The sequence below is a fragment of the Bubalus kerabau genome, chromosome 5 (assembly GCF_029407905.1).
Source record: "Bubalus kerabau isolate K-KA32 ecotype Philippines breed swamp buffalo chromosome 5, PCC_UOA_SB_1v2, whole genome shotgun sequence".
NCBI classification, from domain to species: Eukaryota; Metazoa; Chordata; class Mammalia; order Artiodactyla; family Bovidae; genus Bubalus; species Bubalus kerabau.
In genome coordinates this window covers 8,126,917-8,268,450 of record NC_073628.1, presented here as the reverse complement: position 1 = coordinate 8,268,450, position 141,534 = coordinate 8,126,917, and the positions used below count along the sequence as shown (strand labels likewise).

Genomic DNA, 141,534 nt, shown 5'->3' with positions numbered 1-141,534 from the left:
ATTAGCCCTGTAACTATTAAGGAAATGGAAACCTTCTCCCAGAGAAAATTCCAGGCCTAGATGGTTCTGCTGGTTAACTTTGCCAAACATTTAAACAGGAAATAATATCAATTCTATACAGAAGCTTCCATAAAACTGAAAATTATAAAACTTCCCAACTCATGTGAGTCCAGCATTGCCCTGATATCAAAGTCAGAAAAAGACATGATAAGAATATAAAAACATAAGTCAATATCTCTTATAAACATAGACACAAAAATTCATAATAAATATTTTGAAAATTGAATCCAACAATATATGTTCAAAGTCAAGATTAACAAGCTACAGAAGAAAAACCATATGATCATCTCAATAGAGGGCTTCCCCAGTAGCTCAACTGGTAAAGAATCCGCCTGCAACTCGGGAGACCTGGGTTTGATCCCTGGGTTGAGCCGTCAGGGAAGCCCTAAGTATGATGCTACGTCTAGGTTTTAGCAGGTTGAGGAAGTTCCCTTGTATTCCTAGTTTGCTGAATGTTATTTATCAGGAATGAATGTTAAGTTTTGTCTAATGGATATTCTATTATCTATTGAGACAAAAGTGAGAGTCACTCAGGTGTGTCCGACTCTTTGCATCCCCATGGACTGTAGCAGATGGCTTGCCTGCAATGTAGGAGACCCACCCAGGTTCCATCCCTGGGTCGGGAAGATCCCCTGGAGAAGGGCATGGCAACCTATTCCAGCATTCTTGCCTGGAGAATTCAACGGACAGAGGAGGCTGGCAGGCTACAGTCCGTGGGATTGCAAAGAGTCGGACACGACTGAAAGACTAACACATCATACTTAATGGTAAAAGACTGAGAACTTTCCAGTTACTCTGGGTAGGAAGGGGCCATGCAAGGTTTGAGTGGAGGGCTGATGGGATCTGACCTGATTTGGAAAGATGCTCTGGCTGGGAGCGTGGAATGGATGACAGGCGGGGGACTGGGGCAGGGAGACCCATTCAGGGCTGCGATGTCCGATGTCAGGCAGGAGGTGACTGGCTTGGCCGGGTGCCAGGGGTACCCAGTACCCTGCAGGGAGAAGTTGGCAGGGGGTTGATTTGTGAGAAGAATCCTTTGGATTTGCTGAAAGGTTAGGGTGGAATTTGAAAGAGGAATTGCCCAGGAGACTTTGGGTCTGAATGACCCTCTGGTGACATCTTACTGAGACAGGTGATGTCTCTTCCCCAAGAGGAGGGCGAACTCACAAACCTGAGGAGACCCCCAAGGGGGTGGAGGCAGTAGCCACCAGGCCCAACCACTGGAGCTTGTGAGCCCAGGGGTGTCAATCAGTCAGAGGCCAGCATTTTTATGTAAAATCTCCAAAATGTTCAATGCCAGCTTCATTGTTTAAAACACAGCATTCGGGCTAAAGGTGTCTGGAGGGGCCAAGCCACTCTTCTGCCAGCCTCACCAGCCTTGACGCTCAGCTCCGTCACAGCCTGGACACGAGGCTCGTCCCTCCTAGGCCAGGCCATCCTGACCACTGGCTGGGGGGTCCCTCCCACTCCTCCTTATTGCCCCCACGCCCTCTTGATTTCCTTCATCACCCTTTGATCTGTTTCCACGAAATTGGTGGTGGGCAGGCCTGTTGAGGAGCACTCAGCAGGCTGGAGTGCGTAAATGACAGAAGGAGCAAACGAATGAATGAATGGGAGAGATGAGAGTGAGGGGGCCTAAGACAGCGCCCCCCGTCCAGTGGTATTTCCATTCCATTTGTCTCCACCCGCCAAAAGCTCGACCCTTCCTGGGTCTGTGGTGATAAGCTTGAGCACCCCCGCAGGTTACAGGGGGGCCTCCCACCCAGCCACGAACACTCCCTTTCCCACCCCCTCCTCCATGCACAGATGTCAGACCTCACTACCTGCCCTTGCTACCCGCCCTCCCCGCCTGACATTTCTAAGGAAAATGGATAAGGAAAAGCAGACTCTCTGGGCAGGAGCAGCAAGAACTGACATCTTGGGGCGATGGCAGCCCCCATGTGAAGGAGACAGGTCTGCAGCAAGAATGAAGCTGAGAGGGACAGAGGAGGGGCACCGCCCCCACGGTCCCAATGCACCCCCCCGATCTCATGCAAGCTGGGGACAGTGTCCATCTCAACCCAAGGCCTGGTGATGCTGCGCTGGTGTCCTGGGCCTGGCACAGAGGGTGGGAGCAGGGCACGCACAGGAGCCACATGCAAGCCTTCAGGCTCGGTGCATGGCAGGGGGCCTGGTGAGGCTTTGTGTCCGCCTGGGTCCCCGAGGAGGTGCTAGCGGAGCACAGTTAGACTGGGCATGCACAGTCCTCACCGCTGAGAACTGACTTCTCAGGGGCACCACTGTCTTGGCTTAGCAAACTCCCTTGGCGAAGTCACCTGGGCCAAAATGAGACCTGAACACACCACCAGTCTTTGCAAGAGTAACAGCGGCAAAGGAGAGGCCAGAATGATCCTGGGACAGGAGAAAGTCGAGGAGGGAGGGTAGGGCGGAGGCTGCCCGGTGAACCAGAGGCCAGAGGCGTCCAGCAAGCAAGACTGTTCCATCCGGGCAGGATATTCTCACGGCTGCCTTTTCTCCTTAAGCCTCTAGGACTTGGGCAAATGATGTGTGTGTGTGTGTGTGTGTGTGTGTTCGGGTGCACACACGTGTGTGTGTTTGTGTAAATAAAGGCTAGGGGCTGACGTTCAGTTTCCAGGTGCAGATCCAGCCAGGACAGAACCACACGAAATCTCAAGCCTGCAGCTGAGACTCCAGCAGGATGGGAAGTAACCAGGAGCCCGGAAGCCACCCCCTCTTACCCTCCCCGCAAAAACACTCCTATGCTTTGCTCAAATCACATGGATGGGGAAACAGCCCAGAGGGCCAGTCCCCCTGATATCTGTGTTACAGGTGTTCTTCCTTGAAAACTAAGAGTGCTTTGTTAAAACCTCCAAGCACCATCAATCATCTGTGAAAAGATGAATCACACTTTGACTCGGATTTGCACCAGCCTCACTCCGGGGTGTACAGTGGGTGCTTGTCCTTCAGACAACATCTATCCTTGCCTGACCTGACCCTGGACTTCCTCAAGTCAGTCTGGGGGCTCCTCTGTGTCTCCCACAATCGTTATGGTAAAAAAAAAATGATGATGATGGTATTAATAAAATTATTTAGTCCTCACAAGGGGCTTCCCAGGTGGTGCAGTGGTAAAGAATCCGCCTACCAATACAGGAGACACAGGTTCAATAACTGGGTCAAGAAGATCCCCTGGAGAAGGAAATGGCAACCCACTCCAGTATTCTTACTTGGGCAATCCCGTGGACAGAAGAGCCTGGCAGGCTACAGCCCACGGGGTTGCAAACAGTCAGACACAATTGAGCACACACACACAGTCCTCACAGGAGCTTTATGAGATTAGAACTATTATTGTCCCCATTTTGCAGAGGAGGAAACTGAGGCTTAATGTCCTTCCTAAGGCTACATGGATTGGGCAGCACAGGGATTCAAATCCAGACAGCGTCTCCTGAGTCTGTGTGAGTAACCATCGAGCCACAGGGCCTCCCATTTGGGAAGAGTTTGTGGGTTTGTTAAACTGTGGCTGGCACTGGGTACTACGAACCCAGGCCATGCGTGTCTCAACCACAGAAGCGGAAAGGAAAGCTTCTGATCACACGGGCTGTTCGCACACCGCCGGCCAAATCCTGCTGCTGCGTTTTCCGGTGAAATGAGAGGGATTCTGCCAAAATCCACGTCACGCTTTCCCTTTACACTCCCCCCCAGCTTTTCCATGCATCCACCTAAAATTACTCCTCTTAACAATAGCCTGAAACTCACAAAAAGAGAGCAGCGCTCTGCCAGAGAACCCGGCAGCTAAACCAGCATGCGACTTAGCAAAGATGCTGAAATCCTAAAGGCTGAGAATCAGGGGGGCCAGCCACAGGGTCCAGACCCCCAGAACAGGGGCCCCGTGGCATGGGTTCCAGGGAAAGGGTGCAGAGGCTGGGGGAGGGAGCAGCATTTGCATCCGGCCTTATTAAAATGTGCCAGGTGGTCGCTGCCAGCTGTGGGCGAGACCCTCTGCAGAGCAGGGCAAAGTTCAGCCTGTTTGAGCAGCTCGCGTTCTGATGAGCCTTATTCTGATGGCTGGTTAACATCTCTCCGTTGAATTTTAACATGAAATATCTTTTTGACGCAGCAAGGAGAGTGCAGTCCCTTTGGTGCAGGCAGGCCAGGCTTGCAGGAGCCGCCCGGCACATGAAAGGGAAGGAACCGGAGCCGTGGCTGCCCAGCGCTCTCCTTGACCTACTTAGAGCGGATTTGTTCAATGGGCCAGAGGAACCTGGGTGTGGGGGCCCCTGGGAGGCCGAAACAAACGGGGCTGTGGCCAGGGCTTTGGCAGCCTGCACGAGGGGGCCAATAAAGCCATGATACGCTCACCCCCAAACCTTGGCCACCTGCCCGAGATGCCGCTGAGCCCGCCACTCGCGACCGCCCCCCTCGCCACTGCTCAGCCTCTGTGTGGGCGGTGGGTACACACAGGTGGCCTGGTCTTGCCTGCTCCCAGGGCTCAGCAGCCTTGAAGCCAGAGGAAAATGTAACCAATGCCTGTGACTGCTCTGGAGGGATGCCAGGGGCAGTAAGCAGGGATTCTGTGGATGAGGGCCCACTGGGTACCAGGCAGGTGCCCACGCGGTGCCTCAGAGGAGGGAACAGGTGACTCCAGAAGTTAGCCTGTCAGGTAGGCTGCTTTTCCGTCTGGTGAAACCTTTTATGGAGCCTTTTGGCTACACACAGGGAAAGCTAGAATCTGGTCCAGAAGGAGAGAGGGTGAGCTGGCAGCATCAGGAAGTAAATGGATCTCTTTCCTGGGCGCTGAAGGGCTGTGAGAACGACTGACTTGGGGCTCCTTCTACAGAGGTTCTGAGCTAGGGGGAGGGGTCCTTGGGCTCAAGGATAAAAGGATATGAGGGAAGGAGCTTCTGACCTGATGGAGCAGGAGCCCAGGGAGAGAAGTAAGGGTGTTGAGGCAGGGACGATCCCTGGAGTCCTCCTTTGCAATCCGAAAGCCTTCAGCCTATTCCAGGAGTTAATAAACGTAAACACTGGAGCTGGGCCAACATGGACTGGAGTCCTGATTCTGCCACAGAGTAGCTGCATGACCTGGACTCACCTCCCTGAGCTTCAGTTCCCACATCTGCAAAAATAGGTATAAGAAGCATGTATCTAATTAGAAGGGTTGTCAAAAGGATTAAAGGAATTATTACAGGAAGAGGACTCAAGATTTGGTCAACATACATAAAGACTTAATAGAGGACTTCCCTGGTGGCCTAGTGATAAGGAATATGCCCGCCAATGCAGAAGTAAAGGGTTTGATCCCTGGTCTCGGAAGACCCCACATGCCTCAGAGCAGCTTGTGCACCACAGCTATTGAGACTATGCTTTTTTAGAGCTTGGGAACTGCAGCTACAGAGCTCCTGAACCACAACTACTGAAACCCTAGTGCCCTAGAGCCCATGCTCCGCAACAAGAGAAGCCCAACACTCAAAAGCTCTCTCACCAAACTATGGAGTAGCCGCTGCTCACCGCAACTACAGAACAGTCTGCTCGAGGACCCAGCACAGGCAAAGTAAATAAATACAATTATTTTTTTTAAAAAAGACTCAGAATATCACTTATATGTGGAATCTTAAAAAAGACAAACTTGGAGAGCAGAATAGAATGGTGGTTACCAGGGGCTGGGGGCATAGGAGAAAGGGGAGATGTTGGTTAAATGTGTACAGACTTCCAGTTATAAGATTAACAAGTTTGCAGGTCTAAGGTACAGCATGGTGATATAGCTAAAAATACTGTATCGTATATGCGAATATTGCTAAAAGAGTAGGTCTTAAACTTTCTCAACACAAAAAAGAAATGGTAATTATGTTATGGGATGGAGGTGGTAGCTAATATACTGTGGTCATCACTTTGCAATTTACAGATGTATCAAATCAAACTGTACACCTTAAACTTATACAACATAATTTGTCAGATACATTTCCATGAAGCTGGTGGGAGGGGAAGCATCGATGACCATTAGGTATCATCTTCATCACCATCATCCTGCTCACCATAACCAACACCATCACCAGCCTCACCACCATCACCCTCATCATCTTCATTAAGCCTTGAGGCATCCCTCAGCTGTTCTAGGGGAATTCTGAGTTGAGCCTGTGGCCACATTTGGGGCACATTTGGTAGCAATGAAGAGTGGGGACCAGTGCGTTTTTCCAGAAAGGTGGTAGCTGAGACTTTCAGAACTGCCTGGAAGAGCAATTTGGAAAAAGTAACACCTAGGAGACCAGCTCTTCAGAAGTTCTGGAGGAGTTGGAACTCAGGCATCACGTGTGTTGGGAACAAGTAAGGAATTATCTTTACTTGGACTCTCTGGGTGACTGGGGAAGGTGAGAACCATGACTTCTTGTCCTAAAAAAAAAACCTCGCAAAGCAGGGATTATGATGCTGTATTTACAGACGAAGGAGAAAAGCCCTGAGATCTCCAATTCAGACTGAGACCATGAAGACTGCCTGGCACCCCCATGTCCTGCCTGGGCCCTGGTCTGCATGCTGGATGCAGCTCTGGGCACCGTGGGGGACATGATGACACAGGCTCAGCCCTTGGGACGCCTGCAGCCATCACCCAACTGAGGGAAGAGCTCGAGGCTCCTCCCACGGGCGGGGCTGTGGTGGAGATGGGCAGGGACAGGAGGCAGACGCCTAGTGGGAGGGGTGGGTTTGGACTGGTGGGATGGTGGCGACAGTCCTCAGAAGAAATGGCCCAAAAGGAAAGATGGGCCACATGAAGTGTTAGGTAGTTAGAATAGGAAACAGGAGTCCAGAATGGCGGTGGCTAAAAGACAAGGAAGGGAAAAGCCCGGGAAAATAGAACAAAGGAAGGTCCAAGGACCGGAGGGAAGACCTCAGGTGGGACAAACAGCACTCCTGGCTGGCCCAATTTACACAGGGCAGGCCCAGGGGGAGGAAAAAACATAAAAAGAAGAGCCAAAGGGTCAGGGCTCTGTCTCCTCTTTGCGTCTTTGGGTTGGCATGCCCTCATACCAGGATGTATTTTCCTGCTATTTTCTAAATAAAATTGAGCTATAACACGGAGCTGTAACACTGATCTGTCTAAGAGCTATAACACGGTCTGTTCGAGACCCGAAAGCTATAACACGGTCTGTCTGAGAGCTGTGACATGCCGAGGGCTTTAACGTCCGTCACTTCAAATTTTTGTTGAGATGAGACAGAACCAAGGAGATTACACTGCCCTGACAGAAGGAAGTAGCAAAGGGAAGGCCCTGGAGACGGGCTGGGACAGGAGGGCCCTGGCTGACTTGGCCTTGTTCCTGAAGCTCTCGGAAGTCATCAGTGGCTTTGAGTAAGGGCGATGAGCCAGAGGCTGGCAGATACCTTCAGAGGGACAAACCCAGACTGCTCTCCCGGTCATCTCGTCTCAAAGCAGATGAGGGAGGAGGGGAGCACAGCAGAGCTCAGATGTTACCTCATACTATGTCCCGAGTTCGGGGGACCCCAGAGGCATGAGCAACCAGGTTGGCTGTGGCTGCCGCCTCCTCCAGCCGCCTGCCTGGACGCAGCCAGCCCTGTGGGCCACCGGAGACTTTGCTGAGTCACTAACAGTAAGCATGCCTACCGGCCTTTCTCCCGCCTGGCCTGGGACCAGAGGCAGCTGCAGTCGCCACAGGACATGGAGGGGCTGGGAAGAATCACAAAAGCCCTGCTGTGCCATCCGGCCAGAAAGGTCCACAGTGCCTCCCCAGGTCCACAAAACAGAACGTGTCGATGAACAGCTTGTCTGTGCCCATTTTTGGAAAGTACGCAATCTCACTGGTCCTTTCCCCTGATATTCACCAGGACTTGGCTCTGGAGAGAAGACCCCAAGCCTTTTGGCCCAATTGCCCGACCTCTCTTCTTCTTGACCTTCTCTCCAGCCACTGCTCAGCCCCATGGTCATGATCTAGACTCCCTTTCATGGGAGCCTCATCTTCCTGGCCTCTAAAAACTGGAGACCAAGGGCTCAGCCTCAGACCTCTTCTCCCCGCTGTGAAAGGTCACTCCCTAGGCGAGCTCAGTGTGTCCTGGACTTGCAATGCCTTTCAGCCCTACTGATCCTCAAAGACCAACTCACTCCACTCGCCTCCACCAACAGACAACTCAGTCTCACCACACCCAAAGCCAAAGGATTGACTGCCCCTCACACTTGTTGAAGCTCTAAGATTTTGGCCACCTGACGCAAAGAGCCGACTCACTGGGAAAGACCCTGATGCTGGGAAAGACTGAAGGCAAAAGGAGAAGTGGGTGGAAGAGGATGAGATGGTTAGATAGCATCACCAACTCACTGGACATGAGGTTCAGCAAACTCCAGGAGATGGTGGAGGACAGAGGATTTTGGTGTGCTGCAGTCCATGGGATCGCAAAGAGTCAGACATGACTTAGCAACTCAACAACAACTCGCTCACCTCAGTGTTCTCCATCTCGGTAGATTGCCCCTCATTCACCCACCAGACCAGTGTCATCCTTGCCTCCCCTCTCAGCAACCACACCCAACCCCAACCAAACCTATATATTCCAAGTCTTCCCTGACTGCCGTGTCTAAAGGAGCCCCCTCAGTCTCACCCCTTATGCCACCTTGTTTCTCACCATGGCATGATCACTGCTTATCGCTGGATTACACTCATCTATTTCTTGGTTTGCTTCCCCTCCCCCACCATCATGGCTTCCATAGACCACAAGGGCAGGGACTTAGACTGTTTGTTCCCTGCTTTGTCTCCACTGCCAAAAGTAGTGATTGGTGCATAATTTGCACTTGGTAAAATCTGCCTGGTGAATGAATGAATCTCCACAATAGTAAGACTAAGGCACACATGCTCCAGGAGAGCAAAGAAATGATGCCACCCATGAAACAAGAAGTGGAAGTTAGGAAACAAGAACAGGCTATTGTAGGAAGGACCAACTAGTAATTTTGAAATGAGAAGTATAAATCCTGAAATTTAAATTCCTATGATTTGGAAAATCGGAGTCTCTGCTGAAGGGCGGAAGAGCAGAATGCATTCAATAAAAGAGAAAGTTAGTGAGATGGATGCTGGAGGGGAATACCTCCCATCAGGAGGAGGCCAATTCTGATGAATTCTGGAGTGTGTTTGTCACGTGCACTCTAAGTATTTTCTGATTCATTCATTCAGTCAATCCATACTTAACGAATACCTCCCAAGTGCCAGGCCCTGCTCTGGGTGATGTGAATAAGCAGTGACTGAAATTGACCAGGTCCCCACTGAACTTACATCCTAGTGGTGGGAAGACAGATAACAAGGAAATCTATGAGTGGAAGACGAAAAGTGTTGGATGATAGGGAGTGCAACGGAGAGAAGAGGAAGCAGGGACTTATCTCTTTTCAGGAAAAGGACTGGGGAGTGTAAAGGTGAAGGCAGTTAACATTTAAATAGAGGGCCCAGGAAGGGCCTCAGTGAGAATAAGACTTTATTCATTTTTGGTTGTGCTGGGTCTTCACTGCTGCGCACAGGCTTTCTCTAGTTGTGTTGTGCGGAGGCTGCTCTTCATTGCAGTGCATACGCTTCTCATTGCAGGGGCTCCAGGAGCTGCACCATGTGAGCTCAGTAGCTGCAGTGTGAGGGCCCTAGAGCGCTTGGGCTTAGTAATTGTAGTGTAAGGGCTTAGTTGCTCTGCGGCATGTGGAATCTTCCCGGACCACGGATCGAACTCAGGTCCCCTGCACTGGCAAATGGACTGTCATCCACTGTACCACCAGGGAAGTCAAAAGAGAATGAGACTTCCTCACGAAGACTTGAATTAAGTGAGCCATGTGGGTCTCTGGGAGAAGAGGGCTCCTAGCAGAAGGAAGAGCAAATGCAAAGGCCCTGAGACAGAGCCGTGGAGCAACAAGGAGGCCAATGGGGCTGGTGTGGAAGCAGCAGGGACGGGAGAGGAGCCTGCAGAGGCGGCAGAGGCTGAAAGGGACTTTGGCTTTCACTCTGTGAGTGCTGAGGAAGCACAGAAGTGACACAGTCTAATGGAAATCGACAAAATTAAAAATTGACATCTTAAGGCAAGACAGGAAAAATATCAACATAAAACTTCTTCTCTGCCCTTTGGCTTCCTCCCTCCCCTCTGGTGTGCATCGTTCATCCACGTTATGCCTTAACCAGACCTCCCCAACAGCAGACGTAACTGCTCAACCATGAAGATCCATTTTTATCCTCTGGCACCAGTCATGTAACTCTGTAGAAGACATTCTTTTCTCAACTCTGTAAGAAGTCACCATCACCCACCACTCACCTTGTATGGCCCAGGACAAACTGGTCAGATGTCCTGGGGAGGTACACGGGGCTGCACCTAGGGAAAGTTCTTGGCTTAAATACTTACTTACAACCTTATTAAGGTTACTGACTGTATTACTCATATTCTGCCTATATCATAAGATTACTTGCTTTACCAAATGTATAACTGAGCCTCTGATAAAATTAGTACTGATGGGCTTCCCATGTGGCACTAATGGTAAAGAATTCATCTGCCAGTGCAGCAGATGTGGGTTCGATTCCTGGCTTGGGAAGATCCCGTGGAGAAGGAAATGGCAACCAACTCCAGTATTCTTGTCTGGGTGCAGGGGTTAATGGTCAGCCGCCTGTTGCTCTGGCTAAGCCGTGAGAAAATCATCATGGGAAGCAATAAAAGCAAACTATAGCAATACAGCATAACCCAAATAAAAGTACATCGGGTTGATTAGTTGGGGTGGTCATACCCTAAGTTAAGGAAAAACGTAGTGTGGACCTTGGAATGCCAGGTCAGCGCAAGTTCAGAACGCTGCTTGTGCACACATTAAGATGTTTTCCCGAGGCATGTGCAGGTCTATGACCTCCAGCCAGGTGATAGCCCTTGTACAAGAAAATAACAAAGATAGTTTAAAGTAATCAATAAAACAGGAGATGTGACCGGGACACAGGAGGCTGACTTCATCATGGCACAGCAGATACTTTCTGCTTGCCAAGAAACTAAATAAAAGTGATGTGGCTCCAAGGAACAGGGCTCTTGATCCAAGAGGTCTCGAATCCCCCAGTCCCATCTTTAAAACTTTCATTCTGTCTCCAGTTTCTTTTTCCCAAACTGTGTGTCGACCACTTTCCATTCCTACCTGCTGTGCCGGCTGCAGCAAGTGGTGCCCAACGTGGGGCTCAGAAGTGAGGGATCACCGAGAGCAAAGCTGCAGCCGAAATAACAGCACAGGGTCCTGGGGAAGAGTGGGGTGAGGCCTCTGAAAGCCCCTTGTGGAAAGTAATTCTCTCAGGCATTGAAACCGGGCTTCAACATGGGAAGTTCAGAAAGCTCCGAACAATACCGGCTGTATAGATGGCTCTTAAGGCAGCTTTTGAAAGCAGGGGGAACAAAAACAAATGAGGGCCAGCTATTGGAGCTTTTACAAACCACTGAGAAATGTTGTTCATGGTTCCCTCCTCTAGGTACTTTAGATTCAGGAACATGGAAGAAGATAGGTAGTGAATTAGAGAAACCTCTTCACAAGGGAGTGCCCTTGCCTATATCTCTCTGGTCAATTTGGACACTGATAAAGTCCATTTAGGAACCTCTTCAGACCCTGGAAAGCTCAGAAGGGAGTGAAGATGAATGTGAAATGAAACCCCATCAGAGGGAGGATCCTCTGAGGTCGAGCCCAAGGGGGCAGAACAAAAAACGCATGAGGCTCTTAAAGCTGCAGTTCCTTCAGCACCTTTTTTTCAGGAAAATGAATTTCCTTTACCTCCTCTTCCTCCCCCTTCTGCCTTTTTTTTTAATTAATTTACTTATTTTAATTGGAGGCTAATTACAATATTGTGGTGGTTTTTGCCATACATTGACATAAATCAGCTATGGGTGTACATGTGTCCCCCATCCTGAACCCTCCTCCCACATCCCTCCCCATCCCATTCCTCAGGGTCATCCCAGTGCACCGGCCCTGAGCACCCTGTCTCATGCATCGAACCCGGACTGGTGATCTGTTTCACATATAATATACATGTTTCAATGCTATTCTCTCAAATCATCCCACCCTCGCCTTCTCCCACAGAGTCCAAAAGTCTGTTCTTTACATCTGTGTCTCTTTTGCTGTCTCGCATATAGGGTCATCATTCCCCTCCTGTCTTAACTGCAGGAGAGGCTCAAGCTTTTCCTTCCTTACAACAGACAGCAGTTTTGTTGCCCCTCCAGAAAGGCATTTGTCAGACTCGACAGAAGGGTGATTTGGAGGCTATGACCATGGCATTTCCAGTGACAATACATCAACGGATAGCTCCTGCAACAGATTCTAATAATCCTAATGGGCTGTGTTGAGGCTGTACACAAACAGATTCCCTTCAAAATACTAAAAGAACTTAAGCAAGCTGTTCAGAATTACTGAGTAAGCTTCCCTAGTGTCTCAGACAGCAAAGATTCTGCCTGTAATGCAGGAAACCCAGGTTCAATCCCTGGGCTGGGAAGATCCCTTGGAGAAGGAAATGGCAATTCACTCCAGTATTCTTGCCTGGAAAATCCCACGGACAGAGGAGCCTGGCGAGCTGCAGTCCATGGGGTTGCAAAGAGTCGGACACGACTGAGCGACTCACATTTTCTCCTTTTACCTTGGGAATAGTTCAGGGACTAGCTGAGGGTTCCCACTGGACTATGGTGGCTCATGACCAATCCAGGCAGATTCCCATCTCTTTAGATCAATTGATAGGCAGTGGAAACTGGGGGAGAACTCAAGATCAAGTGCTTATGAAAGACCAGGCTATAGAACAGGTGAGGCGATACTGCATAAGAGCCTGGGAGAAAATAGAGGTTAAAGGACAGGCTTTCTTTACTTTAGAAGAAGACCTCACCTCCCCAGAGAGACAATCCCTGCTTGGACAACATCTTATCAGTCAGGCTACCCCTGTCATCAGAACCAATTTGAACATTCCCTGGTTTAATTTTTAGCTATAAAACTATGACTACAAAAAACAGAGATGACATTTTTAACACTGAATGGCCATGATAGTCTTTAGGCTCCAGAGAAAACTGGTTAAAATAAAATCTTTTTTGAAGTTGCAAAACCAGTTCTTCTTGCGTGTACAATTAAGATAAAATTTGGCTTGTTACAATACTTTTTTGGAGCTCCAATTCTGCCTGAAAAACAAAAACAGGCCTGGGAAAGAAACCTAAAGTTAACTCTTATCATGTCCTTGGGATACACAGCCCACTCTATCTGGGACTCCAGCCCTGAACAAATTGGTAGAACTCAAACTAAGAAAAAAAAAAAGAAGGGGCAAAGAGACATTTTAAATTTCAAGCGGAAAACTATGAGATCTTTGTTTGTCTGTCTAAATTTATCTGTATCTCAGTGTGTGTCTTTGTTTTTGGATAATATGAGGTTAATTTATAAATGAGCTTTATTTAAATTCAGGTTCATGTGAACTGAAAAATATTCAATATTAAATATCTAACATTAATGTTTGTTTGCTAATCTAATTAAGACATGTCTTAAGTCATCAACATTGTGTAATACTTTTATTGTGCCTAGGTTTAAGGTAAACTAAATTTGCCAACAAAGAAAGTAACTCTTTATATTTATAAATATATATAAATGAGATGAAAACTTTTAGATAAACTCTATTAAAAATAATTATATTTTAGAAATGTCTACTTAAAATAATCTCTGAGAATTAGGGTAACTTAAATTTCTAGAGTTGTACTAAACTAAATGGTAAAAGTTTACTAGCGTGTGAGATGAGTGCAATTGTGCAGTAGTTTGAGCATTGTTTGGCATTGACTTTCTTTGGGATTGGAATGAAAACTGACCTTTTCCAGTCCTCTGGCCACTGCTGAGTTTTCCAAATTTGCTGGCATATTGAGTGCAGCACTTTCACAGCATCATCTTTCAGGATTTGAAATAGCTCAACTGGAATTCCATCACCTCCACTAGCTTTGTTCGTAGTGATGATTTCTAAGGCCCACTTGACTTCACATTCCAGGATATCTGGCTCTAGGTGAGTGATCACACCATCATGATTATCTGGGTCATGAAGATCTTTTTTGTACAGTTCTTCTGTGTATTCTTGCCACCTCTTCTTAATATCTTCTGCTTCTGTTAGGTCCATACCATTTCTGTCCTTTATCGAGCCCATCTTTGCATGAAATGTTCCCTTGGTATCTCTAATTTTCTTGAAGACATCTCTAGTCTTTCCCATTCTGTTATTTTCCTCTATTTCTTTGCACTGATCGCTGAGGAAGGCTTTCTTATCTCTTCTTGCTATTCTTTGAAACTCTGCATTCAGATGCTTATATCTTTCCTTTGCTCCTTTGCTTTTCGCTTCTCTTCTTTTCACAGCTATTTGTAAGGCCTCCCCAGACAGCCATTTTGCTTTTTTGCATTTCTTTTCCATGGGAATGGTCTTGATTCCTGTCTCCTATACAATGTCACGAACCTCATTCCATAGTTCATCAGGCACTCTATCTATCAGATCTAGGCCTTTAAATCTATTTCTCACTTCCACTGTATAATCATAAGGGATTTGATTTAGGTCATACCTGAATGGTCTAGTGGTTTTCCCTACTTTCTTCAATTTAAGTCTGAATTTGGCAATAAGGAGTTCATGATCTGAGCCACAGTCAGCTCCTGATCTTGTTTTTTTTTCACTGTATAGAGCTTCTCCATCTTTGGCTGCAAAGAATATAATCAATCTGATTTCGGTGTTGACCATCTGGTGATGTCCATGTGTAAAGTCTTCTTTTCTGTTGTTGGAAGAGGGTGTTTGCTATGACCAGTGCATTTTCTTGGCAAAACTCTATTAGTCTTTGCCCTGCTTCATTCCGTATTCCAAGGCCAAATTTGCCTGTTACTCCAGGTGTTTCTTGACTTCCTACTTTTGCATTCCAGTCCCCTATAATGAAATTATATTGAAATTATAATGAAATTCCAGATGTTCAAGCTGGTTTTAGAAAAGGCAGAGGAACCAGAGACCAAATTGCCAACATCCGCTGGATCATTGAAAAAGCAAGAGAGTTCCAGAAAAACATCTATTTCTGCTTTATTGACTATGCCAAAGCCTTTGACTGTGTGGATCACCATGAACTGTGGAAAATTCTTCAAGAGATGGGAATACCAGACCACCTGACCGGCCTCTTGAGAAATTTGTATGCAGGTCAGGAAGCAACAGTTAGTTAGAACTGGACATGGAACAACAGACTGGTTCCAAATAGGAAAAGGAGTACGTCAAGGCTGTATATTGTCACCCTGCTTATTTAACTTCTATGCAGACTACATCATGAGAAACGCTGGGCTGGAAGAAGCACAAGCTGGAATCAAGATTGCCAGGAGAAATATCAATAACCTCAGATATGCAGATGACACCACCCTTATGGCAGAAAGTGAAGAGGAACTAAAAAGCCTCTTGATGAAGGTGAAAGAGGAGAATGAAAAAGTTGGCTTAAAACTCAACATTCAGAAAATGAAAATCATGGCATCTGGTCCCATCACTTCATGGGAAATAGATGGGGAAACAGTGGAAACAGTGTCAGACTTTATTTTGGGGGGCTCCAAAATCACTGCAAATGGTGACTGCAGCCATGAAATTAAAAGACGCTTACTCCTTGGAAGGAAAGTTATGACCAACCTAGATAGCATATTGAAAAGCAGAGACATTACTTTGCCAACAAAGATCTGTCTAGTCAAGGCTATGGTTTTTCCTGTGGTCATGTACGGATGTGAGAGTTGGACTGTGAAGAAAGCTGAGCGCCGAAGAATTGATGCTTTTGAACAGTGGTGTTGGAGAAGACTCTTGAGAGTCCCTTGGACTGCAAGGAGATCCAACCAGTCCATTCTGAAGGAGATCAGCCCTGGGATTTCTTTGGAAGGAATGATGCTAAAGCTGAAATTCCAGTACTTTAGCCACCTCATGCAAAGAGTTGACTCATTGGAAAAGACTCTGATGCTGGGAGGGATTGGGGGCAGGAGGAGAAGGGGACGACAGAGGATGAGATGGCTGGATGGCATCACTGACTCGATGGACATGAGTCTGGGTGAACTCCGGGAGTTGGTGATGGACAGGGAGGCCTGGCGTGCTGGGATTCATGGGGTTGCAAAGAGTCGGACATGACTGAGCGACTGAACTGAAATGAACTGAAATGGTAAAAGTTTATTAAATAGCTAGGTCATTTCCAAATAAAATAAGATTTGGAAACATTAATTACTAAACACTAACTTACTCTTACAGAGAAACTAAAGAGATTTTAGACTATTAATAAATATGTTTGGTGTCATCCTGAGATATTCTCTATTAAAAAAGAAAAAAAAGCAAATGTTTTTAAAAAATTAAAACTGGTATTTATGTTCACCAACCTAGAAAATGCTAATATACAAGACAGTTCATGGTTGTTTAAGGAAAATAAGATTTATGTTTTTAATAATAATAAAAATATATGAAAAATAAAATTACAGTCTATTTAAAAAAAAGAAAGTAAATCTATACTTATAGGTGGCTATTCTCTAAATAGATAAATGAAGTGATGACTACAGAAAATGTAAGAAAGGGCTTATGACGAGTGAAAAAAGAGTTTTGTGCATGGTACAAGTTTCTTAAGACATTAAACTGCCTTTGAAGTCTTAATTTTACTTTGACTAAGCAAATAATTATTGTTTCACAATGAATATAAGCTAGTATCAATCTGAAATTTGGTTTTCTCTTCCTATTAAAAAAAAAGTTTTCTTGGAATACAGCTTTTGATAACAGACTATGTAAATTTCTTTGTCTTTAATGATTCATACTTGCTTTTAAAATCTTTTGTTAGTTTGATAAAATAAATGAGTGTTATTTCACAACGATCTGTGGAAACTATGGCACACACAGACAAAGCTCATTCTGCTTCTATGAAATTAACCCTCATCAGGAAATTTAAAACGGATAGACAATGGCTATAAACCGAACAGTCAAGGCTATGGGAAGTCCAAGACGGCCGCTTGACTTTTCCTGGCTCCCTGACAAACCTCACTTTTATTTGCCAGGATAAAGCCTTTCCTAGCTGCAGGGTTAATATCTCACAATGGAAAAAATGGTTAAAATGCACTTTCTTCAATATCCAGTGATCAGGGCACCCACTTTGCTGGACTGGTCATACAGACACTGGCAAAAGCTTCATGAGCTTCTGGGAAACCGTCACATTCATTGATGTCCTTTGTCATCAGACAAGGATCACAAAACAAAGGAATTGGTTACATGAGATTGAACAGACTGCTAAATATGATTACAGTTTTCATGACTTTTTGTCTGATGTATCACTGGCTTCTAATCTTTGTTTTCAGATATAAAAAGATCTTCTCCTCAAGTCACTGATGGCTTAAAACAATTTAGTGATTTATGCCTGTGGGTAAAATTAACACATTTTTCTTTCCTCTCTGCCTCATCTCCCCTAAAATTGGAGACATTTGAGTTCTAAACAGCCTCACCAAGGTAAAAAAGAACTGTCTCCAGACATATACAAAAATCTCAGAGTATACTGGTAGCTCTAAAAAAAAAAATCCACCTAAGTGATGTCAGGCCTATGATATCTAATATGTTTCACTAAATATTAAGTTCTAGTTTTGTTAATTAAGGTCTGTATTTACTAAGACTCACTTAGATAGTTCCCTGTGGTTGTGTTACATTGCTAAAAGGACATTCATTAAGTTAAATTAAAAAGGTCCTTCATTAAAAAAGACACTCTAAGATTGTTTCTAAAGCTTATATCAGTAACCAGTCAAAATAAAGATTAGATGCTCCAGGATCTACAGCCAGGAGATTAACAGCAAGCTATAGTCATTTAACAAACTAAGTCAGTGACTCAAAGATGTCACTGGGCTATACCTAATGAAAGTTCTTGACTTAAGTTCTTACTTACGATTTTACTATTACTGTTAACTATACTGTTTTCTGTATTGCCTATTTCAAAATTGTTGTCCCTCACATTGTCAAGGGTGTGCCTGAGCCACTGATATAATGATGGTAATATAGTTCCACATGAAAGCCGTAGTTATAATGGATGTAACTATATATCTTCCTTTGGTAAACTCTCTTATGTACATTCAGAAAACAAAGATCATGGCATCTGGTCCCATTACTTCATGGGAAATAGATGGGGAAACAGTGGAAACAGTGTCAGACTTTATTTTTTTGGGCTCCAAAATCACTGCAGATGGTGACTGCAGCCATGAAATTAAAAGACGCTTACTCCTTGGAAGGAAAGTTATGACCAACCTAGACAGCCTATTGAAAAGCAGAGACATTACTTTGCCAACAAAGGTCCGGCTAGTCAAGGCTATGGTTTTTCCTGTGGTCATGTATGGATGTGAGAGTTGGACTGTGAAGAAGGCTGAGCACCGAAGAATTGATGCTTTTGAACTGTGGTGTTGGAGAAAACTCTTGAGAGTCCCTTGGACTGCAAGGAGATCCAACCAGTCCATTCTGAAGGAGATCAGCCCTGGGATTTCTTTGGAAGGAATGATGCTAAAGCTGAAACTCCAGTACTTTGGCCACCTCATGTGAAGAATTGACTCATTGGAAAAGACTCTGATGCTGGGAGGGATTGGGGGCAGGAGGAGAAGGGGACGACAGAGGATGAGATGGCTGGATGGCATCACTGACTCGATGGACATGAGTCTGGGTGAACTCCGGGAGTTGGTGATGGACAGGGAGGCCTGGCGTGCTGCGACTCATGGGGTCGCAAAGAGTCGGACACGACTGAGCGACTGAACTGAACTGAACTTATGTACATGTGACTATTGATACATTCTCTCAATATATATAGACCACAACTCAATCCGGTGAGAATACAAAACACATACAAAGACATTTAGATGCTTGTTTTTTGCTGTTATAAAACTACCAAAAACCATAAAAACTGATAACAGCCCTGCTTATACCAGTAGAGCATTCCAACAATTTCTTAAAATTTGGTCTATGAAACATTTTACTGACATTCCCTATAATCCACAAGGACAGGCCATGGTGGAGGGGGCTGATCAATCACTTAAACATATTATACAAAAACATAAAGGGGGAGATGCCATAGGACAAAAAACAGTATTTAATAAAGCTTTATTTACTCTCAATTTTTAAAAATATTGCAGCACAAACTATGGAAACTGCAGCTGAGCGACACTTTCAGGCTACATCCACAAATACACCTAAGGCTGTGATCCAGTGGCAAGATCCACCAACAAACGATTGGTCACCAGGGAAGTTAATTACATGGGGAAGAGGGTCTGCTTGTATCTCCCCAGAAGAAGGTCTAGAACCTGTGTGGATTCCAGCTCGTAGAGTAAACCGAGCAGAAAAAACCAGTGATTCCAGGCAACCTGATCATGGTTGTTTGCCTTGATAACCATCAGAGTGAGTATACCCCTGGCTTCAGCAGAAGCAAAGAATTATACCTATTGGGCCTATGTACCTAATCCCCCATTGCTGCTGCTACTGCTGCTAAGTCGCTTCAGTCGTGTCCGACTCTGTGTGACCCCATAGACGGCAGCCCACCAGGCTCCTCTGTCCCTGGGATTCTCCAGGCAAGAATACTGGAATGGGTTGCCATTTCCTTCTCCAATGCATGAAAGTGAAAAGTGAAAGTGAAGTCGCTCAGTCATGCCTGACTCTTAGCGACCCCATGGACTGGAGCCTACCAGGCTCCTCTGTCCATGGCTAAGGCCCGTTAATTAGGGTGAAGGATCTATCCCTGTTTATGTTAATGACTCCTCCTGGATCCCTGGTCCAGAAGACCAAGCGTTTGCCCATTCATAAAAAAGAAGAGGGGACCTCCTTTAATAGTACTTTGGGTTTTGACACTTGGCCTGTTTGCCTAAGTGCTGATCAGGGCTGTCTTAACCTATCAATGCAGGCTTGGCTTTCTGTAAATTCTTTGAACAGAAATCACACTAAGGCTCAACTGCATTTACTTTCTGGATTGAGCTCTGGATATCAAGAGACTGATCAAATTACTCTAACCAAGCCAGATAGACCCTTGTATGAGAGCAGACACATAAGGGCCAGCCGATAAGACCAAATACACTGGGATAATTGTCGCGGGATTGAAGGGGTGATCTTACTTAATGGTTCCTACGGAATTGTCTGGAACTGGCCCCTTAAGGGGTATGCAGTCTCTAATTGATCACACCATAACTCGTCCAGCAATCCTTATAAGAATTTGCATTGGCATATGTATGTATACAATTACACTAATATTACTACACATTCCGAATATCCCATTATCTGGCATGACAGTGGCATGTCTCCACCACAACCACAGCTCAAATTAGGTAGGGCTCAAACAGAAATATGGAAGTTGGCCAAAGCCTGAAAAAATATCAAATTTGGGATGGAAATTATTCTTACTCCATGAATTATACTTTGTCATTCAATACATCAACAAATTGGACACTACACTCAAGGTTGCGTTAGGGAGCCGTACGTGCTTATGATTGGCACTAAAACCATTAATCAGACAGAAAGGAACCTGACCTGCCAGGATTGCAAACTGTATACCTGCTTGAACAGTTCATTATTTAACTCAAACCATTCCTATGTGATTTTGCATAAATGTTCAGGAGTTTGGCTGCCAATATCTCAAAATAGGCCTTGGGAACTCTCCCCTGATATGCATACTTTGCTCACAGTACTAAATACTATTCAGAAAAGATCCAAATGTTGTATTGGGCTCCTTCAGTTCAATTCAGGCATTCAGTTGTGTCCAACTCTTTGTGACCCCATGGACTGCAGCACACCAGGCCTCCTTGTCCATCACCAACTCCCGGAGCTTGCTCAAACTCATCTCCATTGAGTTGGCGGTGCCATCCAACCATCTCATCCTCTGTCGTCCCCGTCTCCTCCCGCCTTCAGTCTTTCCCAGCATCAGAGTCTTTTCAATGAGTCAGTTTTTTGCATGAGGTGGCCAAAGTATTGGAGTTTCAGCTTCAGCATCAGTCCTTCCAATGAATATTCAGGACTGATTTTCTTTAGGATGGACTGATTGGATCTCCTTGCTGTCCAAGGGACTCTCAAAAGTCTTCTCCAACACCACAGTTCAAAAGCATCAATTCTTCGGCACTCAGCTTTCTTTATAGTCCAACTCTCACATCCATACATGACTACTAGAAAAACCATAGCTTTGATTAGACTGACCTTTGTTGGCAAAGTAATGTCTCTGCTTTTTAATATGCTGTCTAGGTTGGTCATACTTTTTTCCCAAGGAGCAAGTATCTTTTAATTTCATGGCTGCAGTCACCATATGCACTGATTTGGAGCCCCCCCAAAATAAAGTTTTTCAGTTTCCATTGTTTCCCCATCTATTTGCCACGAAGTGATGGGACCAGATGCCATGATCTTAGTTTTCTGAATGTTGAGTTTTAAGCCAACTTTTTCACTCTCCTCTTTCACTTTCATCAAGAGGCTCTTTAGTTCTTTTTCACTTTCTGCCGTAAGGGTGGTATCATCTGCATATCTAAGGTTATTGATACTTCTCCCAGCAATCTTGATTCCAGCTTGTGTTCATCCAGCCCAGCATCTCTCATGATGTACTCTGCATATAAGTTGAATAAGCAGGGTGACAATATACAGCCTTTTTTTTTTTTTTTTTTTGTGCATGTATTTTTTATTTATTTATTTATTTTTTTACGTGTGAAATTTATTTATTTTTTTAATTTTATTTTATTTTTAAACTTTACATAATTGTATTGATGTACTCCTTTCCCAATATGGAACCAATCTGTTGTTCCATGTCCAGTTCTAACTGTTGCTTCTTGATCTGCATACAGATTTCTCAGGAGGCAGGTCAGGTGGTCTGATATTCCTTTCTGGTATTTCTTTAAGAATTTTCCACAGTTTGTTGAAAATCACACATGGACATCACCAGATGTTCAATACCGAAATCCGACTGATTATATTCTTTGCAGCCAAAGATGGAGAAGCTCTATACAGTCAGCAAAAACAAGACCAGGAGCTGACTGTGGCTCAGACCATGAACTCCTTATTGCCAAATTCAGACTTAAATAGAAGAAAGTGGGGAAAACCACTAGACCATTCAGGTATGACCTACATCAAATCCCTTACAATTATACAGTGGAAATAACGGATTCAAGGGATTAGATCTGATAGACAGAGTGCCTGAAGAACAATGGACGGGGGTTCATGACATTGTACAGGAGGCAGTGATTCAGACCATCCCCAAGAAAAAGAAATGCAAAAAGGCAAAATGGTTATCTGAGGAGGCCTTACAAACAGCTGTGAATAGAAGAGAAGCTAAAGGCAAAGGAGAAAAGGAAAGATATACCCATTTGAATGCAGAATTCCAAAGAATAGCAAGGAGAGATAAGAAAGCCTTCCTCAGTGATCAATGCCAAGAAATAGAGGAAAACAATAGAATGGGAAAGACTAGAGATCTCTTCAAGAAAATTAGAGATACCAAGGGAATGTTTCATGCAAAGATGGGCTCGATAAAGGACAGAAATGGTATGGACCTAAAAGAAGCAGAAGATATTAAGAAGAGGTGGCAAGAATACAGAGAAGAATTATACAAAAAAGATCTTAATGACCCAGATAACCAAGGTGGTGTAATCACTCACCTAAAACCAGACATCCTGGAATGGGAAGTCAAGTAGGCCTTAGGAAGCATCACTATGAACAAGGCTAGTGGAGGTGATGGAATTCCAGTTGAGCTGTTTCAAATCCTAAAAGATGATGCTGTGAAAGTGCTGCCCTCAATATGCCAGCAAATTTGGAAAACTCAGCAGTGGCCACAGGACTGGAAAAGGTCAGTTTTCATTCCAATCCCAAAGAAAGGCAATGCCAAAGAATGCTCAAACTACCGCACAATTGCACTCATCTCACACGCTAGTAAAGTAATGCTCAAAATTCTCCAAGCCAGGCTTCAACAGTACACGAACTGTGAACTTCCAGATGTTCAATTGGATTGAGAAAAGGCAGAGGAACCAGAGATAAAATTGCCAATATCTGTTGGATCATCAAAAAGTGAGAGAGTTCCAGAAAAACATCTACTTCTGCTTTATTGACTCTGCCAAGGCCTTTGACTGTGTGGATCACAACGAACTGTAGAAAATTGGGCTCCTTATTGCCACCACAATGGACGTTATTGCCATCAGCACCACAGCACCAGTGGCAGAAATAGCTCTCTATCAGATGGTACAAACCACCACTTTTGTGCAGGAATGGCGTAAAAATGCCAGTTCCGTTTGGGGAGCCAAATCTCACGTAGATAAGGAGATTAACAACAGGTTAGTGGATTTAGGAAATGCAGTTCTACTCTTAGAAGAAGTACAAAATCTTAAATTACAAATACATTAAAATGTGACTGGAACATTACTACTTTCTGTGTAACCCCCCAGGAATATAACCAATCTGAACACTCCTGGCATTGCATCCTCTCAAGTGGATCAAAGGTATCAGAGGTGGTTTCATTGGAACACTAGCTATGTTTTGCTCTTTCACTATAATCTTGTCTTTAGTCCTCAGATGCATGCAAAAAACCCTCCAAGAACTATTGAAGAAAGATGTTGCAAGATCAACATATCTTCTGCTACAAAAAGGGAGATATGCAGGGGTTAATAGTCAGCCGCCTGTTGCTCTGGCTAAGCCACGAGAAAATCACCATGGGAAAAGAATAAAAGCAAAATATAGCAGTACAGCATACCCAAATAAAAGTATATCAGGTTGATCATTTGGAGTTGTCATGCCCTGCTAAGGAAAAATGTAGTGTGGACCTTGGAACGCCGGGTCAGCACAAGTTCAAAACGCTGCTTGTGCACACATTGAGATGTTTTCCCAAGGCATGTGCGGGTCTATGACCTCCAGCCAGGTGATAGCCCTTGTACAAGAAAATAACAAAGATAGTTTAAAGTAATCAATAAAACGGGAGACATGACTGGGGACACAGGAGGCTGACTTCATTGTAGCACAGCAGATACTTTCTGCTTGCCAAGAAACTAAATAAAAGTGATGTGGCTCCGAGGAACAGGGCTCTTGATCCAAGAGGTCTTGAGTCCCCGAGTCCCATCTTTAAAACTTTCTTTCTGTCTCTAGTTTCTTTTTCCCAAACCGTGTGTCGACCACTTTCGATGCCTACTTGCTGTGCCGGCCACAGCACCTGGGAAATCCCATGGACAGAGGAGCCTAGTGGGCTACAGTCCAAGGGGTCACCAAGAGTCAGACACGACGGAACGCACACAGCACACAGAGCAGAGGCCTTGAAACGATATATAAAATATCCAGCTCTATAAGATCAGTGGTAGTGCGACTAAACACGGGAAGAAGCAACAAGGCAGAACCATTTCCTGAACCATAGAAACTAGTAAGACAGAGGCTTTTGGCTACTGTTAACAGGGCCTAGGGCTTCCCATTTGGCTCGGTGGTAAACAATCCACCTGCCAATGCAGGAGATACAGGAGACGGGGCTTCAGTCCTTGGGTCAGGAAGATCCCCTGGAGAAGAGAGTGGCAACCCACTCTAGTGTTCTTGCCTGGAGAATCCCATGGACAGAGGAGCCTGGCAGGTCCACGGGGTTGTAAAGAGTTGGCCACGACTGGGCATGCATGCACCAGAAGGGCCTAATCCAGGAACAGCACACTGAGAGGCCGATCAGCAAAATCCTTGCCTGACCCTGAAATGAGCATTCCTAGCGTGGTTGGACAAACTGGACACAGAACCCCTCCTAAACCTTGGTTGAAATTAAGATCGAAAGGGAAGGGATTGTAAAATAAAGAATGTTGCCTGCCGTCCATTTCTACAAGAATCAAGTCATTAGCCACTATTGTCTCGGACCTACAATAGTCCTAAAAAAAATTGAGGCCAAAGATCAACATGAGGTACTTTATGCCCTGGAAACCTTGCAGAAAAGGCATTCTGATAATTAGCTACTTTCAGGAGGAATTTTTTATGAACTCGAATTCATGCACCTTCTCACATTTAGAAAAGCACTAAAAGGGATTCTCTGCTGGCCCAGTGGCTAAGACGCAGCACTCCCAACGCAAGGGGCCCGGGTTCCACCCCTGATCAAGGAACTAGGGCCCACAGCCGCAGTGAAGGCTGAAGATCCTGTGGGCCGCAACTAAGACCCATTGCAGAAAAATAAATATTTTTTAAAAGAGCTAAGTTGGGACTGTCCAGTCGTTAGGACTTTGGTTTCCAATGCATGTATATGGATGTACATAATCTTATCCATTATGTACAAAATGGATAAGACTCACAGATTTCGAAAACAGACTTAGGGTGACCTAAGAAGAAATGCGGGAGGGGCTGGGGATAAATTAGAAGCTTGGGGTTAACATACACACTAGTACATATAAAATAGAGAGCCAAGAAGGACCTGTTACACAGCACAGGGTACTCAACTCAATATTCTGTAAGGGAAAATAATCTGTATAAAAGTAAGTATATATATATATATATGAAGCTGAATCACCATGCTGCACACCCGAAACTAACACAACGTCGTAAATCAGCTATACTCCAATAGATTTTTTAAAATTATGAATAAGATGAAAATTGGAAAATAAAAAAAACTTCGTAACACTTCTGCTTGGATTTTACAAAAGATGTTAAGCTTAGTTTCCATTCCAAACTTCTGAAGCAGAACGTGCTGTGCTGTGCTCAGTTGCTCAGTCGTGTCCAACTCTGTGACCCCATGGACTGTAGCCCACCAGGCTCCTCTGTCCATGGAATTTTCCAGGCAAGAATACTGGAGTGGGGTGCCATTGCCATTTCCTGCTCCAGGGGATCTTCCCAACTCAGGGATCAAACTCACATTGACTAAAATAGTGTGTGGAAGTATTCACACCAAAGTGTTACCAGTGGTGATCATGGTTGGTGACTTTAGGAGTGATCTTCGTTTTCTTATTACCTTTCAATATTTTCTGAATTTTTTGGAAGGTGCATACATTAATTTTATTATGGGGGGTGGGGGAAGAAGTTATTTTTAAAACCAGCTGAAGCATGTCTTCATGGAACCTTTGTTTGCTGTCCAAACCTGGGTTCCAAGAATGCTCTAAAGAAGGGTTTCTGCCCAACATGAACCAGATGGAAATGAGGCCAGCTGGACAATAACAGAAAGTGCAGGACGGTGTGAAGATGGGGCTCCACTGCCCACTCTGAGCTCCAGGGGGAGGCAGGAGTAGGCCAGGAGAGCTCCCTGGAGGAGGAGGGTCTTATGGTACGTGCAGGATGTGGCCCAGGGTGAGCCAGGAGACCGCATTTCAGGCTAGGGGCACTGTCTGAGCAACGGCAGGAGCCCATTGGGCCAATACAGGGTGTTCGTGGGAGTGGGTGGGTTGGGGCACAGAGGCCAGGGAGGTGAACAGGTTGTACCTGCGAGCTACATGAATGAGCAGAGGGAAGAGTGGGCAAGACAGAAAGAAGTAGTGGGCGGGGGAGGGGGCGGCCTCACACCCAAAACACATGAGAACAAGCTGGGTCACCATTGCTGCTCCACTGCCCACCATCTACCTGCCAGATGTCACACACGCACTTGAATACGCTCGTACATAGATGTGCACACACATCCATGCACTCGTGTACACACATAGGCACATGCATCTGTGTACTCGTGTATACATGCAAGCATGCTAAGTCACTTCAGTCATGTCCGAGTCTTTGTGACATTATGGGCCACAGCCCACCAGGCTCCTCGGTCCCTGGGATTCTCCAGGCAAGGATACTGGAGAGGGTTGCTGTGCCCTCCTCCAGGGGATCTTCCCAACCCAGGGATCGAACCCGAATCTCTTATATCTCCTGCATTGGCAGGCAGGCTCTTTATCACTAACACCACCTGGGAATGTGGCCTCTGGCTTTAACCTGGACAATCAACCCCCTTGCAACCAAGGAGGTCTCTCCTGGCTCGGGTCCAGTCTTTCTTGAGACCCCACCCAGCGTGCACTGCTCCCCACCCCACCTCGGCCGTGGGAGGTTGGCCAGCTCCTGCTGCACTGCTGAGAGGGGGGCCCCTGGCTTTTAAGCAGGATTCAACAGGAGGGTTTTGTAGTGTGGGGATGGGCTGAAGGGACAGGAACAGGGGCAGGGAGACCAGGGAGGGGACAGCTGTAGAGACAGAGGTGGGGGAGGAGGAGTTAGCAGGGCTCGGCCACTGGAGGGGTTGGCAGGTGGGGTGCGGGAGATGTGAAACAAGATTAGGGATCTAGGAGTGGATTTGGGGAGGGGACAGAGATCTTGGGGTGATGCTGAACTTGAGGAACCCACGGGGTGCCTGGAGACACTGAAAGACTCAAGAGAGCAAAGCGGTGTGGGGGGAGGGCATTAATGACAGCAGACACGCGGAAGGGAGGGGCCGTGGGTGGGGGGCTGGGCCACGCTGGCTGGGACGCATGGGGTTTGGATGCCTGCTGGTGACTCGGGCTACACACACACACACACACACACACACACACACACAGAGTCCTCACAGAGCACGGATGTTGCTCCAGCCTCACGCCAGCTCCCAGGTTGAGAGGACCCCGGGCAGCACCTCTCCTGGGTCAGCCCTCAGTGCCCCTGGCACAGGCAGGCACGAGGCGGCAGGGCTGCAGAGGGGCAGAGCCGAGGCCGCCTAGCCCACGCAGGGTGGGAGCTGCGGGACCTCTGAATCTGTCCCTCCCTCAGAGCTGGGTTAAACTTTACCTGAGGAAGTGACGATGAAGCCCTCTTCGTCACCTGGTCACAGTGACCCCAGGCTGAGTGACTTCAGCCTCCTCTTTCCCCACTTCCCCAACTCAGCTTCTCCCAGAGGCCCAGGGTCAGCTGTGTCTCCGGGGAGGTGCTGGTGGCTTAAAGGTCACGCTCATAGACTCAGGTCCCAGCCAGAGCCGCCCTGAGCGATGGCGCCCAGAGACCCCCGGGCTGAATCTGCATGGTGGGCACCGCTGCCATGCCCTGGGCAGCCTCTGTGAGGTGGGCACCTCCACTGGAGCCTCCAGTGGAGGCTTTTTCTGCCATCCAGTGGAGGCCATCCGTGCCATGGCTTTTTCTGAACTCCTTGACCAAGTTCAAGGAGTTCAAGGCAGCCAGGGCCGGTTCCAGGTTCTCCAGATGGTGGCCCTGGTGGTCCCCATCACGTGGCTCGCCCCTCAGAATGTACCAGAGAACTTCTCGGCCGCCGTGCCCGGCCACTGCTGCTGGGTGCCCCGCCCGGACAATAGCACGGCCCAGGCCAGTGTCCCCGGGGCCCCGGACACCAGGCCCTCCTGGCTGTCTCCATCCCACCGGGCCCCAACCGTGGGCCCCACCAATGTCGCCGCTTCTGCCACCCACGGTGGCAGCTCTTGGACCCCAACGCCACGGCCACCAACTGGAGCGAGGCCGACACGGAGCCGTGTGTGGACGGCTGGGTCTGCAACCACAGCGTCTTCACCTCCATCATCGTGACCAAGGCAGGGGCCTCCCCTCAGACCCTCCCCAAGTCCTGACACCTTAGAGGCCAAAGTCACAGATCACAGTCGGCTGGATTCAAAATGGCCCAGTCCTGAGGGACGGCAGGGGGAGTCCCACCACCGTTGGCCTCCACATTCACAGGCAGCTTCCAGTTCCTCCTTGGCCGCATCGTCCTACCAGGGTTGATGGCAGGAATGAGCTTGCAGGAGCCTCAGGGGCACTCCGCAAAGAGTCACTGGGTTCCCAGAGGCAGCCTCCAGCGGATGTGGGAGACAGGAGAGGCGGCCCCGCCAGCAAGCAGGAAGGGGACTCTATGAAACAGAGGGAAGCGGCCTCTGAAAGCCGGGAGAAGGCAGCAGCACGGGTGGCTGCTGTAGAAGGGCCCGGCGACGAGGCGAAGGAGCCCAGAGAGGGCCTGACCCCGAACCTGGGGCAACAGGGAGCTAAGGAGGGGCTTAGGCAAGGGGTGATGACCCCCAAGGTCACCGGGCCGGACACCCAGCCCTAGCTCCCTGGGCCTTCCCATCTAGCACCCCCGCTGGCCCCTTTCCAGCCTCCTGAGCTCAGATGCCCGGCCCCCTCCTCTCCCACCAGTGGGACCTGGTGTGTGACGCTCAGGCCCTGAAGCCCATGGTGCAGTCCATCTACCTGGCCGGGAACCCGGTGGGAGCGGCTGTGTGCAGCCAAGTCTCTGACAGGTGAGGTGCCCAGACCCCTCGCTGCCGCTGCGCCCGGAGACTCTGGGCCCTGACTGGCCCTGAGCTGGAGGGTCTGGGGAGAAAACTCCATTTGATGCGGGTCCTTCTCCTGAGACCCTCCAGCTGTGCCGCTGAGCAAGCTCAGTCCTTCTCTGGGCCTCGGCCTCACCGACTCCCCTCTGGGGCCATGAAAGGTCATTATTCTCATCAAACATTCACTGTTAAAGCCTGCTCAGCCACAGGTTGCTGCTTGGCTGGCCAGCTGCTTCTTGGCTGCCGCTGCTGATGGGGAGCTCACCTCCTGCCCAGTGCCTCAGGGGGCTCTTCCTGTGCTCACAAGCCCTCCCTCCGTGGATGTAGAATGTGGGTCTGGACCCGTGAGTCGCTCAGTGGGCAAACAGAGGGCAGGCTCCAGCGGTCCAGACCCCCATGGCCAGCGCCGTGGCACCCCGTGGACCTGGCCGCCCTCCCCGTGTGCATGCCGCAGGTTTGGGCGCCGGCGGGTGCTGACCTGGATCCACCTTCAGGTGGCCGTGGCAGCCACAGCGGCTGCCTTCGCCCCCACCTTCTCCATGTACTGCCTCTTCCGCTTCCTGGCGGCCTTCACCGTGGTGGGTACCACGCTGAACACCTTTATTCTCCATAGGTCCCCGACCCTGGCCAGGCAAGGGAGGCTAGTGCAGGCTCCCAGGCCAACCCACTTGGTCTTGCAGTGGCAGAGTGGACGTCAGCACAAGCCCGTGTCTTGGTGGTGACTCTGAACTCCCTGGGCTACACCTTCGGCCGGGTCCTCCTGGCTGCGGTGGCCTATGGCGTACTGCAGCAGCTGGCTGTCTCCGTTCCCTGCTTCCTCTGCTTTGTGTACTCCTGGTGGGTGCCGCCCCCCTCCCTCCCTGCAGGAGACCCGCCCTCCACCCTGGGCGCAGAGGCCTGGGATGCAGAAAGCCAGAGGGGAACCACAGGAGCCTGGCATGGCCCCAGCTCCCCACACCACCCCCCCACCCCGACCCAGGGCCTCTCCTTCCCCTGCTCCTCCCAGGGGTCTCCTCCCCCTTCCTTCCCATCACCTCTCAGCCCGTCCCCTCTCCTGTCCTTGCCTGCCTTGGCATGTGTGCCTCCGGGCACGTGTTCTGAGCCCCTCCTTTGTGCCAGGCCTGGCAGCACTAGGCCAGGTCTGGGCGGATGGGATGCAAAGCTACAACACACACACACACACACACACACACACCCCACACACACACCACACACCACACACACACACACACCACACACACACACATACACCCCCCCCACACACACACACCCCACACACACACCACACACCACACACACACACACACACACCCCACACACACACCACACACCACACACACACACACCCACACACACACACCACACACACACACACGCATGCACATACGCATGCACACACACACACACGCACACACCCCACACACACACACACCCCACACACACACCACACCCTACACACATACACACACACACACACCACACACACACACACACCACACACACCCCACACACACACACACCCCACACACACACACACACACCACACACACACATACACACACACACACCACACACATACACACACACACATACACACACACCACACACATACACACACGCCACACACACACACGCCACACACACACCACACCACACACACACCACACACCACACACACACGCACACACACACGCACACACACACACACACCACACACCACACACACACCACACACACACACCACACACACACACCACACACACCACACAAACACACCACACACACACACCACACACACCACACAAACACACCACACACACACACCACACACACACACACACCACACACACACACACCCACACACCACACACACACACACACACCCCACTCCGAGAACACAGTCACTCCTCAGAGCAGGAGGCAATCACATCTCATGCAGCAGCTCTGAGCAGAGGTACCTCTACCCGGCCGGCGGCCTTCGGGGTTGGCAGACTGGCCCCCATATCACGAGAGTGAAGGGCAGAGGTCAGTGAGGCAGACTCCAGGGCCCGGCGCTGATGTTGGCCCGCTTGCCCTGGCAGACAGGCCCACTCAGGGGCTATGGGCACACGTGCGTTTGTGACTCCGCTACTTCATCACTCCAACAAATGGCCACTGAGCACCAGCACAGCCGGGGCCCTGGCTGTGCCCAGGGAGACAGCGATGAGCAGGAGAGAAATCCCATACATCAGAGTATCACAGACCACTCAGTTTAGGGGGCCCATCTGAGGAGGGGACCCCACGGCCACTCAGCTCCCACCAGCTTCTCTGCTTCTCTTCCAACCCAATTTCTTGTCGTGAGACGCGTCTGCACGTGCCAACCCACGCCAATGACCCCACCGCCCTCACCTAGCCACCTGTCGTCGGGCCCTGCAGCCCATGAAAGGGCACCGCTGTCCTCTCCCGGGACCTCCCCTGTGCCCATGGCTCTCCTCCAAATGCTGCAGGCCCCCACCCCCGCCCCGGCCTGCCTCTCTGCGGCCTCAGCCACTTGGGTGATGTCCCCATCACTACTGTCTCAGCATCACAAACGTGGCATCTCCTCAGACCCGCTCCTCCCCGGGGCCTCCCCAACGTTGACAGCAGCCCCCACCCACAGGTACTGGAGTCAGAGTCGCCCTGACACCTCCCTCTCCTTCACGGCTCCCGCACACCTAGTCCAGCAGGTCACAGGGTCTTGTCAACTCTACCTCCGATGTGCACTTGAATCCCCCTCTCTGGCTCTGCAAACCCCCAAGGACCTCAGGGCCCCACCTGCTGTGGGGGGAGCGTGTCTGGCTGGGGCACCTGTGTCCAGCGGCAGGAGCCCGTGCAGGGTGGTGGGCACAGAAAGGGGTCCGAAGCCTGGATGGTGCAGGGGGTCTGGGCTTGATGTTGAGGGGCTGGGAGACAAACTAGTGTTAGGGGTTGGGTCCTGCCACGGGGAGGGGGCGCTGGGAGGCGTGGGGCTGACTGGCACCCAGGAGGTGGTGACTGTTGCCTGGCATGGGCGAATGGGCCAAAAGTGAGGCAAGGGCCGTGGGCTGGTCGCCGGCAGGGGGCGCTAGAGGCGACGGGCGCTGGTGACTAATGGTGCAGGTGGAGGGGGTCTGAGCCCCACCATGAGTGTGAGGATGTTTGCAGGAAGGGGCTTCAGGGGAGGGGCCAGCTCAGGCAGAAAGGAGTGGCCATGGGGTGAAAGGCGGGCATGAGGGCCCTGTGACATTCGGGAGGGCTGGACAGTGGGGGACCCTGGTGGGCCTGCAGGATGGTGGTCCTGGAGCCATCAGGGGCGTGTTCACTGCACGCAGGCCCTCCCAGCCTTGGCTCCCAGGTGAGGCCGGGGGAAGGGCCTCGGGGTCAGGAGGGAGGCAGGAAGGAAGGACAGGGACCCCCAACCCCAGCCCAAGAAAGGGAGGAGACAGAAAGGACCTGGCTCCCACAGCCAGCGCCCTTTGCTGCTTGCCAACCCCCCTGCCCCCCAACTTCAGCCACCCTGAGCCTGGGGCAGCCAGTGAGGCCGCTCCTTTGGCAGAAGGGGCAGACAGGCTCGTGCAGGCCAGGCCCTGGGGGGGCACAGGCAGAGACCCCCTGCTCTCCTCCCTCTGCCCAACCCCAGGTGGCTGGCAGAGTCAGCACGATGGCTCCTTATTACGGGCAGGCTGGAGCAGGGCCTGAGGGAGCTACAGAAGGTGGCCACCATCAGCGGGAAGAGGGCAGTGGGGGACGCGCTGACCGTCGAGGTGAGGCGAGGCTGGGCCTTCCCCCAGGGCTCGACCCTCAGACCCTCTCCTGTCCCTGAACAGGGTCCCTGGCAGACGGACGGAGGGCCCCAGGCCCCCAGGATGGGGGTCGTAGGGAGGAGGGCCAGGCCAGTGACCGCATGCTGACAACCCTCCCCACCTCCATCCAGGTCTTGCACTCAGCCAAGCAGGAAGAGCTGAGTGTGAGCCAGACTCCTGGCAGCTTGGTCGCTCTGCTCCACACTCCTGGACTGGGCCTCCGGACCTGTGTCTTCATCCTGTGCGGGTAGATGCCCCTCTAGCGTGCGCTTAATGACCCCCACCCCACCCGGCCCCAACCTCCGCCTCTGGCCGATCCTCGGGCCACCAGCAGCCAGGGAGCCTGGAGTCAGGGCTCTGCTGGCATCCACTGGCTCTGCTGACTCTTCTACTGGCCCCACTGGCTGAGAGGGCCTCTAAGACCAGGCCTGCAGCACCGACTCCCTCCATCAGGCTCCCACAGGAAACTCCCCGGGGCCAGGAGGACTCAGGCCAGGACAGGTCAACAGGAGAGATTAGTAAGGAGGATACATAGCAAAGTTGCTGGGAGAACCGCAGAGCCCAACAGACAGAGGAGGCAGTTGGAGAACTCAGCGGCAGAAAGGCACATCTACCCTGGGGCTTCCCAGGTGGCGCCAGTGGTAAAGAACCCACCTGCCAATGCAGGAGACGTAAGAGACCCAGGTTCTATCCCTGGGTCGGGAAGATTCCCCAGAGGAGGGCATGGCAACCCACTCCAGTATTCTTGCCTAGCGAATCTCATGGACAGAGGATCCTGGTGGGCTAAGTCCATAGGATCACAAGAGTCAGACGCGACTGACGAAGCTTAGCATGCACGCACGCACCCTAGTTTGGAAGAACCAGAGAGGAGGGAGAGGGGTTATCAGAGACCAGGAGGCAGAACCACAGAGAAAGGGGCTGGTCAGTGGAAGCTGGAGCCATGGAGGGGATGCAGCCACTGGCAACAAGGTGCCCAGAGAGGGAGAGGGAGCAACACTTCAGCTTTGCCCTAGTCCTGCCTCCAGTCTCTCCCCAGTGCCTCCCATTGGCCAAAGCTCAGGAGACATGACACTGGCAAGGGAACCTGAGAAATGTAGTCCATAGCGACCACCCCACCAATGGGTACAGAGCCAGCAGGGGAGGCTGGAAGCAGGTCGGAGAGCAAACCAGCTGCCCCATCCCCAGCCTGAATTCACCTGCGCACCCTCACCCTCAAGTTTGCCCTTGGTTTCACCTTCTACGGCCTGATCCTGGACCTGCAGGCCCTAGGCAGCAACGTCTTCCTGCTCCAAGCCCTTATTGTGGTCGCAGACATCCCACCTAAGGTCAGCACCCTGCTGCTGCTGGGCCACCTGGGCCTCCGGCCCACACAGGCTGTGATCCTGGTGCTGGCGGGGCTCTGCATCCTGGCCAACACACTGGTGCCCCACCGTGAGCAGGCGGGCCTGGATGCACGTGGCTGCAGCCAGAGGTTCCCTACCTGGGAGAGCTTAGGCCACAAAAAGAGACCTCTTTTTCCCCCATCAAGAGGGCACTGGACTAGAGTAGGGCCCACTTAGGAAGGAGGCTGCTGGGCCGTCTGGACGAGATGGTGGCGGTCCACACTGGACAGCATCATGAAAAATTGTGGAGACAGAATAATAACTGTGATAGATTGCTGGGATTGCGGGGGGGTGGGGGGGGGTTGTTGGGAAGGGCAGAGAAATGGAGGGGGTGGAGGAGGACTCCCAGGGTCTGGATCTGGGAGCCTGGATGGGAGCAGACCGGGCGGCGGGTGGTGGGGCAGGGAATGTAGTCACTCAGGACACAGTGCATGTGTGGGGTCTGGGGACACCCAGGTGGAGGTGACAAGCAGACATTTGGAAGATCATGGGGAAAGCCCGGGACCCCCGCCAACAAGCCTGCCAACCCCATTTCTATCCACAGAGATGGGGGCCCTATGCTCAGCCCTTGCCGTGTTGGGGCTCGGGGGAATGGGGGTTGCCTTCACCTGCTTTGCCATCTACACCACCGAGCTCTTCCCCACTGTGCTCAGGTGAGGCCCACAGAAGCGGGACTTCCGGGCTGGGAGGGTGCTGTGGGCGTGGCCTCCCCTGGGGGCCTGTGCCAGATGGCCACCCAAGCAGGAGCCATCCTGGGGCCTCTGGTCCGGCTGCTGCGCGTCTATGGCGACTCCCTGCCCCTGCTGGTGTGCAGGGTGGTACCTGTGCTGAGCGGCCTGGCTGCGCTGCTGGTGCTGCCCGAGACCCAGAACCTGCCGCTGCCCGACACCATCCAAGACCTGCAAAGGCAGTGAGTGGACGCAGCCCCGACCATTCCCTCCACCCTCCCTGGAGCCCCAGAACAGGGCAGGCCTGGCCACCCACCCCCATCGCCAGACAAAGGGAGAAACAGAGGCCCAGAGAGGGACAGGATAGGCCTGGAGTCACACAGCACCTCTTTGGGAGACTAGAGACCCAGGGCTCAGTCTCCCAGCTGACAGTGTGGACTTGGTCCCCTGCCCTTCATTCTGCCATTTGAGACGTGAGTGGCCCACCTACCCCCAGCTCCACCTTGAGAGAGGTCAAGGGGGCAGCATTTTGTGAGGTGGAGAGCTGAGGGTGTGGAAGTGGTACTGGACATTCTCATGGGCCCCAGACTCTACTCCTAAAGCCCCTAGATGCCTATCAGGGGCGTCACTCCCCATCCATCCCCCATCACGTGCCCAAGAGCAGGGCAGCCGTATCTCCTGAGTCCTCAGGACAGACACAGGTCAGGAGTAGTAACTTGCACCCACGAGACACAACCCCTCCGTGTCTTTCCTGAACAGAGTGGTACAGAAGGCAACACGCTTCCAGGGACACCCTGTCCTGAATTCCACAGGGTTTTAAGCCTCCTGGGAAGCCTGCGATGGGATGACTTCTCGGCAGAAGGAGAGCAATGGCCTTCCTTTCCGGAGGGCCTGGGGGCTGCCCCTCCAGCTGAGCCTGGTCTCTCACTGTCTAAGGAGCCGCCTCCAACACAGAAAGGGCAAAGGATGGCGTGACTGGCAGGAGTCTGCCCGGTACACCGTCACCTGCCCCTCCCTCAAGGCCGCAGAGAGGAGCAGAGCCCACAGTCAACCACGTGCTTCCTCACCGCTCACTGCCCCTGAGCTTGGAGGCTGACCGCCAGCCCCTCACAACCTCGCCAGCTTTTTACTGCACCCCAGGGGCTCTACAAGAGCAACAGTGAAGTCTCATATCCTCAGCTTCATCAGAAAGATGGCTCCAGTCCCTCCCACGCCCTCCCCACTCCAGCCACCCGGCCATGTCTTCAGTCTGGATAGCCTCTGCCACCTTCTCTCCCTGACAACAACCCCCGCCTCCTCCCAGACCCAGGGCCCAACACAGGGCTTTAGTGAAATTCTCACATGGCTGTGACCACACGCCTGTCCCCCAGCCTACCAGCCTGTGAGTTCCCAGAGTGTGGGGTGTCCCCATGTCCCCAGCTCCCCTAGAGCAGAGGGGCAGTGGTGCGAGGGAGATGAGAGAGCGAATAAAGAAACGAACAACTGCCCCTCTCTGGCTCTGTGATGTGCCCCCAGGGTCTGCCTGGAAGGGGAAGTGGGGACTCCTTGCTGGGGCCACCCTTTCCCGGGCAGCTTTCCTGCCCTGAGTGCCAGCCAGGGGCTGCATTTTCCAGCCTCTGTTGTGGGCCAGGCACCGACCAGGCTGGATGCCTCAAGGCATCATCTCGTTGCATCTTTTCCTGAAGCCTTTGAGGTAGATGTGGCCCCATTTACGTGCGGGAAAACCAAGGCTCACAGAAACTGACTGCCATGACACCGAGCTAAACGGGGGCAGCATCAGCAGTCGAGCCCAGGTCCGAAGGTCTCCGGAGCCAGCTCTGGCCACTACCAGCCTGAGCTCAGGCCTCACAATCCTGGCGCTCGGTGAAGCTTCTGGAGGTCACAGACACCATCTGAGAACCATCCAGAACCCCTGCACTGGCACCACTTACAGGGAAACCAGGCACAAGGGCTCAGATGGAAAGGGATGACCCCTGAGCTCTCATGGCCCAGCTCACACACACGTGGGTGCCCAGCGGGCCTCCAGCAGCCGCGCCATCTGCTGAGCCTCCCCCGACCTGAGCTCAGGTGCTCTCTGGTCTGCCTGTGTCTTTGCTTCCAGGTGCCTCAGCAGAGCGCCACACATGTCTACACACACACATCAGTGGTGTGTACACATGCACACGTGGGCACACACGTGAGAAGGCTATCGGGAGATCAGGAAGCAGCTCCCTGGCCCCAGGAGATGGGCTCACTCCCTGGCTTGGTCTTCTCTGCCTGGGCCTCTGGGAGGTCATGACCTTTAGCTATCTGCCTCCAGTGAAGACCCCAGGACAAAGGGGATGGGGCAGGGATCGCATTGGTAAAGATACCCAAAAATGAGGCTGTGCCCCCTGCCCTGGACTTTCTGTCTTGTCCACCTGCTGCCCAACTGAGCCCCCGCTGCCTTACTTCCCCTTGCTTAGCATTCCTTAGGGCCCCAGGGTGGCCAGAGGCTTCCAGAAGGCAGACCCCAGGGCTGGTGGAAGATGACTCCTCCTCTCCCCAAGGGTGTCTTCCAGCTCACCAAGTGCTCAGAGCCGTCTGTCTGCCCATATTCAGAATGGCCTTGCTCCTGGTCCTTCCAGGTGGTCTCAGCCTGCCAGGACCCAGGGGGGCCCACCTAGTGCCCACATGGCACTCCTCACTTAACTCGTGTGTACGTGCTCAGCCACTTCAGTTGTGCCCAACTCTTTGCAATCCCATGACCTGTAGTCCACCAGGTTCCTCTGTCCATGGGATTCTCCAGGCAAGAGTACTGGAGTGGGTTGCCATTTCCTCCTCCAAGGGAGCTTCCTGACCCGGGGATCAAACCCACATCTCTTACATCTTCTGCATTGGCAGGCAGGGTCTTTACCACTAGCGCCACTTGGGAAGCCTCACTTAGCAAGACCCGGATGCTGGGAGGCCCAGGGCCCTGGCCCTCTGGGGCAGCGAGGGAGAAAGTGTCATCACCATGGCGGAGTGAGTGCCCTGCCAAGGGCAAAGGGGCCTCCCTCAGCAGCAACCACAGGCCTGCAATCAGCTGGGCTCTGCCACCAGAGCGGCAGGCCTTCATCTGGGATGCACCCTCCCTCTTGATATCCATCACAGGGAGCTCCTGGCGCAGCAGCTGCTAGGCACCCTGCAGGGCACCCCTGCCAGGCACCCCTTCAGTCTCCTTCCCCCACTCCCCCCATCATAGCAGTAGAAGCCTCAGGCAGCGGGGACAGGAAAATGCCTCAAGACCCACTTTGGCGATTCTCCTGCCTCCAGCCAGGCCTGCAGCTCACCCGGGAGGGTGTGTGAGGAGGGGCAGCGCCGGCCACACAGGCTCCACATCCACTGCCAGGAGGAAGGCCTCGTGCCCAAAAAGCCCCCGTGCTGGCTGAGCTTGCGTTCCTGCACCTGGGGGCCTGCCTGGCCAGCTCAGGTCTTCACAGTCAAAGGCGTCAGCCAGGCTTCACTGCAAGCTTCTTCCCCAACCCCGTCCTTCATTCTTCCCTCCCACCCCCTAGAATCTCCTGACACATCCCTGCAAGTACCAGTGTCCAGGAGCAGGGTACCCAGAATTTCACCCATCCCCATGCTGTTCAGACTCTCCTGGGGGTCACTGCCAGCCCAGCCAGACACCAGGAGCCCAGGTCAGGCCCAGGCGGTAAGTTCAACATCAGATGCACAGGATGAAGGGGTTAAGACCAAGGGGACTGTCTCTTACAGACAAGCACACTGAGTGAGTGGCAGAGGCCAGGAGTCTTTCCTCACTACTGAGTCTTTGGGCGGCAAGGCTCTTAGCTGCCTCACACAGAGAGCAAAACACAATCGCACAGCCACACGGCAATGAGTCAGAAGGGAGTCCATCTTCCAAGTCCTGCACTGTCCTTCTTTCTGACCCCCTACTCCGATAGACTGTTCGAGGCCACTCTAGAAATTTCTGGAGTAAGGATGTTCCCTTCTTGACACCAAGGAACACCTGCCTCCTGTGTTTGTTTTCTTTGGCTAGTGGTGATGGGGGCAGGAGAACCCGAGATAAGTCTCTACTCCTTGGACAGGGAGAGCAGCAGCAGAAGACCCTGGGGCGAGGCCATCACCAGCACAGGGACAAGACATCCTGACAAGGCTGCCCCGCGTCTGGCCTCGTGCAGGCTCCCTCAGAGGGTGACAGCTGACCTCGGCGAGGCTGCCCTCCAAGACTGTGAGCAGCAGGAGACAAGCGAGGCCCAACCCTCCCTCCTGGTGACTGGTTCAGGAAAGAGAGGAGAGGTCAAGTCCATGGAAATCCACCCCCTGGGGCGGCTGGGGGAGGACTCGCTCTCCCACCCGTTAGGACTCGGGGTGGACGGAGGACTCTTAAGGGCCACTGGGACACACCCCATGAGGGGAAGGGTCCCATCACAAAAGCTTCATCGCAGAATGGAGGGATGCAGGGGGAGATGAGGTGGATCCGGATGGGGTTCCGGTGGGCATTGAGCCCAAGGACGCTGGGAGGTGTCCAGGCCTAAACAAGGATCAGTCTTATGAAACTGTTGCAAGAATGCGCTGGCCGGGGGTGGAAGTTCAGGAAGCACAATTGGGCGATGGAGGAGGGCGATGAAGGGTGACGATGAGCCAAGAGCTCGAGAAGGCAGAGCCTGGAGCAGCAGGGTGGGGGGCAAGACCCACCAAGCAGAAGGCAGAGGAGACCTGAGTGATGGAGTGTGGCTGAGTCCTGTCTCCAAAAGCCTGGTGCTCCAGCGCAGCCCCCTGGGAGATGCAGACTCACCCACACTCCTGAGGATGCGGGAGTACAACCGAGGATGCACGGGCCCTCATGTACAACCTCCACCTCGAGAGTCTCAGCTCCTTTCGACCAAGTGGATGAACAAATACAGACCCATCTGCGCATGTCTGCCCATTTCATGTCCCCATGAAGAAGAAAACAGCTGGTCTGAGGTGTATAGACCCTTCTCCCACCTGCAGCCCCAGGGGCTACCCACTGTCAGCCAGTGGGGGGCAAGGTCCAAACTCTAGAGTTGTAAAAGGGGCCGAGACTCCGGAGTTAGGCAGAACTGGGGGAAAATTTGGACTCAGATACTGACCCACCTTGAGACCTTGGACTAGCAGCTGAAGCTCTTCCCACCCACGAATAACATTACCTCCCCCAAGGGCTGTCAAGGCTGTCCTCCCCACTCCCCATGCACACGCAGCCACCACCAGAATGCAGGCCCTTTCTAGCCACTAGAGGGCAAAAGGATGCTCCCACCTCGGGATTTGTCCACCCCCAGAGTCCGCCTGCCAATGTAGGAGACACAAGAGACTCGGGTTGGATCCCCGGCTAGGGAAGATCCCCTGGAGTAGGAAATGGCAACCCACTCCAGTATTCTTGTCTGGAGAATCCGATGGACAGAGGAGCCTGGTGGGCTACAGTCCATGGGGTCACAGAGTCAGACACGACTAAGCACACACAGGCACTGAGAGAAGCTAAGGTCCGTGGCCAGTGGGGCCAGAGACCAGTCATCGCTTTCAGGGCTGGGGGCCGTCCCCTGCCTCTGTCCTCAACCTGTTGGGATGTGAGGGTGAGACAAAGACAAGCCGCCTCAAGGAGCTCAAAGTCATGCTCAACTCAAACCTTTGGGCGCTACTTACCAGCTCTCATGGGCTCCAGTCTGGGCCCAGATCCCGGCCCAGAGCTGAGACCAGTGTCCCAACAGCACCCGACCCGAACAAACTGCACAGGACCGTTGGATTTGGAAAGTTTTTGTTTTCTTTTCCCACACATTTCCGGGGTTGGGGTGTTTTCCAAGACTCAGACACATTTGTTAACAAAGAGAGAAAAAAAACTGGGGGAGCAGGGAGCCTGTGGGCAGAGAAGTGACCCCAGCAGTCCGCGGGCTATGCCTGGCTCCCCCTTCCTTGCTGCCCGCGCCCAACGGGTGCCACAGGCTGCTGCTCGCGATATCTAGATTATTTGTCTTCAATATATATCTGCATTTGCCTTTCCCCTCCCACCCGCCCCCCACCCTGCTCCTCCAGCAGCTTCCCCATCAATGCACGTCGCCCGGCGGCACACAACAGAGCAAGCCTTCCCAGGCCCGAGCCCCTTCCCGGGGCGGGGCACCAGGCAGGCCCCTCCTCCTGGTGGGCGGAGCCAGGGGAAATCTAGAGGCCGCCCAGGCCCCGCCCCTGCCCTGCCCCTCTCTGGGCCGCTCCGCCCACCCTCCCGCCCTTCTCCCACCGACTCTGGAAACCCAAAGGGAGGAAAGGAAGGGAGAAACCTGACACACACAAAAGAGAAGTGGGGAAGGAGGGTGGGGACTGAGAGACACAGCAAGCCTGGGGTGGGGGCTGAAGGGCTCGGGGAGAGAAGGAAGGCAGGAGGAACAGAGGGAGCAAGAAGAAAAATGGAGGGAAATGAACAGGACGAGTAGCGGACACTGTACAAAACCCCCAGCCTTCCTTCCCGCCCAACCCCACCAAAATAAAACTACCCCCCTTAAAAAAATAAATCAACCCAGGGCTGTGAGCACGTGCCCTGCCCGGCGGGCGCAGAGCTGAGAGGGACAGACAGCCCCAGGACGGACGATAACTCCGCGCCGGACAGCCGGCAGGAGGAAGGGGACGAGCACGGGGTTTTCCTTTCCTTTTTCTTTCTTTTTTTTTTTGCGTTTCCTCTTCGTGAGAGAAGTCTGAGGCAGCCAGGGAGTGGGTCCCCAGGGCCCCGGCAGGGAGAGGGCCGCACCCTCCTCCCGGGCTCTCCCGGGAGGGGCAGCTGGCAGTGGGGCGCGGTGCCGGGGGCTCAGACGTAATACTCCTTGTCTTTGTTCTTCTTGGCCTTGCTGGGCGTCTTGGGGGCGGCCGGGGCCTTCTCTTTCACCACCGCCCCGTTGCTCTGGGCCGAGTTACTGATGTAGTTCCGGCTCTGGTCCACCTGGTAGGAGCCCTCGTCGCGGTTGCGGTACTTGTACATGGCATAGAGGAGGATGAGGATGCAGAGCGCCGCGGCCGCCACGATGCCCACCACCATGCCCGTGGTGCTGCTGGACTCCCGGATCACCTCCACCGCGCCCGGTGGGCCCCGCTCCCCAGGCCCGGTGGGGTTGGCTGTGGGCAGATGGGGAAAGCCGGGAGCGGAGGTCACGCCGGGGCGCAGGGGAGGGGGCCTCCGCGGCTCGAAGGACGTGGGGGCCCCGGGCCCCAGGGGTGGGTTTTCCAGCAGGGGCTGCAGCGGGTCTCGGTGGTTCATTTTGCCCGCTGGCAGGTTGGGGGCCGGGGCGGAGGGGGCGAGCAGCACCCCAGGGGCGCCCGTCGCCCCATCTGTCCTGAGGTTGGGCCGGGGAGCGGGCTTGCGCGGGGACAGGAGGGTAGTGCGGTCCGTGACCAGGGGAAAGGTGGTGTAAAAGTCCTCGTCGTCCGTCGGGGGGAGGCTGGAGTCAAAGACCTCCCCGGAGGCAAAGCCCGAGGCCTCGATAGGCTCCTCGCAGTCGCTGTCGTCCTGCTCGGCCTGGCAGGGGCCCCCGGCGGGCGGGCGGCGGGCCGCGGGCGGGGGCAGGGTGTCTTGGGTGGCACCCACGCCGGTGAGGAAGGGGTAGAAGGTGGGGGGTGGGGGCACGAAGGGGGATCGAGTGGCCACGGGAGGGGGGTCTAAGGAGTCCTCCGTGATTATGGGCAATATTAACTCTCCTCCTAGAACAAGAGAGAGAAGAGAAAAGACAGGGCGTCAGCGAGGGCCGGGGCGCAGGCGGCCGGCACAGAGAGAGAAATAACAGCCTCACACACCCAAATCGGTTCCAATTGGCTTTGGCGGAGACTAGAGCGGGCTGGGCCCGACCGCCAGCCGGCCGGAGCCCTGCGCTTTAAGCGGGCAGCGGCTCGGATGCTCTGGGCACCCCACGCACGGGCTCTGTGGCTCTCTGGGTTTTGGTTTTTTTGTTTGTCTTAAGAAACCAAAAGGAACAGAAAGGAAAGGAAATAGAAAAAAAATGGAAAAAAAAACAAAACAAAAAAACTCTACTGGTTTAAGGTTTTAAAAACAGATACAAGAGCAGCATTTAAACAAACCTAACAACAATATCTTTTAGGGTTTTTTCTAGATTTTTCTCTTTTTTTGCTTTTTTTTTTTTTTTTTTGCTTTTGTTTTTAAAAAAGAAGATAGCATACCACGGAATTCAGGCAACTTACATCAACAAATAGGCCGTGTGATTTTAGCATGAAGAAAAAAATTACAAACAGAGCTGTGTAAGCGGGTTCTCCCGGAAAAAATAAGAAAAAACAACTTTTCCGTACAACGTTTCCTGTCTATCTGTTTGGTATCTCCCTCCCTCGCTCTTCTCTCCCTGAACAACTTGCTTCCTCCAGAGTACTCTCCTCCCTCACTTGTGCCCTCTCCCCCTCATTAAACACAAAACTGAAATGTGCACAGTGAAGGCTGGCATTGAGGAATGTTACCGTCTCTGTATCGGCGGCGTAGGGGGGGAGGGAGGGAGCAGAGGGAAGGGGGCTTGGGAGGAGGTACATGACAGGCAGCAGTGTAGGAATTGCCTCAGAGGTTAGAGGACTTGGGAGGGGATGGTCGTGGGAAGGGGCTTTGAGGGCTAATTGCAAGTTGGCCATGGGGAGAGGAGAAATTGAACGTGGGAAGGGATGAGGAGTGGCAGGGAGTCACAGACACACTGGAGGAGGTCCTATCCACAGGACTTTGGGAGTGGTAGTGAGAAGCCATGTGGAGTTAGGGAAGTGAGGAGAGACGGGAGTGAGTGAAGGAACTGGGCAGGAACACATGATTCTCGAGCTAACCTAAATCCCCAACTTTCTCTTTCTTCACCCTCCACCTCTGACCCCCACTGACTTCCCCCCTCCCCCTCCCCAGAACCCCCATGGGCCGCCAGGACCTGGCCAGGGCTTGACTGCCTCTGGCCTTCTTATTATTGTTAAAACAATAATAAAACAACGGAAAGAAGAAGAAAGCAAAAAAAGAAAAGAAAATACATACACAGCCATCTGGGAAGGAGGTACTTGCTAATATAGGGCCCAGGAGAACTACGGGGGAGGGCCTCGGGGTTGGGAGCCTAGGTCTGATAGCTGGGGTCCCCTGGGTAGAAACTGCAATTCCCATCAGCCCCAAAGAGTGAAAACTACAAATCTCATTAGCCCTTACAGGGGTGTGGACCACAATTCCCATCAGCCCCTGGGTCAATAACTACAACACCCATCAGCCCCCTGGACAACCCCTCTCAAACCAAACACTGCAACCCACTGGTCTGGGGCCCAAGGGAGCTGAGCCCTGTCTAGGGGGCTGGTGGAAGCACTCCCTCCTCTTGGAGAGGCAACTCTGGGTCTGGTGGTGGTGGTAGGTTTCTCTTCTAGTACTCCTTCCAGCTCAGCTCAAGCCATGCCCCCTATCTGAGTGCTTATCTCTGATCTCTCTGCAGCATTTGATCTATACAGATCACACCACAAGCCTCCCACCCCGACTAAGGGAAGCTTCTCAGGACTCCATTGGCAGATCCCTCTGTCCCATGCAGCCAGGCCAGCCATGTGCCACCACCACGTCTTGGCACCTCTTCTCCTCCTCCCCCTACCCAAAGTGCTCTGGTCTCTACCCTGCTGTTCAAACACCTCTGTTGATCCTCTGGATCACAAGCTCCAGCAATCTGGCAGAGCCATCCTTGGTCAAAGTAGCCAGCTCAGCCAAGATCTTGCTATTGAACTCACAGCCTCGCCAAGCTCCTCAGGCTGCTCTCCCCACCAGGATCTAACCTCCCCCTGGGCAGGAGCTCACCTGCACCCCAGATTGTAAAGCCTCTGAGCACCTGGCCTTCCACAGGCTCAGCCACCCTGGAAAACTGAGCCAAGAACAGAGAAGCATGTTCTGTGGTCCTGGGACTGTCCAATACCAGCTTGTCATGGAAGAGAATGCTGAGGCCTGGAGTGGGCAGGACTTCCAGGCGTCAGTGTCAGGCTACTTGAATGGTCTATCCCATCTCTTCTGTGGCTCTTGGAGGCCAGGGAAGGGTCATGTCTCACAAGGAGCCCCAGAAGGCCTGACTCGTCCTCCCCATGCCTGCAGGAATCTGCTAGGCTGCTTACCTCTTAGCTTCGATTTTAACCTGGGAGGCCAAGACCTGTTCTATCATGAATTCCTATGTGACTGTGGGTTTCTTTCATTTTCTGGGCTTTATAACATTAGGGTACTGGGCTCCAGGCCCAGAGTCAGGCCAAGGCCTGGCTCCCAGCCTAGGGATGAACATAGTTGGTCCCCCATCCCTACCTGAACCCTACACCCACCAAGGATAGCCCAGCAACCTGGTCCCTGGGTCAGGGGCAAACTCAGCTGTTAGGTCTGAGGAGGAGGCTGGTAGCCCATCAAATGGTGACATCTGGGCCCAATTATGACAAGGCTCCCTTCCCTGCATGAACCCTGAACACATCTGGGGTACTCACTGAGGGCCCACACCACTTGCCCTCATCCTGACCTTTTGCCTTCTGTTCAGAGCACCTTCCCTGATATCTCACTCATACTTGAATCCAACCAAGCACCTCCTCTTCCAGGCAGACCTCCAGATGCTCCTTTCTGCCCTGGATGCCTCTGACACCATGTCCCTATTCTGTCCTGGAGGCACAGGTTTGGACTCCCTGCCAGGAAGGCCCAAGGCCCATCTGTCTCTCCCGAGTATCCAGCACTGGACCTGGCAGAGAGCAGGGGCTCACTGTGTTTCGACCAGGGAAGGGAGGAAATTTCATCAGACGTTTCCTCTGAGCCAGGCCAAGCTAGGTATCTGAGCCAAAGGGCTGGGAGCCCCTCTCATGGGCCCGAGCAGCTGGCTTCTGAATATCTTTCCTCCCCAGCGCCCCCAGGCAGCAGGCACTTCTGAGAGTTCAGCCTGGCAGGAGCTGCTCCATGGGCCCAGCTCTCACCCACAGTCTCCTCTACCTTCTCTCTGAGACTGGGCCACCAGTTGTTCCTGAAGACTTTAAGATCAAGGCTCGTCCTAGACAGGCTTCTCCTTGACAAGCTACCTATAGCTGGGGCTCCAGCAGAATGCCAGGCCCATGACATGGGATCAGGAGACCCATGCTGGGGACACATCACAGCCCAGAGGGGGCTGATCAGGCCAATCAGGGCACAGATCTAGCTGTCTACCCTCTTGCTCACCCCCACCCCACTAGATGAGGGTATTCAGGGGCCTCAGGCCTTGGATCACAGACAAGTCCTGCCCATCCTGAGTCCCCCACCCCACAACCATTTGCTGTAATTCACTGGTTCTTTAAGTCCTCGGGGCACACAGGCTCCCAGGATCCTCCTGTGAAGCACCCCACTTCCCTGATCCCTGCCTCCAACCCCTCCCAGGCCTGGTCACATTGACCTCTTGCCCCTGCCCTTCAACCCCAGCCACTTCTTGCCTCCATCTCCGGGGTGTGGTCCTGCATCCTCAGCTCCTCTGGGGCTTTCCCCTGGGTCCAAGGCCTTGAGAGCATCTCCTGAGGGTGCCCTGCCCTCACCCACAGCCCCCGCACTGCCACACCTGCCCCTTGATGCCCCCTTCTCATGGCCCTCAACACAAGCCTCCATCCCCCACACCATGTCCCCCCTGGGTCCCACAACCCTTACCCTCTCCATAAGACAACACAATATTGCAACCCCACACTGCCTTCCTTCTCCAGCACCCACTTAAGCCAGCCTGGGTTCTGTGGTGGTCAAGTCACAGTCAAAATATGGTACCGCATTTTTCTGAGGTCATTCATCAGTCCAGAAAGGGTCAGGCAAGCTTGCCCCAGTGAGGAGTTAGTGGGACCTGGAGGAGGGGAGAAACCTTCAGAGACTCCTCACTGCAGAAGTCCAGCTGGGGGCTCCCCAGGTCACCCTTCCCACTGGGCATCTGGGGTGCAGACTCAGGAAGACTCATGGTGCCTGGAGTCCTGGGTCCAGTTCTACTCCAAGGGTGCACACTGGGATGGGGTGCCCCTGGGGGTCTGATAAGGGCCCTAGACAGCCTTTCTCCCCTCCTCCATTTCAGGCAAATGCAGCATTGGGGGAATATTCACAGGAGCATTTATCATAGATACCACTCACCCTCTGCTCCTCAACTGAATTTCAGTGCATGGCAGTTCCCTTACTAAAAGGAATTCCATTCTGGCCAAGGAGATCACAAGCCACTCCCAAGCACCCTCCCCACCCAGCAAACCCTGGCTCTGGGGGCTGCTGGCCTGGCAAGCCGGACCCTTTCTGCTTTTAGGGCACAGAAGGCCCTTGACTGGAAATCTAGCCAGGAACTCCATTCCCACCCAAGCAAGATCTGCCCACCCCCAAAGAAGCATCTAGAACTGAGGCTGAGAGAGACGAAACAATCGGTTGCCTGAGGCTTCATCCGCCAATCCTGGGTGCCCTGTCTAGGCTGTGATTTTAAGAAGGCCACTAGTCCAGCATTTAATGGGGATTAGAAAAACAGCAGCCCTTCAGTGTGGCCACAGCCCTGCAGGCGCATGGTTTGGCAGATTGTATCTTAGTGCAAAATTGGAAAAAGGCATCCTGTCTTGCTGGTGGACACAGCCCCGCTCCAGGGTTCAGGACACACAGCTTGGCAAGCAGAGCACTGGCAAGATTTCAGCCCTTACTCACCTGTTCCAGCAGAGAACGATCTGTGCAACTGTGTGCAGTGGCCTGAAGGGTGCCACCCCTCCCCATCTGAAATCCCCACACAGCAAGGGCAAACAAGGGCCAAGGTGGAGTTAAGGTCTGAGACGGCGAGGTGCATTCTGTGTGCACACACGTGCTCCCACCCCTCTGAGGGGTCTGTTTCTGTGCACCTGGGCACGTGTCTCTAAGCATGTGTGTGCATGTGTGTGCAGACATGAACCTTGATGGGTCTGGGCACATGAGCCCACATGGCAGCGAGTCTTAGCGGACGTTCGAGCATGTGAGTGAGTCTGTGCCCTGTACGTGGTTTGTACGCGGTTTGTACGTGGTGGTCTGAGCTCATGTGTGCCCGTGTGAATGCATGAATCTGTTCCTGAGGAGATGCGAGCCTACCACCAAGGGTCTGAGCACATGCGGTGTGCCTCTGTGACCACCTCCTTTCCTCAGGCACTGAGACTAATTGCCCAGCAGCCCTTGCAAGTAGGTGTGGCCATAGGAGGAAACAGGGGGCACTGCTAGTGCTGGCCCATAAACACTCCAGGATGCTAGTCTCTGCACTCTTTCTCCTTCCAGTGACCTTGCCAACCTCGTGTTGAAATGGAGGAGCCACAGGTTGGAGGACCCTGGGTTCCCTGAGCACTCCTGCTAGTCACCCAGGTAGGGCTTCCCCTGAGTGAGAAACTTCCCTTGAAGGACCCACTCAGATTCAGGGGTTATATGTTACAGAAACACACATTACCTTCACTAGTACAGACACAGCCCCAAGTGGGTGTCACATTAACAAAAACCTGTGGCCCTCAGGTAACAATCCAAGGAGATGGATTTAGAGGCTGGAAAGATGCAGGACCACATAACGCAGCCGCAGGACAGCTGGCATCTTGGATTAGGACACGCCTGTGCCTGCTGAGCCTGAGGCACTAAGGGAAAGTGCTCAGAAAGTCAGGATGGCAGGGCCGGCTTTCACCTCCTGCATTCAGTAACGTGTTACAAAAAAGAGACATCGTTAGACAAGAACTGGTGGGTTCGCAACAGAGATGAAGGGACCAGAGAAAGCCCAGAATATGAGGCCTGCAAATGTCAGAAGAGCCGCTGCCCCACAACCCCAAATCTTAAGAGAGAAGACTGGAGACGGCTTTCAGGGACAGTGGCCCAGTGACACTTCCGCCTGAATAACAGGGTTCAGCCTGGCTTCTAGGATCAGACTAAGGATGCGGTTCCCCACCAATTGTTCCCAACACCCTCAAGATAGTCACCGCTAAATTAAGAGAGAAGACAGAGAAACAAGGAAATAAACAGGCTTGAGAATGATGCCTAGGAGAGAAGTCTGAGTGTGGGTCTGTTGACTGTTTGAGCCTCAAAACCACCTTTGGGCCCCCAAATATACACAGGAAGTGGACTGTCAAGGCTGTGGGGCCTCCAAGGAGGATGCTTTCGCAACACCCACCCAGAGATGGCCATGAAAGATAAAGGACTGGGAGGGACCTGCCAGAGGGCAGCACCAGGGCTCCAGACAAAGGAGAGGAAAGTTTCTCCAGACAGCAGAGCATGGTATCAGGGGGAAACATCCCCACCCCTGAGGGCACAGCCTTGAGCTGCCTGCTGGCTGGATCTCCCAATACTAGGAACTACAAGCTGCTGTGTGCCCTCCATCCTTCCCTTTGGATGCAGGGTTTTATGGTGGTGGTTGTCTCTGGTGTTATGGGTGTGTGGGCAATGAGATCAATTATCCTTTTAGTTAATGGGTATCCAGACCACATATGGGTACCCAGGAGCTAAGTCTGAACCCTACAGAGAGGGTCCATCTTGCAGACATACTCCCCTCTGAGAAGACTGTTCTAATCAAGTTGCGGGGAGGGGGGCTTTGGGTGTCCTCCTTGGGGGTGAGTGAGTGTGTTCAGTGGGCGGGAGAGAGTGGAATGCATCATTTGTGACCCAAAGCCCAGACTGTGGCAGATAAATGGCTAGCTGGTCACCAAATCTGTTTTTGCTTCCTCCTGTGAGCACAGCAGGGCCATGCCTCCCAGCCTTCCTGGAAGCTAGGCTGTGCCACGGGGACGGTGCTCTGGAGGGCAGCATCAGCAGGACCCACGTGCCCCTCTCCCTCCCAGGCCTGGCCCATAAACCCTCCCCTTGTGCCCCTCCCCATTCATCCCCTTCCACCACAACTAGGGAAGTCACGGTGCAACTTCAAGGTGGACCGAGACTGACTCTGAATCAGCGCTTGGAAAAGAGCTGCTCACCCATCAGGAACAGTGTTTACGTGAAGGAGAAGTCAATTTCTGTGTGTTAAACCATGGTGTTGAGAGCTTGTTTGTTGTAACAACTAGTGTTAAGACAGGCTAGAATCTGAACACATCTGTGCCTCTGATTCTGAGCTAGATGTGTGGGTCTGAGCAAATGGGTCAATGCCTGTGGAAGTGAGCATGTGTACGCCTCTGAGGCCCCATGTGCGTGTGCACGGGAACAGAGCCTTGGAAGGGATGCACATATGTGGGCTACGTGCATGAGGCGGCTTCTCTGGGTCTGAACATGGGGGTTTATGTGAAGCCGAGTACACATGTATGTGCGGGTCCCTGTGGTCTGTGTGCTCACATGGTGAGCAGGAAGCCAGGCATTGTACTGCGTCTGAAGATGTGTGACTGGCCAGAGGGTCCACGGATATGTAGGTGTCCTTCTGTGTATAGCTGCGTGTGTATCTCTGAGTGTATGAGTAAGTGTATGAGCAGCTATGAGCGCCCACGTGGGTCAGTGTTGACCTGACTCTGTGTGTGCACGTGTGTGTACACCACTGTGGGATTGAGTACGCGTACGCATGCCTTGAGGGCTCTGAGCATATGTGTGTGTCCGAGCTCAAGGGCCCGCAGGTGAGAATGAGCTGAGATGGGCCTTGAGGAGCTCCTCTCCCGCGTGGTGGGGGAGGGGTGCAGGTCTGTGGGGCTGAAGAAACGTGTGTCTGTGCGTGGACCCCTGGGTCTGTGCACACACAGCCCGCCTGAGGATGTGCACACACACACGTTCAGGGGTCTCAAATGAGCACACACACGGTACACAAGGACATGCCTTTGAGGATGTGTGCATCTTAGTGATCGTGAACAGATGTGCAAGTGACAGGCCTGAGCCTGAGTGTTTGCATGTGTGGAGCTGTGACACTCGTGCACCTCTGTGAGCCTGGGGCACACGGACATCCCTGAATTCACACGCCTGTGTGTACACACGTGCACCTGCACCTCAGAAGGTTTGCTTACGTGGTGTGTGTGCCTACTCAGAACACGCACACACACATCTGTGAACATCTGCAAGTCAGAGCTCACACAGAGGATTCTGTGACCTGAGCACATGAGTGAACATGTCTGTGACACAGGTGGATTTGTATACGTGTGTGTGCCTCTAAGAGCTGAGTGTGGATGTGGAATTCTGAGAGTCTCAGATTTGTATATGCATGGGCCTTAAGGGTCTGAGCACATGGGCATATGTTTCATGAATATCTAAAATATGCAAGCTTCTGAGCACGTGCATGTGATTCTGAACATCTGGTCTACCCCTCAATAGATATGCACATGCACGCCTCAGTGGGGCTGTGAGCACATGGATGTGCAGCTCTGAGCACCCACGGCTGCCTTTGTGGGTTAAAGACATGCTGCATGGCACCCTCGTGCAGTTGGGCTCATGTGTGAGTGTGAAAGCTGTGGGTCTGAGCAGGCAGACACCTGTGAACCCGCATCTAGGTGTGGAGCCCTAAGCACACACATGCAGGACTGGGGCTCTGAACACATGTGTGTGCTTCTGTGAAACTGTGTACATCTGTGGGGGGTTGTCTGTGTGTGCCAGACTTCTGGGGCTCTGAATACAAGCATGTCTCTTTAGATCTAAGCACATGCACGCCTCTTTTAGCCTGGGCACAAATGGCATGTGCCCTTTAGGCTTGAACATATGTGGACCTGTGGAAGTGGACATGAATGAGCTTGCCAGTAGGTCTATAAATGTGTGTGCCAGGATGTGGGCGTGCCTCTGGTCAGACACGTGTGTGCATGTAGCTGGGTCCCTCTGTGGGTCTGAGCCTGTGCATGCACTTCTGTGTGTCTCAGGGGCGAGATCCCTACAGGCCAGGCCCATAACACAGGGTGTGGGTCAGGCCGGCTAAGACAGCGGGGCGTGTTGGGTCACAGTGCCTGCTATGCAGGACATGATTTCCTAAAGGCACTCCCCCTAGAAAGAATCTGAACACTGCATCCATCAACACAACGCCCTTCTTTGGCTGGGCGGCACCCTCACTAAAGCGACTGTCAGATGATGGGTTCTCCAAGCTGGGATGCCTGGGGAGGGAAAATGGGGTCTGGGCTCTGTGGAGGGGCCCAAGTCAATAGAAGGTGAGGAACATATCAGAGATGACCTGAGGCTTCACACCTGGAGCCCAGGGAGGAGGATCCGGCAGGTGAGAGAGGTGCAAAGAGCCTGGGGCCAGCCCCTGAGTAGCTGCTGTCTCTAGCCAGGCTGCTTCCATCTCTGACACTGACCTTGGAGACCAAGGAGGCCTGGTGTCTGCTGAAGAAAAAGCCTCCGCACTGGGGGCACAAGAGGGGTTCTGGCCTGAGCCCCTCCCCCTTCCAGGTGGGAGGTGTCATGGTATAGGGACCCTAGAGTCATCTTGGCCCTTGTCTGGCCTCCCATCGAGATAAAAATCCAATTTAAACATTTCAGAGCAGCGTGAATGTGGAGGTGCAAACACATGCGATGCACATCTCAAGATGGGTTCCGTGGGTTTTCTCTGGATGCTCAGCATGCCCTCTGCCCACCGCCCTCTTATTTTTAAAGGCTGGCCCACCAGCCTCTCCCCATCCCCCAGCCTCCATTCCTCCTCCGCCCTCCATAGTCCCCTCACAGACTTGACCCTTTGATGGAGGGAAGGCAACTGACCTGCCCACTCAGCTCTGCCTCAATCCCTGGTCCCAACACAGCCTAAAAGTGCCCGGCCACCTGCACACACACTCAGTGTCACAGCCAGGCCCCTGACGAGATCCTGGGTGGGGTTGGGAGGCCCGAGCCTCAGTGGACAGTGCATGGCCCCGGGATGGCCTGGTCTGTTGCTGCAGGATGGCCATCTGCAGGGCCCAGGGAAAGCAGAGACTTCTCCACTCACCCCGGCAGTTCACATCCCCAAGTGTGCAAACATGTGCGGTGGGGCCAAGCAGTGCCTTTTTCTCGTGACCACACAGCCTTTTCCCCAGAGTCCCATCCCGGGGCTCCCATGGGACCCTGTAGCACAGCCCCTCCTGCAGGCCTGAGCAGGAAGTTCTGTGTCCACCTACTGGAAACCCCTTCAGTGACTAGTCTGGGGAAAAGCGGGGTGCAAGGAGGGTGCTATGTCAAAGGTGCCAGAGTCCCACAGCTTCCCAAAGCAACAGTGGGTGTGAGGGTGCATCCTTGAGCCAAGATCACCAGGGAGACGGGGGAGCCCCTCAAAGCAGAGCTTCCCATAGTGGAGGGCATCTGTCCAGAAAGCACTGTTCTGACTATGGGTGTGAAGGCCTTTCCAGCCCAGTAACCAGAGGCTTCCCAAAGTCCCTCAGGGCCCAAGATACCAGAACAACCCCCTCACTCTAGCCTACTGAGGGATACAGGGCGGTCAGGCATCAGCCTCTGGGCCTGGTGGGCTGCGCCCCAGAAATCCCTCACGCTTGGTCTCTGCCCCAAGGCTCCAGGGTCTTCTGGCTCTGCCCCCACTCTTTCCACTGAATGGCCACATTCAGTCTTCTTCCATGCCTGCTAAAGCCCACCCTCAGCTTGAGTGGCTCTCCTGTGGCTGGCAGACCCCCCAGGCTCTCCCCCAGGCCAGATTCACAGGCTCTGCCCAGGTCACACTGCCCACCTCAGCTGATCCCTTCACCCCCTCCCCCGACCCCAACCCTGCAGGCACCTGCCCCAACCTCCAGCTTCCAGTACCAACAGCCCAGCCATCAAGCATTGCAAAGTAATGGGGAGAAGTCTCTGCAAAACCCAAGCAAGAGATGAAGCCCCCGGGGGCTCATCCAGGCCACCACCAAGGCCCATGTGCTCCCAGGGGAAACGTGGCCACATTCAGTCTCCTTCCAATCCCGCTGCCGGCCTCAGCTCCTCCCAGCTGCCACCCACCTGCACACGTGCACCCACTGTGCTGCTCCACACCCCACACTTCTCAGCTGGCACCCAAGCCCACCCCTGCTTTGCCAATCTGGTCTCTCTCTGTGGGGCTGCACCCTTCTCTCCAGCTAGAAGCATAAAGCAGAGGCCTGGAATGCCTCCTCCAGGAGGCCTTCCCTCCCAGCTCTGCTCTCCTCCCAGAGCAGCTCCCCAGGCCCAATCTCCCTGGGGACCTAACGCCTGGCTAGGGCACCTCCCACCTAACTGCCCCAGCTTGGCCAGGGAGCCCCGGGATTGTCTGGCCACCTCCCTGAGACTGGGAGTGAGGAGGGTGCAGGAGCCAGCAGAGACCTCCTCTTTTAGTGACCAAGAGAGCCCTAGACCTCAAGGACTGATGGGAATTGCAGTTCTGAACTCAAGAGCTGATGGGAATTGTAGTTCCTAGGCCTGCATTCCCCATCCCCATACTCCATCCCCCAACACACCACAAGGACTCATGGGACCTGAAGTTACTCTTCTTTCTAGGGCAAATTCTCCCTCTTTCCCTCCTGGCATCCCTTGGCCTTCAATCTTAGGACCCCAAGCTAAGGACCTCACTACACTACCTCTGAGGGCTGGGGCACCAAAAGGCCAAAAACTGCCTCACCAGGGAGTACCCATGGGGCCTGGTGGCAATGGCAGGGAGAGGAAGCTATCAGGAAAAGTTAAGGCCTGGCAGACGCCTCTGGGGGGCTTGGGCTAGGGGCAGGACAGTCGCCCCCCTCCCCTCAGCGTTGCAGTGGGCCCGGGGCAGGGGAGGGGGGAAAGGCACTCACCAGTACTGGGTTCACACTCCTCCAGGTCCTCGTCATCACTCGGGCACTCGGCTGAGGCCACCAGGAGGTCATCTGTGTTCTGGGGGGCGAGAGGAGGGTGGGGGGAAAGAGGAGGATTCCAGGGAGGGTCAGCAGGCCCCACGGCCACCTCCTGAGTTGTGGGACAGGATGGGGGGTGGGCCCTGGGCAGAGACACCTGGTCCACACCCTAGCTCTCTCATAGTTTGCTGGGTGACCCAGGGGCCTCCACCTCCCCATGCAAAGCGAGACTGAACAGCCCTGTCCTGCAGCAGCTCCCGCGCTCCTGGGGATCAATGAAACAGCACATATTGTGCCTTTTATTTCTGGGAAGCTGGGGGACTCAAGCCGGACCTGTGACTGCCAGACCAGAGCAAGGGGGTCCAGGGGCAGCAGGGAGGTGAGGCACGGGGGCCTCTGGAGGCTGGCATGGGCAGAGCAGGACCTGGGGGGTTTCTCAGTTCCAGCCTCACCACCCCACCATTCTCATCTCTCTTTCAACCCTCTTCCTGGAGCCCGGGAACCAGGCTGCACACAATAATTAGGGCTGTGGTTGCCATGACAACAGGAGTCGACTTTGTCAGCATTTTCTCTCCTGATTGCAAAGAAAGAGAATCCCCAAGATGAGTGAGTGTAAGGGGAGGGGGGATACACAGGGGGTGACAGGGAAGAAACCCAAGGAGGGAAACCCAGACTCCAAGCAGGAAGGAAATTAAAGACTTCGGGTGGAGGGAGAAGGCCAGGCCGAAGGCCAAGGATGGGAGGAGTCCGGGCTGGGTAACAGGTGAACTGGTCACATCCTGCTTCTTCCCCACCCCCTGATCTCAGGACTCTGCAGCCCTCACCAAAGGGCAAGGTGGGGACTGGAAGACTACTTCTGCTTCTCCGCCGGCCTGCAGGCTCCACCACACAGCTGTGACCCCTAGAGCCCCACCCCTCTCTCCTGCCTAGAGGGTCTGCCCATCACCTCACACTGAGACTGGATGCCCTTCTTGCCATCAGGCACTGAGCATGGCCAGTGCCCAAACTTGGCTAGAGCCACGCCTTTTTCCCAGGGCTCCCAGCTCCCTGGGGTAAGGCCCGGCATTCAGGTCCCCTCAATTTTCTTGGCTCTAAAGGCAGAAGGGAAAGGGGTTCAGGCTTGACTCTCTTCCCTGGACAAGGCTGTCAGCCAGATCCAGGCCCCTCCCACACAGACTGACAGGGATGAGGGTATGGGAGCTCAGAGAGCCCAGCCCTCATTTACAGAAACGGAAGGCAGGCTGGTGGTGGAGGTAGGATCTGTCCCCGTGACTGACCCAGCCCCTCCCTCACCCAGGACGACAGAGGTCCCGCCAGGCCCAGAGGCCCGCAGCCATGGGCGATGGGGAACAGGAGTGGCTTGGGCAGGGAACAAGGTCCCTAAGCAAGATCCAGTGTGCCAGGTGCAAGCCCCCACCCTCAGGCCACAGCAGCAGCTAGAAAACTCAGCTGCACCTGGGCTGCCTTGGTGAGTCACATATGCTCAATCAGCTTTGGCCACCAGGAAAGTCAGGCCTCTCCTGTCCCAGCAGAGCCTCATTCTCAGATACAGCTCCCTCGGGTGCTCCCCTGGGTGCAAGAGGAGATAAACTCAAACCTGACCTGGGGAGAGTATAGCAGGTGGGGCAGGCCGGGGGCAGGGAGGTAAAGCACCAGGGGACTGTCTGCACCTGCCTGGCTCTGACCCACAGGCACGGAGGACACTGAGGCCTGCCTCACAGTGGCGTCTACTCAAGGTCACACAGAGAGGGCTTGTGACAGGAGCGGGCCGGCAGTCCCACCACAAGGACGCTGGCTATCAGGAGAGGCTGCCCCGGCCTCCACCAGCTTCTGGAGAAGAGCTGCCGCCGCCAGGTGAGCCGCTGACACCTCCGGCGCTGTCGCCCCTGTGCCCTGCCCAGAGCGGTGCCATCCTGGCTCCCTCTGTCTTCCCCTCGATGCCCACACAACACCGAGTATGGCCTTCAGTACTAGGCAGGTAGCAGGGGTCATTCCATCCCGCAGGCCAATGTGGTCTCTCTGGGGCTTCACCCATCTCTCCAAGTAGAAGCATCAAGCAGAGGCCTGGAATGCCTCCTCCAGGAAGCCTTCCTTCCCAGCTCTGCTCTCCCCCTATAGCAGCGCCACTCTCATAGGTTGGGGGTGGTCTTCCCTGGTCTAGCTAGGGTACCCAACTTCCCCTCAACTCTGGGAATGGTCCCCCTAGAAAGAGTGGTCACCTCTACATCTACGACATCCCTGGTTCCCAGGGTGACAAGCACTTCAAGAAAGGAGACCTTGCCGGGTCCATCTAAACCACCGTCCCCTCAGAGCTTCCTGGGCGCTGGGGTTGCTAGGCAGACATCAGCCATACCCCCACCTGAACCCCCATCCCTCATCCACCCACTGAAGGGGCCCTCACCTGGGTGGTGCTGTCCCTCAGCGTGGGGGAGCGGCCCCGGCGTGTGGTGGTGGTGGCCATGGTGGTGGTGGTCTCCATGATGGTGGTGGCCATGTCGGCCAGCAGGGTGGTAGCCGTGGTCTCCGCGCTGAGCAGCACGGACGGCCCCTCCCCCACCAGGCGCAGGTGGCCCTCGGTCCGCACGTTGGGGTCGCTCTCGGCGGCCAGCGCCAGCACCTTGAGCCCATTGTAGTAGAGGCCGGACACCTGGCCCTGGAAGGGGCGGCCCTGATCCCGGCCCCCGATCTTGATGGCAGCCTGGCTGTTGAAGATGGTCAGCTGGCGGCCTGGGGGGTGGGGAGGGGCAGGGGTGACAGACAGAGAGGGGACAGGCAGTAGGGGGAGACCAGAAAGGGAGGAGGGGTGTCCAAGGTGGGGAAAGGGGTGGAGGTGGAAACCAGCAAGTAGGGTTGGGTGGGGACGGAGAAATGAGGAAGGGGCAGACACCAAAGGGAAAGTCCTTGTCAGCCACTAGCCCAGTCCAGGCAGCAGGGACCCTGGAGGGGAAGGAGCCCCAGGGCACACACGGGCCAGGAAAGGGGGCCCAGCTCCCCACTCTCCCCGCCATGCTCATGCCTCTGGCCTTCCCATCCCCCTCCTCTCTTGCTCTGGGGGCATCGCCCCCTTCTTCCCCTTCAGTTGGATCCCCATCTTCCCTCTCTGCCCCCCCCCCAACTTCCCACACCCCATGTCCAGCCCCAAGCCACGGAGCCCTCGGAAGCAGCAGACAGAGGAGACAAAAAGGCAGAAACAAAGGAGGCAACTGCCAGGCCACGTGGTCAGTGCGTGTCACGGCAGGGATGGAGGTGAGGCCTGGGTGGACAGTGCGTGGGAGGAGGGCCAGCATGCGTGAGCCTAGGAGCAGCCACGTGGACCACACTCCGTCCTCCCAGCCACCACCAGGCCCTCGGACCTCTGGCCAGGCCCCCCTCTCCCCTCCTCCCCTGAGGCTCAGCCACAGCCTGGGGGTCGCGCCCTGGAGAGCGGAGTCCTTCCTCCCCACCAGGGTGTGCAAGCACAGAGATGGAAAATGTTAAAGGGACCTTGCTTCGCTCACTGACAGCCAAAAAACCACTCCAGCTCCAACCTCGCTCCTCACTCAGCAGTACACCTCAGAATTCCCACCTGGGTGGGCTTTGGTTGTTCTGTTTGGTTTTAGTGGATCTGGGGGTCAGTTTAACCCTCTGAGTTTGTTGCTTTGGTTTGGTTTTTAGAAAAGATATTTATTATGTTTAAGTTTAGATTTAACTTTGGTTTTGATGTTGCTTATTTTGTGGGGGGAGGCGGGCAGAGGCAGTACTAGGTTGCCCCCTGCTCCCCTGGACCTTCAGCTGCTGGCGCTGGGGGTTTAAGGCCTGGCTTAGCCCTCTTTAGCCTCTGGTTAGTGCCTCGTTAAAGATCTGGTTTATAGTTAGGTGCCTATAAGCCCTGCCCTGAAACCTGGGCTGAGGATAGTCCAACTTGTGAAACCCACACTCTTGGAAACACGGGTTCCCCGGAACACCCAGACCTCTGGGGCCCCCAGCCATCTGTCTGGCCTCTGGCCAATGATCGGCCACGGGTGTGTCTGCTCAGGCCCTCTGCTCAGCCTCTCCTCCTCCTCCAGCACTCCCTCTGCCCTGCACCTCCCTCAGCCCTGGAGCAGGGCCATCATCTTCCAGAGGGGGCAGCCGGAGCCCACAGAAGCTGAGAACTAGTGAGTGGCAGCTAGACATGGGCCCTGGAGAGGCCTTGAGGATCAGTGTCCAGTTTACACCTGCACGTGAGAATTAGGAGAAAAACAAAGGGGAGAAGGTTCACAGTGGTCAAATGAGTTTGGAAAACAAACATTTCATAATTAAACAAGAGGTTTCTCTCTCGCAGGACTTCTCAGAGCCTTTATTAAAATGCATGTTCATACGCCTCTCCAAGAGGAAGAAACGGGATTCCGATTTCTCAAGCTCATCTTACCACATCTCTCTTTCTCTCTTTCTTCTTCTTTTTTTTTTTAACCACAAATCTCTTTATCGTGAAGCATCTCATGGGACTTATGCTTCACAGGATACGTTTTGGAACTGGAAAAATGGATTCACTCAATAAATATTTATTGAGAACCTACCACATGCTAGGTGCTGACGGGTTCCCCGGTAAAGGAATCTCTCCAAGAATGCCCAGCTTTAGTTCTCCAATACTTTCCTGTTCCTCATTTCATCTCATCCTCACAGCGCCCCGTGTGAGGCAGGCTGAGCAGGGATCACTGTCCCTCCTCCCCGAGGAGGGAGCTGATGCCTTGACCAAGGCCATGCCATGCTCTGGGAAATACTAGAGAATGTGGCCCAACCCTGCACTTTCTGGAAGAGGAACCAGAGGCCTAAAGAGAAGGTGCAACCCTGCTGGAGCAAAGCAGGACTGGGATTCCAAACCACCGGCAGGAGTTCTTCCTTCAGCTGGACCGCAAGTCGCGCCCCCAGGCCCTCTCCCTGGCCTGTCCAGCTCTCCCTACCCTTGGGGTCACAAGTTGTCCCAGCCTCAGCCCAAGCTGCTCCCTTGGCCTCTCTGATTCTGGGAGAGGGAGGTGGGTAATAGGGAGGAAGCTACATAGGTGAGCCAACTAGGCCCCTGGGGCCCCACCCACCATGAACTCCTCAAAGGGTTAAAGTTCACCCCGCTGGAGAGAGCAGCCCAGTGTGGCTGGGGGCTGTAGGTTTTAGCGATGTCTGTTACAGTCCCTTTAACTTTTTGTCCTGCTACGGATTTATCACATCTGGTTATCAGCATGTTTAGTCCCCGCTGGCCGTGTGGGGGCTGGAAGTGACATTGGGGGTTTTAGTTGGGGCAGGCCCCAGTGGACATTTAAAAGCACAGTTATCAGCTGGTTAGGTGGAGGTTTAACAGTGCTACTTCCCCCCTAGAGTTTAGCCTTAGAGGTACAGAGCTCGCCCCCTCTCCAAAGGGAATGGGATGGCTTTGCCCTTGGCCCCAACTTCCCTTGGTAACAAGTGGCCTTCTCCCTCCTCCCTCACACCCAGCAGCACCTCTTAGCCAGCTGTTCTGTCTTCCTCATCAGCTCAGCGGGCACAGAAATCCTCCTGGGATGCCACCTCTCCCCCACCTCCTAGTCTCCCCCCAACCTCCACTGCATCTGAGACCTTCTAGACCCAGGTGGGCCCCTTCCAGAGACAGTGGCCTCACAGATGCTCTTCATCTTTCCAGTAGGATCTGAAGCCCCCCCACTCCTCCCTTTTCTCCTCAGATGAGCCCCGTGAGGTCTTCCTATCCCTCCTTGGGATCCTAGGACCACTGCCCTCTGCTTCCCAAAGCCATCTGCTGCCCAGCATGCTGTGGTCCTCAGCTGGCCCTCGACTAAACCTCTGAGCCAACAGCGCAGCCCCCTCCCCACCTACACTTCACCCTGCTTTCCTGGAGGGGTTCAGCATCTCCTCGATGACCCTAGTCCCATCACAGGTTTAGGAAGAGACCGAGCTCTCCCACTTCTAGGATAAGCCCCACCCCTGCCCCAACCACCCCTCTAGAAGTCACGGACCCTTGACCCCAGAGAGGAAGGGAGCACCCTGGCCGGACAATCGTCCTCTCACTAGAGGGTGGGTGATGGGGAAGGCTCGGATGGGGAAAGAGAGAGCTCTGCACCTTTAAGATATTGTTTTTAAAGTTAATTAATTAATTAATTAATTCTGGTTAATTACCTTTGTCGAGCAGCCACTCATCAACTACTCGACCAAGCCGGTAGGGGATTCTCTGTCTAGCAATCGCCAGGCGCTCGTTATCAAAGTTTCCTTGGAAAAGTTTAGAAAGACAGTAGGTTTCTCAGGCGGTGAAGTCCAAAGGAGTTAGAAAAGTAATTATGCATTTCTCAGGAGACTCAGAGTAAGCGGCCACATCCCACGGAGAGAGGGCAGGTCCACCCAAGGCGGGAGAAGAAACGTCGGTCCCTCGTCCGCCCTCCGGTCCCCCTCCCTAGGCTCCCAGGCAGAGCCAGCCCCATCCTGGGGGCAGGAGCCACCCGAAGAAAAGAGGGGACAAGGAAGAAAAGGAAAGGGGAATGGAAGAAGAGGCAGCTGGAAGGTCAAAGGTCAGAGGTTAAACAGGTTTATCTGTCTGCCCGCTTCCTTCCCCATCCCAGAGTGGGGTAGAGGGGCGGGGAGGGGCATTTAGCAGGTTTAAGTTAGGGGTGGAAGGCCTTAGTGACCCAGCTGGTTACTGCGTTTAGAGGGCGGTTTAGAAGTGGGAGGGACGGGTTAAGCGGGGGTTTATGCGGCATTTAGGGGGTGGTCCGGCACACGCATTTAACAGTGAGATTTAAAAGTCTTCTCGAAGTCCCTTCGGTTCCCTTTACCTTCTGTGATCAACTCCCAGCTTCCCCTCACCTCCCGTCCCACACCACACCCCACCCCACCACTGGTTTCCACCTGCACTTCCCCCGCCAAGCCCCCACAGCGCTCACTGAAGACACTTCCAGGCTTCTCACCCTGGTCACAGTGCCGAGTGCGCCCGCTGGATATCCCCCAGCTGCCCCACCCAACCCTTGCATCTCACCTCCTCTGTCACCCCGGCCCACCCCTGGGCTCCCTGAAGGTGCCCACAGCCCTCCTCCGCCTGGCGGCACCTGGCTCTCACCCCCCTCTCTCTCATTTTCACTCCAAGACCCTCAGAGTCCTCTCTGCTCAGGTCTCCGCTCCGTTCCAGCCCTGGGGACCCATCCCAGCCCCAATCTAGCCTTCCTCCTCTCAATCCTGGCTGCCCATCCATATACAGCTGTTCTCTCTGCTCACGGGGAGGAAGGAGGATGTGTGTGTCTGTCTGTCTGTGTCTGTGTGTCTGTGTGTCCTGTGAGCTCTCCCCCAAGGCTGTAGGTGACCCCAAACTGCAGCTGTGGAAATGGAAGTTATTTCCTTTGGGCATCTGGCCACGCTACCCATTGAAACCCCTGATGCCATCTTCAGTAGCATGCACTCTGGGGGTGTTTTCCTCCTCATGGCTCACTGCACAACCATGCTATCTGCCCAGCGAGACCTGGGCCTGGGCCTGCCTGTGTTCACCTCCCATGAACCTCCCATGGTGTGTTCACTCCAGCAGGGATGAGGCCTCCCTGGATGCTTACGAGGCAGTGAGACCTCACCCTCCCGAAGATTCCACAGACTCTGAATCCACAGAGTCGGGTCACTTGTATTTTAGACAAAAATGGATCACCCACTCGTTGAGTCACTCAACAAACATCTCCTGAGTGTCTTCTCTATTCTTGGTGCTGGGTATGGAGATGCAAAGACAAAGGTCCAGTCCTTGCCAGGGGGAGCCCCCACCGAGCTGCAGCTGGCAAGTGACCAGCAGTGTCCTGTGTTCTGTCAGAGGCAGCACAGTGCTGGGGCTGGGGCTGGGAGGGGCCCAGAAGAGTCTGGAGGAGGGGAGTAGCAGCCAGATGGGAGACAAGCGGGGGAAGGGAGGGAGAGGGAGCGCTGGAGCAGAGGCAGGAGGGCAGGAGGCATCCAGGCACCTACTCCTACTGGAGAGTTGCGTATGTGTGTGTCTGAGTCTGTGTGGTCATGTGTTTGTCCGTATGCATGTCCTGAGAGGGAGGGAAGAACGTACATCTGCTCACTGGCGCACACAACAATTCTAACAAGAGTTCAACAGCGCCTCTGCTATGCCATGCCATGCTAGCACTTAGGCCATCTCACAGAACTCTCACAGTATGGCTATGATGCAGCTATTATCCCCAACTTTCAGAGGTCAAAACTGAGATGCAGAGGCGCTCGATGACTTGTCCAAGGTCACCCAGCTTGTCAGTAGCAGATGCAGGATGGAAAGCCAGGTCCTGCTGACTCAGGGTCCCTGGGCTGCGTGTCTGTTTCCTGAGAGCCTGGGCCATGCACACTCTACTCTGGCCTGCTGGTGTTGCTCAGGGTGACACTCGCTTTCGTAGGTGATCTGCCCTCATAGGGCACCAGGCCCTCAGGTTACTCTGCTTGGCAGTCAAGGAGGCACCCCACAGTCTCTCCAACCCCAGCCAGGGATCCCAAGCAGAAGAGGGCGGGTGTGACTCTTCTAATCCTGCATCTGTCCTGCTGGGATCCAACGGGAGGCGCTCTGGCTTGACATAAAGCTCCACGCTCCCTGAGTCCAGCCCCGTCCAGGGCAGGCTGGTGTCTTCACTGCTTCAAAGGTCACCCTGGTGTGTGTGTCTAAGAAAGAGCGAAGTCTGAGGCCCACAGCCGGGCCTGTGGGTGTTGGCGTGTCTGTGGCACTTGGAATGGGAACGTTTATGTGCCTGAGTTGCCCCACACATGCCCAGGCCTTGGTGTAAGCTGGCATCCCTCTGTAGGGCTTTTCCCCCTGTGTCTGTCTGACCACGTGAATATTTGCCAGTGTCTGTGTGCCTGGGGCTGGCCTGTGTGTGTGTCAGTCTCTGTGTTTATTAGGGGGCTTTGGGATTTTGTCTTCAGGGGCTGCCTGAGAGTGTATGGGTACAAGCCCACGTGTTGGTGAGCCATAAGCCCACACGAGCCTTTACATCCCAGAATAAGTGGGCCTGTGAGAGTTTGCACACTTGAACCTCTCGTGTCCTTCCGCCCCCTCGGCCAGCACAGGCAGCTTCTCTGGGCATCACTTTGGCCGAGGAGCGGGGCTGAGACTGCAGGTGCTCTCTCTGCTCCTCAGTCGCCCCCTGCACTCGACTCTGCAGTGTCAGTCAGCCTGTGTCTCCGCATCTGCATCTTGCATCTCGGTGTGTCTGCGGTTCTCCTGCAGGACCTCCACTTCCCTCCCTGTCGTCTCCCTCCCCAGGCTCTGGCCACCTCTTCTCTTGCTGGCTGCATCTGCGAGACAGCGGCTCCATAGATCTCCCTGCATCACTCCGGGTGCTGCCTCCGTTTCTGCTTCTGTCTCGGTGACTATTTGCATACCTCCCCACCACTCCTCCCTTGTTTCCTCTCACTCTGAGGCTCTTTCTCTGCCTCCCTCAGATTCTCGCAGTCTGTGCTCCTCGCGTCTTTCAGGCCCTCATTCCTGCCCTTGCCCTGTGCTCCTCAGATCTTGGTGGGTCCTCGGCCACCGCAGCTGTCACACTGTTGAATCGGGTCTGTTTGCACCCCTGCGCTTCCCCGCCCCATGACTGTGAGCTCCCTGCAAGCGGGAGCTGTGCCCTGCGTCCTCGGGGCTTAGCACAGGACCTAAGACCAGTAGTTGATGAAGCCTTGTTGAAGGCACTTGACCTATTTTTCGCTCTTGTTGTCACTTGTCGCTGTCTCCCTTTCACGATGTCCCTTACTCTTTGAGACTCTGGGGTTCCTTTTCTCCAGGTCTCCATGGTTACTTCTCTTTATCTAGTTCACCTAATATGAACCTTCGACTTGCTCTTTGTAAAGACCTTGGTTCTTGCCTTGGTTCTATCCTTGGGAACAGCCCTGCTTCCTTGCCAAGATCCGTTTTGGGTTACTTCTGAATCTTCTCTCTTTGGTTTCTGCATCTGCCGCCCCATTTCCACCTGTCCCTCTTTTCTCAGCTCATCTTTCCCTCAGTCACGTCAGACTCTCCTTACCTCTACGTTCCTTCGCTTCTCTCCTCCCCCACCCCCAAACGGGATCCTGTTCTTGCATCCTTCCTTGCTCAGCTGTTCCACCCCACTGCGAGCTGACCTCCCACAGACCTCCCACAGTCCCGCCCCTACCCTTCAAATCCCAGTTTTTCCTTTTAGCCCCGCCCCTACAAGCCACACCTTTCCCGCAGCAGGAAGCCTCGCCACTTAGCCCCGCCCCTGGTACAGGCAGCGCTCCTATTGGAGGCAGCCCTGTCCGCCCTGCCCCACCCCTCCCGCCACACCTCTGCGCCCCGCCACCTACCTGCCGGGTATCGCTCGTTGACCGGCCAGCTGTCCACCTGCAAGGTGGCGTTGCCGCCACTTCGAGTGAAGCGCACCACGTGGTATTTGCCGTCGCTGACGATGGCGTTGGGCTCGTCGATGGTAATGTCGTCCGTGCCCACGTTAAAGATCACCCCGACGGTGCCCTGGTCCTGGGCACAGGGAGGCAGAGATCAGGGGTTGGGAGGGAACGACCATTCATTCCCGCTAGAACTCCTCCTGTGACCACCACTGGTCCAGCTCTGCTGCATTTAACAGCTTTACAACACACCTCTCCCAGCCATGTACTGGACCCTTTCACCTGCCCAAGGAGGTCGGTTTGCCCCCTCCCCATATGCGAGTGAGGGAGCAACTGAGGTTCAGAGAGGTTGGAGAAGCTGTGGGGTGCAGAGCATGGACCTGGAGCACTTCAACTGACCACACTCGCTTCTTGCTTTTAGCTTCAGTCAAAATGTTCACAAATGTTTACGGGGCACCTACTCCATGCAAGGGCCACTGCGCCTGCAGGCCCCAGACAGGGATGATCAAGAGCAAGCCAGGACCAGTGGGAACACAGAGGGTAGAGGCTTCCCTAAGGCACGACCAACAGGGGGGGTCCACAGAAGCCAGCCTGGTGCCTCAGGAGGGTCTGGCCTCCCCTCACACACACACCGCCAAGCTCCAGCCTCCCCTCCCCTGAATGCTCAGCACTGGGCAAGTCCCTGGGGGCTTTGTCTCCAGGGCATCAGCAGGCATCAGCCCATGTAGGTCAGGCCTGAGTGTGGGGGCAGCCCCTCTACAGTCAAGGGGGTAGAGGTAGGGAGTCTGGACTGCGTGTTTTGGAGGGTGTCGGGTATAGAAAGAGATCCAGGAGAAAAACCATGTTGGGGTTATTAAGGAAAGGTGAGATGGGGGTGTAAGGGTAGAGGATGCTGCAGGCAGGTGGAAATGGACAGGAAGAGGAAAGACAGGCACTGAGCCTGGAGAAGGGGAGCAGAGAGTCGGTCTGAGCAACCCGCCCAGCCCCAGGCCTCAGAGAGGGCCTCGTGGGAAACCCGCACAGGCTGCCCAGGAGCCAGTCCAGGAAGAGTTCTGTCCATGGTGCCAGAGCCTCACTGAAGCCCTCAATGGTGCCAGGCCCTCTGTGGGTACAGTACACACGTGCTCTCTTCACCCCCACGGCAACCCTCAGGAATGTACAGCATCCATGTTCCACTGAGGAGGAAACTGAGACCCCAGGAGGGTAAACAATATCCCCCAATTCCATGGCTCATAAGAAAGGAACCCTAGGTTTGAACTCCAGTTGGCCCGACTCCAAAGCCAGTGCCCTCTCCTGCTTTGCCCCCGCAGTCTGGGGAGACACCAACTCAGAGTGCTGGAGCTGGGGGTGATCTGAGAGGCTACTGAGACCAACCTTCCCTCAAGACCAAAGACATCTAAAGAAGCCAGCACAAGGCCCTCTGGGCCCTAAACCTGAGCCCCTATTCCACTCCCCTGCGCTTCCTAGCAGTACCCCGAGTTCAGCCTCCTGAGTTCCCACACCCTCCTCCACACGGGACAGACACTCGCACAGATTCCCTCACAGTCAGGGGGACCCAGATCCTCCCAGAACACGCTACACTCCTGGAGTCTTCCTGACAGACTGTTTCAGTCCAGCCTGGGCATGAGGAGTCATTCAGTGGCCACCTCCTGCAACCAACAGGGTCAAGAGGCTTGGTGGCACTGAAAGAGGGGCGAGGTGGCTCAGATGAGGCAGGCATGGGGTCTGCAGGGAGAGGTGGGGAGCAGGGTGTCACCTGTGGTCCACTTGAAGAAGGCCCTATCCCTTCCCCACTGTGGGTCCATTTCTCCCCCTCCTAGAACCTGGGAAAGCCACACAAACACACAGAGAGCCATACACTCAGGCAGCAGCTCTTCAAAGATGCAGCAAAGCAGGGAAACTGAGGTTGGCTTGCCTAACAAAGAGCACGAGCAAGCTGCACCCACCCACCACCTGTAGACTGATGGCATCCAGGGAGAAGGGGTGATGGTCTGCTCCTCATACGAGGGGAACAGACCTCAGTACTACTGTGAGTAATGCAACAGCGCCAGCCCCTTGGGTGCCTCTGAGGGTTTCTCCCCACGAGGCTCAGCCCGGTGGTGACGGCAGTCAAAAGCGGAAGTGGTCTGAGAGCCAGGCAGAGGCCTCCCAGGGCGGCTGGAAGGCAGGACACCCCTGTTTCCTAGGAGGCAGCCAAGCTCAGAGCCGTGCACTCCGGGGGGGAGAGGCAGCTCCCAGAGCTGCTCCCGATGTGAAGTCAGTTGTCACTTCTGTTAAAGTCATTAATTCCTAATTCCCCAATTACCTCATTAGGCGGCGGCGGGAAGAACGAGGCCGCTCCTACAGCAAATAATTATGGGAGTCAAAATTAATTTGGCAAAGTGGAGCGACGCTTTATTAGAAACGTCAAATTGCTTTTCTCTTATTTTGCTGCCGCCTCCCCACTCTCTGAGAGCTGCTAATGACGCTGCGGTGGGAGCTGATGTGTCACCAGGGGAGGAGGGGGTTTGGGGGCCGCCCCAGGGGGCTCGAGCCCTTCGAGTGCCCCGCTCACCCCTCATGTGGCTCCCACACTTCCTCCAGGGCCCCTCACCCTTTCCAGGCTCCCCATCCCAGGGCCAGCCCCGCCCGCCCCACCCTCTACAGCACCAGGCCTCGGTAACCCAGCAGAAGCCGGGTGTGTGCTTCACCACAGCACCCTGCGAAGGTGGTGGGTAACTGCTGAGAGGGGGAAAAGTAGACTCCTCCCGCTCCCTGTCCCCCTGCCCCTTCTCCTCAGCACTGGGGGGACCCTGTCCCCTAAACCCACAGGCACAGAGACAGAAGTCGTCAATGAGGCAGACACAGACCACCTGTAGATCAACTCATCCCGGGGACACTCACGGGTGATGGGGCTATCACCAGACACGGTGCTTCCTAGGGGCTGGGCAATGTCCTAAGAGCTTTATGTGCATCATCCTGAACCTCCCCAGCAGCTCCCTGTCTTCTGCCCATGCCACTACGCAGAGGAGGACACTGAGGCACGGGAGATGAGGGGACCCATGAAGACAGGGTAAGGACGTGGTGGAGCGGGGACTCAAACCCAAACATCTGCTCTGAAAGGCACACAGCCTCTCACGACTACGTGATGAGAGAGCGACTGCCCTCACTCACAGAGAAGGACCCAGAAGCACAGTCACACCTGCCACACAGGGTCAGGAGACTGAACCTGTCAGCAAACACCACAAACCGTGGCAGCAAACACCACACGGTCAAGGAATACAAATATAGAGCGACACGCCCAATCAGAGGCCACGAGACTGTCCCCCACGGGCCCCTCAAACACTCCTGGCATGATCGACACGCACCAGCCCCACGCTGTCACACTCAGTCATCGCACCATCGCACTGCCTCTCACGCGGGCGGAGACACCTGCTCACAGAGCTTCCAGCCTTCTCTGCCACACCTCCCTCTGCACCCCTTTCCTGCTCGCTTCGCTGCCTGGCCTCCCCCGCCCGGTGCCCATCAGCTGCCACTTCTCCTTCGGCTCCACTCTGCCCACAGGCCATCTCCCCTCAGGCCTCATTCCTTCACTCCTTCCAATCAGTGTCGGGTGAGGGTATGCAGCCTGGGGAGCCTAGAAAGCTGTCCTGTAAGGAAGGGCAGGAGCCCAGAGAAGCCTCTCCCCTTGCCCTCTCGCTCCCCTGAAGCTCAGGGTCCCCCAGGCAGATCCCTCCAGCACACAGAGCCTGGCCAGCCTGTTCAGCCCTCCCAGCTCAGGGTCCCGGCCAGGGTCAGCACATGGGGTGCGGGCAGGGAAGGGAGGTGGCTGTAAGGGGCTGCACAGGTGGAAATGGAGGCAGGTCAGAGGCCCAGGGGTTAAGACAGGGGAGAGGCTTAGAGCAGAAGTGGAGCAGAGCCACCTAGAGCTTGTAGGGAAGGGTGTGGGGCAGGACCAGAGATGGAGAGGAAACGGGCAGCTTCAAGACTAGAGTTAGGATGCAAACTGTGAGGAGAGGCAGCCTGGGGGAGGCAGTGGGAGGGAGCAGAGGGCAAGGAGGGGAGCTGCACAGAGAAAAGCAGAAAAGCGGGGCTGGGAGGTCAGGGTGGAGACATGGGGTTGGGCCAAGAGGTCAGGGAGGAATGTGCAGGGCTGTGGCCAGAGAGGCTGTAGCTATGGCCATGAGGCCGGGCAAGGTGGCTGCTGCGAGGGCAAAGGTCATGGGAACGATATTCAGGGGCAGGGCAGAGGCGGGACAGGATCAAAAGGCAAGGTGAAGAAGCAAGGGTGGGCCGTCCTCCGGTGGGGAGGCCAGAGGAGCAGGACAAAGTACGGGACACAGTGGGTGGCTGACTTGGTGTTGGAGTGAGTGGGCAACAGCCCAGGGCAGTCATGAGGTGAAGGCGTCCCGAAGGCTGCAGGAGAATGGCCTGGAAACCTGGAGGGGGGCCCTGACTACATTCAGGAAGGTCAGAGACACAGACCAGCTCAGAGCTCGGAGCTGGGCAGCCTCAGTGCATAATCGGCGGGAGAGGGGGTCCCAGGAGCAGAACTGCCAGAAGGAAACCCCAGGGGTCAGGAAACAGAGATTCTGGGGGCTCCACAGAAGGGAAAGATTTAAGGTGCTGGTCCCATGGCAGGAGGGACCGAGTGGACCTGGGGTAGGAAGGCCGGGGGGTCGGGGGTGGTGGCCCCGCTCCTTACGATGTGCAGCTGCAGGTAGTCCCCGAGGCCCGAGGCGCTGTCGACCCGCACCAGCACGGCGCTCCGCTGGTGCGTGCTGAAGCCCACGGCCAGGCGGTCCATCCTCGTGCTCGGCCGGTCATTGGGGGGCCACGTGTAGGTGATGAGCGCTCCCCCCTTCCCAAAGATGTACGTGGTTCCAGCTGCAGAGAGAAGGAAAGGGAGAGGGAGATAAGGCGTCAGGAGGGCGCGGTCAGCAAGTCCTTGGGGCTGTGCCCAGCGCCCTGAGACAACCGGTTTAGGGTACAGGGCTTCAGGTGTGAGACCCACAGCGGCCACCAGGCCCTGCCGCTCTAGGGAACAGTTGGCGGGCGGGTGCCCAGCTGGGAGCCTGTGCATGCGCACAGACAGATGTAGCTGCCTCATCAAGAATTCCAGTTTTAATTACAGCAAAACAGAGAGGTAATAGAGAGACTGACACAGAGAGAGAGGGCCTGGGGAGATGCTGCGAGGGGACAGAGATGATCACCAGGGGCAGGCAGGACCCAGAGGCCCCGCTCAACTGCTCCCAGGCCCGGCCCAGGTGACAGGTGTGAGGTGTGTGCTTCTGCAGGCTGCGCTGAGCAGGCACCAAGGCAAAGGAGTCCCAGGCGATGGCGCAAGGAGAAGCAGGGGCTGTGTTCGGCTCTGACTCACAGCCCGCAGGCTGGCGCCCCTCCAACACCTGCCCCCCACCCCCTCCCAAGCCCCTGCAAAGCCTGGTCCCAGTTTGCCTGGACTCCCTGCTTCCACTCCCAACTAGGGGGCTGCCTGGGTGCCAAAACATGGGGTCCTGGAGCCCTGCCCAGAAAAAAAGAGACAGACAAGGGGGTGGGGGGAGGGAGAGATTGACAGCCAGAGGAGGAAGGAGGCAGAGAGACAGATGGACAGAGAGGGACAGAGAGGGGTGTAGGTGAGAGAAAGCAGGAGGTTGGGAGCCAGAGATGGTGAAGGGAACCCTCTCCCACCCCTCCCCCACCCCACCCTCTCTCCCCCTCTGTCTCCTCTTTGCCATCCGGCTGCCGGGGGCGGGGTGTGAGGTCCCTAACGATCTCAGCCCCAAAATAAACCCCATTAGTCCCCACGTTCCCTCCTGCGGCTGCCTGGGCTCCCTGGGGGTGGAGGGGTGGGGGCAGACTGATGGCCGAGGTGGGGGTGGGGGACCGGTCACCCAGCTGCTGGCAAGGGAGCTCTGTCTGGGAGGCCTAGAGGACCCCAGGCTCTGGGGCCTTCAGAGAAGGGAAGACAACAATCTTGCATTCTTTAGAACATAAATGGAGCAGATGAGATTCATAAAATGCTTAATTAAATAATTAGCCACTAACGACTCCTCTCAAAGCACTTCTTGGGGGAGAGGGGTTCATGGGAGGACTTATCCAGAGAGAAAAGAGAGACAGATGGGCCTGAGGGGAAAAGCCTGGAGTAGACTGGGAGAAAAGTGTGGCTGTGGGGTGGGAGAGCTTTGGATGGGCTAGAAGGTCCCAGGTCAAGGAGGGTCTGGGGTATTTCCAGAGCAACCTGCTCTGCCAAAATAGCAGCCCAGTGAGTAACACTAAGGCCACCCCTCTCACACATCTTGGGGTCTCTCACCTCAGGGACTAGGAGCCCTGTTTGGGCAATATGGGACCAGGGATCTCTATCCTAGGAAGCTCCTAGGCCTTCAAAAGGAGAGGGGGACCCCTGAGTGCCTTGGAGGGAGGCACCTTCTGCAGGCCCAGGAGAAGCCAAGGAGACAAGGGAAGGCTGTGTGTGTTCTGGGTCCCAGAGAGGCAGTGAGGCCAGCGGTGTGGGGAGGGGGGAGGGGGGCGGAGGGGAGCAGGAGCTGTTACCCTGAGCACCTTCATCTGTGCAGGGCCAGAGGGGAAGATGACTCCCAGGGGGCCAGGCTGGGGAAGGAACCACCAGGGTGTCAGTTAACTGAAGTCTGCCACACCACAGTTGCAGGAAAGCACCCCCAGCAGACAGAGGAAGCTGGGCCCTGCCCCTCCCGACTCAGGTATCCTTCCCCTCTGAGGGCCTCCCTGGTGAGATCTGAAATCTCAAGATGGGGCCCCAAGATCAGGGGGGAGAATCCGATCGGGGCATGAGCCACACCCCCGGCCTCCGGCAGTCACTGCCTGGACAGGACAGGGCAGGGCCTGAGGGCTAGGAGCAGGTTAGGCCTCAGCCGGCAACCTTCTCTCCACTCCCAACACTGCAGCACTCTGGAAAATCGGCTGTTTCCATGGTAACCGAAATACCCAGGGTCCTCCCTTCCCCCTCTCCTCACTCACAAGCTGCACGTCCAAATTTGGGGGGTGAAGAGGGCCAGGGGAGCTGAGATGCTGACCCTCCTGCACACACACCCCTCCCTGCCTCCTGGCCTATGGGCCTCTTCACCCCTGGTTCCAGGGCCTCCCAGTCAAATGCAGAAGGGGCTTACTGGGTCTCTTGGTCCTTCAACCAACAAAGGAAAACTCCATCTACCTGGAGCCTCCCAAACCCCCCAGGTCTCGGGAAAAGGAGACCCTTTCTCCTCACTTTCCCATCCCAGGAACCCAGACAGCACATCACCCTGAGCCCGGAGAGGAGGTGAGAAGCGAGCCGCCCCCCATCTCCATGCCCATAGAGCAGTGAGGCAGGAGGGATCAGAGGCCGCAACCCCGGGCCCGGTGGCCGACGCGTCCCCAGTGACGCACCCACAGACCCCACACCCACACACAGGCCACGCCGCAGCCAGCTGCACACAAAGACCCAGTGTGGAGAGGCAGATCCCGACAGGAGACAGCCGGGAAACATGGCGGTAAACGCACAAAGACTGGCAGGCTGCGAGGGCAGCGGCTGGCACCGCGAGGACCGGACGGGCGCACGCCTCCCCGCCCCCGAGGCCCACGGCGCACGGGCCGCCCGCCGACCCCGCCAAACCCAGTCCCCAGCCCGCGCCCCCGCTCGGCCGGGCCTCCCCCGGGATTCACTACCCCGCGGCTCTCCCACTGCCGCCAGTTTATTACGCGGGGAGGGACTGTAAAAGCCTAAAGGCGTTTATTACACGGTGGGGGATCCGGTGGAGAGACACTTCTTGGGCCGAAGAGGTGAAGGATGAATGGTTTATTGGGCTGGGGCGGCAGTGATTACCCCGGGGAGGCATTTCTCTCCCCGGCCCCCCGACTCCCGCCCTCTGGGCAGCGGGCTGGGGGAGGGGCGGACGCGGGCGGGGGGCGGGGCTCCGCCCGGTCCCTCCCCTTCCCTCCCCGCTGCGCTCCGGAGGCGCGTCCCGCCTCTCGCCCCGCCAGCCGTCCTAGGCCCCGGCCACCCGACACCCCGGGTCGCGGGGGAAGGCACACTGGAGCCCAGGACACCAAACCACAGCTAGAACCTCTGACGGGCTCCCGAAAGGGCTCCGGAGAAGAAGGGGGCCTACGCCAAGGCCCATTATGTTGCCCAAGGGTGGTCCAGACCCACTGTTCTTGACCTCCCCAGGAAAATACTACTGAGCTACATGACAGATAACACTGTGGGGTGGCAGGGTGGGGAGCACCCCTGAAGCCCAAGGCAAGACTGCCTCTGGCCAGACACAAAATGCACAGGCCTAAGTGGCCACCACCCAAAGGCCCAGGCCTGGAACCTTCTGCCCACACCCAGCATGGTCCCCTCTATGCCTCCTGGACCCAGACATTCACTGGTCCAGTAAAACACTAAATGATCAAGAATCTTCTGTACAATTCCCACAAACCTGCATTCTAGAGGGGAAAAAAAAAACCCAACCAACCATTAATAATGGTTAGCTAATCCAGACCCAAACAAAATAATCATCCCATGTGAAAAGCCACCCATGCAGTGCTACCCCTGTGGTTAAAACTACATGTGCAGACCCTCTGCCGCATCAGAAGCCATGACAGAAACCTTCTGGTAGATCTAGAATCACGAGAGGATAAAACATCCTCCACAATCCAGAAAGGTTGCAGGCCTGAGTGCCCAGAGCCCACACACACCAGCTCTTTGTAGACAGACCCTCACTACCCCCCAGTGGGGGTTCCTCCCCAGATCCAGAGCCCTGGGCTCAGCTCTCTCTTGATCCCAGAACAATATCTTCTCAATTCTTAAGCTCATTCCTTGCCATAAAACATTCAGTCAGACATCCAAGTGAACACACCCATAACAAGAATCAAAATAAATGCCAGGTCCCTTTATAAGCTGGAGTGATGAATACAGAACCCCTGGAGGCTCCTGACTCAGAAACCAACTGGGATTGACCCCTCTATTCCTGGCCTCAGAGGGTATAGGAAATGAAGGTCAGGGGTGGCGAGGCACGTTAAGGGCTCTGAAAGCAGAATCAGGGTCAAGGATCAGAAGTGTCTCCCCCGCCCCGGGCCATTTTTAGGACCCAGGTGTTCTGGTCCTCCCCAGCCCAGACTGACTCCAGGTGCAGGCATGTCTGGCAGGTCGGTAAGGGGTATTATGTAACAGGAGGGGTTGGGGGTGGGAAGTGAAATGGAGGAAAGAGTGAAGAGAAGGAGGGAAGGAAGCAAGGAGAAAGGCAAGAGCGCATGAGAAGGGAAGTGGAGATGCAGGTGCAGAAAGAGCAGCTCCTCACTGTGGGGAAGCCCAGCAAGGAAAGGTGTCCTCTGGCCTGGATGGGTCTCCCAAGCTGGCTCTGCCTCTTGCCAAGCCTAGGTCCCAGCAGAAGCTGGCCCCTGGACCTCGCCCCACAGTGGAGGTGTGCAGAGGTGGGGTTCGGCCATGGCCGCTGGCCTCTTCCTCCTCTTCTCTCTGTCCTTGGGCCCTCCTCCTTCCTCTCACTTGCCTGACCCTTCATGGCCTCCTCCACTCAGTCTCCCCATCCCCTCCCCTCACTGCCCTGCAGTGCCCTCCAGCTCCCCTGCTTCCAAGGGGCCCTCCAGTTCCTCTGCTTCCAGGGGGCCCTGGGCAGCCCATGGCCCTCTTTGGGCTGTTTCTCTCCTCCGCACAAGGGGGTGACTGCCTCTGAGGCATCCCAATGCCAGCATTCCATAGGATCCCACCCCCGACACCCCCCAAGTTCTTTCCTCCATTGTCTCTCCCTTCCTTCCCCAGCTCTTTGCACCCTGACACCAGCTCCTTCACTGAACCTTCCTCTGGCACTTCAGTTCCAATCTGCCCAGTTCCCCTGGGCCAGCCCCGCTCCATCCCTTGCCTCTTTGACCTCCTCTCCTTGTCACCCCACAGAGATCTTCCCTGATGGCCTTTCTTCTCTCATCCTTTACTGCCTCTCCTCATTGCTCAGAAAGACCATGTCCTATCTGGGTCTCTCTAGGGACTGAGCCTCAATGGACCTGTAGGGGACAATAAAGAGGATGGAGAAAGGAAAGGAGGGCCAGATTGCTCGTGGTGAGAACAGGGGAGTTAAAATCAGGAGCAGGGGTGTGGGGGGCGGTGAGTGCAGGAGAAGAGCCTGGAGAGCATGGCGTGGAGATGACCCCAGCTGGGACAGAGGTTAGCCAGGAACACTCTGCTGGGCAAGAAGAAGAAAGGAATGAGAAAGGATGTTGGATGAGGCTGCTCCTGGGAACTGGATGAAGAGAAAGCAGAGGCATGAAAAAGATAAAGATAATCTAAGAAAAAAAGAGGAAGGGGGAGAGAAAAGAGGCGGAAAGCTTGAAAGTGGTATGGGGAACAAAGATTGGGAAGCAAGAAAGGACAGGTGAAGAACAGTGATGAGGAGGAAGAGATGCGTGCAGAAATGGGGACCATGAGGGCACAGATGGGAAGTGAAGATACGGGCATGAAAGATGAGGAAGGGACAAAAAGGGAGTCAAGAAAATGAGAGGGGATGGATGGGTAGAAACGGAAGTGACACAGAAATTAGAGACAGCAATTAGGTACAGAGTGTGAACTGGTGAAGGCACAGGGATGGAAGCATGGGGATGTCAGAGTGCCAGGACGGAAGGCAACAGAGGCACAGAGAGGGAAGTGATGGGAGGACAGGTATAGGAGGTGATGAGAGCACAGCAATGAGAAGTACAGAATGGCAAGTGTTGGAGGGCTGAGATGGGGACCAAAGATGGAAGGTGATGAAGTATACGGATGGGAAGCAATGGAGGTACGGAGGTGGGAGATGATGTACCATATGGGAGGTGAGAGAGGCATAGAAATGGAGGTGATGGTGGTACCCTGTGGGAACTGATGACAAGGTACAGAGATGGGAGGTAATGTGGAGAACAGAGAAGGAAGTGGACTAAAATGGGAGGTGATGGGATCTCTGGGACAGCAGGTAACAGGAGCTTTGAGATGAAATGTGAAGGAGAGACTGAGATGGGAAATATGGGACCTGACATGGAGATGAAATAAAATGTGAAGAGGGAGAGACCCAGGAGGCCTGGGATTGGAAGTCATGGGGACTCAGTAATGGGAAGTGTTGGGGGCACAGAGAATACAGAAGACAGAGATAGAAGGCAGCAGGTACAGAGATGGGAGGAGGGGCTTGCGGTGAATCTTAGGGGTCTAAGGCAAGAAGTGGTGAAGGGACTGGGCTGGGAGGTAAAAAAAAAAGGCAGAAACCAGAAGTGCTAGAGGTCAGAAACGAAAGGTGATGGGGTCTGAGAGGGAAGGCGAAGTCAATGCTGACAAGAAAGGTTATGGCAGGGGGGAGACACCGAGCTAAGCGGTGACAGTGTAAAGTGGGAGAGGACTGACTGGAGAGGCGATGGGCAGACTGGGGTGGGGGACAGAAATTCAAACAGTGGGGGGTGGGAGATGCGAGGGTCAGAGGTGGAGCTACGGCAGAAATGAAGAGATATGGAGAGGAAAAACCAGAGGTGAAGGGATGAGGCTGGGAAAGGATGGGACAGTGGAGCAAGCTGATTGCTTGGGAGGCGGTGGAAGGACAGGAATGGGGGAAAGACAGGACAGGGGCTGCAGGAACAGAGGTGAAATCGCCAGATACAAGGAGGTGGAAGAGGCGGTGATGGGACACATCTGAGGAGGGGTGATAGATGGGACGGAGGTGAGAGGTTGGTGGGGGACCGACAAGGAGATAATGGGCACGGAGAGGCTGGGCCAGGAAGGTGACAGTGGCCGAGGAGGAGGGAAGCCAGATGGAGGAATGATAAGGGGCAGGGATGGAGGTGGTGAAGACGAAGAGAAACGGGGAAGGGAGAGCAGGGCAGAGCGGATGAACGGCCAGATAGGGAGGGGGTGAGGGGGCCTACACAGAAGGGTGGTAACACCCCGGAGACAGGGATTCGGAGGTGAAGGGGAGGCAAGCAACGAAAGTGAAGAGAGATGAGGGGTAAACGGACGGGGTGAGGGGATGCTGCTGGAGAGGAGAGGGTGGGGCTGAGGTGCTGGTGGAGCCCAAGATGGGAGGTGAGGGGGCGCGGGCCCGCAGAGCGGAGGGGCCGGGCCTCGGCGCGCACCGGCTGGGGTGCGGCCCGTGGGGGCCAGGGCCGCGCGCAAGGGAGGCCCCGGGAGCCGGCCGGCCGGCTGGTATCGGCAGCGCCACTTACCGTGCCCGCCGCGGGTGAGGAAGGGCATGCGGTTGATGGCGATGGGCACGGTGCCGTGCTTGCTGTGGAAGTGGTGGACGTGGTGGGTGGTGCTGAGGCTGGAGGAGACCCGGGCCCCCTCGGCCGCCCCCAACAGCAGCAGCAGCAGCAGCAGCAGTAGCGGCAGCAGAGGTGGCGGCGGCGGCGGCGGCAGGGGCCCGGCCAGGGAGGGGGGGCGGCGCGGGCACCCCCCCAGCCCGCTCCCCCCGGGGGGCATTTCGGCCCGGGGGCGGCACCCTCACAGCCCCATGGCCGGGGGCGGGGACGCGGGACCGAGTAGCCCCGCGAAGCCCCCCTCCGGCTCCGAGCCCCGGGAGGGGGGTAGGGGGATGAAAAGAAGGAAAATCAGAGCCCAAGCCTCGGTCCGGAGCCAATGAAATCAAGTGGATCCCGCCGGGGAATCCGGGGTCCGCGGAGCGGCAACGCCAAGGTCCAGGACGCCTGGGTCCATCGCGAGGAGCTAAGGGTCCCCCCGCATCCTGGCGGGGTCGGAGCGGCACAGAGGGCCGTCAGAAACCCGGGGGAGCGCCCGGGGGAGGGGGCATGGTGCCGGGTGGAGAGATAGGGGAGGCGCGGGGGCCAAGCAGGGAGGGGAGAGCGGGGAAATCCTGCGGAAAAACCGAGCCGGGGAGGGGGGACTGGAGGAGAGAAGCAGGAGACCGATGGAGACTAGGGCCCGCCGCGCCGCGGCTGCCGCTGCCGCCCGACGGAGGCCGGGGGGGAAGGAGGGAGCGGCCGTGGGGGGGGCGGGGCGGGAGAAGGGGGAAGGAAAGCAAATCCGGGTGAGGGGGGAATGAGGGGAGAGGAGAGGAGGGGAGCGGGGCTGAGCGGAGGGAAGGCGCGAGCCTGCGAGATTCCGGCGGAGAGATGGAGGCAGCGGAGTGTTGCTGCAGAGGCTGAGAGGGCTGGAAGGGAGAGGGAGGGAGAGAGGAGGGGTGGAGAGGGGAGGGGAGGGGGAGCGCGGGCGGAGGAGGGGGCAGGGCGGAGGGACCCGAGCGGCTCCCGATCTGCGGGCGGCGCTGGGCAGCTCCGCCGCGCGGCACCTGGCTAGCCGGCTCGGCGCTCGCCTCTCCTCTGCGAGCGCCCCACCCCTCCCCCACGCCCGGGTGCGCGCACCCCTCCCGCCCCCTCCGGAGAAGGGGCCCTGCTGAATAATTGAACAGAACTGAGGCTTAGCCGGAGAGGCCGCTCTCTTCCACCTCCTCCCACCACCCCCCACCCCCGGCCCGGACGAGCCCCAATAGTGCTCGCTGGCCCAGTGCGCAGAGATGTGGCTACCACCACCTCTGCACGCACCCCTCGGAACACACGTGCACGCTAGGATGTGGACGGGCTCGGGTATGGAGACACCCACGTGCCCATACAGGCACCAGTGCGCGCGCACGCACACAGGCTCAGACACAGACATTGCATACATGTGCTCCCAGACACCCGGCACACGAACTCACACCCAACCGAGTGTGTACACATGCTCACACATATACGTGTTTGGTCACAGGCAATGAATGAACAGCCAGCGTACACACGGACACCCCCCCTCCAGGTCACCCTCCAAGAACAGGGTCACCCATATGCAAACAATGCACCCGGAGCCTCAGAGGTGCTCAGAGTTAAGACACCACACACACAGTCCCTCCACACCTGCTCAGACGGGTGCTTCCCTCCCCGCGGCAACCCTCCTGAACACCTCCAATCCTTCCAGTCCACTTCCTCTGCCCCTCCCCCCATATGCCAACCTCCCCCTCTTGGGTGGGGAGGGGGCGATTCCGGGATAACTATCCACTGAGTGTTCCACTTGGGACAAAACCCTTTCTGAGCCACTTATGTCCTGCTGAGGAAGCCATTCTCCTTCTAGGGGGCCCCTCCACTGAGACCTGCCCCTCAGACTTTGGGGCACTTCTGGGAAGTAAGAGCAAGGAGGCTTTCATCCCTTCGTCTGGATGCCACCTCTGCACTGACATCAACCTGAGTTCTGCTTGGACGGGGTCTTGCTGGGGGCAGCAGTGGGGGTGTGGGGGTGTGGGGAGGCCAAACATAGATGAGGAAGAGAGGGAGGGAGGGAATGATGGACCTGGAAGGAGACAGACAAGGAGAGGTGAAGAAAGGGCAAAAGGAAGGGGCTGTGAAAGGGGAGGGGGGGCAGGGCAGGGGCTGGCTCCTGCTTATTATCCAGCATTCCGTTTTGGAGCAAAACCTGTCACCAGGAGCCCCGAAAGAGCTGCCCCCAGCGCCTGGATGTAGTCAGGACCCGAGACAGCTCCTCTGCCCCAGCTGCCACCTTCCCCAACTTATTAGATGCCAATGCCCCATTTGGTCCCCAGCCTTTCAGAGGGAAGAAAGGGGTCCTCAGAGGCACCCAGAAAGAAGTGTCCAGGTGGTGTGTGGCCCCATGAGGGAGGAGAGTTTGCAAGCTAGGGAGCACGGCTTCCTGCCCTCTTTTCCTGTGCCCGCTCTTGGCCCTGGCTCTGGGATAGAGACTGACAGAGCTCTGAGCAGGCAGAAAATGTATGGTCCCGGAGGGAGGGAGGGAGGAGCCGGTGGCGAGAGGAGAGGAAGGGAAACCGCCTAGAGGCCAATCAATACTAGTGAGTGGGAAGTGGAGAGAGCCGGAGGGGTGACACTGGTGAGCGAGGTGGGGAGAGAGAGGGTAAAAAAGAAGGGAGAGACAGAGGTGTGCAGGAGATCAATAGAGGCTGCGGAGACCAGCAGAGCGGCTAGGGAGATGAGAAACAGACAGGGGCAGAGATGGGGAAGAACCCACTGCCTGGGAGAGCCCGCGGACAGGCTCCGGGAGGTGGAGCTGGAGCTGCCCAGGGAAGCGCTGTCCAGACCTCAGCCCTGGGGCTTCAGGCCCTGCCAGGAAGCAGGCCTCCGTCCAGCTTCCTTCCTCTCTCATTTCATATTCTCTTTTTTATTTTCTCTCCGCTTTCCTTTCTCTCATCCTGACAATGACTTCTCTCCCTCTGATCTCCTGCCTTCCCAGAGCAGACTCCTGAGCCTCACAATGGTGCCTTCACCCCCAGGAGGAATCCCCATGTTCCAGAAGGAGAAACTGAGGCCACACGTAGGGAAAGGCTGTCCTGAAGGTCGACTCCTCCTCATCCCAGTCTTTTCATCACCAGACAGCTCCACACCCCAGGCCCAACCCTCTGAGAATACCTGGGCCATCTCCACCCCCTCCATCTCTTCAGGCACAAGGGCCCTCAATGCCCAGGGTGCCTCCAGGGCTATCACACTTGGGGTGAAGCAGACAGGCATCTGGGCCAGGTTCCTACTTGACCTTGTGTATCAGTGGAGCCCCCAGAAGACCCATCATAGAGACAGCACGAGCATCAAACAGCCAAGCCTGGAGAATCAGGAGGAGGCACAACTTCAAGAGAAAAGAGGTTGAGGTCTCAAAGGCACCCCCAGGGCCAGTGTTCAGAGGCTCCCAGATTGCACCCACCTTGTCTTTACCTCCAAGGCTCTGCTCGGGCTCTGCCACCATTCACACAGATCAGTGCTCGGGGACAGTCACACTTCCCAAGAGGCCCCTGTTCCCCAGCCCCAACTCTCCCTGCCACCCACCTGCCTGGAACCCAGGGAAGTTGTTCCACTCTCTCTTCCCAACCCTGCTGAAAGATGGCTTGACTCCCTAAACCCACATCCATCTCTCCACTCCCTCCCCAAAGGCTCCATCATGTGGGAGTGCAGTAGTGAAGATGGGCAGCGCTCTTCTCCATCCTGACCCCCTGAGGCCATGGCAAGAAATGCCCACCATCTGTGGGCACCACCTCCACCTCCACCACCCCGGGACTAAACCTTAAGAACACCCAGGTTCCAGCCGCACCCCGCCCCCAGCGCCCTGTGATTAAGGGCATGGATGTGCCTGTTACTGAGGCCTCAGTGTCCTTAGCAACTAAATCAGATGGCTGGTCTCCATCTTACTGTCTTCTCTGAGAACAAATTAAAAGGACTTTGTAAGCTGTGAAACACGAAACAGTCAGTAGGGATAGTTACTATTAAACAGCAAAGTTACCACCATCCCCAGATCGCCTGCGCAAAGCGGGAATGAGCTGGAGAGAAAGAGGCCCGGCCCCAGCCCCGTCCTTATTCCCCGATAGGCAGGACTGGAGCGGCCCTGAGCTGGCCGGCGTCTGTGGGCTTTGGCAGGTACAGAGAGTGGCAGGCTGGACAGGAAGAATCCTGTAGGACCGGACAGGATGTGGAGGTACCCAGGGACAGGCCCGCCTCAGAACACCAGAACACTCATGGAGATGGAGGGAACGCTCATGGAGAGGGAGGGGGCATTCTTACAGAGAAGGAAAAATCAAGAGCCCAATCCCAGAAACCAGTCGGTTATGCATCCCTTAAGAAACTCAGGACTCTGCCCGATGACTAAGGCTCCACAGTGTGGCATGGAGGCAAAGGCACTGACCCCTGTTCTCAGCCCAGATCTGCTATTCACTCTGGAAATCCACCGACTCCTCCAGGCCTCAGGGTCCATGTTTGCGAAGTGAAGTGCGTGTGTCTTTTTTCAGGCAGCTGGCGTGTCGTGTCCCTGGTCTCTCAGCCCAGCACCCCCAAGGAAGACCATTCAGGTGACACCTAAAGAGGCCACAGGCTGCCCAGCCTGCCCCTCAAGCAGGAGGTTGTCTCTCCCTCATGCCTGCCCCACTGCCCTCTCTCAGCCAAGCGCTAACCAGCTGCCGGCCACCGACCATGCGGGACTGGAAACTGCTGCTGAAGCCCTCTCTGGGAAGGGACCTCAAACAATATGCAAGTTGGCAGCAGATGCCCAGCCAGGGAGGAGAAGAAGTAGGTGAGGACACGAGGGAGTGTCCTTGTGGATCCAAGGGACACCCTGCAGCTGGGTGGGACTACACCATGGCTGGCCTCCAGGGAAGCTAGCTGTCCAGAGACCTGGCCTCCTGGGAGTCTCCTGAGCCTGTCTTCTGGGGGTGTAGTCCTATTCTGGCCAGGAAATAATGGGTTTCCACTGCACACTTCAAAGACACCAGGGGCAAGGGGGTACAGGTCAGCAACCGCCCCACCGGTCCTGTGCGACAGAGGTACGACACGTGAGACCACGGCCAGCGTCAGGACAGTGACAGAGGCTGACACGTCTTTGGCGAGGGGGGAGGGGAGCAGTGTCCCACCAGCTCAGAAGAAGAGGAGAGGCTGTCTAGCAACCATCAGCCCTGACATGCAGGTGTCAGGAGTCCTGCAAAGGCCCGAGAGGGGATTCCAGGAGGCAACAGCAGCCAGTAGCTCCCCTCCATCTTGCTCATGACAAGAAGGGACGGGAAGGAAGCAAGCAGCATGGCTCTGAGAGACCCTCCCTCCTCCCGGGGCCTCCCCCCAACACCCCCATCCCTCCCAGTCCTGCACTCACGGTCATTGCAGATGGGGCCTCCATAGGAGGTCATGGTGCAGTCGCAGGTAAAGCCATCCCACTGCTGTAAGCAGACGCCCTGGTTGGCACAAGACTCTTCGGTGCAGGTGGTGCTGGGGCCTGGAAGAGGCAGGAAGAGGGAACACCCCCTGCTCAGCCAAGCCCCCTCCCGCCCCAGGAGTTACGGAAGCTTCGGGACCAGGCCAGAAGCCCTCCCTCACTTCTGCCGGGCAGGAAGGGCCAAGAATTCATGGGGGTGGGAGTGGGGGAGTTCAATGACAGCTGGTCTTGGCGGGAGGCAGCAGGGAGGGCAAGTGACCTGACTCTCCCCACACCCTGTCCCAGCGCAGCGGCAGCAGGCTCCATCGAGGCCACTCAGCCCCCCAGTCTGCCTGCACCCCACAGGGTCACACCTAACTCCTGCACCCACACTCACCGTCACAGCCCCTCTCCACCTGCCCGATGCGGTGCAGGGCGTCGGCGATGAGGTCAGGGAGGCGCCCATTGAGGTCCACCGAAGCCAGGCAGCCCTGAAAGCCATCCCGAGAGGCCACCAGCTTGGGCAGGCTGTTGAACATGTTCTTGCTCAGACCGCCAATGTACAGCTCCCCTGTAAAGGGAGTGGGGTCAGAGCTCGGATCCCAGTCCCCAGATCCCCAGGTCCCTCCCAGGACATCAGCCTCCAGTGTCGGGTCCCGCAGCCCCACACGGTCTCATCCGGACTCCAGCTTCCTCTCTGAGGGGCAGATGCCCACCCCCACCCTTCCTTCTTCCTTCTCCACTTCGCCATCTGTCTGCTCTCCTCCCAGAGACACCCAGATGCCCAGGGAGGGGAGAGGGAAGCAGCTGGAGGAACCTGCTCCGTGCTCTCTCCCACACATCTGATGCCAGTTCCGGCCCGTAATCAGGGCCTTTCATAGTTGTGCAGCCCGGTCCCTTCCACCCTCGCTCCCTCCCTTCCAAAGTCTCCCATCCCCAGAACTCCTCCAGGCCTCTGCCAGGCTCTCCCAACTCTGGGTTTTCTGCTGGGTGTTCTAAGCCCGGTACCTTCCAACAGCTAGGGCTTAGACTGGGGATTCTGGGTGACACCGGCAAGAAGTCCTCCTCAGGGACACTGGTCCTCCACATCACTGCCTGGCCGCAAGGACCTCAACTCCCTGGAAGTCCTGGCCGGCCCATGGCAGAGCTCCAGCAAAACATGATGGGTCAACCCTGCTGCCCCTGCTGGGAACTCAGTGCAAACCAAGACCAGCCCAGACCACCCCTGGGTTTGCTGCCACTGCGAATTTCTTGAGACACATCGCCCCCTTCTGGCAGCAGGGAGAACTGGCAGCACTATGCCATCCGTTCCAGGGGCTTCCTCCGTGGCTCAGAGGTAAAGAATCTGCCTGCCACACAGGAGACCCACAAGATGCAGGTTTGATCCCTGGATGGGGAAGATCCCCTGGAGGAGGAAATGGCAACCCACTCCAGTATTCTTGTCTGAAAAACCCCATGGACAGAGGAGCCTGGAGGGCTACAGTCCAAAGGGTCGCCAAGACTTGTACCCAACTGAATGTCTGAGCACCAGCTCAGGATCTGACCAAGCTTCTGGTTCCAACTCCATGGCGCACTCACTCTGTGACCTCAGGCAAATCACATAGCTTCTTGGAGCTTCCACTACTGCCTCCTCAAGAGGAGGGTGGATTCCAGAGTCTCTAGGAACCCTCCCCACGCTCGGACAGTCTGAGTCACAGTGACACCAGGGATCCCTAAGGGACTGGGGGCTGCTCTGGGCGTGTGAGAGTGGCTCACATTGCCCCAGTGGGCTCTGGAGAAGCCACAGGCCTCGTCCTCATTCCTGTTGTTCCAACTCCCTGGATCTCTACACTCATCCCCCTCTTCTCCCCTCTCTGACGCACCACTGTTCTAGGGGCAGGCAGTGATGGCCCCACTAACTGCTAAAGAAGCCCCGGGGAATGGAGGACCCTCGTATGATGCTGACCCCACCAGGGAGGCCTGGGTCCAAACCAGTGCCCAGACTAGTCCCGCCAGTGCCCAAGGAATACGACCAGGGCAGCACCTGGGGACCTGGAGACTGTTCCTCCTTCCTCCCCTCATCACAGCCCCCTCCCAGCCCAGCAGGGACACTGCTCTCTCTCCGGCCCCCAGCATGGCAGACTTCTCAACCCTGGAGGGCCAAGAGGTCTTCAGAAGGCCCGGCTGCCTTCTCCTAGCTCTAGGGTGAGGCCACCAAACTCCCTGTGAGACACATCCTGCAGGCAGGCTTTCAGTGTCGAGAGGGCAGCCTCGCAGGAGAGCTGAGCAGAACTTTGACGGGAAGATGTCAGGCTAGACACACTGGAAAATGGGAAAGAGCGAGGGAAACCTTGGACAGGGGCGGGACAGAATCACGCAAGAGAAAGAGCATCCCAGGCCGGGGGTGATCTTGCTGTAGCCAAGGGGGTATCTGGGCTAGGGCCAGGCCTCCTCCGGAGGCCCCAGGCCCACCTTTGAGATCGAGGTTTCGGGCGCCATTGGAGTGCTGCGTGACAGTGCGGGAGTCAATCTTGAGCGTGTGCACGTTGCCCGGGTCCCTGGACACCACCACGTTGTGCCACTGGTTGTCATTGACTGGTTTGTCTGAGTTCCCCTTCATCAAGGACGGGCCATTCCCCAGGTCAAACACGTAGTGGATGTACCTGCCCCACAGTAGGGAGGAGACACTGGGTCAAGGTCGGGGCTGGGAAGGCGGGGTAAGGAGGAGCTACAGCTGCGGGGCGGGGGTTGGGCTGGAAGCTGCAGGAGGAAGGGGCAGAGAGGGAGACCTCATAGTGGAAGGACCCAAACCAACAACACGGGGACTCAGTTGTGAGGTCCTATTGTGGGGGATGTGGGGAGAGAGGCCACAGAGGACCTGGATCCTGGAACAGGCTCCGAAGAGAAGTTCGTGGACGGATGGCTTTGTGGAGGCAGTAGGGTCCTCTGGGCAGGGACAAAGCTGCTCTAGAGTGGTGGCCTCTCAGGCCAGAGAGGTCACAGGAACCCAGCCCTGCCTTCTGTCTGTAGTAGGGCCGGATGGCCTGAGCCAGGACAGTGAATGGAGCACAGATATGACTGAGAAACCCCTGGCAAGGAAGTAACTGGGGGGTGACCAGGGTGGAAGAGAGGGTGCTGCTTCTCCGTCTTGGCTGGTAGCGGGGGGACCTGTGGTCTGTGGGGACTGGATATCTTAGCCAGTGGCTGAGGGAGCTGCCTCTTGGTCATTGCGGGGACAGGGGCGACCACGTCCTTGACAGCGGTGCAGAGCCCAGCACCTCACCCCTTGACCAGCTCGATGACGATGAAGTCGTTGCCATTGCCTGAGTTGAACAGGAGGAGCCCGTCGGGGGCTGTGGTCTTGAACTGGAAGAAGAGGTGCATGGAGGCATAAGCTTGGAGCGTGGCGAGCGCCAGGTAGCTGCTGCGACTCTTGAAGGTGACGGGATCGGCCACGATGGCACGCAGGCCAAAGCGAGCATTGAGCTCACAGTAGGTGATGTCCCCGTCCTTGCACTGGTCCATGTAGGGCTGGCCGTTAAACACCAGCCCACTCAGGTGCCCGATGAAGTTGGAGGGCACCACGGAGATGAAGCGCCGCTCCGTCATGATGCCCGTCTCAATGTTGTGGAACTCCAGCCGCGTGTGGGCCCCTGCCATCTGTCCTGCTCAGCACAGGAGACAGAGATGGGGACATGGCTTTGGGGCCCAGACTGTAGGATCATTTCTGGGGCTGGGTCTTGGGTCCCCAGGAGCCTCCCCTCCACTCAAGGGCCACATGGGAGGGACATCAGCAAAGCCCCTACAGGCGCTGGCAGCACACCCAGCTCCTGGGTCTGGGGGAGCTGTGGGACTCTTTGGGCCAACAGGCTTGCAGGGCAATGCTGCCTTTGGGGAGTTGAAATGGCCCCTGGGGTCCAGGAGCCCATGACATGCCACCCCTAAGGGAGAAATGGCACCCAGGCAGGGGTCACCAAGAACAGGGCTGCAGACTACCTACCCTCCACGGTCACGTTGTCCACCGACAGCTGCAGGCTCTTGCCCCGTCGCACCACCCTCACAGTGTGCCACTCATTGTCGTTGAGCTTGTGCCCCGCAAAGAGCGTCTCGGGGCCTTTACCTGCGGCACCGAGGGGGGAGTCAGCCCGGCACCTCCTCCTGCCCTCATGTAGCTGCTTCAAGTGCCACCCCGGGCACACAGCCTCACCCCTGCACACACCCACGCACGCAGGTACACCACACACACATGTGCACACACACAGAGCCTTCACACACACCCAGTCATAAACACAGACGCACTCGGTATTGCCACACTTGGCGCAACTTCCCAGGGTGGCATTGGAAAAGAACACGGAGTGAGTGAATAGTGCGGTGCCTTCGGAGTTGTGCCCTAAGGCCCTGCACCTGGAGACTCACACCTACGACCAGCATACTCAGCCCGCCTCTCCTCAGGACCTTCCGTGTCAGTGTGTGTAGCCCGCAGCTGAATTCCCAGCCTATACACATAGGCCTCAAACTTTCAAGAGCCCTACCACGCACCCAAATGTGAAGTGCACCCACAGCCTCATGGCTGTCCATGAGCACTCCACACACAAACACACACACAGCTCCCCCATCTAGAGCAGCGGTCCTCAACATTTGGGCACCAGGGACCAGCTTCGTGGAAGACAATTTCTCCCTGGACCAGGACGGGTGGAGGATGAGTTGGGGATGATTCAAGTGCATTACATTAATTGGGCACTTTATTTCTAATCTAGTGCCACCATGGATCTGACAGGAGGCACCGGTCCGTGGCACAGAGGTTGGGGATCCCTGATCTAGAGGGACCCAGTGTGACTTTTCTGCACACGCCTGGTTAATTCCACACACCCGGACATACACATCACATACACAGCACGGCCAGCGTGGCCAGAGAGCGGAATGTCTTTTTTAGGAATTACCGCCGTTTATTCAAGACCTGGATGAACCGCTTCCAAGACTAAAAACGTTTAGCTTTAGAACAGTGCTGCAGGCCATTTGCAGCACCCCTCAAGATTCGTCCTGGGCCCCCCACCCCGGTGCTCTCACCAGCAGGGCAGGGCTCACCACGCATGCGCACACCTGTCCAAATACACACAGAGCCGACTCTTTCTACCTGTGGCTGCCGCGTCCTTGGGGTCTTAAGTGACCTCAGGGCACACCAGGCAGAAACACACTCAGAGACGAGGGTTGAATCCAGCCACACTGGGAGCTCAGAAATGTCCACACCCGGTCTCACCCCTGCTGAGAGCCTTACTGTCACCTCCGAGAGCGCCCCCGTTTGGCAGAATCTCACCCGCAAACAGGGGCTGTGGAGGGCTGAACTTCCGGGCTCACCGCCCACTCACAGGCAGCCCTAGTCTTCTCTCCCGCGTGCCTCGACCTCCCCCTTGTGGCCACCTCGAGATACAGCGGGATAGCCCGGCCCCTCTTCGTCTCCTTCCTGCCCTCCTTCTGTAGGCGCCATCCCAAGCCCCTACCCTCCAGAGCGTTTGAGACTTGAAGTTTCTGGCCCTTCCTATCCTAGTCTCAGTGAGCATGCTGACCCCAGACCCCCACAGACTCCCCCCTCTTCAGCTTCGTTTGGTTCGTTCTGCCCTCCACAAGCACACCCCTCCACACACACCCACTGCCCAAGCCCCGCACAAGCCGGCGATGACGCCGTCTCCTCCCCTGCCCCCGCACCCCTCCCCAACCCCAATGTCCAAAATCCCAGGCCCCCAGGGGCTCTGCAGAAGAAGAGGGAAGCCACTTACTGGGTGCGCAGCCGACGCGCAGGCAGTCTGGGGGGGCCATGGGGCGGGCAGAGGGGGAGGGGAGACAAAAAGGCAGAACAAGTTTTTTTGTTTTTTTTTTTTTACATCCTTCACAGGGAGGGGTGTCTGCAGGCAGGGGTTCCCCCCAGGGCCACCTTCCGGGGACCACGCGTGCTCAGGTGCCTTCTCCCCTTCCTCAGTCGGCCCCCTCCCCCTCTTTCCCCCAAACTGGGAGGCAGGGCAACCGGGTGATGGGAAGAAAGCTGACATCTCCCTTCTTGGAGAAGCCCGGGCCTCTCACATCTGAGGGAGATGGGCACCTTGGGAATCCCAGTCGTACAGGGGATCACTGGGGGGCTGAGGGCTTGACCAACCCCACATCTGCCCATCTCTGAGAGGGAGACAGGCGAGGAGGGCCAGAGCCCCCGCTCCCCCTGCTCTGGGACAACTCCCCACTCAGAGCCCAGGCTGTCACACATCGTCCCCGTGTCCCCTGGGCTCTGAGCTAAATGGAGGGGTCTGCCCCAGGGCCCCCTTCCCGTGGCCATACACCTCGCAAAGCCCCAGGGGCTAGCACCACCCCTACAGGAACCTTCTTGCTACCCTTCCTAATCTGGAGGGTACCAGGCTGTCCCTGGGAACAGGGTACTCTTCACCCTGAACAGGAACTAGCATTATTCCCTTTTCCTAGGCAAGGGCCAGAGGTTCACACATGAGGACACTGACGCCCCGTGTGACTTCGGAGGTCTTCAGGGACAAGCAGGCGCCCTCAGCGAAGCCTCCTGCCCCTCCCAAGCCCTAGCTGTTGTCCTCCAAGTCCAGGCTCAGAGGGCCCCGGGTACTCAGAAAGCACACTTGTCTGCACAGACCTGCAGCTGGAGCCCTGGGGCCTCTGGCCACGCCCCTGGTGGGACGCATTACCCACAAGACATGAGTCCACCAGCCTCACGAGGACACAGAGCACTAGAGTCCTGTGACAGGGTCTTTGGACGCCTGTCCTGCTCCATCAGACCCAGACAGTAGAGGGCAGGAGGCAGCAGAAATGCTGGGTCCTAATCCCGTCAAGTGACTGTGGGCAATTCTCTTCTCTCCCAGCCCCAGCTTCCCTCCCTGTGAGCTGAGGGGCTTGAACAAACAACCCTGACCTGGAAACAAGAACCAAGTGTCCAATGGGCCAGCCCTGCCTCTCAGGGAGGGGCACTTTCCAGGCCCCTCTTAGCAGCAGTGTATCCTGCCATCCTCTGTCTCCTCCTGGAATGGGCTCTGCCCACAACCCCAAGGCCCAGGAGGCAAAGTGGGGTGGGGTCATCTGGCATCCCCCTAAGCCTCTGAAGGTTCCTGCAGTGGAGATGGATTCCCCTGTGGCTCTGGGGGCATGGGCTCCGCGGGCAGTACGGCTGAGCCCCACACGCGTCGTCAACCGCAGCAGAAGAGTGGGGGGAGCAGCCGGGACCTGAAGCCACAGCCAGGCACCAAGGGAGGGGCAGAAGGAGGTCAAGGGGCAGATCTGGGGCAAGTCACAGGGAGAGGAAGGAGGTGGGGAGGGTACAGAGAGAAAAGAGGAAGAAAGAGGGAGCTGGACAGAGGGGGTTAGGGAGGATGTCGGGGTGAGGGCAGGGTGCCAGGCCTGGACTCAGGTCACGGGGGCTCTCTCAGGGCCAGCAGAGTCTTCACCAATGAAGGGTCCAAAAAAGAAAAAAGGGAGCTGGAAGGGCAGGCCGATCCCCTTTTGGAGAAAAGGCCTAGGGAGGAGCATAGTTCTGCCCCTCCCAAGCATGGAGGCTCCAGGAAGGGGGTTCCGTCTGTCCAGAGAAGAGGTGTTAGCTCCAGGCCCACCCTTGAAGTGACCCCACCCCCAGGAGCGCCCCTCCAGTGGGACTGGAGCGGAGCAAACTCCCCTTGAAGATGAGCACCCAGGAGGCAGCCAGCGCTGTCCAGAGGAAAGCCAGCAACTGCGGGTAAGTGGGAGAGACTGCCCTCTGGTGGCCGCACCTCGCAGAGCACAGCTCAGGGAGATTTAACTGCTACCTTGATAACTAGAAACCTGCGCCTCAAGTTCAGCAAACGGACAGTAGTGATTGGTGTGCACAGACCCACCAAGGCCCTGGCTGGGCCTAGAGACCAGGATGATGGTATGAATGTGTGATAAGACAGGTGGAAAAAAGTCATCTGTATGGAAAGGAACTCCGGAAAAGAAGCCAGGCTCTGCTTTCTGCATCCCACCTGCTCCCCCATCCACACCCTGCAAATTGGAGGTGGGGGAAAGGGGACCGGAGCTCCTTGCAAAGAGCCTCAGGAGCCCATTGGCTAGAATCTTGGAGGCGACACTGCAGAGTGACAGCGTGCACTGGGCACAGCCCTCGTTCAGAGTTGTCTGCCAAGCAGCTCAGCCTCAAAAGAGCTCAAGAGCCTCTTAAAAGAGCCCCGTGGAAACAAGGTACCACCCTGTGGGAACAAGGCACCGCCCCATGGTCTCAGAGATTTAAGGGCTTTGGAATGTAACGTGCATTAAGCCTGGCTTACAACACGAGCAAGAGTCAGACTTGCTGTGTACAGCTGGAGACGGCAGAACTAAGTTCACAAGTGGGGATTTCAGAAGAGGATGCTGCTACCAGGGAAGAACGACCCAGTGATGAGAGTGGCCATCTCAGAGGTGGGGTGCTCTTGACACAGAAGTCATCTGAACAGAGGTGGAGAGCCTCCCGTCAGCAGGGGGAGGCATGGCAGATACACACACGCAGGCGGGCTGAAGGAGGTAACTTCTAAGGGCCCCTCCAACTTGGAGATTCTTCAGTTACAATTCACCCTTCGTGTCAGCCTCACTGGCAACTGCGACGGCCGACAGGCACATAGCAGGGAAAGGCAACCCCAGAGGGGTGACAAGAGGCAGGCCATGCTGGGCGCTGGCCTCAGAGGCCATGCCCAAGGTAGACGGAACCCAGGAACCCAGATCACACTGGAACAGGGTGACGAATCAGGGCCTCCGGGAACAGAGACCAACCACCCTGGTCAGGGCCCGTAGACAGCAGAGCTCCAGGAACTGGCTCAGGGTCAGCAGACACAGTGGAGGCCAGGGCAGGAGGTGTGATCCGCTCCTGGGGCTCCCTGCCTGGACAGGGGCAGCAGCCCCAGGCCCTCCTGGCCCTCTCCAGCCCAGCAAACACCCAGGCACCTGAGACTGGCTCTGAACGCCTCCTCCCACCACGTGGTCACCAGCTCCACTCTCTTCGGGACCAAGTCTGGGTTAATCCAGTGAGCACTGACAAGCCGCCTGCGGGAGCCTGGCTTCCCTGCCGATGAGATGAGACCACAAGGCCACAGACCAAGCCTGCCAGGCCCTCAGGGTAGCAAGCAGGCCGGGGATCAGGATGGGGATCCTGAGGTGGGGCCAGACGGGGTCAAGGGATGTGGAGGCGAGTCCCAGGCCTGGCTTTAAGCTTCGGTCCCTGTCCCAGTATGACTTCCCTTCCCTTGGCTGAGTCAGTCTCTATGTGTGCCGTGCATCATATAATGTTGTCACTTCCACACTTCTACTTAAGCCTCAAAACAACCACAGAAAGGAGGCAGAGTGAGGATTCTTATCCCCATTTTAAAGACAAAGAAACAGAGGCTTAGAAAGGGGGATATGACTTACCCAGCAGTCTAGGAGACCAGGACTAGAACCCAGATCTTCTGGTCCCCAGCCCAGTATTCTTCCCATCATAGCTGGAGGCTTGGTGGCAGGGTGTGGACCACCTGTGTGTCTGTGTGGTTCACACAACAGCCACACACCTCCCTATATGCACATCATTTGGTATTTGTGGACAGATGTGACTGTACCAAGCATTTGGTCACAGCTTGTCATGAGCCGCTAGAGACAGCATCTCTGTGGATGGAGGTGGACGCAGCAGGGAGTGAGAGGTGGGTGGGAGCATTGTCCTGCTGGCCACCTTGTCCCTTAACTTCTAAGAACATATGTGGCACAGAAAGAAAAGCATGTCCATGAGAAGGAGCGAGGGCCTGAGGGTGAAATGTCCCCAGGGCCCACCAGAGTGCATTGCCCTGGCCAAGGCTGCTGCTTCCTGTCTCATCTCAAGGGACCCATGGTTCTTCGCAGGGAAACTAAGACAGTCCAGGTGGAGGAAGAAGCATCTGCCTTCCCTGCAAATGGAAGCCCCAGATGTCCCCTGCAGTGTCCCCACCAAGTACAGAGCCGCATGTTCACCACACAAGGAACACACATGTTCCAGGGCAAAGGGTACCTGACCCTGGGCACACAGACCTGGGTACACAGACCCTGGGTACACAGACCCGGGCAGTCTGAGAAGCACAGGGCCACTCACGGTGTCCTGGGCTGGTGTCTTCCTCCTGTGACCCTCTCAGGGGTGCCAGGGGACTCTGTACAGACCCACTCTGTAGGCTGTGATCATGGTTAGAAACAGAGCTTCAGGGAGCCCTAAAGTTCCCCACCTCCAAGGCCCCCACCTCACTTGTTGTCCCAGGAGCACAAAGGCCAGGTGGCCCAAAGGGGAAAGGACACAGTGTAAATTTGTTAGCGAGGGAATGGGTCCCCAAAAGGCCACAGTCTGTCCCCCAAATGCCCTGGAGACCAATGTTAGGGTGAGACTCCAGGTGAATATTTTAAGCTCAGAGCTCTGTGTTCTCCCCAGCTGAGGATTCTAATCTGCTCAGAGGAGCCTAACTTCTCCTCCAGATCCAGGACACAACAAGCCACCCCAGAGACCTGAATCTTCCCACGTGACATGCCCTTGGGTGCTCCACCTCCATATGCCCAAAGGCTAGTCTGAAAGGGACAAACGTGACCCAGCCTGGGCAGCTTAGGATCTCTAGCTGCCAAGCTTGCCCTGACTGGGACCTCGCCTTGGGGTCCTGGGGTCACTACCGTCACCCCAGGTTAGGAACACATTGGCACTAAGATGTGGCCCATAAGTGACAGCCAAATGAGTGGCCTTGCTGTTTTCCTTTTGACTCTGCTGAAGCCACACAGAGTCTGCCAGGCCTGGTGGTACTGCCCACATGGATGCTCCAGGGACTGCCAGGTGAAGTGGAGCCACGCCTGCTCTGGGCGGGGCAGAGGCATCAAGCCATCAGGTGACAAGGGTCTTGATACTCCTCACCCCCTAGCTCTGTCAGAAACCAAGAGGAAGCACTGAACCTCAGCAAATCAGCTGGGTTTGAGTCCGGGCTCCTCCCTGACCGTCACTAGCTTTGTGATGCTGGTAGGTCAGTATATGGCATTCCCAGTCTATAAAATCCGGGCAGCTATGGGGACTCACGTGAAAGCAGACACGGGGAAGATGACATGTCCCGATGGGACCCCTTGTGCACCTACATGCACACACGCTTGCACACGCACACACACAGACATGGCTATTTAAATTCAGAGCAGACGAGGGCGGCTGTGTGGGGGGCCGGGTCCTTCTGTCTCTGGGATCTGCCGAGGCAGGGAGCCGGGCTGAACACGAGTAGGCGTCTGCAAGCGCTTCGCGAATGAATGAACCAAGGTATGAGCAAGCGGATGAGTTGACAGCGAGGCATGAACTACTCCTTACGTGTATGCGCCGAACAGACGCCTCCAAGCCCCAGGAGTGCCCTGGGAGGGTGACTATCACACGCCAGACACAGTCGGGTCCCCTCCCCACGGTTCTGCCGAGTGCGAGGCATCTACCTACACTATGCGTCCTCTCTGAGAGGAAGTTCTTGCGATGCGGGGGCGGGGGGGGGCGGGGCTCAGACCCGGGCTGGCACCTCCCACCGCCCATCTCTCACTGGCGCAACCACCAAGCTTCTCCAGACAGAGGGGGTGGGGGTGAGAGGCAGGGTCGGGGAAGGGGCCCGGGGCCCGGGCAGAGCGGTTACCGAGGTTGACAGTGAGCTTCATCTGGCCCCCGTCCAGCTCCAGGCGCAGGGTGTCCGCGGACTCCCTGGAGGTGGTGGCCATCATGAGCCCGTAGGCCCGCTGGGACATGAAGCGCAGGGACACGTCCTCCGCCTCCGTGTGCATGGCGTTCGGCAGCATGATCTTCATGTACATAGAGCCGTCGTAGCTCAGGACCGTAGCCTCTGCCCCAGGAGTAGGGGGAGGGAAAAGGGGGGGACAGGCAGGGGCCAGAGAAGCGAGAGACAAGACCAAGACAATCAATACAGGGCTGGCAGGCCCAGGGATGGTCCTCGATGGGGCACAGGGACGGGCAGGGGCACAGGGGTGCAGACCAGCCTCACCTCTCTCACAGACCCGCCCCAGGAAGCCGGTCCCGACGCAGTCACAGACGAAGCGGTTCCAGCCCTCCCGGCAGGCGCCCCCGTTGCGGCAGGGAGCGGAGGCACACTGCTTCAGAGTCTCCCGGGAGCAGAAGGGGGCCACGCCCACAGCCCCCTGCGCCTCGGCCAGGCCCCGGAGGTCTCGGCTCCGCCCGTCTATGAAAAGGTCCCGCACGCAGCCCACGTAGCCAGCCCGCAGCGCTGCGGTCCACACCTCCGGGGGCAGGGGCAGGTCCACCCGCCCACCTTCAGGGAGACCGCCCAGGTACAGCTCGCTTTCCAGATCCAGGATCTCGCTCTCTCCGGTGGCCAAGAAAGGCGTGCTGCGGCTGTTCACAGAGATGGAGCCTGCGGATCGGATGGAGGGAGAGTGTAGGCCTCAGTGGAGAAGGCAGGACCAAGAGACGTCCCAGGAGAAAAAAGGATGCTCTGCCCTCACACCCCAGCAGCCCTGGGCTGCAAACATTGCTTAACGAAGCCCCCAAGTTCAGAAATCCCTGTGAGCCGCCACAGCCCAGCTGCAGTGTGCGGTGGGCCTCAGTCGAGACGCCTTCTTCCCATTTGAGCAAGTCCTCAGAGGATGTACCAGAAGTGGACATGCCCCCAAAGGGCTGGATCATTGACATGTCCTTCCCCCAGCCAACCCCTCAGACCAGGAGTAAGAGGCAGAGACCCCCAAGGAGGCTGAAAGACTTGAATCCAAAGAGTTTCCCCCGCTAACATTTATTGGGCTTTTATGACTGTATACCAGGTACTTGGGCTTCCCAGGTGGTGCTAGTGGTAAAGAACCCGCCTAGCAATGCAGGAGTCACAGGTTTGATACCAGGATCAGGAAGATCTCCTGGAGGAGGGCATGGCAACCCACTCCAGTATTCTTGCCTGGAGAATCCCCATGGATAGAGGAGTCTGGGCTACAGGTCACAAAGAGTCAGACACAACTGAAGCCACTTAGCATGCATAGCATACACTTGCACGCATGTGTGCTAAGTAGCTTCAGTCGTGTCCAACACTTGAGACCCTATGGTAGCACTTCACATATATTATATCACTTAAATCTCATGGTAACCCTAAGGAACTGATCCTTTACAATCCCACTTGGAAATGGCAGATGAGGATTAGAGAGACTAGGGAAGCTGCATAAAGTGCCACCACAGTTAAGGACCAGAGCCGAAGTACCACCCAGGTGGCAGGATTCCAGAGCCTGCATCCCCCACGCCTGGACCTGGAGCCCCTGTGTGGTTGGTGGAGCAGACGGGCAGGCTGATCAGCTCCTGGAGCCTCTGAGACAGGAGGGCAGCTGGGAAAGGGAAGCCAGGCACGGAGCTTCTGGGCTGTAAGAGTTCTTTGGAAGAAGGGGCTGGTCATCTTAGAAAAAAAGATTTGGGATCAGGTAGGAGCTTCAAAGTCTTTCCTGAGCTCTTAAGAAGCCAAAACGTATAAATTAGAAGCATTATTTTTTGTAATTTTTATTCTAACGTTTTCCTCCTTCTCTCTTTTCTCCAGTTTTGAAGAATTCTTTAAAAAATAAAAATAAAAAGGCCACCTATCTCGATAGGGTTAAAGAGAGGTAAGGATGGTTTGACCATGCAAGGCCCGAATAGGCAGACTGGGGGTGGGGCACCAAGCATGGGTCTGCAGGAACAGGAGCAGGGCCTCCTCGACACACCTGGCTCCTCACCCAGAGCTCGTTCTCCTCGGTGCAAACCCTCCCCTGCACCACAGGCCCTCCCCTCATGCCCCATTTTAACACTGGGGTCCCTGGCTTGTCCTCCCTGACAAGACATCAGATCCCCACTCTCCCTCCCAGCCCCCCAAACATGGCCCCCAATCACCTACACTTCTATCTGCAGCAAGATCCCCAAATGCTTGTTCCAACCACTCACTATGGGGTCTCCTGGACAAGGACACCACCCAAGTGGACTCTCCACAAATGAAGAGAAGGTGAAAGAAGGAAGGCCATGGTGGGGAAAGAGTATATAATGGCGAGTCAGCAGGAGGAAGCCACAGTGCGCCACATCATCATTATCCATCCCACCACCGATGAACGTCTAGGTTGCTTCCATATCCTGGTTATTGTTAATAAACAGTGCTGCAATGAAGATTAGGGAACATGTATCTTTTGGAAGATATGGCTTCCTCCAGGTATATGCCCAGTAGTGGACACCAAGGGAGGGGAAGGGGAGGATGAATTGGGCGACCCCAGGGTCAACACATACACACTACTGTGCATAAAATAGGGAACCAGTGAGAACATGCTGTATAGCACAGGGAACTCCACTCCGTGCTCTGTGGTGACCTCAATGAGACGGAAGCCAAACAAGAGGGGACGTATGCATACACATGGCTGATACCCAGTGCTGGGCAGAAGAAACAAACACAGCACTGTACAGCAACTATACTTCAACAAAAATGCTTAAAAAGGAAACTAAAGTGAATACACATCTTGTTTCAAGGTCATTCTAAAACATTCTAAAAAAGGGAACAACAATCCAAGTGTTCAATGGCAGATGGATGGACAAACAAAAGGTGGTCTACTCATACAACGGCATATTATTCAGTCATGAAAAATGAAGCCTGACACGCGTAGCTAACACATACTACAATGTGGATGAAACTAGAAGACATTATGCTAAATGACATAAGCCAGACATTAAAAAGACAAATATTGTGTGATCCAGGTATAGGAGGTTCCTGCTGCTGCTGCTGCTAAGTCGCTTCAGTCGTGTCCGACTCTGTGTGACCCCAGAGACGGTAGCCCACCAGGCTCCCCCGTCCCTGGGATTCTCCAGGCAAGAAAACTGGAGTGGGTTGCCATTTCCTTCTCCAATGATGAAAGTTAAAAGTGAAAGTGAAATTGCTCAGTCATGTCAGACTCCTAGCAACCCCATGGGCTGCAGTGCACCAGGCTCCTCCGTCCATGGGGTTTTCCAGGCAAGAGTACTGGAGTGGGGTGCCATTGCCTTCTCCCAGGAGGTCCCTAGAGTAGGTAATTCATAGGAAGTAGGATGGTGGTTTACAGGGGCTAGGAGTTAGTATTTATGGGGAAGGTTTTCAGTTTGGAAAGATGAAAATGTTCTCTATATTGATGGCGGTGCTGGCTGCACAACAGTGAATGCCCTTAACACCACTGAGCTGTGCACTTAAGCATGATTAAAATGGTAAATTTTACGTTGTATATAAATTAACACAAGACAATTTTAAAACATGGGAAAGGTCAAAGAGAGCTTTGCTGGAGTGACGGCCCCAAGTCTGTGCTGGGCCATGAGAAATGGCTGAAGTGACTCACGGGCCAGCCAGGCCTGGTGTACGGGGTCTGGCGATCAAGTAAGCCTAAGGAAACCACTGCCTGAAGACAGAACAAAGCGGAGGGCCCTGGGGCTCTCTACAAGGCCTGAGCAGATTTCCAGCCTAGAGAGTCACAGATCCCCTGCGTGGAAACCCTGGGAGGCAATTTGTGTTCTGTGAAGACTCCCTGGTACCATCATGACACAAAACCAGGGGATGAACCCATTTACCGCAAAGCCTGGGGAAGGCGACATTTCTCTGAGAAGCAGCAGCAGGCCCATGAGAGGCTGATACCGCCAGGAGCCATGGCAGCCCCCTTCCTCCCTGTGTGTGTGGGGACGGTCGCTCTACCCCGAGATGAAGGCCCAGTGCAGTGACAGCCGGGGGAGCATGAAAATTTAGCTGACGTTGATAAGGGCTTAAATTGGATAACGTGTCAGTTCTCATTTGTATCAGTTCTTCCTCTCCTGTCCAACAAGATGGAGAAGAGTAAAGAAGAGAATTAGAAAGAAAACAAGAAGAGGATGGGAAAAGAAGGCTGAAAAGGAAGAGTGGAGGAGGGGTGGCTAGAAGCAGCAGAAGGTTCCAGAACAGCGCCTGCCTGGCCCCAGCACCCTCCACCCTGCTGCTTTATTGTGTAAGACCCCTCACCAGGCAGAGAGGGTGGTGTTTACTGGGCCTCCTCACGGGAACATGTGCTCCAGGACAGCCAAGGCTCTCGCGCACCGCTGCCTCGTTACAGCACCCTGGACAGCACCTGGCGTCCATAGGCGCTCACTAACTGTTTGAGTGAGTTAATAAAGAAAAGTGAAAGGCTAGATAGAAGGGAGGCAAGGTTGGGAAGGTTTTTGTTGTCGTTTAAGGAGAATGGGATAACCACTGTGTCAGGCACTGAGCGAATGCTTTTATAGATTTTTCCTTGATTTCCCCTCTTGATGAACCCAGGTTAATGATCCCTTTTATAAAAAGGAAACTGAAGCTGCAAGGCATTGAGTGCTGGCCTAACGTCACACATGCAGGAAGTGGGAGTGTGAGGTGTGCGCCACCCACACCTGATCTGACTGGTCTGATGTGTCCCTGTGGCCCTTCTAATCCCAGCACCATCCAGGGGACACGTCACCATCATTGGCCACACAGCTCTCACTACCTGTGTCCTGTGTATAAACCCAGTGCTTTGGGAGCGCTTGATGGACAGAACCCCAGCTGTCAGACTTCTGGAATGGGACGACCCTGCTCCTGTGTGGGGCGAGGGCCCGCCCGGCCCCAAAGTTTCCCAGGAAGAGGCTCTTCCTCATTCCACCAAGGCACCATGGCAACAAGGACAAGGCAGGGGTTGGGAGGGCCAGGGGAAGGGGAGGGGAGGAGAACAGCAGATTGGACTGTCAGCGTGGGTGGAGAGGGGTGAAGTGAAGTGAAGGGAAAGTCACTCAGTCATGTCCGACTCTTTGCAACCCCATGGACTACATAGTCCATGGAAATCTCCAGGCCATAATACTGGAGTGGGTAGCCTATTCCTTCTCCAGCGGATCTTCCCGACCCAGGAATCAAACCAGAGTCTCCTGCATTGCAGGTGGATTCTTTACCAACTGAGCTATCAGGGAAGCCCAGAGAGGGGTGGCCAGGGTAAAGGGGAAGATCCAGAGGCCTCTGACCTTTGCGCCCGTCCCTCTGGAAGTCCACGTGGCACCACTCGCCGTCGTTGACCTTGCGGCTGGATGCCCGCAGCTTGATGCCCCCTGAGCCCATGTCCAGCAGAAGGTAGAGGTAGCCATCCAACAGCTCCATGGCAAAGTAGTCGGCCCGCTGGGCAGTGCTGGGGCTGCCGGGCCCCACCCCGGCCCGCCGGCCCTGGCTGAAGAGCAGCAGCCCGTTGGGCTCCGTGGTGCGGAAGTCTAGGGAGATGGAGCCGGTGCGTTTGGCGCTCCAGCGGGGCAGTGCCACAAAGGCCTCGGGGCTCTCAAAGGTCACAGGGTCCAGGGCAGCCACATCCTCACAGCGGAATGACAGGTCCCCCTGCAGCTTCATCTTGGGGTCTCCTTCCTTCGCTAGGCGGGACAGTTCCAGCTTGAAATCGTTGTTCTTATAGACCACCTGCAGAGGGCCGTAGGGGGATGGGTGGGTCCCAGGATGAAGAACAGGAAGCAGTTTAGGACCTGACCACTCCTGCCTGACAGCTCGGGGCCTTGCCACCCAGGCCTGGGGCCCCTGCTCGGCACCCCAGACTGCTGTTCTAGAACTGCACACTCAGAGGCTGTGGGCAGCATTTCCCTCGCAGCACTTATTTCTCTGTCCTGTCTCCCTGCCCAGCACGAGCACAGCAGCCCTCGGCACTGCTGAACTGCAGCTCATAATAACTGGAACCACCAGGAACACTTGGTTGACACTGACATTCTCATCTACCCCTCACAGCTGCCTCGAGAAGCAGGCACCAAATACCCGTTTTACAGATGAGAAAACTAAGAGTCAGACAGGTCAAGGGACACAGCCAAGGTCACAGAGCTGGTGAGTGGGCCTGAAACACTGGTCTTTAGTTTTCATGCCCACCACTCTCTCTTCTGTACACAGCTGCCTTGAGGGTCCTCTGAGAAGAAGGGGAACTCCAGGGCTCAAGGAACCGAGAGAGGAGAAGCCTCTTGCCAGGGTCAGTGGGCCTCAGGTTTTGAAGAGGGGCGGGCTCCCGCCACAGAGTGGAAGGTACAGAGGCCCCGGGCAGCTGGCTGGCCAGACCGGGATTTCTGGGGCGCCCCCCGCCTCTCCTGGCCCTACTCACGTCCTTGAGGCAGCCCATGAAGTTGTTGCTGACAGGCGAGCCCGGCAGGTCGGCCGTGTTGGGGCTGCCCCCAATGTAGAAGAAGTCGTCAGAGCCCAGCATAGTGTAGTCCTCCTGCGTGTAGCCTGTGGTGGTCAGGATCCCGTCCACCGAGATGGTCACCTGCCCAGCCCAGGGAGGGAGGGAGAGAGACAAGGAGACAACTGGCATCAACTCCCTGGGAAGAGCCACGGGCAGGACAAGGGAGGGGCCGGGGGGCAGTGGGGAGAGGGACTCTCCATTTTTATGTCTGCTTGTCTCGGAGGAGGAACAGTGGGGGTGTGGAGACGGAGAAAGGAGGCAGCACAAGATTTGATGGTTTCAGGGCGGGCTGAGGCCGGCCCCACAGCCCCTTCGGCAGACAGAGGCCTGAAGGGCGCCCGAGGTGTTCACTGTGCATAGCAGCAGGAAGTGGCTCCCGGAAGTGGCCCCGGATGGACAGATGGATGGGAGTGGGGGCCCCTGAGATGCAAATGGCACCGTTGCTTCTCTCCTCTTGAAGGGTCTCTGGACGCACACATGATTTCAGAGCATCTCTCATTAAAGAGGCAGAGAGCACCAGTTCTCCTGGGGTCCTGGTGGCTTCGACACCCCTGCAGCTCTCCCTCCAGGGCGGTGGAGTCCTTTCAGTCTTAGCCCACGGGGAGGTTGGACGATAGCAAGGGCGTGAGGAACAGGAACCCAGGGACTGCTGGGGAGCCTTGGCACTTCTCAGGAGACACACAGCGCCCTTGAGGGCTGATTCCCATCACTGCCTCCTAACTGGTCCCAACCCCCTTGCTGGGTCTGTCTTGCTATCCGGGTCCCTCTGTTTTGGGGTCACTCTCTTGTCCCCCAAGGAGGGGGCAGCCGCTGGCCTATTCATCACCCTACCTGATTCATTCATCACCATAATTACTCTATGGAGTCAGGGCCAGGCTAGGGAACAGAGGGAGACAGGCTAACTTCCTGTTACCTTGTCCCTGGGCTGAAAACTCAGGAGACAAAACAAGACAGGTAGGGATGGGGGCATACCTGGTGTTCCAAGGAGGTGAAAAGGGCTCAGTAGTGGCCTGGGGAAGGCAAAAGTGACCTTAGTGCAGGGACAGTGACGAGTGCAGGGAACTCCATGAGTCCCTGCTCCCCGGGCAAATGTCCACCCGAGCCCTGAAAAGTCTAGCCAGAGGAGCACCCACACCCAACCAGGCTGTGGCGCAGAGTGAAGGGCGGGGGGACCACAAGCCCCCACTCTCAGAAGGCGGTGGATTAGGACAGTCAGGCTCCCACAGGGGCGATCAGGAAGCCGGCTCACAGTGAACTCAACACCATGCTTCTCCAGGCTACAGCTCCTCCCACTTCCCATCCCCCAAATGTGCCTCAGCACCCCCTTTCTGGGAAAAGTCTGGAGACTGGGGCCTTCCGATCACAGCCCACAGTGTCCTTCCCAAACCAGTCCATACGCACACGCCACCAGCCATCTTCCAGTGACTGGTCTCCAGGGTTCCACTGTTGCAGGGATGGGGAGTGGGTGGTAGGAACACCTGAGGGACATGAGCGGAACAGGGCCAAGGCGACCGTCCCTCACAGGACCCTCAAGTCCCCCTCATGCTGGGCTGGAGCCTCACAGTGTGTGGGGGTGGGGCTGAAGGGGCTCCCTCCTGGGAACCATCAAATCTTGTGCTGGGGGGACTGGGTTCAAGGACAGAGGTAAGGGTGTGTCTTTGTGGAAGTGGGCACTTTGAAGATTTTGAGTCTTGTTTTGAGGTGAGGGCTGGTCATTACTGTTTATAGCTTCTTCCCTCAATCCCACCCGAGGCTAGGAAATGGAGATCGGGGTGGAAAGGGAAAGGGTCAAAGTATTAGTCACAAAACATGCAGACGAGATTAGAACGGGCAGGAGGGGCTGGAGAAAGGGCAGGAGGTGGCTGGGATGCAGGGCTGGGAGTAAGACAGGGAGGGGTGGTGGGGGAAAGGGGCCTCCAGCCCACCCTCCTCTCCCAGGGCTGCACTGAGAGACCAGGAATCGGGCCACTAGTAGTTCTGAGTCTACGTCTAGAAACCCAACTGAGAGTCAGCTCCTGAAGGCTGGGCCCCTGGCCTGACGTGCCCCTGTGACCCTACTAATCCCAGTACAGTCCAGGGGAAACATAGCCACCATTCAGGTGACCGTCAAGTGGCCTGACGATCAGGGCCACACAGCTCTTACTGCCTGTGTGCCACGTGTGGACCTGGTGCCTGGGGAGAGAACACGGACAGAATCACAGTCCTCTGAGGCTGCTGTCTTCACCCTAGAGTTAGAAGGACATGACTTAGGGGCCCTCCTTGACACCCCTCCCGACTGGGTGCAAATCTGACCTTGCCCACCTTGCTTTATATGAATCTCTGCCACGTGGTGCTCCCTATGGGAAAAGGGCTGCCTTAACCCCTTTGTATCTGTCCTGGTGTTTTAGAGCCTCCCTGGCCCAGGGGGTGGGGAGAGGGCAGCAGGAGGCACGGTAACATAGGGAGGTGCATGGAAGAAGGGGGGGTGAGGGAAGAAGAGAGAGAAAGGGGGAGACGGGCACCACGAGAAAGGAAGCCGAGGTTCGGAGGGGATGGAGGAAGGTCTCTGGGGAAGGCAAGGAGGTAGATGAGTGAGATTAGTAAAACCCGACTGTTTCCTCAGACAAATCAAAGTCCAGACACAAAAATGGCAGGTTCGTTAGTAAAAGCAGGAAACAGGGGGATAATTCCCCCAGTCCCCCTCCACCCCAGGGGTTCATGATGCCCCTGCCCCCCAACCCCCCCCCACACACAGCTTCTGGAAGGGGTGGGGCCGGCAGGGGAAGAGGGCAGAGGGGGGACATGCAACACAGAACAGCCATGGCAGCTTGGACACGTGCGGGTTAGAGGGCCTGGGTGGGGGTCCGGGCCCAGCAGGACAAGCGAGAGAAAGGCAGCCGGGGTGGGGGGAAGGTATGCAGGGCCAGGGTGCATAGGGAAGAGCCCAAATGGAGGCAAAAGAGCTGCAGGGGTGCAGAAGGAGAAGCTTCCTTCCAACAGAGGAGGGGAGAGGAGCCGCCACTACGACAGAGACATGTACAGGTTGAGAAAGAAAGGGAAGGGATGTTAGACTCAGACCTTCCTCCCCAGAGGACGACCCAGACGCTCACTCCCACCACCCATTCGCCACTGATCACTGACCCCAGGCACACCTGCTCACACACCACATCTTACTGAAGGCGGTGGGAGAGAGTCCTGACAGCCTCATTTCCAAGCAGCATCCTTTTTGTCATCAGGACCACGGCTAGCACCCCAAGACACAGCAGAGACTGCACGCAACCCACATTAATCCACACAACACAGACAGACCAGGCCCTGAGTGGGGCTGAGTAGAACATGACAAATGAGCCACAGCTCTGCCCCAGAGCCATGACCAGTCAAGGAAGTGGGGAAGGAGCCCATGCCCAGCCTCTGCTCCATTCCCCAGGGACGGGGAAGGTGGCCGGAGGTGGCTACAAGGGGCAGCCTATGACCTTGATGGGTTCTCAGCCCTTCCTGCTGGCCCCACCTCCCTTCTGCTCTGCTCTGCTGGTCTCCCCCCTTAGGCAAGCTGCTAGCATGAAATCAGGTCCTGGCCACAAATGTTCTGCCTCAGGCACTCCATGCCCATCATGGTCCCAAAGGAAAGGCTGGAAAGAGGGGAATGGCCCTCTGACATCACCCAGAGCCTTTCCCAGCTCCCTGCTATGATTATAGGGTCACCGACCTTCCTGGGAGGAGGATTATTAAAGGGAGAATAAGATCGAGGGCAGATTTTTTTTAACTTGTAAGCAGGTTAGATGGGCTCTGGGGAGTCATGAAATCCCTTGACATTGTATGCAAACCACTTCAGTGGGTTTTTTTCCTCCAGTGAGAGTCCACTGCTGTCACCAAACTCTCAAAAGGCTCATGATCCAAAGATGAGTAAGGCCAATTAGTTTAGGAAGACAGTCCTGGCCTGCCCTTAGGACTGCAAAGGGTGGGAATAGGGCATGAGGAGAGGAGGACAGCCAAAGGGGGGTGTGCAGCCGCACAGTGAATCCTGATGACTGGACTCAATGGTGCTGGAACATACACTTCAGGTCAGAAATCCTGAGTTCTTATTTGGTTCTTTACCATCTTCCAGAACAATCCTCATTTCACCTCCCTGACTCTCATCTGTAAAAGGGGTTTAACAACTTCCATGACTCCTGCTTCTCCCAGGCTTACTGTGAGGATCAAATGAGATCAACGAAGTGAAAGCACTGAACTCTTCCACTACTTGTTACATTGCCCCAGGCCCTCTCAGGCCTCAATTTCCCCCATATGTTAACCGGGAATAATCTCTGCCTGCTGCATGCAATCTAGGCATTTGTCAATTTTAAATGATATTCAAAAAGTGAGAGCTACTTAGAAGAAGCAAAGTCTCCAGTGTCAGGTGTGGTCAACACTCCCTCCAGCCTGACCACACCTAACCCAAACCTCTCCACTGGTTGGCCTTTTTGACCTAGATCCACTCTCTCCCCAAGGAGAAATGCTCAAATAACAAAGAGAGTCCATACAAAGGAGTTAGTAAAAATAAATGCAAAACCAACCAGAGCCCGGCTGAGGGAATGCCTAGGAAATCAGAGCAGGTTGAACGCTGTCTCTTTGGGTGCCAGGTTCTCTGACTCCATTCCTGGTTCAAAGAGCTGATCCTTGGGACAGGTGTCTGAGGGTTTATGAGGTGACTCAGGCCACCAAGAGGCACCAGCTCTGGTTGTCAAGCAGGAACGCTCACACTAGGAGGCGTGGGCTTCAGAGACTTAGAATTTCACAGGGACTTTCCCTGCCAGGACTGAAATCAGACAAGGCTGTTTGCCTTTTAACCAATTTAACCAAGACATCCCATCTTTCCTCCTCCTCCTCAGGCCCAGTTCCTGGGGCATTCTGGGGTTTCATGTAGTTATTTTAGGACTGAATCCCAAGAAAGGATGGTAATAGGCTCTCCAGTGGGGCCAGAGATGCTATATTCCCCACGGTTTGCTATGGGAAGGGAATCGCTTCTGTACAAAATATCCCTGCCCTGGAAACATGGACATAATCAGTCAACATTTTATAAAGCTTAATAAAATTATAATTTCCTTTACAGAGTACAGACGCTTTCACTTCCGCTACCCTTGTTGACCCTCACACTGACTCCCTGAAAGGCAAGCGAGGAATGTCAGCCGTTTGGCAGATGAGAAACAGCTTTAGCCCCAGTTCACAGTCTTTAACTGAACTGAGACTGGACGGAAGGGCAAGTCTTCTGGGCCCTAACTCTCAGATAGCATACTCTGCTGCTAAGTGGCTTCAGTCATGTCCGACTCTGTGCAACCCCACAGACGGCAGCCCACCAGGCTCCCCGGTCCCCGGGATTCTCCAGGCAAGAACACTGGAGTGGGTTGCCATTTCCTTCTCCAAGGGGTTTCCTTTATCTTGCCTCCCTTCTGTCCTCAAAGTCACAGGTTGGCTGTCCAGCGAAGCTCTGTAAAGAAAGAGTTCCAGGGACTTCCCTGGCGGTCTAGTGGTTAAGACTCCACGCTTCCACTACAGGGAGCACAGGTTTGATTCCTGGTCAGGGAACTAAGTAAGATCTTGAATGCTGCACACAGTGCAGCCAAAAAATTAATTAATAATAAAGAAAGAATTTCAAATGCCCCGTTCAGGTACTCAGTGGCCTGGTCTAAGAGGTAAGCAGTGACAAACTTCTAGAAGCAGCAGCTGAAGAAAAGAGCCTGTGGAAGAGCAGTCCTGGGACCACCACACAGCTCCATGTGAACACCAGGATGACAGAATGGCCAAATAAGGCCTCGGATTGGGGAGGGCTGGGATGGCCATGGCCTGGGCACTGTCTCGGACACAGAACAAAGGACAGGACCACCACAGGTCTATGGGTGCAAGGAAGCACAGAGCTGCCAGAGTATCAGGACAGGCCAGACGTGTTCTCAGGGCTACATCCTCCTGGGAAGACGCAGAACCTCTCAGACAGGGAGCCCCAGCTCCCAAGCTGCCTCCTCTCCAGCCAGGCAGCTCCGTGGGCCTGGGAGGTTGGGCAGGCCAGGCAGCTGCCCCAAGCAGCATGGGCCCCGTGGGAGCAGACACGTCCATCTGCAGGGTCCCTAGCCTGGCGCTCAATCACTCTGCATTATTAATAGACGATGACTAACCGCCTGCTGCCGCAGAGCCAGGACCAGGCGGGCAGGAGGGAATCCCAGGGGAGGGCACACAGCAGGGCCTGCAGGCACACACTCACGGGCGAGGCGAGGAGCAAAGGGCCAGCCTCAGCTCCTTCCCTGCTCCCACCAGTCCCAGCCCCACAACCCGCCTCCTAAGAGCCCTCACAGGCTCAAAAACACACAGTCACGCAGCCCCCAGCTCATACCAGCGTTTACACTTGTAGAATCACCAGCAGAGTCTCAAACACACAGTACGGTCTCCCACCAACACCCCCTAAATGTCACACCAACATTTACACACAGTCGCACCCACACACCAACACACACCAGCTGCGTTTACACAGACACCCACACTGACGCTCACCAGGCCTGGGCCCAACCCAAACAGAGGAGCTCAGCAACAAGTACCCCGACTTCACCCCGCTGGGCCTCCTCCTCTCACCCCCTCAACAGGGAAGGGAACAAACCCCGGTCAGAGGCCATGCGGGACAGGCAGCGGGGGAGCAGAGAGGGGACAGGAGATGGAGGGGAAGAAAGACAGTGTGAGACACAGTGTTAGTCAGAGCAGCAGAGCGGTGGGGAAACTGGACACTGTCCCTGGTGGGGGGAAAAGACCATTCATGCCATGCAAGATGTGGGGGAGCCAGAACCAAGACCCCTCGAGGCTGGGAAGTGAGGCAGGAGATGCTGTCCCTTCTCGGGCAACCAGCCTGGGGCAGCCCCTAAATTAGGGTGAATGGTGATGTGAAGGAGCTCTGCATCCCCTAAGGCCCCCTCCCCACCTGTGACCTGCGGAGCCTATGGCCCCCAGAGGCCTCACCCCCAGCCCCCTCCCCCAGCTCGAGGGGCCTGTCCAGGAGCTGACAGTGAGCAGAGCGTAGCATGTCATGGGATGGTGTTTTCCATGGATTTTCAGGAGACCAAGAAAGAAACTAAATCAGAGAAAAGAAACAAGGGGTGGGGCAGGGGAGAAAAGGAACAAAAGAAAGCAAGAGAAATAAGCAGCCTGGCATCGGGGCTGGTCTAACCAGAGCCGATGAACATGGGGTCTGCCCCAGGTCTCTCTGGCCAGGAATCTGAATTCAGAAATTAGGGGAGGAGGTTAGAGCAGGGACAGGCCAAATTCCTTGATTTCCATTTGTCTTTTGGATTTGCGTTTGGACCAAAAAAGGCAAGAAAAGGGAAAGAGGAAAACTCAAAGAGAGAGAAGCAAAATCTAGAGATTGTCCAGGACGCAGAAAACAATTGGAAGAGCAAAACAACCAAAAACAAATGGGGAAAGGAAACAAAAGAGGGAGAATCGAACAGTTAAAAAAACCCACGGCAAACCAAACGGTAAGACAATTAGAGTGATATCTACCAGATAATGCAGTTTGTTTACCATAGCGTGTCCAATGCCTGCGTGCTTCACCGGAGATATGGGGGAGGGGCAGGGGTAAAAAAAAAAAAACAAGAACAACAAAGACAACAACAAAAGAAGAGAACGAAAGAAAAGAAAAAGAAAATGACCAACTGTGAAACTCAAGGAAGGAGGAAAAATATATATCCATATATATTTGGTTGTCTGTTCAGACCCTCCCACCTTAAGTTCAGCTGAAGTGTTTTGTTTAAAGAAAATTAAATTATAATGGGAGGGAGAAATAAAACACACACAGAAATTAAATCCCTTCTCCCGATCCCCACCCACCCCACCCCTGGAGTCCTCGCCCCTCCATCCCCTCCCAGAAGAGCTGTAGAGAAGGGGAACAGTTAAAGACCTTGGTTAGTAGAGAAGGAAACAACAAAAGAACTAGACCAGGAAAGCAAAGACTTAAAGATGGCGACATTCCGCAGATGAGACAGAAAGGTTAGTTCGGTTTTTCACTCATACCTTGCCCCACCTGTCCCTGCCCATCCCTTGGTCCCCCCGGGGTTATAAGCGTGTTAGTAACACACACAGAGTTGGCAATGGGGTTTTCCAACAGAGGGTGAGAGAGGGAAGGCAGGGGGTTAAGAAGCAGACCCAATTATGCAGTATTAGTAAGTCCTATGGGCTGAAATGTTAAGGAGTTGAGGGGAAGGCAGGAAGGGGAATAGGGGTGTGAGAAAGGCATGGGCTATTGACTCAGGTAATGAACGCAGGGGTTTGTTGGCTAACTGGTCGACCAGATGGCTTTCCAGAGAACTGGCTAAAGAGCAAGTTGGTGCTGGCCAACTGGCTGACCAGTGACCATGTCGAGTTAATGGGTTAACTGGTTGGTGATGGGCCAGTTGGCTGTCAGACTGGGAGAATGGTCAAGGCCCCCAGAGAATCCCAGGACTGGCTTGAATGAGAGGCAATTTCACTTGGAGCAAAAGGGAAGGGGTTCCCAAGGAGTATAGGAGGGAATATGGATGTCTGCTTTTCCTGGGGATGGAAGATAGCAAATAGACCCAGGGAGTCATGGACCAGGGAAAGGCAGCTCTTTATATTTTTTCCTGTTTCTCTTCCTTCAGAAAGGAAGAGAGAGCAAGTCACCACCAGAACAGGGAAGAAGAAACTCTGCCCTCCATGGGCTGGCAGAAGGCTCACTCTCACATCATACCTCATCCCAAACCCTCCTCCCCTCACCCACTCTCCCACCCGGAGCTCCTAAATTAATCCTAATTTGACTTTGCAGAGCCCACACTGCCCCCAAATTTCCCTTCGTTCTTCAATCATCCCACCCTATTTTCTTATGCCCCTTTGGGCAGCTGTTTCTCCCAGAATGAAGTACTCCCCCCCGCCTCCACCATCACTCGTGCAAGTCTGTGCAATCAGTCAGGCTTTCCCAGCAGCCCACCCTCCTTCCCCACACCCACAGACCCCCAAGCCTCCACTCCCCACAGCCAGCACCAGAAATCCACTCCCCCACGTACCACAACATAAGAAGGAACACAAAGACCCACCTTCCTCTAAAATCCCTCACTCCTGTCTAAACTAGAAGCCAATTTCTTTTATCCCAGACTCTAGAAGCCAGAAGCCCCACCCTCATGCAGCTCTATATTCATTTCCTCTCCTCATGGTCAAAGACGGCAGCAAGAACCACCTTCAAAATTTCCCTTTGAGGAGATGTCAGCGGGGCTGAGGCAGCTTCACCCTGTGTGACAGAGATGCTGGGACACTACTGCTTGATGTCCATCAAATACTAAACTGCAAGCCCAACAGTGTGACTGTGAGAAGGAAAGGTCTTCTGGGGACAGACCCATTAGTTAGAGAGCTGTTATAACCAGTGGGCACAGGACTAATTCAGTAAGACAATTAATAAGGGCCTTGTATAATTAAAAATAACAGAATTCAATATTTAGCAGCTAGGAGTTCTGACTGACCAATATTAATTATTAGTGATGCAGAAGCAGTTTACCTAGCAGGAAGACAAGAGTCTAATTGCAGGTGCAGAGACTGGACCCCAGGATAACACATGGTACAAAGACTGGTCCTATCGGCCAGTAGGACTGTTGGGAAATGAACAGGCCAACTACTCAGGGCAAGGAAACACTAGCTGCATGACAGCTACACCCATGGCACCAAAACAGGTGCAAGTTTGCTGACACCACTGCACCAGTCAAACAAGACAGGGGAAAGAGGCGCTGCAGGTGAAAGGCCAACTTCCACTCTTTTGAAGTTAGAACTGGCTGTAGAAACTAAAATAAGGAAAAACCCATTTTCAACTTTCATGGACAACTTCATCTTTAACAAACAGAAGAGTGAATTAAGAAACAAGACTGAGAGGGAAGAGCTGTGCATTCAAAGCCTGGGCCTCCCACGGATGTGTCAAGAGATCCTTGCTTTCTCTGACAAACAGAGACATTGCGGTGGATGAGACAGGACTCCTCTAGATCTAGAGAGTGCAGATCCAGAATGCGGCAGTCATGCCCGAGCGGGCAACTGAGGCCAGACACTAGAGTGGAGGCTCCCCCAGCACCCAGCTTGCGCCCATGAGGCAGCAGCCCACACCTTCCCAGATGCTGGGGTCTGGAGAGCTGGGGCTTCAGACTAGCAGCTGGGCAAGGAAGGCTTTGCCCCAGCCACAGAAGCAGCTGGAGGGTCCCTGGAGGGCAGGAACACATGGAGGACCATGCGTGATGAGGGAGGAGGACATCAATCACAGAGGGAAGAGGTCAGTGACTACAGCAAGTGTAACTTACCACGACCAAGGGCCTTTGGACAAAACCTTGCCCCATCTCTACCTTGAAGTCTCGACGTAGCTCCAGCCCCTCAAGAAAGTCAAGAAGGGGTTTATACACACAAATCACAATCTGGACGAAGGCAGTCTCTATGGAGCAAGAAAAACTCAGGACAAAAGAAAGAGGACTTGGATAAGATGGCCCCACTTTTTCAAGAGACAGCAGAACATTTAGATGGTTCAAGACATGGGGACATCCGAGAATGGCAGGACCACAAGGCAAACGACAGACCCTTTAGCACCGCACACCAAGGACGACAGCCAGGCCCTCCCGGAGGCAGAGGAATGGAGTCAGACAGATTCTCACCCTCCCACTCCCACAGGATAGCCTTGGGCCAGCTCTTCAACTTGCTTTTCCCTCATTGGTGAATGGAAGTATCTCCCACTTCATAGGATTGTTAGAAAAGTTAGGTGAGATACAAAAGAGAAACGAGACCCTTGAACTTGCAGGCCCATGAACGAGAGATATGAGGCTGCGATCTGATCAGTGCTGTAAGAAAGGGACAGGTCCTGATGAAACTCCAAAGAGAGGGCGGGAGCGTAAAGGAAGGAGTTTTTCCCAGAAGACAACAGTAGTTCCAGGCTCATATGAAATAATTAGATCTGCTAATCTGTCCAAAACCTCACCAACTGGCTTCAAGGCAGAACCCAAAGGAACCAGCAAAACCACTAGAAAAACAAACAAAAACACTCAGTTTCTGGTATTAAGCCCTCAAGGGGAACTTCCCTGGTGGTCCAGTGGTTAAGAATCTGCCTTCCAGTACAGGGACACAGGTTGCATCACTGGTCGGGCAACTGGGATTCTACATGCCCAGGAGCAACTAAGCCCACACGGCAACTACTGGGACCACACGCCACAACTAGAGAGTCCGTGCGCCTCAACTAAGACACAACGCAGACAAAGAAAAGCACTCAAGGAGCTCACCACCTAGAAACAGAGACGAGATGAACACAAATTAACCACACAGGTAGAGTGTGGTGACAGGGCCAGAATACAGCAAAAAGGGAGACTGGCTGGGCAGGGGCGGGGATGGCGGCGGGGTGGCTCAAGAAAAGCCTTACAAAGGTGGTGAGATGGGCTGGAAAACCCCACAACTAACAGTAAAGGCAGCAGCGAGCCCACGATGCGCACTTGGTGCCAAGCCCGGGGCATCATCTCAGTCACTCCTCAAAGGCCCCTCTCACCTCACACTGGTTGCGTAACTTGCCTCAAGTCACTCGGTGACTTGAACCCAGTCAGTCCAACTCAAACCCCAGCTCTAGGGTTTCACCTGGTGGAAAGGAGGGTGAATGGTGGTGTCCTCAGGGAGCACTATGGAAACCAAGCGGGCAGCTCAGGAAGCCGGTGTAGACGGGGCATGCCCAGCAGCACAGTTAGGCCCTGAGGCAGGGTGTGTGACAGACAGGCTGAGAGACCCGGAGGCCAAGCCATAAGGCGGGGGAGGAAGTCCCAGTGCCTGCTGGACCCCATCCTTGGAGGACTCCCTCCTTGGGGTCCAGGGGGCCTCCATATGAGGCGCAGCCTAATAGGAGCTGGGTGGGAGAAAGCTCCACATGATACGTCAAGGGCCAGCTTGTCTCCAGAGCTGGTGCTGGTTAGCTGGTCAGAGATGAAATGGATTGGCACTTGGCATGTGTGGTGGGGAAGGCACACTGGTGTCTGAGGAGAATGTGCCCAAGATTAAAAATAGGCCTCAGGGACTTCCCTGGTGGTCCAGTGGATAACACGCCATGCTCCCAATGCAAGGGGCCCAGGTTTGACCCTTGGTTGGGGAACTAGATCCCACATGCTGCAGCTAAGCCCGAGCACCACGCGCTCTAGAACTTGCTCTACACAGCTATAGAAGCTGGCAAAGACCCAGAATAACCAAAAAAAAAGAGAGGCCTCAGGGAATCCTCAGATTGAATCATTCTTGCCAAGATCACCCAGGAGACACCACTGGGCAGAGTCCTCAAGCATGGATTCAGGGGGAAAGCACAGCAAAAGCAGGTGTGGTCTCAGCCAGGCTCCCTCTGGCCCTGACTGCACTGTTCCAAGAGGTTCTGGATGATTCCAGTGGTCACTATCTGGTTCAGGGGAGGTGGGGAGAAATTCTGCCTCCTTCCAGTCTTAGGAGCTGGCCTCCTGACCAACACCCAAAGCTGATGAACCAAGAGGAGGAAGGGAGACCCCCTCCGTGTAAGTTCTGGGCCAGGCTGTCCCCAGGTGGCAGTCCCCCCGTTGTTCTAATCACTTGGGGAAAACTACATGAACCCCAGTGCCCTCCCAGAGGCTGGGGCAGATGTCACTTCTCACATCACCCCTGTCCTTGCTCCTGGCCACTCCTGACCCTACGTTACCCCTCAAATCACAAAAGGATCTTTCCAATCCCAAAACGCCACGAGGCCCTTGTCTGCACCATTTCTTCTCCTCAGCACTACCAACACTTGGGGCCAGATCGTTCTTTGCTGTGGGGCTGTCCTGTGCACTGGGAGATGTTTAGCAGTATCTTGGCCTCCACCCAGTAAATGCCAGTAGCACCCTCCCCAAGTTGTGATACCCAAAATGCTTCCAGACATTTCCAGAACCTCCTGGGGGCACCCCCTCCCTCAGTTGAGAACCAGGCACTCAAAAGGCCTGGGGAGGATGGACTTGGCAATGAATCCAGAGCACAGCCATCCCCCTGATGGTCACAATGACCCAAAAAGGGCTGCAGCTCACACTTAAGGATGTGAACTTGAGTCAAATACATCTCTCCAGAAACCCTTTCTAAAAAGACCTCTCAATCAAAGTCTTGAAGCAGATACCCCCGGAGCCCCGAAGGCTTGTGTTTGGGTCAGTATGACCTGACTCCGCTCTGAGCCATCTGGTAGAGCCAGCCAGGGGAAGTGGTCTGCATCCGTCACCAGCTCAGACCCAGAACTCTGTGAGCGCCGGAGGAGGCTACTGTGAGTCACCATCCAACCTGGTGCCACGGAGGCCAGGCCTCACCACCTATAGGTGGCTTTCCCACCTTCCCTGGTCACAACCTTGCCCACTTGTCTGTGTCTCTCGAGTTCCTAGAACATTTATGATTCTTGCCACTTAGCTTGCGCTTGTGTGGATTGGCTCTGATCACTTTTAGCAGACTCATCCTGTCTCCTCAAGAGCCAAAGGGCCGGGAGGGTGGGCCCATGTCTTTTTCCCCTCAGTACCCTGTATAGGACTTCCCAGGTGGTGCAGTGCTAAAGAATCTGCCTGCCAGTGCAGGAGACACAGGATACTGGGGTTCAATCCCTGGGTCAGGAAGATCTCCTGGAGAAGGAAATGGCAACCCACTCCAGTATTCTTGCCTGGAAAATCCCATGGATAGAAGAGTCGGGCGGGCTACAGTCCATGGGACCACAAAAGAGTCAGACATGACTGCACGACTGAGCACACATCCTGTATAGATGGACAATGTATTGGCCAGAGGACACATGGGTAAGGACTCTGGGCTTGCAGTGTGTTGCCAAAGGCAGCACAGGTGACAACACTTGTCCTGGGGAGGGAACAGCAGCAAGAAGGCAACTCTGCCCAGCCCTGCAGTAAACAGGGTGATGCCACAGGACAGCCCTCCAGCCGGCTCAGGGGACAATGCGGCTCTTCGGAGCTTGGGGAGCACTGAGAACAGGTGCCTGGGTGGGAGCCCGACTACTGCAGGGAGCAGCGGCTTGGAAAGAGCAGGTGGATTAGTCACGGTGTCCCGACAGCAAGAGGAAGTCACCACTGAGGGGGATGCCCCATTAGATCGTGACTCAGTGGGTTGAAGAGGAGCAGGTAAGAACAGTGTGAGGTCTGACAGCCCCTGCCCCCCAGGAGCCTTCAGTGGGAGGAAGGAGAGGAGAAGAAGGAAGTTGCCAGTGATGGTGAAGAGGAGAGACAACAGAAGTTCATTCACCAAGAAGTTCAGCCAGAACCAGGAAATAAGAGAAGGTACCGAGTGAGAGAAGAGCTCCAAACCAGCCCAGACGGTGCCTCCCAGGCCTCAGGGGTTCCACGGTCCTGGCTGCACTTAGCCTGCTGGAGTGGAGCTGGGAAAGCATCCCTGCCACCAGCCACAAGAGAAAGCGGTGGACCCAGAGAAAGGGACCAGCAGAAGCCTGGCACCTGGGCCCCAGGCACCAAGCGAGCAGGGCAAGGAGTCCGGAGGCGGAGGCGGGAGCCATCAAGAATGCACAGCAGCCTTATCTGCTTTCAAAAAAGGCTCTGGTTTGGACCGCGCTTGAGGCAGGAACTTCTCAGGGCTGGACACAAGCTGTGTGGGCTGCTGTCGAGCAGAAGCCTGGCCAGAGAGAGTGCTTCGCCTGCCGCAGCCTCCCTGCACCTTGTGAGAGGCAAGAGCTACTGAGGACAGAGTCGATGCTCAGAAGCATCGGCACTCCTCCAGGGTGGGGGGCGTCTGGAGACGCTGAGAAGAGCCCTGTCCTGACTGCAGGGGCCGCCGCAAGAGTCTCCTGAGCTCCTGCAAGGGCAGGCCTGGAAGCCACGGCAAGACAGTCAAGAACCCCTGGGAGAGCTTGCGCCCCTTTGGAGGAACAGGATGGGACAGGAGAGAACTGGGGTGCTACCAGAGGAGAGGGAGGACCAAGCACCTCTCCAGCCGGTTCCCTGCTCACACCTGCTGCCCCGACCCTGCTGAGCCCAGCCCCAAAGGCCCTGCCTGAGGGCAGGCCACATCCCACCCCATGTGTCCTAGACTTTCTGCCCTAACTGGACACCTGCCCCTCCAGGGTCTGGCCAGCATCTCCCCATCCCAGAGCACCCCCAGGGCCCATCATTCAGGTTCTGTCTCATCCCTCCATGTCCTGAATCGCCCTGCTGCCAGTTCACCTGATTTTTCAGCCCCAGCCCTTGAAACTTCAGCACCAAGTCACCAGCATCAATCCTAGCCCGGCCCTTCCTCTTCCCCCGGTGTCTGGCCCTGGACAGCTCCGCAGCCTCCTCCCTAGTGTGGATCCTGGTCCTTGCAGCCTGTCCACTGCGGCCACACTCCTGGCCCCTGCCAGCCCACCCAAAGCCTAAACATCCTTCAGAACCACACCCTGCCACCCGGCCTGATGCCTGGCCCCACATCCCAGTGGCCTTGCTCCCCACTCCCATTCTGCCCCAGACGCCGCTGGCCCCTGGCCTTCTTCCTGCTCCCCCTACCTGGCGCAGGTTTCGAGTGACCCGGACATCGTGCCAGGCGTTGTCGTTGAACTTGCCGTTGACGGGTTCCACCAGGGCTTCAAAGGCTCCCGAGCCCAGGTTGATGACGAGCCAGACCGCCCCGGATTTGAGGGACAGATTGACGTAGTCAGCCGACTTGCCCGTGTGCAGCATCAGCCCATTGCGCTGCAGGGTGCGGAAGGCCAGCGTAATCTCGTCCGTGCTGCTCTGGATTGGGTTGTGTGACAGGTCGTAGCAGAAGAACTCATTGCCCTTGAAGGTCGCCACAAACTCTTCCTTGCCTGGATGCCGCCGTGGGGAAACGGAAGAGGGCTGAGCGGCGTGGGCACTCCAGACCTCCCTCTTCCCCTCCAGCCGGGGCACCGGGAGCCTCTCGATCCCAATTGCAAGCTGTAGGCTCTCTCCCCTCCCTCCACTGGCCCCCTCCTCTCCAGACCCCGCCATCTTTGCTGTCAGAAGCAGCTTCCTCCACGCCTATCTCCAAGGCAGGAGGCTGCTAAGTGGCTCTCACACTGACAGCTGACAATTAAGCTGCCACAGGGCCAGGCGAAGCAGACAGAAGCAGGCAGCCTCACCGTCTCCTCCCCCACCAGCCCTCCCCCAGCCACTCCCCTTAACAGAAAGATGCAGAAGAGAAACAAGAGGCTGCACCTGAAGTCTTCCTAGAGTGTCCCCCTATGGCGGGGCACCAAGGGTCTCCTGAGTGCAGCCCACTTCCCCCTCCTGCCTCTTGTCCGGTGATGGCCATTCTCACTGCCTGGGAACAGTCTCAAGCCTGACCACCTGGGATGGGACTAGCAGGCCTGCTTCATAGTACTGAGCAAATGGAGAGAATGGGGTGGGGGGGCAGGGGGAAGACACATGGGAGGGTGATGTGGGTGACAGATGTCCCAGGGAGCAGGGGGTGGGGCTTACACAGGAGGCCACCGTGATGGCTGTCACCATCCCCCCCAACTTCCTAGTCCAACCTGAGAGGACAGTACTGACAGGTCCTAGATTGAGCGCCTCCGAGGGTGGCCAGAGGGCAGGTGTAGGACCCGTGTGCCAGGAGATGACTGGAGGCAAGATACACGGGCAGGCCTGGCTCTCGTGTGTGTGTGTGTGTGTGTGTGTGTGTGTGTACACCCAGCACAGGGCTCCTTTCACTGGCACTCTTTAAACAGAAGTGAAAACAATTGGAAGGGCCTTAGGGGCATTTAGCTTTCTACAAATGGATGACAACGGCTTAGTGGTGGGAAGGTGGTGTCCTAACCCTACACCTTCACAAGCCAGAGCCCACATCCATCGAGGGAAGAAAACGGGCCATGGAGTCAAGGGAGCACAGAGGACCTGGACTCTGACAGCGACTCGTTTCTCCTCCCAGCTGGGCCCACCCATCTCTCAGGTGAGGATGGGAGTGAGCAAGACAGCCGGCGGAGGGCCTCCGTGGAGGGCGGGGTTCCTCAGCACAGGTCCCCAGGCCCAGGAAGAAGCAGGGCATTCGGCCTTCAGAAGGCACCTGCCCGCAGTATGCCAGGCCCCATCATCAGCACGGCATGTGGAAGCCGGGGCTCTCTGGGTGCGCCTCCTGCAGATGTCCCTCCCCTGCACAACAGCCCTGCTCTCCCTCCGGGCAGGCTGCCCGCAGACTCAGTCCTCACTGCCTCCGGATGCCAAGGCACCAGCTGCTGCCCCAGAGCCTGGCACGGCACTCGCTGCAGCTGGCGAGGCCCGGTTTCCTGAGGCTGTGGAGCAGCAATGGCTGGTGGGGCACAGGCCACATCGGGACAGCTGGAAGCCCCACTCTGCCCACCTGAGGGCTCCAGCAGAGAGGGCCAGAAAACAAAGAGGAGGAGACAAGGAGAGACAAGGAGGGGAAAGTAGGGAAGAATGGTGATGTGGAGGCAGGCCACGTGGAGAAGGAGAAAGATGGACCATAGGGGACAGAAGGGGTCTGGAGACAGCGCAGAGTTGGGAGCGAGCAAGAGGTGACAGGGAAGCAATCTGGATAAAGACAAACACTAACTGGGAAGGGACAGGTAAGGGTGATGGAAGAGGGCCAGCCAGGAAAGGGGGACAGAGACCTCTAGGGAAAGGACGCCAAGGCCTTGCTGTTCCCATAGCAACAAGGCCTGCTGCCCAGGCACTGGCAGAGCCGGGGGGCTCAAGGACCAGAAAAGGGAACGTTTGACCTTGAGTTTGCTCCACGTCCTAGTCTCTCCCGAAAGCCCAGCCTCCCCTCCCACTCCCTCACCTTCACTGCAGTCAAAGAAAATATTAAAAGGAGAGTTAAACAGAAAGAAAGGAAAGAATAAGGCAACCACGTGGAAAAGTGATTGGAACAGAACAAAAGAGCCGGGTGAAAAGGAGAGAGGCGGGCCTAGAGCTGGACCCTGGCTGCCAAGGCAAAGTGGAGAAACGAGGCCATTCCTCGACTCCTCCGGGCTCCGCTTAGGTCTCCTGGGAGAGGAGCCAGAGTAAACGTGTCCTCCATTGCCCGCCCCGGCCAGAGACCCAGCAGGCCAGGGACGGGAAGAGGCTTTGAGCAGCCAGAGGGAACCTGGAAGAACTGGAGGAGAGCGACGGAGAAGAGATGAGTAAATGTGAGCCAGAAAACCCAAGAACGGTGGGAAGGACAGACAGAGACCGCCCTGGGGTGGGGAGGAAGCAGCAGGACCTCCTCGGATTGGCAGGGATGCCGGGGGGAGGGGAGAGGCGCGGTCTGTCAGGTAAGCATGTGGGGGTCGCCAGGCCCGCTGAACTCCCAAGAGCAAGAAGCCGCTCTCAAAGGAACGGGACCTGAAACAGCAGGGGGCGCTCGCTCCCATCCCGCCGTGTGGACGCCCCTGAACTACAACTCCCAGCATCACTTGAATATTACCGCTCCTAACCGTCCCTGGCACAGGCAAGGGGTCACTGCTGACATTCGTTTGTCTCCCAGGGTCGGGGAAGTGGAGCCCCACCAGTGTCCCCAGTCAAGCTGGATGTAGCTGGAGACCAGTTGTTATGGTCCTGGATCTCTAAAGGCCCTGAGGGGCAGAGCAGCCGCCTCCTTTTCAGGCCCTGCTCAAAGCCCTCCTCTGGGAAGGTCTCCAGCCCCCTCAGCCCCTCCCTGCTCTCAAGCACTACAGCTGTCTGTTCTGCTCATTTGGCACTTACTGCCTAGTAACATCTTGTACTGCTCCCTTGAGAGAAAGTATGATGTGAAAAAGAAGACCTGGGCACTAATCTGGCTCTTGCACCAGCTTTGTGACCTTGGCCAAGAGGCAGCATCTGTAAGGCCCAGCTTCCTCCTCAGGACAAAGATCGTCTGCCTACCTCCCAGGTTGCTGTGGGCATCTAGAAAGAGACTGGATGGGGTGAGGCTTCCGAAACTGTAAACCATTCCACAAATAAATGACTCGTGTTACTGGGATGTAACGTTCTGTGTGTGTGTGTGCGCTGCCTCTCCCTCTCCATCAATGAATAAACTAACTCCTCTGCACGCAGTCTGCACCTTGCCTGTACTTCGCATGTACCAACACTGTACTGTAGTTATTTGTTAGAACGTCAATGAGCCCCTTGAGAACACAGCCCATTCACCCATTTAAAATAAATCTGCTGAGCACACGCCTACATATGTGCCAGGAGCCGTGGAAAGCACTGGGGGTATACGAACGAAAATACCCAATCACTGTCCTCAGGGAGCTCGGTTGAGAGGGGGAGGCAAGCAGGTAAAGTGACAGTTACGATGCCGTGTGGCGAGTGATATAATGAATGTGCAGACAAAGGGAACACCGTGCAGAGTCTGGGGTTTGCCGAAGGAACTTGGGGGAGACTTCCAGTGCGGGTGGCCTAGCTGCTTTTTCGAGAGTCAGCTAAAAGAGATACCAAACGGCTGGGGAAGAGGGCAGAGATGGCAGAAATCCAGGCCAACAGAACAGCACGTTCTAAAGAACAAGACTTGACAGCCCTAGGGCTTGGCACCCACTGGAGCTCCTTGAGGGGTTGCTTCTCTGCCCTGCAAACTTCTTAGGAAAAGATTCTCTTAAGAGATAGCCTTAGTGCAGGAAAAATAAGGAGCTTGAAACCTACAGCCCTGAGACAGGATAAAGGGCCCCAGGCTGGCCTCAGGGGCGTTGGTGAGGTCAGTCTCATCTGTGAAGCAGGGCCGCAGGCCCGTCCACGGCGGGCGTGAAGGCTCACTGAAGTGGCGCCTGTGTCACGCATATTCAAAATGCCAGTGTCTTCACCAGGACCCCCTGGGCTGGCACCGAGCGTGCTGTCAGAACGCGACGGTTAGACGGGGTGTCGAACCTGCTGCCCAGCCACTCTCCCAGGGAAACAGGTACTCTCAAGGCATCCCTGTTCTTTGGCCTAAACAACTGCCACAAGAAGACCTCTGTGTTCTAGAAATAGGTCATCAGGACAACAGGGCTTTGGGAAAGAGACGGAGTTCTGTGGCCCTTCACACCAGGGCAGGTACTATGGGTGCGGGGTTGACCTCAGAGCCCGTAGAAGGCGCGAGGCCTCTGTTGACTCTGCTGCCCTCCAGGAAGTGAAGTTGGCCTGCGGGAGTGGTAAGGGCTGGGCTCTCTGGGGACCGTGGGGTCACTGACCTTTTGACGGCTGGTGCACATCGCCGGCTCCTCCTCTCCCGGCCCCCCCCTCGGAGAACAGTAAGGACCCTACTGGAGAAGCAGAATTGGGGAGTCAGGCACAGGGGGCTAGCCAGGCAGTCCCACCCCAGCCTTGAGGTGATAGAGGGCCCTTTCCAGGGCAGAGCACCTGCCTGCAGGTACGGTGGGGGTTGGGGTGTGCTCTGGATACTCATTTGCTTCAGGGCCTCTGGGGAAGGAGCTGGTTGACAAACCAAGAACACCAGCCCCACAAACCCCATCAGACTCACAGCCACGGATTCCACCCCTCGCCCAGGGCTGGGGAGATTGGGATGGAGGAGCAGAGGCCTCATTGCTGGTTGAGGAGCCCCTTCTGCCCAACAGCCTGCCAACGGGACAGCCCTCTGGTCCTGGGGGCCCTGAACGTCCACAGCCACTCTCGACCCCGACCTTCTGGGCCAGGTTCCTGCTCTTCCACTCGTGCAATAGCTTGACACAGCACCCCCTCTTCCAAAACCGCCTCCGTTCCCACACCAAACCCCTCTTCTGTTCTCTGCCCATATTCAAGGCAAGCCTGGTTCTCCCTCTACACCTGTTCATTTATTAGTGTGTGCTAGTAAATGAAGGTTGCCCTAGTCCACTTCTTGGCCAGTTAGCCTGAGGGGCTTCCCAGGGGCGGGGCTGCGCTCCATTTGCTCCTAGTCCTTGCATGGTGCCCTCAGCAGGGCTGTGCACACCAGCAGGTCCTTCCAGACCGAGCTCACAGTGGGAACAGGAAGGCCTTTCTCAGGGAGGACATCTCGCTCCCCGCTGCCCAGTCCCCTGACCCTGGGCCTCCTCTCCAAAGTCCCCACAGTCTCCACATCTGGGCCCCAGGCTGCCTTGAGCTCTCCGCCCACCCTGACCAGTGTCTCCCAGCACCACAGCTACCACCAGCCCCTAGGAGATGGTTCTCGAGGGGAACTCAAGGATGGAGTTTAAAAGTCCCTGTCTGGGCCCTGATTCCAACCCCAGTCCCCAGAACTAAAGCTACAATAACGCCTGAGCTGTGGCCTTTCGGGGGTGGGGTGGGGGTGGGGGCTTTAGGGATCCTTCAGGCCTTAATCTATGACAATGGTAAGCCATAGTGGGCATCTCCAGAACCAGGCACTGAGAGGCAAGAAGGATGTGAATCGACCAGCCAGACCCTGACTACCCACTCGGGACTTCCTCCTTTCACACATTTCTTGTCATAATTTCACATCCCTGCACGAATTCCAGGTCTCTACCGCCCCAGGCCTAAATCCATCACATTCTAGATCTCAGTCTCTCCCCACAGCCCAGCCTTCATCCTGTAGGCCTCTCCTGCCTACGGGCTAAGACCCTCACCCCATCTCTCTGGAAGGTGAGCCCCGACAGAGGACCACCTGGGTAGGGGAGCAGTGCCTGAGGGTCTGGGAGGGAGTCAGTGACAGGAAGGTCAGAGCTGGGGGATCGTGGTCAGGACTCCTGGGCTCTGTCTCCAGGTTTGCTGAACACCAGGGCTTTTAAAGACGGTAAGGACTTGGTCGAAGGGAGGCTAAAAATAGCTGAGCAGTCCCAAAGGTACCACCAATTAAAGGCTGTGTAATCACTAGCAAGTCATCTCTGGGCTTAAATGCCCTCATCTGTCAAACAGGGTCAGGAGACATCCTCAAGTCACCCGGGAGGGTGTATGGGCCGGGTGGGGCGGCAGGGGGGAGCTGTGGAAAGGGGGCATCCCACAGCAGCAGGGTGAGGGGAATGAGGCTGCCTAAAATCCTCTTCCTCCAGCCCATGCTTTTCTCTTTGTATTTGGGTTCACAGAAGAGAAAGAATGATCAAAATGAGTGGAAGGAAATAAAACACCACCATGAGAAAGAAAAAAAAAAAGCAAGATACACTATCAGGAAAACGCAAAAAAGGTGACTGGAGACAACGGCAGGAGTTCAAACATCTCTTGATGTCAGAAACCAAGGTGGGATGAGAGCGGATGGAGTGAGTCAGGGGTTAGGGGAGGGGAAAGCACACACGGGGAAAAGCCCCCCACCCCCTGCCCCAGCACCCAGTAAAATAAAGATATGGCAGAGGAAGGGGGTAGGAAGGCAGGAAGGAGGCGGGGCAGGTGGAGGAGGGGGAAGGGGGTGGGGAGGGGGCGGGGCCAGAAAATCCAGGCGCAGGTTGGGGGCCATCCAATCCAAACCAAACCAGAACTTCAAACCATACCTTCGCTGTTTAACGTCAGGTGAGCCGGACCTTGGAAAGGGGAAGGAGAGAAAGAAAGAAAGGAGAAAAAAAAGGAAGAAAAAAAGAAAGAAAAGGGGAAAGAAACAAAGAAAACACGAGTCATCAAAATCAGCCAGAGAGAGGGGAGAAAAAAGCTTTTGCTGCCACAATTTAAAAACCCTTTTAACTTGTGACAGACATCGGGGGAAAGCCCCCAGCCCAGAGCTGAGGGGAGGGGTCCCGATGCCGAAACAGAAGGTGGAGGGCACAAGAAGGGGAGAGAGAGAGAGAAAAGGGGGCGGCGGAAAGGGGGACGGGGTACAGGCAGAACCAGAGGGAGGAGGGGGCAGGGAGTTACTGCACGGGGAGAGGAGAGTTTGGTTTCTTTTTTTTTCTTCTTGCCGGAAAAAAAAAAAGGAAAAGGAGGAGAAGCATGAGGCTGGGAGGGCTGCTTTTTCCTTTTTCTTTTTTTCTTTTTTTTTTTTCTTCCGGGAGGCGGAGAGAAAAAAAAACAGTCAACGAGAAAAACGATTCAGATGAAGGAGAAAATAAAACACGACACAAAAATCAAAGCCACCTGGAGAGAGAGAGAGTGTCCTGTTAGCATGGGATTGAGCTGGCAAGCGGGATCTCCACCCTCCACCCATCCCACGAGCCTGGCAGAGATGGAAGTACTGGGGAGTGAGGAGACTGGGCCTGGATGGCCTCTCCCACCAAAGGGGGTTGTGGAAAAGACTCTCTCCAGGCCCCATCGCCCAAGCTGCGCCCCCCACAGCCTTGGAATGGGTAGCAGGCACCTTGCACACCTGGGTTCTGTGAGACAACTGGGGCTCAGGAGGACAAAGAGCAGCAGCAGGTAGGAGGAAGCAGAATCTAGGGGCATGCTGGATCAAGAAGGGGGTTTTGGGACTTCTCTGGTGGTCCAGTGGCTAAAACGCCACACTTCTGCTGCAGGGGGCCCCCCAGTAGTCGGGAAACTAAAATCCCACATGCCCTGGGGCATGGCCAAAAAATTAAATAAATAAAGAATGGGGGGTCTGGGACCTTCCATGCGGAGGCCCGGTAGGCTAGGCCAGCACCCTCAGATAGCAAAGACAAAAGAGGACAGCCAGGACCCCCAGGAGGGAGCTCCCTAAGAGGCCAATACACCTCACTCAAACTATTTTATGAAAAAAAACAAAACCTATTCTACGGATCCTCTTTCTCCGGCCAGGTCCCCTCCCAGGTGCCCCAAGAGCTGAATTTTGGAAATGGGAAACACCAGCCCTACATCCAAGACTGAGAGCAAGATTGGTTGGGATTTTTTTCAGAGTCGCCTTGGTCCCTTGAGAGAGCCTTGTCAGCTCTGATTTGGGGGCCCCCTCGGCCTCGGGGGGAGAGACTCTGGCCCACTTGACCAGTACCCCAGTCCCTGAAAGGCACCAAAGAAAACTCCCCTCCAGAGAGGCTAGCAGCACCAGGCCCCACAGCTGAGCTGAGACCCCGAGGCTCCCCCAGGCAACCAGTCAGCCCCACCAACCTCCGCCCTCACCTCCCCACCCCTGCACCCGTGGGGTCTGACCAAGAGAGTGGGGAAGGAAGGGCCTTGCAGTACCGCACCGCCCTTGGAAACCACCCCAGGGGCTGTGATCATGAGATGTGGGCCCTGCAGGCAGAAAGGCAGGACCAGGACAGAAGATAGGGGAAGCGCCCTAGCTGTCCCTGGGGCAAGGCTGAGGGTCAGGATGCCTGGGTTCCAGAAAGAAAGACAGCAAAAAGGCCAGAAGGGCATGGTGGAGGGCCAAGGGCCTGGGCCCAGCGGAGATGGGCGAATGGTTCCTGCTGCCCCCTTCTAGTCTTAGGCGCCATGGGCCTCTCCCAACCTCTGGGTCCTAGGCCAGCTGGGGGAGGGGAGCATGGCCACTGAGGGCTGCCTCCAGACAGAAGAGCTCTTGGGGAGACACAGGTTTCATCCACAAAACTGGAGGGAACCCAAGTATTTGGACCGAGTCTCATTCCTTGCTCCGAATGCCCCCACCAACTGTTTCCCCCAAAACTACCATCTTCTTCCAAACCCCCTACTTGCAGGACCCAGACCCGGGGCCCTAGCCCCTCATCCAGGTCTTCCAGGCCCAAGAGCCGAGTGCCCTGTGAACCCCGCTTCTGTCCCCACAGGCCCACCCTACTGCTGGGGGCAGCGGCTTCTCCGCCTCGCCTCGCAGACCCTTGCACTGCCCAGACCTTTGCACTGCCCGGCTCCCCGCCAGCCTCATTAGCATGCGGCACTTTCCTCTGTCACCACGGCAACCAGCTGCTCGGTTCCCTCAGGCGTGACAGCACCAGCCATCTTGGGGAAGGGGAAGCCGGTTCCCTGCCCCGTCTACCTGTCTACCCGCAGCTCAGGCCAGCCTGGCCCGAGGGTGCCCTCCCTAAAGCCTGCCTCCCTACCCGGCCTGAATTTTCTGCTCTCCCCAGGCCCTGGCCCTCCCCCTTATACCTCTCCCTGCTTCCACCTGTGGCATCAGCCCCTCTGCCTGCCCCTGAAGAAGAGCCGGCAGTGACCGACAGCATTACTAAGGGTCCTTCCCTAGGGCACTTTGTCTGGCTGCTTCTGGGTCTCCTCTCCCTGCTACAAAAGGCTAGAGGGAAAGGAGCCAGGGATACCAGGATCCCCAAAAAGAGATACTTGACAAGAGCCTGGGGAACAGGATGGCTAGGTTCCTGGGAGAAAGCTAGGCCTGAGCCACAGTATCCAAGGACCGGAAAAGGGGGCAAAGGCACGGAGGACTCAGAAATCTGAAGGGGGACCCGCAGAGTCCAGAGTGTAGCTCCACTGAGGAGTCCCCCAGTCCACCCCCATGAAGCCACCACCTGCCAGACCTACTGCCCCACTCTCAGCCGCACCCCCTCACTCTCCTACCAGAACCCCAGGGAGGACCAGCGTCGAAAGAAGAAAGAGGGCTACAGGGGGCAAGACTGGAAGACACACAAGCAGCCACGTCACAGAGACACACAGATGCATCACATCCCTGTGTGTATATACACACATACACACACACACACACCCCTGCCCAACCACTGACATGCAAGGCCTCATCCAGACCAGCAGGCCACCATGGTGTCCCCAAGAGACGGCTCAGTGGGCTCAGTCCCCACTGTCCCCGCAACCCAGCTTCTCTCTTGGCCCTCTAGTCTACTTGTTTGGAGAACTGTTCCCTGTTTTCTCCCCTTCAGCTCCAGGCCACTGCTCCTCCCCTACCAGCCCTCTGGCTTCTTCTCTGGCCTGGCTGTTCCCCTGCGCTTCTCCCCTTTCTGCCCCTCCCTGCGCTGCCTCCTTCCTCTTCCCGCCTCTACTTGCCCCCCTCCTTCCTCTGGTCTGTCTGCCCCCTCCCCGCAGGCTCTCTCCTCCACCCTTTCCCCCTCTTCCTCTTGCATCTCTCCCTTTGTTCCGGAGGAGACATGACATCAAGAGCAAGTAAAAGTCACATCAGCACTAAATCTTATCTCCGGCCCTCAGAAGGCTGCGTCCACGCAGACGCGCACACTCTCTCTCTCTTACACACACACGGAGGTAAACACTGACACACGGAGAGACAGGCCCAGACAGGACAGATGCAGACACAGATGCAGACGCTCTACAGAGGCTCCAGAGACATGGGCCACAGAAGACAGGACGCTGGAGGGGCGCACAGCTCCGCACACACTCAGACGTGTACACAAGTGCACGTGTACAGACGTGCACACAGATATAACAGAGCTGCATGAACACGTGTGTGCACAGGTTCACATACACACACGCATGCGCACATGGGTGCCTGCCTACAGGGATCAGGGGACCTGAGGACACTCAAGGAGAAGGGACATCGGGGAGAGAGACAAGCCAAACGTGGACACCACAAGGGAAGGTGGATTCCAGCCCCACACTCAGCCAAGCCCCCCTTGCCTTTCTGCCCCAGACTCCTGCATCCAGGACAAGGTGGGCTGCCCACATGCTTCCCAGTCCCGCTGCTCCAGGAAGAAAGTATGAGACAGGTTTGGTGACCGGGATCCTCTTTCCCTCCCAGCCCCCTGCCTGCCCTCCTGTGGGGGCCGCGTGAGCTCCACTGCAGCCCTGCCTTCAAGCCTGGACCATCCAACCCAGTCTTTTCTCCCTGATCTGGTCCACCTCAAAGAAGGAAAAGAAACACGGAAAAGCACAGTGAGAGGAGAAGGTTCAGGGAATGACAGGAACCCAGAGGGACCCCGGGGCAGGACAGAAACAAAGAAGTCCAGGAACAGAGCCCTGGAGAAAAAGAGAGGCAGAGACAAAAACCAGAGAGAGGCAAGGCAAATGAAGCAGAAGACAGGGCAAGAATGGACAGAGAGACCCTGAAGCGAGGCATGCTCGGCGCCCTTGCCTGGGCCTGGGCTGAAGGAAGAAGCAGACCACCCTACCTACTCATGCCAGCCCAGGGGACAGGGGACTGCAAGTGTGTCAAAGAGGAGAAACAGCCACCCAGCGCACACACTCTGACCCAGGGGCCCGACCCCCTACCCCTGGCCTGCACTCTTCAGACCCCGGAGCGAATTCTACCTGAGCACCACCCCCAGGCCCTGGCAGTATGGCCCTTCTAAGCTTCCTCCCCTGGGCTGAGCAAAAACATATCTTCTCAGTCATTTCTGGACACTTGTGAATCTTCAGCCCCACCCCTCCAGCTCCACTCCCAGTCTGGTCTCCTCCCAGGGAGGAAGACAGGCCACTGGGCAGAAGTGCTGAGGACAGGCAGTGGAAGGACTGGCCCCGCCAGGCATTTCTCCCCAGCAGACCAGAAAGAGGGGACAGGTGAGGGGCGGGGCCAAGGCAGCCAAGAGGACACCGTTCCTTGGGCACCCCCAACATAGGCAGGGGAGGGGGCCGCCAGGACCCCCAGCAAGTGATCCACCACTCCCAGCGACCAAGAGGCGTCACTCACCTTCCATGGGGTGCTCCTCTATAGGCCAGCGAGGTTCAGGAAGGGGGAGGCAAAGAGAGAGAAAAAAAGAGGGCTGTTAACATGGGTACCAAGGACAGGGCTCCATGCAGAGTGATGGGAGGTGGGTTTAAGGTCTTCTAGCCCGCCCAGGCCTGGACACAAGTCACCCAACCTGGAAGGCCCCTGGGGGATGAGACAGAGACCAAGCTGTTCCCTGAGTTGGCACCTCACACATAGGGTCACACAGTCCAAGGGGACCTGAGCCTAAGTCACATTTCAGGAAACTGAGGCCCAGGACAGGGAGGCAACCGTTCAAGGTCACGTGAAGAATCGGAGGCCAGGCCAGGAGCAGCAGTCAGGTGCCCAGCCTCCCCCAGCACGCTCCTCCCTGCACGCCACCGCATCTCAGAGACAGATGGGGACACGCTCACGCAGGGCTCACCCTCACTGACACACTGACACACATAGGCACTTAGTGATGCAGAGACATGTATAATCTCTCACACAACACACACCTGAGGCCTTTGCACACTCAGACCCAACCGTGCTCCCCATCACCACCCTTGGGGTTGGGGGGTTAGTACACAGCTTCTGTTGCAAAGTGCTGCGCGACTCCCATCCCAGTCACTCAGCCTCTCTGAGCCCCCAGTGCCTCTCCAGGGTGGAGACAGGTGGACTAGGGCCCCTCTGAGGCCCCTTCTGGCTCTGGTTCTGCGATTCTGGGATAAATGACTTTTCAACAGCTGGCTAAGACAAAGTGCCCCCAGGCTGGATGGGCTACTTCAGTGGTAGAAGGGGGTCAAATTTCGGGGGGCCAGACTGAACCCACCCCTCGGTCATGCCACAGCCTTTGGGCAGTCAGCCTTCACCGCTTAGGGGCCTGCCTGAGCCTGTCCCTCAGGCTCACCATGTAGGTCAAGAGGGAAGGAAGGAAGGGAGGGAGCCGAGAGGCGATTCTTTCAACTAAGTTCAAGAAGGCTGGGCTCACACACACACACACACACACGCGCGCGCGTGCGCGCGCACATGCACATGCACACATGTGTAAGTGGACCCCAGGACACACACATGCACAGGCAAACAACTGTTCAGGACACACTCATGCCCGCATGCACACACTTTGTGTTATTGTCTCATCCACTCTCAGGGGGTTAGGTAAACTCCAGAAGCACACTATCATTTGTCACATCTTATACCCGCCCCCACAGTACACACACGGGCTCCATGCAGAATCAATACCCGTGCTGTGATCTAATACATAATATGAGCTGCACACCACCCCCCACTCCCTCCAGGGGCTGGAGACCCACCCAATCCACCCCGCCGTGAGGAACACAGCTCCCTTTTTTGTCTATAATCTATCATCTCCCATTTTCTAAACCCACACACACAAGCCTGTACGTATCTACATGTGTTACACACACACTTCTCTACAACCCAGGGCTTCTTTTACCTGGCAGCCGCATCCCCCAATAGCCATGTATACAACGACTTGCTTAAATAAACTGAATCACACGACATTTATGGCGGGGAGGGGTGCTGGCTAGGAAGGGGCCCCCAGGAAAACCCTTGGGCTCTCATGAGCAGCCCTGTGTGTGGGATCACTTTGGCCGCCATGTGCTGGGGCCCTGGCCAGTCAGCACACTCATCTCTGCAGCTCCTGCACAAACAAGCAGGCTCCGGGTTTCTGGATAATCCAACATGGCGGGGATTGCAAACCCTATTCCCACCTGCCACAAATGTGGGTCATGCTATACTCAGGAAGGTGAAACAACCAAGTTTAGTTTGCTGCCTGCACGAGTCCCCTGTCTCCTGGCTTCCTAGAGAGGCACCTGGGGACTCATTGGCCTCTTCTTCCTGGCTGCACTTCGCTTTCTGCTGATTCACCTATGCCCCTCACCTGCCATCATGGGCCCCTCCAGGCTCAGCCTGTGCCCTCCACACTCCTCTCTCTTCTCCCGCCCTCCTCCGTGAGAGCTCATTTTCGTGGCTGAGGGACCCCCAAACCTGTTATTTGTAGCCCTGGCTTTTTCCCTGCGGGCCAGTCCTGCACCCACGGCCGTGCGCTCAGCAATCACTCAATTCCTGACATCCAGCCCCCGCTCAAGCCACGCTCGACATCTCCACACTCTGCAACAAAGTGCCCATTTCCCTGCCTGCAGCAAAGACACTGCTTTCAACAAATGCTTCTTTTTTTTAATTTTATTTTTCAGCTGCACTGAGTGGCATGTGAGATCCTAGTTCCCAGACCAGGGATTGAACCCATGTCCCCTGCACTGGAAGCACAGGGTCTTAACCACTGGACTGCCAGGGAAGTGCCTCAACCAACACTTCTCATGGAGTATATGCCCCACACGCTGCCACACTCCAGAGATGCCATGAGTCAGTCACACATTGTGTGCCATCACACGCCAGCTTCCGGGCAACCCTCACAAGCTTGGTATGTTATCTCCCTCCTTTGCACAGAAAAGGACACTTGCCCAGGAGCACAAAATCACCTCTGCCTTTGCCCACTGCACTCCTTGGTCATCAGAGCCCCCACACTCACCCCTGACCCGGGCTCCTGCCTTAGTCTCCTGCCGGTTGGTCCCCCCACCCAAACCCAGCCTGGCTCTCTTGGTACATGTACCAGATACACCTTACTAAGTACCATCGTGATCAATACACACGCGCACACACACGCACATGGGCAGAATTTCTCAGTGGCTCAGGTACAAACCTCTTCTGTGCTCCTGACCTGCCTACAGAGAAGCGTGACCCGAGTGGCTCACACGCTGAGTGTCCTCCTGTCCACGATGGCCCTCTCCTCCTGCTAGCCTTCCCTGATCAGATCAGGCACCCTGAAAGCAGCCTTGATCTTTTTTTTTTTTCATGTACCGATCACCAGGTCCTATCAATTCCAGCTTCTAAAACTCTAAAATCTCAGCTTGACTCCTTGAAACCCTTTCTACCCCTCGATCACCATCAGGACAGCCCAAGTCCAGACCCTCCTCAGACCCTCTTCTCAGAACACTCTTAAAGGATCTCCCCCTACGGCAGTATTTTTACCCTGTAATTCACAGTCCAATCACCACCAAAGTGGTCCAACCAAGTCATGACTCTGCTTAGAACTCTTCAAGGCTTCCCAGGACCTACAAGATCAAGTCCAGTCTTTTTTTTATTTTTTTATTTTTATTTTTGGCTGCACTGGGTCTTCGTTGCTGCGCCCAGGCTTTCTCTAGTCGTGGCAGAGGCTACTCTTCATCGCAGGAAGGGCTACTCTTTGTCGCAGTGAGCAAGCTTCTCACTGCAGTGGTTTCTCTTGTTGTGGATCACGGGCCCCAGGCGCTCAGGCTCAGTAGTCATGGCAGATGGTCTTAGTTGCTCCATGGCATGTGGGATCTTCCCAGACCAGGGATTGAATCTGCATCCCCTACACTGCAAGACGGATTCTTAACCTCTGGACCACCAGGTAAGTCCAAGTCCAGTCTTTTTTTGTTTTTCTTTGTGTTGTTTTTGGGAGGTTGTGCCGGGACTCAGCTGCAGCAGGCAAGACTTTTGTTGCGGTGTGCAGAATCTTTGTGGCAGCACGCAGGATCGTTGGTTGCGTCACACAAGCTCTTAGTTGTGGCATGCGGGATCTAGTTCCCTGACCAGGGATCAAACCCCAGCTACCTACGTTGGGAGGGCAGAGTCTTAGCCACTGGACCACCATGGAAGTCCCAGTCCAATTTTCTTGAGAAAGTCCATTTGAGGTTTTACCACGCCTCCCTCCAACCTCCCCTCCTCCTTGCAACAATCCAGGCTCCAGCCACACCCCATTTCTCCACGTCTCCCTAATATGCCATGTGTCTATACATACTATTCCCTCGGCTGCCTGAGAAGTCGACTCCTGCTTTCAGACTAGGTCAGTCTATGTGGGTCTGTGTTCTGAGCTGATCTCCTAGCCATCCCTCTTTTGTGCCAGTTCTCAAGATGTACCTTGGCTTGTTATTTCACTTATCGGATCTCTATTGCGATTGTGTTTCCATGTCTGCTTCCTGGCTGGACTGTGAGATCTCCAAGAGCAAGGACAATGTCTCATTCATCTCTGTGTATCCAGCTGCTCACACAGTTCCTGGCTCAGAAAAAGGCAGGCCTGTGTTTGTTGAATGAATAAAAAGTTAAAAGTGAACACTCCTCACTTACCCAGCACTTTGAGTGAGCTTGACTCTTTCTGTGCACCATTTCCCTACTGTTAATACTTCATCAATAGATACTATTACTCCCTCAGAGAGATGGGGAGACCAAGGCTCGGAAAATGGAAGAAATTGGCCCAAGGCCACATTGCTGGGCAGAGGAGCAGAATCAAAATCTGAACCAAATCTGTCTGGCTTTAAAAGTTCTGATGAGCTGCATTCTGGGCCTGCAAGTCAAGATTTCTAGAAGCTGGTTTTAATTGCAGTTCCGATCTTATTTCCCATAAAGCACAACCAGGGACTTCCCTGGTGGCCCAGCCAGCAGCTAAGATGCTGCACTTCCAATCCCTGGGTTCCATCCCTAGTCAGGGAACTAGATCCCGCATGCTGCAGTTAAGACCCAGCACAGCCAAATAAATAGGTAGTTAAAAAATAATAATAATAAAGCACAACCATCTCGGTCTGATACACTCAACTCACATCCTCTAGACTCTGCACTTGGGCCGTTTTCCTGGCGAGAAAGCCCTAGCCTTTCCTTTACCTCCACAAATCTCACTCAGCCATCCTTCAAGATCTAGCCAAGTTCTACCTCCTCCATGAAGCCTTCTCTGACCACGAGGGTTAATAATCATAGTAGCATTTATTGATCACTTAGAATAGTGCCTGGCACATAGTAAAGTGAAAGTGTTAATCGATCAGTCATGTTCAAGTCTTTGAGACTCCATGTACTGTAGCCCACCAGGCTCCTCTGTTGATGGAATTTTCCAGGCAAGAATACCAAAGTGGGTAGCCATTCCTTTCTCCAGGGGATCTTCCAGAGTCAGGGACTGAACCCCAGTCTCCTGCATTACAGGCAAATTCTTTACCATCTGAGCCACCAGGGAAGACCTAAGGGTTTCCATTTGTTGTTGTTCAGACGCTAAGCTGTGTCTGACTCTTTGCAACCCCATGGACTGCAGCATGTCAGGCTTCCCTGTCCTTCACCATCTCCTGGAGTTTGCTCAAACTCATGTCCATTGAGTCAGCGACATCATATTTCCATGTATTCACTTATTTAGTCCTCACAACAACACGACCTCCATTTCACAGAGTAGAACATTGAAAAACAATGCGATTCAGCAACTTGTCCAGGTTCACATAGCCAGCAGTTAGCAAACCCAAGATTAAGCCCAGCAGCTGTGCTCTTAACCATTCCACCCTAGGAGGCTCTCCTTGGGAACACCTCCCTCATCTCTGGGCTCTTACAGGAGTCGCTCCCCACCCAGCTCTCTCAGCTGTCCATCGCTTTCTGCCTGGAGCTGTCTCCAACAGCAGAAGCTGTCAGCACCACAGGTATTAGATGCTAGAGCTGACAGAGTGATTCCACATATGTGACCTCATTTACTCAACTTGCATACACGCGGGTCTTGACCGCCTCCCCAGAGGGCATAAATGGTATTGTCTTGGCTAACATGAATTCAGGATTCCGGCAGATTCATTATCAAGGACAGTGATGAAGACCAGAACCAAAGAAAAGAAACAGTGCTGAGCAGCCACAACCGACATGATAACAGTTATACATTAAAAACTGTTATTTTCTCATAGGGGAGCCTCTCACACCCAACCCAGAATCCACTCTCTGTTAGTGACACACAATTCTAACATGCTGGGAATGCTGATTTCCAAGTTCACAAACAGACAGGGGCGGGAGGCGGCTGCTCCCTGACAGCTCCTCCAAAGGGCGGAGGTGGAAAAACTAGAAAAAGCCAACATAAGAACACAAAAGTGCAGCAGTCTGGCATCACTTCAGCCAGGCACATACCTCAACAAAGGAAGCCCTGAGCGACAGTCCGGGGCAACACCTGAGGGGAACCACGACAGCCTGAGTCTTCCGGAAAAGGCTAAATCACCTTCCAAATGTGCTTAGGCAGGCAGGGAGGTGTGCAACATATTTTTTAAAGATTTCCATCTGAAATGTTGTAAATGGTGGTGAGTTGCGTATTTTAATGGGATAATGCCCCCCATTTTCAGGAGGAGTTCCTCCCCGAGGGCTCCAGAAGGCTGAGAGTTTACCGATCGATTTCCACTGCCCTCTCTCAGTGGTAGAACAGCCCGCCGGCAAAGATGGGAACACCCTCATCACACACCGGCTGAAAGAAGAAGCTGTAGCCCAAGGAATCCGGGGTGGTTACTGGTTTCAGATGAAACACTGTCCCGAAGCACCTCCAATAAACCAAACGCAGGTCATCCAATAAACCAAACGCAGGTCGTCCATGACACAGCTGACTGACCGCCTCTCCTTTTCAGAGGCAGCGTGGAGAAGGGTGGAGCCCCCGGAGTCAGCTCAGGTTCAGATTCCAGCTCTTAATCTCACAGGGCGGTCATGCCTTCAACATACCCAGCAGACGCCCACTAGCTGTGAGGCCCTGCTCTCTCCTCCCTCGACTGTGTGATCCGATATCCTTTCTGTTCTAACTGCTCCCTCCCAGTGTCTGTGGCTGCTGCATTCCCTCCTCCTCCCAAATGAGCCCCCTGATGTCTCTTCACCTCCTCCTTGGCCACTTCATCTGACCCTAAAGTTTCCAATACACTCTCCACACACGCAGCTCCCAGGTCTCCACTTGCAACCTCACCTTCAACTCAAACTCTGGTCTCACATTTCCGACTGCCAGGACACCTCTGTCTAGGAACAGCAAGACAGGGCTGTGATCTGTGGCTCAACCCTACTCCCTCTCCCAACTTTCCCCTCCCCTGTCACCCCCACCACCATCCTTGTAACCAAGCAAACCTGAAGCCTCACCACCTCTGCCCGTCCACGTGGGAAAGGCAGGGCTATGCCTCAGTCTCCGTCACGGCTCTCAGCCGCATTGCTGCCACCACCCTTCCTCGCCACTCCCCAAGACAGCCAAGGTCCAGGACGTCAGTGTCTCTTTCCTGAACTTTCTCCCACTGATTCCCCCACCACATGACTCTGCCCTCCATACTGCATCCTACCCTTTGCTCCCAGCTTCCAAAACACCATTCTTATTCACACACCTGCTCAAAAGTATTTTGTGGCTCCATTTACCAATACTCTACACACAGCATCCAATACACATTAGTTGAATGATTTCAGTCAAAACCTGGAGAATTTCCTGGTGGTTCAGTGGTTAGGACTCAGTGCTTTCACTGCTTGGGGGGCCTGGGTTTGACTCCTGGTCAGAGACCTAAGATCCTGCAAGCTGTGAGGTGGGGGAAAACAAACAAACAAAAAACAACCCCAAGACCTGGCCTCAAGCTGCTTCCCCTGCTTTAGATCTCACTGTCTTCCCTTCACTCTTTGGTGTCCCTCTATGGCCATGATGTGCGCTTCCCCCTTCTACACTGTTGTTCTTACTAGCTCCTTTGCTTGGCGGGACCTCCCCAAACCAAGTTTACTGATCAGCATTCAAGACCAGTCTTAAATAGTATGCCTTTTATTACTAATCCCCCAACTTGGCTTCCCAGGTGTTGCAAATGGTAAAGAATCCGACTGCCAATGTAGGAGACCCAAGAGATGAGGGTTCTGTCTCTGGGTCAGGAAAATTCCCTGGAGAAGGAAATGAAAACCCACTCCAGTATTTCTTGCCTGGAAAATTCCATGGACAGAGGAGCCTGGTGGGCTATACCGCATGGGGTTGCAAAGAGTCAGACTGAGCATGTATGCACACACAACTTGTAAACTCTCCCCTTCTTCAAAATCCCAAGAGTACTCTGTTTATAATAATACTATAATTTATACCACTAGGCTTCCCTGGTGGCTCAGTTGGTAAAGAATCTGCCTGCAGTGCAGGAGACCCAGGTTCAATCCCTGGGTTGAGAAGATCCCTGGAGAAGGAAATGGCAACCTACTCCAGTACTCTTGCCTGGAGAATCCCATGGACAGAGGGGCCGGGCAGGCTACAGTCCATGGAATCATAAAAAGTCGGACACAACTGTGTGACTTTCACTTCACTTTACACCACTAATTACATACCAGACACTTGTTTAATTCCCACAACAAACTTGTGAGATAACCATGCTTGTTCCCATTCTGCAGGTCAGGAAAAACCAGTCTGAAGGTTAGGTATTCATGTGACTCACAGGGCTAGTGAGTAGAGAAGTCAGATCTAAACGCAGATCTGACCCTCAGGAGACAGAGCTTCACTGTCACTAAGCTGCACTGCCTCACTGCACCTGGCTGCATATAGTATGCTGTTTGCTTGCTGTTACTTCTCGACACTTTCTATGTGCCGGGCACTATTCTAAGCATTTTATATGAATTAGCTTATTTAATTCTCATAACAACTCTGTAAGGTAGGCAGTATTGCTGTCCCATTTTACAGACAAGGAAACCGGGCAGAAAGAGCTTAAGCCCAAGGTCACTGCCCAGACAGCCCAACTACAGAATCTGTGCTCTTAACTACACACTGCCTGCTTTTCATCTGCTTCCTCAGTTAAGCAGGCAACTCCCAGAGCACAGTCTCCTCCACGTCTGACTCACCTACAGCCCCCAACACAGTTTGTCACAAAGGCGGCCTTGACAATAACCTGCTGAATTAAACTGCCAACAAACCTACGAAATACACGAGACCCGTGCATCTATCTTCCTGTTAACACACGCATCACCGCTGGTTTCATTTCTCTCCCAAGTGAGGGACACACCACACCCCTGACACACCATCGTATGCCTCTGTGTCCCCACTCCACTCGAGGTTTTCCATGCATACTGGCACACTCTTCTTCCTTGATCACTTTTCAGCTCTTTCTCCCCACACATGAATGACATGAGGAGGAATTCCCATGAAAATCAATGCAAAATCCCAGTCTACTTGATCCCCACTTTGGTAGACAGTCAGCAGGAATACAAACACTCAGTGACTCATACTTAGTTAGCCCTGTCTTCAATCACCTGTGGCCAGAACCCCAGAGAAAAGAAGCAGATTTCCTAGCATGGAAGTTCTCAGACAATGGGCAGGCCCAGACCCAGGAAGGCAGGAGGGGTGGGGGTGGGAGCTGTCGAAAGGATCCACCAACTAGCTGAAGGCAGATAGCTATGTCTTACATATAAAGCTAAAACTATTTTTCCTAATGTATATTTGATTAACCACAATGGCAAATGTAACATCAAAGCCATGTAAAAGCTTTCCTAAATTCACAGTAGCTTTGAGTCATCTATTTTCACAATAAACAGATATAAAAATAACTACTATTTGGAAGGGGTACTGTGAATTACTGACTTTTAAAAATGTCTTCAATCTCGGAAAAAGTTGGGGATCACTCAAAGCAGATAAGAATGAAGTAACTGTAATTTCCAGAGAGGCTTGAAGACGCTGGCCCTGATCAGGAGCCAGACCTGTTCCCCTTAAAATCTTCCAACCCCAAACCCAATACCCAAGGGGGAGCAGCTCATTCCTTTCCTCCTTGGCTGGATAAGAATGTACTAGATGAAGTGTAATGAGCACAGGATATTACAAAACCTACCCAGGAAATAAGGAACGAATGTAAAGGGAGGGAATGAGGTCGTGGGTGGGAGGAGAAGCAGAGGAGCTGTCACTGAGCCTGTCATCGCTAGATGTAAGCAGAGTTCATCAGCGTTGACAACCACCATGCCCACAACACAGAGCTGAAAACAGACACACACATAGTTCCACATACACATACAGCCTTCCCCAAGCCTAACAAGTATTCTATCAAATACTTGTTAACATCTATTCAGTCACTGAAGAGATGTTTACCAAACACCCACTAAGTGCCAAATACCATACTAGGTGCAGGGAATTCACAGATGAACATCTCTACCTTTTTATCTCAGACAAAGCACAACTCCCTCAATGGATATCTCACAAACGTACACACACACGCACTCACACACAATGGGTTAGATACACAGCTGCCTCTCCCAGCTCCAACAGAGCTGACACAAACATTTAACTGATACACATCCAATACATATACACATGATACAACCACCGCATCACACACAGGTACCCAAACACATCTCAGACACACAAGCACACAACACACATTCCAAAGCACACCATCTCATATGGCTCACTGGGAGCCTCTGGCCGATGAATCCTTTCAGGGAATGAATACAAGGACTCTGGCTGCATTTTTAATATACCCAGGCCAATTCTGCCACAGTGAGATCATGGACCAGTGGCTGCTGTGTAGCTCAAATTTCCCTTCCATGTAGTCAGAAGGGTGTGGTTCAGGGACTTCCCTGGTGGTGCAGTGGCTACGACTCTGAGCGCCCACTGCAGCAGGCTCAGGTTCAATCCCTGGTTGGGGAATGAAGACCCCACACGCTGCTGCATGGTGCAGCCAAAAAAATAATCTCTAACAAATAATTTTTTAAAAAATAGCATGGTTCATGCTATTTTCTTAAGAAGGCTTGGAGGGGAGAGATCATAGGGACCAGAGAATCAAGTTACAGGTCATGAAAGATTCCTCATAAAGTCCAGTGTCTTACTGAGGTCTCCCATGGAAACACACACACATGGATACCTGCACGTGCAGCCACGCCCTTACACTCACATACTACTTACTCTACTAAGCACGGGACTTGATCTGCCAACAGACCATTCGCACATGATACACTGCCAGACTCCCACACCTCTGCATGCAAGCAAACACACACAGACACACAATTTCACAGTTTAGGGAGCACCTGCACTCCTTGGAGAAAAGGCGAGAAGGTGCCAGATTGACTTAATACACACAGTTCCTGAAGATACATCCCACCACCTTGTACAAATAACTCCCAAGAGCCACTGAAAACCTGCCTTATGTTCTCCTCTACCACAACTGCAGATACACAGTCAGAATACTGGGCAAAGTACAGGCCTTCACCTGCAAACGTGGCTTCTCCTGTGGCTGTCCCCAGGTCCTGGGCAGGAGGACACTACCCGCAAAGCAGTCCCAGGGCCACACTAGTCTGTGGGCACACACACTCCTCAAAGACCCTACCTCTTGAGGGTAGACACACCCACAATGCTAAGCAGCCCACAACTCCTAGGGGGACTGAAGGAAAGGACTGCACACCTCCGCTCCAAACGGCTGCCACACACCAGGGAGGAAGGAGGTGCCTATGCCCAGGCTCCAAACTGATGGGGAACCTCTCCCCTACTCCCCAGCCAGACCAAAGTGCCAACAGGGGCCTCAAAATCCCTCCCTCGCCCGTTCCCCTAAACCTCACCTCACCCCAGGCCCGGCTCAGCCATCCTCGACCTTGTCCCCCCACCTTGCTCATCAAGGCCTCTTGCATCCCGGGTACTGGTAGAACCACCCCTTCCAGTCCTGATTTCATACCCAGTTCCAGAGTCCTCACCAGTCCTCTCCAGCCCCCCAATCTCCCTTCCACACCCCACACCTGCAAGGGCTCCGATGTTCAAAACCAGCCTCTGCTTGCAGTTTCTCACCCGGAAGAGACGACCAGCCATTTTTTTCCCCCCCTCATCAAAATCGGCGACTCTAGTCAGCAACCCTAAGAGGCCTCAGCCACCCTCTCCCTCGAGCTTCATTCACTCTGAAAACACTCGCTTCCCGCCCTCCTGGCGCGTGCAGTCACCGCCTGACAATCACCACCCACCCTCGAACGCGCCGTGGGCTCTTCTCCCGGCGCCCAACGGTCTCCCGTCCGGCCCTCAGGCGCGGGTCCGTCCAGTCGGGGCCTCTCAGGCAGGGCTTCCCGCCCGCGCGCGGACCCTCAGACTGTGGCCCCGCCCACTCGGACCAGCCACGCCCCCGCCTCCTAGGCCCCGCCCTCCCCGGCCCTCCCCACAGCGAAGGCCCCGGCTCCCTGACTCACTCTCACAGGGCCGCCCCCCAACCTACCCACCGCCAAGAGGTTACAAGCCCCACACAGTCTTCAGGACTCTCTCACAGGGCCGCCCCCCAACCACCGTCCCTACTCACAAGGCCCCGCCCACACAGAGCTCTTCCACCGGCCCTCGCGGGCGCCTCACAGTCGGTCACCCACCCGACCCACACGCCCTCAAGGGCCTGAACATCTTCTCGCTAGTTGGCTCTCACTACACAGTCCTACCCACAGGTCGCCACGGAACCCTCCCTGGGGATACGGAGAGGAGCCCCGGATGGGCTCGCGAGGCCGCGCCCACACAGGCCGCGCCCACACAGGGCCTGCCGGCAGGTCACACCCACCCGGGGCACCCCGCCCCCATCCTGCTCCCTGGCTGACCACGTGCGCCCTCTTCTTGAGACAGGGGTCCTCACACGCCCCTCACAACTCGCGTGCTGGTACACACACCCGCCCTTGTGCCGGAGCCCGCGGACCGCAGGTGCCCCCCACAGGCCTGGATCCCGGGCAACCCTCCCACCCCTTATTCCCGCCTCCAGGCGCCCAGCGGCGGCTCCCCCGGGCTCACCTTCGCTGCAGAACTTGCCGCCGAAGCCCGTGTGGCTGCAGTCGCAGCCCACCTCGCCGGGGGCCAGCACGGTGCAGAGGCCGCCATTGGCACAGGGGTTGCGCGCGGGGGCGCAAAGGGGGTCGGCGGCGGCGCCGCGCAGGCCCTGGCTGCCCAGCAGCGCGGGGGGCCGCTCGCCCAGCTTCAGGTTGGCCAGGAGGCCGCGGAAGGGCGGCTCGTATTTGACGGTGCTGAGCGTGAGCGCCGAGAGTCGCACGTCGGGGGGGATGCCTCCCACGAACAAGTCGCTGGCCACCTGCATCTCGCGCCTCTTAGAGCGCACCTCGGCGGCGCGGGCTTCGCCGTCCACCGCCAGGGCGGTGCGGCGCGCGTCGCGGGTCAGCAGCACCATATGCCAGCGGTCATCGGCCACCGGCGTGTCCAGCTGCAGCGTGGCGGGCTCGGCGCACGAGAGCGTGAAGCGCAACCGCAGGCGCCCGTCCACCAGCAGTAGCTCCAGGAAGTCGCAGTCGCCGCCGTCGTCCAGGTAGAGCAGCAGCGCGCGCGTGGCGTTGGTGCGCAGGCTGAAGCTGAGCTCGCCGCTGCTCGCCGCGCCGGTCCAACGCGCGTAGCGCGCCCACTGCCCGGGGCCGCCGCCGAACTCCAGGCCGCCCGCACCTGCCGCGAGCGTCAGCAGCAGCAGCAGCGGCAGCGACGGCGGCCGCCACCGGTTCCCGAGCGCCATGCCTCCGGCGGCCCCGGCCCCGCCCGGCCCCCGGCCCCGCTCAGGCTTCAGAGCCGCGGGTGCATGGGGCAGGGAGGGGGCCGGGCGCCCCCCGCACCGAGCGGGGCTCCCTCGCCGGCTCACAGTGCCATGGACCCGGCCGCAGGACGAGGTGCGCAGAGGCCCAGATGCCGGCTTCCCCCGGGCGGGAGCAGAGGCGCCCCTCCCCCGTTGCGGGCTCCGACAGAAGATGGGGGAGGGAGGCCTGCGGGGAAACGGAGAGGAAAGGGTTACTGAGGAGTTCGGAGGATGGGAGGCGTCGTCGGTGTCGGGCTCCCCCTTCACACTAGCAAGAGATGAACTGTTTCCCTTTAGAACTGGAGGATCCACCTTGACCTGGAGAG

The 141,534-nt window shown here is 55.1% G+C and overlaps 2 protein-coding genes and 2 long non-coding RNA genes across 17 annotated transcripts; 2 read left to right on the top strand and 2 right to left on the bottom strand.

Annotated features, from left to right (window-relative positions):
- The first annotated feature begins 28,031 nt into the window (after positions 1–28,031).
- On the top strand, positions 28,032–35,272 carry SLC22A12 (solute carrier family 22 member 12). The gene is given in 11 exon segments (XM_055583704.1): positions 28,032–28,239; positions 28,242–28,444; positions 29,040–29,143; positions 29,631–29,774; positions 29,846–30,013; positions 32,814–32,937; positions 33,108–33,223; positions 34,002–34,050; positions 34,194–34,407; positions 34,903–35,011; positions 35,062–35,272. Coding segments are annotated over 11 exon segments (1,650 nt in total).
- Positions 35,273–41,640: 6,368 nt separating this feature from the next.
- NRXN2 (neurexin 2) lies at positions 41,641–141,151 on the bottom strand. 14 transcript variants are annotated; one of them, XM_055580911.1, is made up of 22 exons: positions 140,428–141,151; positions 127,905–127,922; positions 122,974–123,003; positions 120,751–120,822; positions 116,153–116,454; positions 108,180–108,224; positions 100,605–100,766; positions 99,487–99,925; positions 94,511–94,897; positions 94,148–94,351; positions 88,289–88,315; positions 86,515–86,634; positions 85,798–86,179; positions 84,987–85,177; positions 82,933–83,106; positions 82,497–82,616; positions 69,603–69,784; positions 64,880–65,051; positions 60,731–60,820; positions 57,009–57,334; positions 54,569–54,647; positions 41,641–42,685 (listed from the first exon to the last, which is right to left on the bottom strand). In XM_055580911.1, exons 1-22 carry the CDS (start codon positions 141,149–141,151, stop codon positions 41,799–41,801), a joined length of 5,133 nt encoding a protein of 1,710 aa, XP_055436886.1. In that variant the 3' UTR covers positions 41,641–41,798. The 14 variants fall into 14 exon arrangements, with proteins under 14 accessions (XP_055436886.1, XP_055436888.1, XP_055436889.1 ...); XM_055580913.1 differs by having other exon boundaries at positions 41,641–42,103; XM_055580914.1 differs by having other exon boundaries at positions 41,641–42,103; positions 108,201–108,224.
- Positions 90,870–96,610, top strand: LOC129652372 (uncharacterized). The gene is made up of 3 exons (XR_008714535.1): positions 90,870–90,941; positions 96,053–96,116; positions 96,400–96,610. It is a non-coding gene; the product is annotated as an uncharacterized LOC129652372 (long non-coding RNA).
- LOC129652373 (uncharacterized) lies at positions 131,094–139,799 on the bottom strand. Its single transcript, XR_008714536.1, has 3 exons — positions 139,632–139,799; positions 131,746–132,021; positions 131,094–131,558 (listed from the first exon to the last, which is right to left on the bottom strand). It is a non-coding gene; the product is annotated as an uncharacterized LOC129652373 (long non-coding RNA).
- Positions 141,152–141,534: the final 383 nt, after the last annotated feature.

Bases quoted from the DNA above. Each gene is read 5' to 3' on its own strand.
- NRXN2 (XM_055580911.1), bottom strand. From the start codon at position 141,151: ATGGCGCTCGGGAACCGGTGGCGGCCGCCGTCGCTGCCGCTGCTGCTG. The intron at 85,178-85,797 runs GTGAGGTGCTGG...ACTGTGGGGCAG, and splicing joins GTCATCGAGCTGGTCAAGGG to GTACATCCACTACGTGTTTG. The intron at 60,821-64,879 runs GTAGGTGGCGGG...AACTTTTCCAAG, and splicing joins CAACGAGCGATACCCGGCAG to GAAACTTTGATAACGAGCGC.